The sequence below is a fragment of the Oryza glaberrima genome, chromosome 12 (genome assembly GCF_000147395.1).
Source record: "Oryza glaberrima chromosome 12, OglaRS2, whole genome shotgun sequence".
NCBI lineage: Eukaryota > Viridiplantae > Streptophyta > Magnoliopsida > Poales > Poaceae > Oryza > Oryza glaberrima.
This window is the reverse complement of record NC_068337.1, coordinates 22,020,795-22,164,671: the sequence shown is the minus strand read 5'-3', so window position 1 is coordinate 22,164,671 and position 143,877 is coordinate 22,020,795. Positions and strand designations below refer to the sequence as shown.

Here is a 143,877-nt window from a genome sequence, read left to right as displayed (position 1 = left end):
CTTTTCTAGATGATAATGGAAAATTCCATAAGTAAATCGTCTTTGAATACTGTATGATTCAACTTGTTTTTTTTTTGATTTTCAGTATCTGTTTAGATGTGACAACTTACACTAGGATTTTGATTTTCAGGCTAAACTTTTTTTTCTTAAGGACTTTTGACATTAATTATTCCATCTGAAATTCATGGGTTCAAGTTCAATGTACTAACTTGGAAGATCTAAGATAGTGTTCCAAACGATGTAGGTTATTAGCTTATGATCAATTAAGTACTGGAGTAACTACTATAAACTTTAAATATATTTACTTGAAAAATGCATGAAAGAATCGAGAGGCAGTCCGACGGTCCGACCCTAGGATCACCTTGCAAAACCCTTCGTCCCTTTCTAGCTTCTTGTGCTTACAGGAAGGAAGCGAAGAAGGTATCAGGAGAAGATTAGGAGAAATGAGATAATTAAATTTAAGAATCCTCCTGATCTGATTTTACGTGATGGTCTTTTAACGTGTTCTAGTTTTGAGTACGGCTTTCCAATTTTTTTTTTCCCAAAAACGTAACATCGAATCTTTGGACATATACATGGAACATTAAACATAGATAAAAGGAAAAACTAATTGCACAGTTTACATGAAAATCGTGAGACGAATCTTTTGAGTCTAATTAATCCATGATTAGCCATAAGAGCTACAGTAACCCACATGTACTAATGATAGATTAATTAGGCTTAATAAATTCGTATCGTGGTTTCTAAGTGAGTTATGAAATTAGTTTTTTCATTCGTGTCCAAAATCCCCTTCCGGTATCTGGTCAAACATCCAATGTGACACCCAAAAATTTTCTTTTCGCGAGCTAAACAGGGCCTACGTTGCAATATCAACTATGGCTGTGTTTAGTTGTTTAGGTGTAAAAATTTTTTGCGTATACGGACACACATTTGAAGTATTAAACGTAGTCTAATAACAAAACAAATTACAGATTTCGCCTATAAACTGTGAGACGAATCTATTAACCTAATTAATCCGTCATTAGCAAATGTTTACTGTAGCACCACATTGTTAAATCATGGCGTAATTAGGCTCAAAAGATTCATCTTGCAATTTACATGAAAACTGTGCAATCGTTTTTTTTCCGTCCACATTTAATGCTCCATGTATGTGTCTAAACATTTGATGTGACGGATTTGTTGAAAGTTTGAAGGGAACTAAACACAGCCTTAGGCCCTGTTTAGTTTCCAAAAACATCACATCGAATATTTGAACGTATACATAGAGTATTAAATATAGATAAATTAAAAAAATAATTGTACACTTAGGAGGGAAATCGCGAGACGAATCTTTTGAGCCTAATTAGTTCATGATTAGCCATAAGTGCTATAGTAACCCACATTTGCTAATGACAGATTAATTAGGCTCAAAAGATTCGTCTTGCGATTTCCAGACGAGTTATAAAATTAGTTTTTTCATTCGTGTCCGAAAAACTATTCTGATATCCAGTCAAACGTTTGATGTGACACCCAAATAATTTCTTTTTACGAACTAAACAGGCCATTACAATTGAATTTCACATTTTGTTAGCCTACCGGCCTATAGATGAGTGCTCCCTCCCTCTGGCCTATAAATAAGGAGATGTAACCCCTCTTAAAACAAAGAATCTAGACTCACAGGAGAGTCATATCCTTTTCCCTTCTAGGTTGAGTTTTTTTGGATAGAAGAAAGTTATAATTAATATATGATCGTTTGTCTTATTTAAAATTATTTTATAATTAATATTTTTATTACTATTAAATGATCAAATATAATTAGTCGTTATATGTGTTATTAATTTTTTAAAATAATTTTTATATAAGATGAACGGTTAAACATTGGATTCTTTAGTTAGGGAAAAGAGAAGGGTCTCTTTTTGCTCAGCAAAGTGATGATGAGCTGATGCCAACTGACCTCTGAGTAGTAGACGCGTGGGTGTTGTACTAGCTGTAGGCTATAGCTACTACTACTAGCCCCGTGGGAGTAGGAGTAGGAATAGGAGTAGCAACAGTAAATACTCGCACCAGTCACTTTTTCATCTCGCTTTTACTGTTGCATCACTTTCACTACATCCTGACCCTTTTGCAACATAGTACCCCTGATTGGGATTTTCACCTTTTTCATCCTTTTAGAAAACTTATTATACAAATAGACCCTTAAAAAACTTAAGGCCCCTTTAATTTGGAGAAAAAACATAGGAATTTTGAAAATTTTCAATCCTATAGAAAAATTCCTATAAGTGCATTTGAATCAAAAGATTGAATTTTATCCGATTCTTTGAAACTCCTATTGTATGGACAATTCTACGGAGAGTTTGGAGAAAACTTAGCAAGAGTTCAAAGCTCTTAGAAATTTTCCTTTGAGTATATCTCTCTATTTTGTTTCATATTTTTTCCTACTGTTCAATCAAACAGTCATTTCTATGTTTTTCATGTGTTTTACAATTCTCTATTTTACACTTCAATTCCTATTAGAATCTTGTGTTTTTTCTATTCCTTTGTTTTTTCATTCCCGCGATTCAAATGGGCCCTTATTCTAATAATGGATCCTTTTCGTGGGGCCAATGTTATTGGCGCCGTGGTTCAACATGATATCGTCAATAACGTTAGCGTCATCCCCTTCGCCTATCGTGGAAGACAAGTAACTAATGTGAAGAGGGACTATTTATAGAATAACTTTAGTCACTAATGCAAAAACTAACGGCGTGTTTAGTTCGTGAAAAGAAAATTTTTTTGTGTCACATCGGACATTTGACCAGATGTCGGAAGAGGTTTTCGGGCACGATTGAAAAAACTAATTTCATAACTCGCCTGGAAACCGCGAGATGAATTTATTAAGACTAATTAATCTGTCATTAGTACATGTGGTTACTGTAGCACTTATGGCTAATCATGGACTAATTAGGCTCAAAAGATTCGTCTCTCGATTTCCTTGCAAACTGTGTAATTATTTTTTATTTATATTTAATGCTCCATGCATGTATCCAAAGATTCGATGTGACGTTTTTGGGCAAAAATTTTTTGAACTAGACAAGACCTAAGTCATGTTAGACCACATCGTCAATAACCTTAGTGAAGCGAAAAAGATAACACTCCTAAAATAAGTTTTTTAGGGTCTATTTATAGAATAATATTTTTCAAAAGGATCCAACTGTGAAAAAATCCAGCTACTCCTGCAGCTGCAGTGCAGAACCAATGAATGGGAGTTGGGAGAGGGTCACAGGGGGGAGGCAGGCGCTCACATACATAAAGATGAGTAGAATCCTTTTGAAAACCTCAGCTTCTTTCTCCTCGCTGTGGCTCACGGAGCAGCGGAGGTCCGGAGCAAGCGAGGCTCGTACTGGTAGGAGTAATCTACCATAATGTCTTCTAGTCTAGTAGTAGTTCTACTTAACTACACACATATCACTCTCTGATCACAATATAATGTGTTGATCCACACGCACCGATCGACACAAACTGATCTAATACTAGTATAGTGTTTTTGTTTGTTGTTTTGTTCAGAGACCAACAACACAAGTTGTCGATCGTCGCCAGGAGCAAGCAGGCGGTGGATCGAGAGAGGCAGGCAGGCAGCAGCAGCGAATCGGATCGGAGAGGACGTTCGATCGCCATGGCAGCACACACAGTGAGTTTGCATACATAGGATGTATAGTGTTGTAGTATTTCTTAGCTAGCTAACTCCAGATGTGATGTTGGATTTCTCTCTCCATCGGAAACTCACTTGCTAGCTAGAGTAGCATTTTAATTGTTTTCTCTGTGTTTCCTATGTGTGATGCAATACTATTCATTCATTCATTCGTTCATGCTCTCTAGTACGAAATCATACAGTATGTATGTATGTATGATCGATCTTGGGCTTTTCTTTCTTTCGTTCGTTCTTTCTTTCTGTGACTGGGTTTTGTGATTTTCATTTCATTATTACTAGCAAGTAGAGAGTCGTGCATTCGCACCACTATATTCTCTCACATGTTAAATGTCAAGTTCTTAATGAACAAAGTTTATAGGAAGTGCAGTTACAGTTTTTTTCTGTAATAAACAATATTTTCGTGAAAAAATAATTAACATGCCTAGCGTGTAAATTTATCGTAAATATTTATATTAGCATATGTTCTCAACTCTATATATATTATTAGCATGTATTATATTTTAATTATTAATTAGTCCAAGTAATTTTTAACATTTATTTTAAAGCTTTAATTTCTGAACATTTGAAGAACCTTGTTCTGTACCGTTGAAACCACGCTTCAAAAAGCATTAGTTTCTTTTAATATTTTTTTCGAGCTTAACTCTAGATTTTGTTTATGTATTCCCTTTTCTAATCGGAGGTACACATCGTGTTTTTATTACTCCATGTTTTCTTCCGATCCTTCCATTGGAAGTGTCATGAATCTTCTCCTGCCCTCTACATTTCTAACTGTCCTTTCCAAATCCATTTAGAGTGATTTTAGTTTTCCTTTCATCACAGATTATTTTCCAGCACTTTCTTTTTACAACCATTACCAACATAGATATATTATCATAAATTATTTTTGTTTTCTTAGTTCATTTTTCTATGGTTTACCAGTATTAGCTCAAACGATTAATAATATATCCTGATTAGTGGGTTTATTTTGCAATATACACTTGTTAACTTTGAGGAAAAAAAAGTTATGGATATTTCTATAAAATAGATAGTTTCATGTATGAGTAATAGAATAGATAGTTCCACATGTGAGTAACATAATAGTAGAAACCATATGTCCTAAAATAACTATATCTTAGAATGTCGATTTCTATTCGTCATTTTGCATTAAAATTGCACGGAAAAAACTTTGGACTACCTTTTTAATTTATGCAAATATTCCCAACGATCCTAGCACTTTTCTGTAACTAATCATTTCTATAAATCTAGTTTTCCTGTTTATCGTTTTCATTTAGTTATATGTATTGCTTACTTTTTTTTATTATACACATATAGTACTGTATTTATCCAAAAAAGAATCAGTGATTGTAATGTAATCCTTGCTACGATTTGTTTTTGCATTTAAACATATGATATTATCATCATGATGTTACTTTGTTCGATTTTCATCTAACATTTAGCCGATTCTTTTCATTATGAAAGGTTCAAACTCATATTTTTTTTCCATCTTCTCTATCTTGCCTTTTTAATTACTTCATTTTCTTTCTTTTTCTATATTAAAATGCATGACAAATTCTCTTTGGAAGTCTCTAGAATCTAGCTATAATGTTTAAAGTTTGGAAGCCTATGGAATATAGATAGAATGTTTAAAGCTTGTTTTTCTTGGAATTTTTTTTATCATATGTTCTCCTAATTTATCTTAAATTTTAGCCATGCCAAGTGGCCCAATCACTTGCATCTTCCATGCCAGCTTTAGAAGGATAGACGTGGCTCAATTGAAAAGCGAATAAACATTCTACGTTCATTATATATATATGTATATACATATATGTATGTATACATATGTATGTATATGTATACATATATATGTATACATATATATATATATATATATATATATATATATATATAGATATGTACGATATATATATATATCTATATATATATATATATATATATATATATATATATAGATATATATATATATATCTATATATATATATATATATAATATATATATATATAGATATATATATATATATATGGATATACTATACTACAGATGGGGTGCGTTGTATTACAACACAACCCACCCCACCCCACCCCTCACGCCCGCCCCCCCTCCCACCCCCACCCCAACCCTGTCGCACCCACCCACCTACCTGTCCCCCACAATTGGAGTAATTGTTTTACTGCTCGAACAAACGACCGTATGTATGTGAATCATATGTGATAGTAATACGGTTACTAAAGAAAAACACGTATTAGATATGTTGGTCCAAGACCCATCCAACAGAAACGAACCACCACCCATTCAGTTTTCCCCATTTTTCGGATCTGGAGAGAGGTGATGGGCTGATGGCTGCGGTGCTCAGGGGAGCAGTTGATTGGCCACGATGGCGGCTTGGTGAAGCCGCTCAGCGACGGCAGCAACGGCAGCCCTGGCTAGGAGCGGCGGCGGCCCTGGCTAGAAACGTCAAGGCGGTGGCCCTGGTTCGAAGGAGCAGCTTAGCTGCGGAGGCGGCCGCCAACTTCGTGGCTCGAGCTGGAGGCAAGGTTCCGCGCAATTTGATTCGATTCGATTTGATTTTCTTTTGTGTGTGTTCATTGATGGTAACAACGACGGTAGCATTTTCTTGCAGCGGCGTCGATGGAAGCCAGCTCCACGATGATGGGTGACCGCTGTTCTCCGCCCACGGTCTCCACCGGGATCCCTTCAGACGCCACCACCCTCCCCGCCAACCCTTGCCGACCTACTCCACCCAAGCCACCGTGACGCCGCTCCACCGGCTTCACTGGCGTTCAGCTCTCCACCGCCGACCCCGTCACTCTGCGACCCCCTCGCCATCTTCGACACGGTGGCCGCCTCCCGCTCCTTAGGATCCCCGAGTCACCACCGCCCTTGATGTCCGCCTTGGCCATGGACCATTGAGGAGGACTGAATTCTGCATTGGTCATTTGTCTTTGTTTTAATCTTTCACATGCTCGTTGTTTTTCAGGGATGAATACAGTGGATCATTGTGGTAGGCCTGCTCCTAGACTGTTGTCTTCATGATGCATTCAACACCTCGTTCCTTGCTCCGATCTTAATTTTAACTTTAGTACTAAATTCGTCTATGCAACGTTCAGGAAATTGGAACAAGACCAGGTGAGCTTCTGTGTACCATTATGAGATTGAGGCCCTAATGATTGCGAGTGGTGGTGGCCATATACAATTTCTTTTTTGGATTGCTACTTATAGTCCTGCGGCCTGGATGTTGTTTTTGCGATGCATTAATCACCTAATTTTCATACTCATATGAATTTTTATGTGGCCAGACATGAATTTGTGTGTGCAGTATTGTTAGAAATCTGCTCACATCTGAATTTTCATTTGTTCAGTTATAAGGAGTTGGCGCCCTTGCTGTAGAACAACACCTGCAACATGCACATACTCTGTTGTTTCTCCGCATCGGCTGTTTTTGCCAATGAGGCGGGGATGGCAACCTCCACATCTGCCGCTGCCTGACTACCTAACTACTATATCTGCATGTTTTTTTTGGAATACTTAGATAATTAACTAGTGAATGCTCTGAATTTTACTTGATGCGAGAACTTGCGTTGGAGGCATAGCTTGATGGCACTGCGGTTCACAATGCTCTGCTTTAAATGTTCATGTTCTGAACTTTTTGGGTTGAGCAGATTAGTTAGAGTGGATTGCTCCAAATAGGTTAGCTGAATTTTGTTCTACTGCAGGAATGCTCTGAAAAAATTTTGTAGACTTGATATTTGGATTAAACCCGTTATTTTCAAGTTTGTATATTTCTATGCCTCATTGATATGCTTAAATATGACACCCCTCACTTATAACTGTTGGCTAACAATAGGCATAATAAAGTGAGGTTCTTATGAAGCATTTTATTTCTTCTTTAGATAATTGTATCTCACTTAGAGTCATTTATGAGTGTAAATCACTTAGATGATTTAATCTTTTTTTGCAAATATCCAGGTGGCCATGGGATGCCTCCCTAGATGATGGGCGTGGGTGCTGGATATCTGTTGATGGGGAGGCCTAGAGAATCTGCAGCACTTTATCAGCTTGATTCGATATGTGGCGCCGGAGTCGTCCTACTCGCGGGATTCGGGCAAGGGTCGACCCACATCGTTAGGCCTGATCTACATTGTTGGTGTTGTTGTAATCTTTTATTTGTTTTTGTGTATTCTACCAATATATCGCATTGTGTATGTTGATTAGATAGTTGTTGTAATACTAAATCTTGTTCAAACATTTCTCGGATGTTCATACATCTTTTACTCAAGCAGTCTGGGACTAAGAGCAATCAATTTACTCATTTACTCAAGGAAGGTGGGTCAAGAAAAACATAAAATAATTTATTTACTAAGATAAGACTAGGGTAATTTTTGTTGCTAAATCAAAAGTTTATACTTCTAACTTGAGAATAATTTCTTTACTGATAGAAGGTTGGAGCAATCAAACCTTAAGTAACTATGTTACTAATTAAAGTTTACTGGTAGTTTTATCTTTCAGTAAAACAATTACTAAAAAGTCAAACTTTATGGTACAATAAAACCGCAAGTAACTTTGTTACTAATTGAATATACAGATAATGATAGTAACTGAGTTACTCAATCACTCCTATCATTTCTCCACGTGGTGTTCCTGCGACCCAGAGTGGTTTTGTGTGGGGGCTTTTACATGAATATTAAATTGTTAACTTATCATTAATAACGGTAAGGAACTCTTCGTAAAATTGTTACTCACAAGCATACCGGAATGGTTACCACACAAGCACTTAAGTAAATAAATTACTAAGATGACTACCATTCAGTAAATAACATACTAATATTTTTACCTGTCAAAAAAAAGGTGCGGTATGGATTCATCATCCAATTTTCATGAATAATAAATATGTTACTGATAGTGTATTGTACTACTGATAAGGCCTTAGTAATCATTTTACTATACATGATTTTGAAAAGGTGCGGGTGAAGAGTGTTCAGGGGGATTGGGGTGTGGGGTGGGGCGCCTGGGGGTGGGTGGGGGGGGGTGCATACTGTGAGGAGAGTGTTTTAGTTATAGCGCACCCCATACGTGGTTTAGCGCATCCCTATATATATATATATATATGTATATGTATATATATGATGATGATGATGATGATTATTATTATTATTATTGTTTACACATTTTTACAGGATCCTCACTTTAAAACAATACCTGGTTGCTGCACGGGCATCTTTTATGCAAGTGGTTGCTCTTCCTGATAAGCAGCATTCTCTTGAGATGATCACTGTGGGGTGCCTCTTCCTTTCAACATGGACCCGTTGTTTCACGGACGCATTCTCAAGGGGCATGAGCTGGAAGGGAGATTTCACGCTGGATGATTTCAAGATCGTGGATGGCCACGTTCGGAGGATCAAGAAGCCCAAGCGGTCTTGCTGCAGGGAGGAGATGCAGGACGATGTGAGCAAGTTTGTGGAAGAGATAGAGCGTATCTTCAGAAACGATGACAGTCGACTCATCTCAAAGCACCCACCCTACTTCAGAGACTTCATCTATCGTCCCAGGAACATGGAAATCATCTCTGATGTCCTATCGCCTCGGCATAAGCTACTCATCGAGTCACACATGTGCTTTATGACTTCTAGTTCCAGGGTATCATTCATAATTAAACTCTACTGCAAGTACGAAGGTGCCAATGAATCTGATGAACCCAAGTGGGCGACTGCAATACAAGATGCTCGTAGTTCAAGTGAATGGCGCTCAACCGTGTCTCGAGTGATCATCTTTAAGGACCTTATTGCTAGAGCTGACAAAGCTGAATCACCATATGGATCGACAAGGTTTGAGGCCTTCAGGCTTGTTAGAAATGCAGCCATGCATGCTGCAGAATATCGATTCGATGTAAGTACTGGTTATATATATTACTGTGCAATTGATCGATTAGTGTTTTTATTATTATTCTCTTGCTAACTTTCTGGTTAATTTGCTGTGCATGATACAATTAAACAGAGTACAGTACTCCCTCCAGTTCCTAATTTGTTGATGTTTTAGACAGGATTACACATACCAATGAGTGATTAATTAGTGTGCCTACTTCTTGTTTTACCCCTAATAAATACGGTTTTGAGGCATACCAAATTATAACCTGCTCTTGGTTTGAGTGGCCATCTCATGCAAAAGTAAAGCTACCAGTCTTGAGTTCGATTCTTGGTGGCCACATTTTTTTGCATGGCACTGTGGACGCATGACTGTTGGCATGCATGCACTTTTTTCAGGCGTTCACGCGTGCAGTCGCCGGGAAAGATTTTTCACTCGCGTGCTGCTAACAAAACTTTTGCCAGGTGCGTTTGCCACCAATAACTCAAATTTTGGCGCTGGTTTGCAACGGAATCCCCTTTGCCATCTCCATCTATTTATGCTGTGCAATACTAGCTAGTTTGACGCTCCAACTCCCTACATACTCCATCTGTTTAACATGAACTTAAACATAGAGCCATGACCTGCTCCATGGCGAAAATGGCGAAAGTAGTACAAGAAGGCGAGTAGAAGGCAAAGAGCCAACAAGCAGGCGTGGAAGAAGGAAATTACTCAGCGCGTGGGAGAGCAATGGTTGAACAGGAAACGAGAAGGCAAAGCATGCATGACGTTGGAAATAATGGGAGTAGTAATGGCCGGCTGCATGCATGCATGGGCAAGCAGGTCCAAGATGCACCAAAAAAGCTAAAACATCAAGAAATATCACGCAATGCTTCAAACTAATTTCAAACTGGAGGGAGTAGTAGTTAAGATTTCTTTCTTTGTTTGACGTTGTTTGTTTGCTTCTCTTTTTTTTTCTTTTCTTGCAGGGTAGAAGGAATGCAATAGTTGAGAGGTTTCCAAATGATAGTGGAATTGAACTTATGATACCTTGTCACTTCGAAGAATTTATTCCCCACATTGTTGCAAACATAATCAAGGAGGGAGTTGACATCACTCAGGAGTATGATATAATTAATAAACTTAGTAGTAGAAATAGTATTTTTAGTCAATCTTATATATTCAAGTCCTGACATAGTGACATGTCATAACTTGTAGCTTGTCGGCTTTTGCTGTGTGCACTGGTTGCCCCACATGTGCGTTACTTGCTCAAGAACAATCATAGGGTACGTATCATCTACGAGTATTACTACGTACTGCATTTTTCATCATATATTTGTGTTTTTAGTGGATTCAGCAAATATTTGTTGAATAACTACATGTGTGCCCATGATTAACATCAGATATTTATAATGTTCCAAAATAGTTATTTTTAGATAATCATTTTTTGGCAATGTTTACTGAATGGATGCATGACACTCTGTTTTGTTCAACAACCCATGCATAAACACTATTTAGGGAGTTTTACCTTTTCATTCAACGACCCATGCATGACACTCTGTTTCGTTCTCCCTGTCTTTTAATTTCATCTATGCATCAGTGTCCACAAGCTATTAGTACTATGTGTTGAAGATATTATACTTGCCGTCTGCATTTATATTCTTAACTGGAGTAGTACTTATAAAACAGCTAGCCCTGCACGCACATATGTATACGTACTGAGGCAAATATCTCTGCCTTCTATCAAATTGCACTAAAACATAGTAGTATAAGCAAACTGACTGGTCTAGCTTAGCTTCTTGCTCCCTAAATTAAACATATAAGCGGTCGGTCGATCTGATTTAATTTCTGTCGAGGAGATGTACGTGAAATCAATGTATGATTAATATTTGTGATGAATAATTGGCTGTGCAAATGATTTTATCAATGAATTGGTTTGAAAAGATGTGTGGATGTTGGTGTGAGTGCGTGTGACTAATGTGAGTCAGATTGTGATACTTGTGCCTAGAAACGGTTGTTTTATCTTATTATGTGCAGGTGACTTGAGGTCAGCCTTGGTCAATGTTGAGGACCGGGACTATGCTCAGGGAGGAGCAGAGGTTTAGTGCGGTCGGGATACCATGTGAGAAGGTGACTAGAGTCTGAATTCTTGGAGAACAACTTTGGTCGACGGTGGGGATCGGGACTAAACTCAGGGAGGAGTTGAGGTCCAGACGGTCAAGGATACCGGGTGATGAAGTTGGATACGAGATGGCATACGGTGGATGGACATCGTGTGGGAGAGATCTTCGCAACGGGCTTCACGAGGTGTGTGTGCAAACGTCGGTGTTCGCGAAGGAATTGAAGAAGAGTATATGGTGCTATAGTACGGGCGGTACTGTAGCATGCATGTGTGTGTGCGTTCTGTGCAAACAGGTAGCAATGCAGCGGCTCGGTTGGATACAGACCGTGTCGGCCTGGAGGGCAAGGTAGAGAGGCCGAGTTGGTGTCGTCCCGTGCGATGGAGACCGAGACCGAGCCGGTACAGGAGATGCGTGCGGCTGTAGTTTGAGAGAATTACAATTTGATAAATTATAATTTGGTTTGGTAATTGAGGATAGAGTCCTAGTGTGACTAGGAGTTGTTCTCTTACTTTGAGTAGGAGGTTTTCGGTATAAATAGAGAGAGAGGTAGCCTCCCGGTATCGCTTTTTTATCGCTTTGAGAGCAATTGAGTTGATAGTTTAGTTAGGCTTTCGAGTTTAGTCGAGATTTTTGTAAGGAGTGCTGTTGTTGCACTTTGTAAACACAGAGAGAAGCAATAAAGTTGTCATCTACTTTGAGCGTTTTTCGATTTGTGTTTCTTCGGGTTCAGGCGGCAGCAAGGTGGTTCAACCGGTGGCGTGTGAGCAATCCGACTGGCGGCGATAGGACTACGTCGAGATTTCCATCGATTTGAGGGTAACTTTTATTTTCGCTAAAAGTTTTTGGGTTTTTGGTTTTCCCTACCATTCACTCCCCTGGCAGGCTTGGTTGCTTGTGTTCGATCCTACAATGTATATATGCCTCCTAGTATATACTTCCTTCGTCCCATAATATAAGGGACAGTGGGTGATGTAAGTGTGTATGCTGGGATTAATGGTATAGGAACTTGTAATTAGACTGGAAACATTTTTTTTCCTTGAACGGTCACTGGGAACATGTTTGGAGTGGCTATCTTTCTTCTCGTTTGCCTGCATGCTCCTTGGTTAATGCGATGATAATGGAGATCACCCTTGGCTAGCTATAACTTCACTTGGAGTTCTTTTAATTTAGGAGATGCAGGCCCAATGGGATCATACAAGCGAAGCAATTAGCAATGTAGTATAGATCATCTTTACAATTAATTAATAATACAAGATCGGGAGCGTAGCGTATAGATCAACATGAATATAAGTAAACATTTTTTTTTACTTAGTCGACAATAATTCTATATCCTAATATCCGCGTCTTTTTTTAATTCCATATCCTAGTCACTAGCTAGATTTTAGATAATATTATTCAATAATATTCAATAAAATATTATCCTAGCTAGATAATATTATTCAATAAATTAATTGGCATGGTATGAAAAAGAAATGTTTGTACTGTTCTTTTGATGAACTCGTTCTGATGCTTGTACAGATATATCCTTTTCGAATGTCCAATTGCATGCTCGATCGATGCCATATATGGAGTACCAATTAATGTGCCATTCTAGGACTTACAGTATTTTTTTTCTTGCATATGCATGCATGCATTTGCCTGTGTCTTCAAGTTTTATATCTGTGTGCTATTGAACTTTTGGACAGGGCGATTGTTTCTTATCTGCAGTAAAGAATCTCGACAACCGGCCGCTACGACTCTGCATAAGAAGCAAGAACCTAATTCCTCCCCGTGCTTATGTTACTCAATTATCGCGCGATTATTGTGCTATTAATTTGTATTGCCTAAGTACCCTTAAAGCTCGTGCTACTCTGTTCCGCAATTGGTTTTATCGACTTGCTAAGCTTAGTTTGCTACTTATCTAATTTGAACCATGATTATGTGTTGGATGTAAGACTATTATTTTCCGTATTTCCTAAATGAAAAAAAAAATGGAGTAGTGTGTCTTCCCTGTTCCGCAAAAATCATGGCAGAGCAATATTATACTTTTTGGTCTAACTAGCATATTGCCTATGCATTGCAACGGGTAAAAATGACAATGGCAATTTTAATTGTAGATGTTAAATCCAGTCCCATGTATGATTACATCGAAGATATTATTACCAATTTAAAATAAAATTACGTTGTATAGATTACTAAGTTTGCAATAATAAAAAGGTTATCGAAATCTCTATTGCCATACGATTTTGTGACTTTATGATTCTATGACTACAAGAGACATACAGATGCCGAGATGTGTGCCAAAAAACATAATAGAGCAAAAACCATATAATTCCTAAAATATATAAAATGGTAACACATGCAAGTTAATAAATCGTTGGCCAATTAATTAAGAATGTCGAAAGCATTGTAAACTCTACAGTGCATATACTCTGTAATTCTGTAGCTGTAGCTACATACTCTAGCACAGTATAGCAATCCTGCCAAGTCGATTCTGACTTTTGTAAGCTTTGGTGCACCTTTGTGTATCCTGATGCCGGATGAAGCATGCATGCAATGAAGCAAAGAAAAGAGCAGCATAACCATGTAGTAGTATGATCTATCATGGCGGATGAACGTCCAAACCAACTCCTCCTCTCTGCGTCAGATCATCAGACAGCAGTGTCCATTGCATAATCATCCTTAATTTTTATAATAGGTAACTAGCAAAATGCATGTAATTACAACGGGTGAGAGTAAACTTTTCTTGTTGTTGTTCATGTTCTAGGATGACACACGGAAAAAGAAAAAACGAATAACTTTTGTGGGGTATTTTAAATTAAGAAAATATGCATGATATGTAGTGGTGCTACTTTTTGCAATGGAGTTTAAAGCATTGATTAGCAGTGTAGGATCGAATCACAACAACTAAGCCAACCAGAGGGGGGGTGAATGGTTGGTATACCAAAAAACCAAAACTTTTAGCGGAGATAAAAGTTACCGTCAAATTCGACGGATCGCGGTCTGATAGAAGATGTTGCGCCGGTCCGACCGCCTGATGAACGTCGGTCTGACCGATGTAGATTGATCGGTCGAACCGCCGAGATCACCTGCCGCTCCCTGTAGCCGTCGCCGGTCTGACCGCCGGTGTGTAGCCGGTTAGACCGCCGAAACCCGATGAAACACAAATCGAAGAACTCTTAAAGTGGATGACGACTTTATTGATTCTCTCTGTGTTTACAAAGTGCACCAACAGAACTCCTTACAAAAATTTCGACTAAACTCGAAACCCTAACTCAACTATCAACTCAATTGTTCTCAAAAGCGATACCGAGAAGCCTCACGCTCCCTCTCTATTTATACCCAAGGTAGGCAGCCTAAAGCCACGAACCAAACTCATACTAGAAGTCCTAATCACCCTAGGAAACCCTCTAATATAAGAAACAAACTTTACATAACCAATCATACCAAATTTGGACTCCTTCCAAATTTGACTCCGTATCTCATACGAACACAATACCTCCATCGTATGCCATATGGAATCTTTACCAACCACGTGCATTGAACTCTAGCCTTAGTATCCCGCATGATCTCTTACCACCACGGACGTCGTCTTATCCCCAAGCCGACTCCCGGTCTATCACCGCAAATACTCTCCCGACATCTCGAGTCACCTACACATAGAACAAACAAAGAAACCATATTCCGAGACCAAACTATCCTCAACTTGACTCATTAGTAGCAAACAACAGTATTACATACGCATAGTATCTATCTAGAAGTCATAACAATGAAACAATCACGGATATCCAAATAAACAACCCGAAACCGAAACCGACACAGAGTCGGCCGGTCAGACCGTGGGCTGGCCGGTCTGACCGCTCAATCACCGCCGGTCTGACCGGCATACACAGCCCGGTCTGACTGGACCCAAATCTAGCAGTATCCTGTAGATCACATGTGAAATCCAATTGTCTCCAAAACCACTTCACAAATAAATTCCAAATATCAAAACCAATAATCTCTAATGCCAATTATTCATCACATAATAATAATCAAAAACACCTTTGATTTTACAAGCAAAAGAACCTTGAGCTTGGAAACCCCAATGTTCAAAAGCTTCGTCCTTTGAGTAGCATGCTAGATTGTTACCCATGTATAATATGTATAATATATAATATGTATATAGATCCTAGAACCAAAACATTCTCTCGACATATATGTATGCTAGCTGGGTGCCTGTGCGTTGCAACAGGAACAATATAACTTTTTAAAGAAATTTTGCAATTGACAAACACTTAAATTCTACAATTTGACAATTTGCCCCTAGTTGCACAGGTCTCCGGCAGGCATACAATTTCAAGGCGATAAGTATACATGTTGTAAATTAAAATTAAAATTCCTAGGTGTAAGAAAATTATCACCCTTTTGTATCTTGAGATTTATTCACATGCAAGGCACCAGAGTTCAATAAGCCATGAAGATGCTTCTCTCTTATTTTAGAAGTTGTTTCTAACCTGGCTATTAAGTTCACTTTGTCACTATGCTCCTAAAATGATCAGTCCTGAAACTATTGTTTACACTTCAGCAATGCTTATAGATGTAGTTGATTACAACTTTACTTTTAGTCCACAAAATTTGGCATCCATGAAAATCTGCTCTCTAATTGAGCTACTATATTAATTGATCATTTGCAGTTGGGGATATAAACTTTTGCAAAGTTAATTAATTACCCAGAATCTGTGGGGACTTAACACATAAAGTTAACCTTCGGTCATCATTGTACAAGAGACAAGACAGAGTGCATGCATTTTAAAACTCACACAGCTCATGTAAATATGTATATGCAAAGTGACAGTAGTGAAAAGTACATATATGAAATTTTAGAGTTGCCTCCCAAAGCTTTGTACTCGAGTTATAACAATTAGTTTGGCGGAAAGCAAATATTGAATATCATTTCGATTTTTCAGCGGCTACTAATTCTCAAGTTACAGACCTACGCTTATGGCTACTGTTACAGGCCTATTCAAAAATAGCATGACAACAAAGAGAATTGGGTTTTTGACATATATTTTTTTTTCATAAATAGGCTTATCCAGTTCTTTACAACCTAATGGTTCCAAATTGCAGTCCACAATCTGAATCTATTGTAACTTTCTCATTTACAGAGCCATTGTCATATTGGCTTGCAACAAATTGGATTTCCTCATTTACAGAGCATACAGAATTGATTACCAACAGAAATTCAACACTCATAAGCTGAATTTTTTTTTAAAAAAAAACAGCTACATCAGACTGACAGATCAATGCATCAAATAGAGCCATTCAAAACTCAACAAGCACATTGAAAATGAACTTGTCATGTATATCTATAGTCATAAGCTACTCTAAGTCATTAAAAAGCAGCCTAAGTATCAGTCTACAGAACAATGCAATTTATTTTTGTGTTTTTCCTAACGGATGTCCGCCCATCACTAATTTCTCCATGAACCTTTTACTTGACATTGCATTCCAGCCTATCTTTTCCAATTCTGAAAGACAAGATCACAAAACACAGAACGAGGAATGTGATTAATTTACCTAGAGAGGCAGGCTAAGTTAGTAATTGTAATTCGAGTCACCTATTCATCTCAAATTTCATGCACTTTCACATCTATTACCTGGCAACTTGACAGTCCTTCCAAGAGAGATGCTTGCAGCCTGCAATCTATAATAAGCATCAGAAAATGGGATTGCAATTTCCATCCATCTTTGATCAGCATATAACTTTGTGACGAATTGTATTGCCTCTGATTTCTGAAGCGTGCAACATCATCTAGTTGGATGACCGTGCGCGCTGCAACGAGTTTTAAATACATAATAATATAACATGGAAGAAAACACAATAAAATTGTTGAATAGTCCCACATTGGTTGTGAAAGAGCAAAGGACCTAAGATATAAGTGGGGGAGCCCCTCACCTCAATGGCTAGGTTTTGAGGTGGGAAAGGCCCTTTACGATCCTACAATTGGTATCAGAGCTTGGCTAGGTTAACATCTCTGGTCCGATGGAGACACAGTATGTGAAGGCCTGATGGACCGTGGGTGCCTGCGGGGCCCGTATACCTGATGGACCGTGGGTGCCTGCGGGGCCCGTATACCTGATGGACCGTGGGCCTGTTCTGTGGGGTCTATACACGGTGAAGGGGCAGTGAAGGGCTGAGGGACACCAATGTGTGAAGGGGGAGATTGTTGAAGGGGCGGTGAAGGGCTGAGGGACACCAATGTGTGAAGGGGGAGATTATTGAATAGTCCCACATTGGTAGTGGAAGGGCAAATGACCTAAGATATAAGTGGGGGAGACCCTCATCTCAATGGCTAGGTTTTGGGGTACGAAAGGCCCTTTACGATCCTAAAAAATATGCATTGTTGTGCTGTTAATCTATCTCTGAATACAACAATAGTTACTCCGATGAACACCAAATGATGTCAATCAACTATATATGGGGCCTATACACGGTGAAGGGGCAGTGAAGGGCTGAGGGACACCAATGTGTGAAGGGGGAGATTGTTGAAGGGGCGGTGAAAGGCTGAGGGACACCAATGTATGAAGGGGGAGATTATTGAATAGTCCCACATTGGTTGTGGAAGGGCAAATGACCTAAGATATAAGTGGGGGAGACCCTCATCTCAATAGCTAGGTTTTGGGGTACGAAAGGCCCTTTACGATCCTAAAAAATATGCATTGTTGTGCTGTTAATCTATCTCTGAATACAACAATAGTTACTCTGATGAACACCAAATGATGTCAATCAACTATATCACTATGAATTGGACAATCTAAACTGCAAAGCAAACCATAACAATGGATTAAAGACTAATAATAGGCTCCTTTTAGGGAGCGAATTATAGAAATCTTACAATTAGAAAATAATCATGGATTAAAGACTAATAATAGGCTCCTTTTTAAGACTAATAATAGGCTCCTTTTGGGGAGCGAATTATAGAAATCTTACAATTAGAAAATAATCATGGATTAAAGACTAATAGTAGGCTCTTTTGGAGAGCGAATTATAGAAATCTTACAATTAGAAAATAATCAGATTGTATGGAAAACACAAAAATCATTCATAGATATCTACACCTAAGATACAGCCAAACAAGCAATCACATTTTTTCACCAAACATAATCTTCGGAGCAGTCTTGTCATTGTACACTCTTGCCAGACAACCAATATGTGCAAATCGATGCCCCTTAGACGGCCATATATGCATAGCATAATCAATTGTTACGACAGGCTAAACTTGTGCAGCTGCGCCATCACTTCCTCTCACCTTGTCAAGTTGCCGGAGTCGGCGTTCGCTGACAACAGCAGCATGTATAACTTCATCAACGAGTCATCCTCTGCTGCTTCCGTTCCTAGAATGGAACGCTTCGAATGCTGCTCTTGCATCTGAAAGCAGCAGCAAATTCAGCTTTTAATTTCATTCAGTGGCTCTTGTTGAAATGATGAACACAAAATTGGCAAATTACAGCAAACTTGCAAAAAAACTAATAAGATTTCAGTCAAGTTGTTGAACACAAGATCGTAGCCATTTTTCTGAAGTATGTGAAGGGCTATTCACATGAACAAAATAAGCCTTATCCCCCCCACCCCCCCAAAGCTTTCAATTCCCACACACCCCCTGAAGCATTCCGGGAGAGTGCAGAGCTATGCTATACTAAAATCAAGGAAAAATCTCAGTACTGTTGACCATAGGCACATGATGAGAAAATCTAGAGTAAATTATATCTGTTTTTTTCAGGGAAGCTTACAGCTTCCATGCTCAAGAATATTACTGCACAAAAATTGGAGGAAAAGATAGCCAAAAGATATGCACGGTTGATGATGTTTGCAAGCCAATATTTATCATGAATATCACTGACACTGGTAAAAATATAGAACTCCAGCCATTTGAAAATATATGCAGTTACTTTGTTCCCTATTTTTAATGTAAGCACTCCTGTGCCAAAAGAAAAGGTTGCAAGTTGTAATCAAAATAGTAAAACTGGTGATCAGATAAAACTTTACAAATCACCACCAAAAGATTTGAATCTATTTCAGTAACACTACATATGTAGCAATGGTAGCTGAATCAAGTGATGTCTGAGCTGCTGTGCACCTTTTGGTGCTCTCTAGTGTGACTGTGAGGACATGTTTAGAGCTATATTTTTTTTCAAAGGAAAACTATTCAGATAATCAAGATGGATATTTTTATGTCCAAGGTGCTCTCTAGTATGATTGGTGCTCTCTGGGCCAACACAGATTTGCACATCGCCTACATTTGCAACTCGAGGAATATTAAGTCTATGAAGTATTACTGAGCATATGGGCCTTAAAAACTTAAAAGATGATCTCCACCATATAATCAGTCTATACTTGGATTCCTTGTCCTCCAATTCTAGGTAACTATTCCTTGAATCTTCAATCAGAGCTAGCATGTATAAAGGACCAGAATAAATCTGATGCTATCCACTTCACCTTTATTATAGTCAGAACTCACAACTAATTATCATTCAGCCCCTACTTTTGTTTTTAGTAGTATATAAACTATTCAAGCATACACTTCACTGATTAGAACTCAAAACAAATTAATCTGTCATGCTATATTAACAATTTGGTCTATTGTGGGAAAAAAGTATGACCCAGGAATTGCTAATGTTGCACATCTCTATGTTTAGCAAAAAGTAAACATAACCATTGCACTCATCGATGGACATCCTAACCATTCTCTGTTTCTCCCACTGAAACAGACAGCCTTTATACTGGCATATACCTTTTTTCATCAATCTTGTGCTTGTTCTGGTCAACCTTCAGAATTGGATTGATGAAGCTTGTCGCAGTGAGCTCTCTTGTAGGCATCACCAGTGCAGCTACCTCCTGTTTCAGCTGTCCAAGCAGAACAAGTGGTCATCCATGAATGATCAAATCACAACATTTCGAAAGTAATAATTTATTATCAGAATTAATTAGTGATGTGATATTGAGGTTCAAGTTATCATCCACCAGCCAGCGAAGTGGCGAACCTATTTGTCTAGCTCTTCAACGTACACCTACATTGCACGTTTTTCTCAACACACCTCCCACAGGGATATATAATCACTTTCAAAATTTATCTAAATTATGCATAGGTAGAAACTAACAACTGTATTAGTGAGAAATAAATTGTCTAACGCAAAAAAAAAAATCCAAATATTGACCCACAAAAGCCAATGGAGCTAAAATTATTCCTATCTCAACCAATACAAATTCCACAAAAATGATACCAGCATAAATCTTGAATTATCACTTGAATCATTTGTCTTGCTTGATATATATGTTTGATGGACCTGTCGTCTGTGCCAAAAGAATTAGGTCGTTAAGAATAGTACTTTCATGTCTTCTAAAAACTTGTAAGAATCTAACAACCTTGTACTACCTAATAACTTCAGGTTTCATCAGCATTCCCTCTCCTCCAACAGACACATAGCACTTAAGGTTGCCGTAGAAATGAGATTCCATCATATACCTCTAGAGGAGTCACACTCATGGAGCAATGTATTTTCCCTTGCAAGAATTGCAATCACTCACCTTCTGACCTTCAGACAGCATCGTCACTCACCTTCAGATAGCATCATCAGTTCATCACTCACCTTCTGACCTTCCTATGGCATCATAACACTGGATGTAAGAGGCATATACCAACGAAAACAGGGGAGCAGGAAAGATGTAACATAAGACAATGCATTGAAGATCTCATTTACACTTCCACGTAATTTCTGATATCTTGAATTTGTGAAAATGGCGCGTAATTCAAAGATATAAATTAACACTCAATTGATGCAGTGAAATTGCTAATATAGTAGTAATGGTCATCCAATCTGAGTTATTAGGTTGTTAGAGCTAATATAGTAGTAATGGTCATCCAATCTGAGTTATTAGGTTGTTAGAGACTATTTAAGCCTAATCTGATAATCTCTAAGTCACTCAACTAACAGGGAAACCAACTAAAATGCTGAGAATAGTGTAATAAACCTGGAAAGGAGAGTTGGATCTGGTACTATCTTTGCTTTTGCTCCCATTCCATTATAATCAATCTGAGATTTGCATTTCTCTTGCCCCAAAAATTATTAGTCTATTGTACGCTGAGATTACCTGCTCCACATCCCTGATAGCTCTGCTCTATTCTGCCATCAACACTGCCCACCCCCTTCTGCCGTGATAGCTGTGCCCTTGGGCTTGCCATGGTTTCGCGTTGGCATCCTTACATCCCTTGGGCTTGCCATGGTCTCTTAGCATCCTTGCAATCACAGTTATATCTATCACTTCAGCTGAAAACAAATATCACACCGCGCAATTAGTATACGGTATAATCAAGCACACATGTATGCATTATCCAGTGCTTATCATTTTTCTTTTCTTTGTCTAACAGAAGGAGGAAAAAACTTTTGCCTAAGAGAACCATCTTCAGTTAAAATTTAAGAAACACATAAGTATAGTTTAGGGAAAAAGGTCCAAATAGTTATGTCAAACATAATATCTGAATACCACTTTTTCAGCTCAAAATGGAATGAAAATATAATCCAATGTAAGAATATCAAAATGCATGTGTTAGAAAATACAAATTAAACCAAATATTTGCAGGTAGGCAGTAAAATATCTGTAGTACATATTTACTTACTTCAATTAAAAATCACAGTAAAAAATGGATATTAAATGACATAATTTTAGTAGCATCCAGTGAGCAGATGTTGTCACGGAGCACATCCCATAGGTTTTTCCTATTGGGTAGACAAAGTGAAAAGAAATTGAGGACAATCCCGGGAGATTTACAATATTAGTAGTGCAAAACATTGTCACATATCGACAAGAGTACTAAAGCAATCAAACAACCATTTTATCTAATGAATGTTGCAATTAGGCTCACCATGACCCTCTCAATCAGTCAATCTTATCAATGCAGTAATCATCGCTCTGCTCCTTGCATGGTGGGCACGGCCTTAGGAAGCACAACAGGGAAGATCTCCTAGCAGCCATGGTTAGCGGGGAAAAAATCATAAGTATACATATTGTTAATGGTATTGAAGGCAGAAGGCTGGTATGAAGCACGAACATATAGATGTACAACTGGGTGATTATGGAATAGGGTTATATATGCAACCTGTGCATCTAACATTTATGTACAACTGGATGATTAAGGAATAGGGTTTTGGCAGTAATACAACTGGATGATTAAGTATAGTCCCACTTATTCCATTGAAGGCATATTCTTCCAATCAATTTAGGTAGTATAAAGTGTAACGCCTCATGATTAGTAAAGAATTCAGTCATGACAAAACTATAGTAATAAGCAGAAGCTTTGATTATATTGATGAATAAGCAGAACTAAACAGATAGAGAAATAAACCCTGCAACTATAGGCACTAGAAGAAATTTATAGACATCACACGGTTATGCATCTTCAGAGAGCACCCAGGCTGAATATGGCATCCTCCCTCTTATCCTGACTCAAAGTATTTGCAGACACATTAGTGAAAAATAATTAATAAAATGTGAACAAAATTTCATCAAACACTATTAGGCAAAATGAAATCATTATATCAACAATCCTTAAACCACACACCAAAATACTTCCTCTCCGTTGGTGGCGGTGTGAGCAGACCCCAGCTATCCTTCCTCTCCGTCGCGGCGCGAGCAGGGAGGCAGAGCGGCTCTGGCGGGAGGCGAGCAGCTCCGGCGGGAAGCGGCATGCATGCAGGAGGATCGCTTTTTGCGGCAGCGCAGTGGATGAGTGGATGACGGGGGAGCGACGACGGCGTGGTGGGGAAGGCGAGGACGGCGGAGGGGCGGCACGATGTGCGGACTTGCCAAGGAAAAGGGGCAACGGTTCTTTTTTTACGCCAAGGGAAGGATCGCGCGTGGGCGTGGAAGGATCACAAGATGAATCTCATCCATTGATTGTTGCGGATCTAATGGCCAGAAATAATAGTTGTAAAATCACGACCCCCATTACGATCGTTTTTATTTAATTATATTATATTATAGTAGGACGTGACTATATATATAGCTACTAATGGTAACTGGTTTGTCTAAACCACCTACCACTCTATCTATGAGAGACTCTATCTACCTATAGTTTAAATAAAATTTTCTCTTAAACTACTCATCCGATCTACGATCCGATTACACCATCGTGTTAAAATTAAATCTTTATAACAGGATCTCACATGATTATATTTTGATGAAAAATAATAAATTATTTTTATAATATATCTAAATTACTTTTAGATTTCACTAAATTACTTCTTAGACATATAAAAATAAATTCAATAAAGCCTAAAAGTAATTTAGATATATTATAGAAGTAACTTATAACGAAAAAAAAGTAACTTTAATGCATGCCTTTTTTCATTGATCCAAAAGTTACTTCTAATTAACATTGAAGATTTATAGAGAGTTACTTCCGAACCATGCAAAAGTTACTTCCAATTAAAATTGAAGTTACTTTTAAAAATTGTTAAACTTAAGTGTGTTGATCTGTCCTGATTAAATTTAATTTCTAGATAAAGTCATATTTTTATCCCTACAACGAATTTACTTCTAATGTTGTGACAAAGTTACTTCAGTTTTGTTTAAAGATACTTTTATAATATATGTAAATTACTTTTAGACTTTATTGAATTTACTTTTATATATCTAAGAAGTAATTTAGTCAAATTTAAAAGTAACTTATATATATGATAAAAGTAACTTACGTATATAATAAAAGTAATTTGCAAATATAAATATTTTTCATCGTAATATAATCATGTAAGATATTGTTGTAAAGATTTAATTGTAACGAATACAATGGTGTAATCGGATTGTAGATTGGATAAGTAATTTGAGAGAACTTTATAAGAAGGAAGAAAAAGACATGCATATCTAAGAGGAAAAAAAGCATGCACGTGTAGTAGTACTTATTCTCACAACCGGTTGGTCGCTAGGTTTATTGTTGGTCGCTAGTTTACACTAAACTAAGAGGCTTCTCGGTTTAGATTTTGCCATTACAATAGTAGTATAGTATAAGTAGAGAGTAGAGAATATCCTGTGTGTTGGAAACAGATTTATGTATGTATATGCTGGGCCGCAAATGTGCCATGTATGACGGATAACGACCTGACCAAACTTTTCTTTTCAATACTCCCTTCGTTTCATATTATAAGTCGTTTCACTTTTTTTCTTAATCAAAATTCTTTAGATTTGACTAAGTTTAAAAAAAGTAGTATCTACAATACAAAATTAGTTTTATTAAATTTAATATTAAATATAATTTGATAATATGTTTGTTTTGTATTGAAAATGTTAATATATTTTTTTATAAAGTTGGCCAAACTTAAAAAGGTTTGAAGTTAGAAAAAAAAAAGCAAACGACTTACGTAGTATAAAACAGAAGAAGTATATAATAAGACTTATATAGTATAAAACAGACCCGGTGTGAACCGGCTGCGGTTTTCGAGCAAAGCTAGTTGGGCCACTTGATAGCATCTTTCTTATGAGCCCAACTTTATTTTTATGGGAGAAAAAATGGTGCAGGGGTGGGATTCGACCCCAGGTTGCTAAGATAGATGCAAATCTTGCCAACCACTAAGCTAAGTTATACCTAGCCGCTGTGACTGGAAGACAACACAAAATATAGGGAATAAACCGCGGTTCATCCAGTGACCCCACTGTTGGACCGATAGACCGGTGAAGCCAGCACTCCACCAGGGCAACCCGGCTTTTTCTACTATGACTGGGATACGGTGGAATAGCTCCACACTCCGTTCTTGAGCCAGCCTAGTTCGTTTCTAGATGTTTTTTTTTTCTATCTCGGCATTTTTTTTTACTGGTGTAGGCTTTCTAGATGAACCTGCAAGCTGCAAATCTCTTTTTGCTGGACAACTAAAATTCTGTTGCAATATTCACGGCTGTCAGGCGATCATATGCATTAAAAGTCATCAATCGGCAGATGCACAACCTGTCACCTTCCCGTTGGAAGAAAATAGTTACACATAAGGACTTGGTCATATCAATTACTCCTATATCTCATTTGACTGATTTCTATAAATTAATTAAAATGTCTTCGTTTCCTTTGCCGAGTTTGCTGGATTTGTTTGAGTCGATCAATCTGCTCATTTGGATTTTGATATTTCGTGGCCATCATCTGTACATTTTTTTTCTTCGATGGGGAGAAATATATGATTCCAGGTTCTATTTGTCAGTTTAAATATAAAATGATTTTGCATAAAAGATGACAGCACAAAGAGTTTTAAGAACAACAAACGAAGAAAAAGACTAGGCTTCCAATCTTCTTGTAAGGTTCCAGCCATACACGGAGAACAACTCCAACACACGCTTCTCCAGCAGTTTGCTGCTCTTAACTATTTCTTCATCGCCTCCCTTAAGAAGCAAAGATCAAGTCATTGCCCAATGCGTTCCTATGAAAATGACCTGCAAGAAAGATGTAGGATTGGAGCAATTAAAGACCATATCATTCCTATATAACCAAATTGCCCAAAGAAATGCAGCTATGCCCACAAACAATATTCTCTTGAGCCTGGTTCAACACAATTCAGCCAATTCCCAAACATTTGAGACATGCTGCACAGTTGCCTAATCTCAAATGTAAAAAGGAGCGCACTCCAAATATACCTAGCCATTGAGCAATCAAACAAAAGGTGTTATATTGTTACCTTTGAGTTAAAAAACAACTTAGACTACCCTTCCACCTTCTCTTTGCTAGATTATCCTTAGTGAGAATTACCCCTTCCTTGAGGTACCACAAGAAAATTTTGATTTTAAGTGGAATCTTGAGCTTCCAAATGAAATTCTTCTTAGGAACCACCCCTTCATACATGAGCAACTTGTACTAGATTTTACTGTGGAAAGGCCATCTTTATTGTTTTTCCAAAAGAAGCGATCTTTCTAATCTGTCAAAACAATATTAACAACCTTCGACACTAGCTTAATACCTTCGACACTAGCTCATACCAGGCTTCAAGTTTCTTCCCAGTATTGATCTTCTGAAAGACACATTTAACAGGATTCCACTCATTACCTTGGCCACTACCTCATTTTTATTTCTAACTAGATTGTAAAGGTTAGGATACTTCTTCTCAAAGGATTATTTAAGGATGTCCGCACTATTTAAGGAATAAGGATGCACATTATGGATTTGCTCCAACGGTGCCATTGACATGTGGACAAGCATACTAAATATGGGGAATGTAGTTGACAATGTAGGCATTAGAATAGCTTTAAAATGAAAAAAAAAACCTCTTAGATAATCCCTCCAATCCACCCTTCAGCATGAAGAAATTAAACAATCTTCAATCCAGCAAGCATCTTGCTCAAGTGAGCCTTCGTTTCTCTCTTTTGAGATTCCACCCCTTGTTTCGCTTTCTGCTTGAGTTTGTTTTGTACAAAACTGCATAAAAAGAAGCAAAGTCAGAGGGGGTATACAACCAACTCCCAGGTACAGGAAAAGAAGGAAACAAAGACAACTTATTCGATTCAGCCTTGGATCCATTCAGTTGCGTTGCCCTCTCTTGATTTTCCTTCTGCGTCATTTCTGTGTTGCAGACTGCACCGGAATATTAAAAAGAAGCTAAGTCACATGCAATGCAATCTCACTCCAAGCCAGATGTTTGATGAAAACAAAACAACGAACACACAGAAAATAGGGAAACCCTGTATTTTATTAATCACAATTCATTAACATGAATGTTTACAAATACATAAGGGCTCCCGCAGGAGTTCGCCTTTTGCCTTCGCGAGGAATACTTAATGGAAAGGTATGCTGACTAGAGATTGCGTGTAGTCCGCTGATTCCCGGCGCCTAGCAATGAGGCGGCCGGTTAATTACATCCACAGGAAAGAGCTTATGGAACACCTCCGATTAAGCTGCGCTTGTGATCGTCGTCTTCAAAATTGATTGCTCGCCGAAGGTTGAAGTTGGTGCAGAGATTTAATGATAACTGTGATATAGGTGGCTTTGTTTCGCCGAAACCTGGTCACAATATATTATCACCATGTCCATACATGAGTCAGGTATCATAACAAAGGGGATGACTTTTGCCTCGTCGGTGCCCAGTCATATATGCCAGCTTTTATTAGATGTGGATATATCGTTACTTTTGCCTCGTCGGAACCTAGTAAGATGTATCCGTTCCTATCTGTTTGGACATGTTAATAATATCGTGACACCGGCCTCGTAAATACTCGGCCATAATTTTTAACTTCCAAAGATCACGAATAGCTCCCATGTGTGTGCATGGTATCAAAATATATTTTGTAAAACATCGGTTAGATTGTCCAATCACCAATGAAAGTTGGACATATCTAGCACCGTTGTTATCGGTATCATAGTAACAAATAGATGATCCAATCTCCAATGAGGGCCGGACATCTAGTTTTGAGCATGGAAAATATATCAAATAGTGTTCGGATAATCCGATCGCCAATGAGGACCGAACCAGCCTGATGCCATCGATTGTATAAATGGAGTTTGATGATAACCGTGCTTCGGCTCTCATTGATCTGGCTTTAATCATCAAGATCAAGATAGATTAAAAACACGCAGATCTTCCGATCGCCAATAAGGACCGAACATCTATTGTGTTTAATCTAGAAAATTAATATTTATTCAATGTGCTTACCATCCAGCATATCCTGAATGGCGGCATGTTGTCGATAAATGACTCGACTTGATAAAGGACACCGGCTGCGGTGTTTAATTCTCTCCGCAGCGGCGCCGGTTTGCTATCACCGGCCGGCTTCAATCTCCTCTCCTGATTTTCCTAATCTACTGAGAAGAATGGGATGAATGAAAATGGGCAGATGGGTGTCTCCTGTGGCGTCCTCGGCGTCCCCCGCTCTAGATTGGTTCGGCTTCTTATATAGGCAGCGGTGACGGAAACGGCCTCCGAATTTTGAGCGCCCCGTGCTAATCTTCGTGATAAGCCGACGCAGAGACGAGCCAATCCGTCGACGTGTACTGCAGTCTGGAGATAATTATGTGATCAATACTGGGAAGAAACTTGAAGCCTGGTATGAGCTAGTGTCGAAGGTATTAAGCTAGTGTCGAAGGTTGTTAATATTGTTTTGACAGTGGGCCCCATATGTTTAATCGCCACAGCCAATGACCATGCATGCTCACGTAGTAACGATAGCACTTGCTTATTTCTTTTGTTTTAATAGTTCCAATCTTTTGAATCGTATATCGGATTTAAAATCCATTTGAACCATCACTTTCTATTCAAATTATACAACAAAACGAGTCCAATATCGAATATATTCGGACACCGTGATATTTAAAATTCATCAAACAAATGCCCCCCACCGAGTGTAGTTTGTACGCGAAGCAGGACAGACTTCACTCGGTGAAATACTCAGTAGTATATTGTTACAAAGGATTAATCCATCTCCGTGTGGTACATGGCTTGATTCACAAGCTGGCTGCCAATCGGCAAATGACGTGCATGATCTGATATATATTGAAGCCGAGTTCATGTATCATACGGGCTCATGGCCGTATGTCCTATATATATAAATAAAGTCTGTACAGCCTCTTAATCGAGTAATTAAAACAGAGCTCATGTTAGATCGTTAAAATCTTCGATCAGAGCTACTGCAAATTAACGGAGATCGACTGGGGGAAGCAGTCGATCGAATTTCTTTGCTACTGTTCAAGACAAGAAAATGCAGAAGGCTAGTGATCGTGCCGATCATACCAGCGTGTGCAACCCCACTTATACTTGGCAGGAGATCCCAGATGACCCAACATTGCCTGGCCATGATAGTGATGAAGGTATCAAGGAAACTTCCCAGCAAGAGAGGGGCCTTGGCATGCAAAAATCTCACGGCGAAAAGATCATAATAAGAAAAAGGGACAGAAGTTAGGTTCTGAATCGTTAAACTCTTCCGTGAATTGATCCATCTTATATGTGCCTCTTTTTTTTTAAAAGGGGAACCCCTATGTTGAGGCGCCCTCAATCTACACATTATACAGTGGACTAGCCAAGAAGATATTGGCGAGATGTTTCTTTGGTGTGATGACTTCAAATTTTTCTATCACATTGACCAGCAAAATATCTCACCCGAAGATGTAATGGCAATCGGGACAGCGAAGAAGTGGATGTGTTTGTCTAAAGTAGCCTCTTGTTTGAACATCAAACAGGGCCACCGACTTATTTTTTCATGTGGATCATCACAGCTTCCTCACAAGGAAACATAACATATCTATCATACCGCAACATATGTTGATTTTTCCGGCGGAGGATCAAACACGCCGTGTGATATTATCTGCACCATGCCCCCAACTCAACCTACTAGTAAGCTTCTTGATGACGACCAGATGGAGTTTCTTGACAAGGCAGTGGGCCCCGAAGCCACTAGTAAGCATTGTAATGGGGATAATTCTGTCATGCGGGCAGGAGAAACCACTCTGCAAGGTACAACTGGTTTCTTTCATTTTATACTTCTCTGTCCACTCAGTTTTCCTTTTTTTTTATGTAATCAATTTCACACACTACCCTTCTTCTCATGTGCTCCAGCTAGGATTCAACCATTGTTCAGTGAATCCAAGAAGTTGTCTATCAATGTTGAGCATATAATCGCCCAAGTTTCACAAGCGGTGAACATGAACTGTGGCGCAGAGGAAAACTCCCTGCTCAAAGAATTTGATGGGAACAACCTCGTGACCCTGCCAAAACTTTCAGATGTTGTTTCAGCCCGTGGTCTTAAACATGTCTGGTATGAGATCAAAGCGTTTCAAGAATTACTCAAGCAACGCCCGGTACAGAGAGATATTATACTTAAAGAGATAAGCATCAACCTGGATCTGTGGAGTAACTTCTTCTCGAAGCCACCTCCTGAAATAATTAGGCTAATGGAAGGGTTACGCGTGCTTTAAGGGAGCGCTATCGGAGGAAGCGCCACTGCCAACTACTAATCTTGTTCTCGCACAACAGGACCAGATTAACCAACACGTCGATCTGCTCCGCGCTGCTCAAGACAAGGTGGAATCATCGTGCGTCGCTTTGGAGGCACTGACGAGTCAATATAATGTAGATCAAGCAGTAGAGGAGGGCAACAAGGGAGAGTGCTCACGACAAGCACGGAAAATTAGAGCAGAGAGCAGTGTTGCAAGTAAGACTTCAACAAGTGGAAGATGCCCACTCTAGTGCACAACACCGACAAGATGTTGTAACAGAGAACTTGAACTCCCATCTCGAGCGACATCGTCAAGCTAAAGGTCGAAAATTTGAGATTGCGGCGCACTTAAAGCAGGTGAGCGTGCACCAAAAGTCTCTCCAAGATATTATAGACTTTACTAAGCCAGACGAGTTTGATCTATCTCAATATAGATATGTCTACAATTTATTTGATTTTTTTATGGGCTGCTCATTAGATGAGTAGATGCTAGTTTCAAAATCTTGTTTCAGGCTTGAAATAGCTCTTCAGATATTTTATTTGTTTCCAATATAGCGGAGTGAACTCCTTTATTGTTTTTTTTATATATTTTGATTTGCACCAGAAAAGCAGAGTGAACTCCTTCAAATTTAATAGTAGCGTTGCATTGTTACCAACAATATTTGTGCACTGGCTTCTTCCTTTTTTCTTTATGTATATACATTTCCTCACATAAAGGATGCTCACATTCAATTTTTTTTAGTGGCTTTACTACTGTAGCAGTAACAGTAACGCCACTAATTCTTCACGATTCTGGCTTAGCCATGGATTTTAATTTTTCTTTTGGCTTTTAAAAGACCAGCCTCCCCGCTTTAGAAATTATAGCGAAATCCATGCAACAGTGTAAATGTCGATAAATATACCATAGCGAAGATTCATGCTATGACATAAAATTCCCTGTGGCGAAGGATCATGTCACGACGTGAGAACAAAATTTTTTTTATGAAAGCGTAGCGAAAAATTCGTGCCACACAACGATGATTATATGGCGAAGTAATCATGCCACCTTATTAATTCTATTGCGACCAAAACAAATCGGTGCCAACCAATAGAAAATTAATCAAGCTGGACGCGACCGTTAAAATGCCATCTTATTAATAAGATCACTGTAGGAAATTCGTTACAGTGCAAAATTATTGGGATTAATCGTCGTCCGAAAATCTTGGACACGGGTGTAACCCAATTAAATAATAAATTCACTGTAGAAAGCACATTGCAGTGTACAATTTATAGCATTAATTGTCGTCCGAAAATCATGGACATTGGCATGATCCAACCATATATTAAGTAATCATATCACTATAATAAGAACACCACATTAAACTTAGTAGGAATAATTCCCGTCCGAAAATCATAGACGTCATCATCCTCTCTTTTTTTTGCCACGTGTCATAAAGGCCTTCTTCACACACATCTTGTAAATTCAGGCTTCAAATATCATTAGCATATGAGATAGTAGAGTTTATGTGCGAAGCAACATGGACTCGACTTGGCAAAACAATCAAACTGAGTCGACCCATTTCTAAATCAATTTGGTGTCGCCCTCTCTGTTTTTTTTCTTAAACACGGTCATCACTTAGAAACTATGGATAATTTATCGCTATGATAGCAAAGCTGTCCATTTTAATTTGTTTGTGACTCAATCTGAAGATTAGTATTTTGAGTACAGACCAAGGTTTAATATCTGCGTTCAAAGCACCAGACCCTAACAAGGATAGGGCAGCAAAACTTATTTGTCACTGTAGCAAGATTTGTGCTACAGTCTCCATCTCGAGTAGGTACAGCATAAACACATGCACCATATACAGGAATGGCATCGAAGAAAGAAACTATAGCGAGAATCCATACCACAGTGTAAAATACTGTCATAAAATTTATATGGTAGCGAAAATCATGCCACAATGTAAAACTATAGGCCATAAGTAAAGAAATGTAGCGAAAATTCATGCTATGGTTATGATGATTGTATTAGCACATATATATAGGATGTGGCGAAATAATCGTGCCATCCTATTATTTTGCTCCATAGCAACCAAAACTGTTTGGTGCGGAAAAAAACATTAGTCAAGTTTGACGTGACCAATTAACATGATTTATTGACTCTATTGTGACCACTTTATAACTGCGGTGACAACCAATAGAGGAGCCAGTAGTGAAGAGATGCTTCTCCTCACAACATGTAGAATTTTATTAATTCTACTACGACTGTTTCACTAGTAAGAAGCCAGCCAGTCGAGCTCAATGATTGGAGGGTGTAGAATTGCCCCCATGGTATTGAGATATAGCGCAAGATCATACCACACCTCAATATAAGTTTATCAACTCTATTGCGATTGTTTTACTGTCACGATGCCCGCCAATGAAGTTAAAGGGTTTCACAGCTCCATGCATGCCGCACTGGTGCACTTCACTGCTCCCGTTGTAGCGAAAAAAATCATACCGCACCTCAAAAGAATTTGATCAACTCTACTGCGATCGTTTTCAATGTAACGATGCCAGCCAGTGGAGTCAAAAATTGACAACTTCATGCTATACACGCTGGTGCACGTCAATTCCCCATCTAATAATTGAGATTTGTCCGAATAATCATGGACTTAAATAAAAACTGGTTTGATCCAATATCATGATTAGAGCAGGTTATTGTCAAAAATGTCATGAAAATGTAGAGATTCAACCATATTACACGGCTGACTCGCTCAGGAAATACATTTTACCCAAGTAGTTGAACAATGCCAATTATGAGAGTAATGTTTATGTGGCAGAATAAGAGATTGTAATGATCTGGAAGGAGATCCAAGGAGAAACAGATCTCTCTTTTTTATTACCTTCTTTAAATCAACGCAATAGTCGATGGTGGTACTACTAGAGACGGTATTCCCTAGTACAAGTGTTCGCCACCATGATTTTCACTTGCGATTCAGCTTACTCGTGAGTTTTGTGTAAGGGCATCACACTTCGTCAGGATCTCTGATGGGCCGAAGAACTCTCTCCAAGCCTCCCTTCAGTTATGTGCCTCATGTCTTCCACCTTTGTCCCAGTAGGGGTATAGGATATGGCTAATCATTGAGATGGTTTATGGGTGATAGGCTTTGGAAATTGTGCCATTACTTTTGCTGAGGATGGGAAGTGACTACATTCCGCCTTCAGATCAGGGAAGAGTGACCCATTGATTCAAGAGCCTTCCTTGATTTTTTTTCTCTTCTTCTCTTTCTTCCAGATTGTTTTTTTTTTGCACACATATTTTGATCATACATTTCATCGGCTTGATCACTCTCCCCCTTTAGAACTTGGAAAGTAGTCACCACACCTTTAGTGTAAACTAAGAATTCCTCACTGGCATTTAGTATTTTCTTCTTTTTTTTATTTGCCCTTGTTAATACTTCATGGGGTGGCATGTGGCTCCACACTAGAAGTTGACTTTTGTCAGAATAGGTAGTCCTTTCAAGCTCTTTTTCCTATAGTTTTCCCCAGAAGCTTGCCCCCTTAACCTGGGCAAAAGCGAAAGACATGATAAAAACCCACCACATCAGGGTTTAACTTGGATCAAGATTCAACTGCCCTCTTCATCCATTGTTGGTGTGAGCCAAGTGCTAAGTGTTGAGTTCGCTTCATCGCGAGATCAATCAGTTGGAGCATAGTCTGTACTAGGTACACATCCACTAGTGACAACCCACCAAAGGTAATGCTTCCTTCTTATTTGGACTCTATGATCCATGAAGGAGATTGTTTTTAGAGAGGAATGTACTCTTTAAAGATAACAGGGGAGATGTTTGCACATACATATTAAAATAACATTTTTCATTTATTCCAATGAGGAATCTCATGGTGAGATTTCAACTCCAATATGTGTTTGAATTGGCATTGTTCTACTCTTGGTAATCGACTAGGATTCCATTGAAAGAGAGGGAGAGAACAGAAAGGGAAGGTAGCCAACATAATTAGGCTAACCATAGTATTTAAATGGCTAAATCTTTGATAGATAAGCGTTGGGCATGATACTTGGTAGTACCACACATAGTTCGGTTAACACCATGCATGGTGGTAAGGTATTGAAAGATAGAGGAGGGAAAAAATATCGTTTATTTGATATTGGATCAAGACAATGTTACTCCCAGTGTTGACTACCTTGGCCATGTGGGACACTCGCTGCAAACGTGTGAAAGCGAGAGTAGAACTACATCAAGTAGAATAACTCGTCATTGGAGAATATAATATTTTGAAGATATTTTAGTCACCCTCATAACATTTTATCACCAATGTCATATGAGGAGACATAGTGGAAGCAATGCACATCTAATTTACTGCCCCAGCCATTTTGCATAGCACTCTAACTTAGAGCTGTTGATCGGTGTTCCTGCATAGTCCGTGATAAGTGATCTATTCAACTCAAGCTCAGCAATGGCAGAGATGTTGTGTAGGAAATTATGCATCTGGATTTGCAGAGTGGTGCTTCAAGGGATCGAATTTGTTGCACAATAAATTTTGGAACAAATCTCTGCAGATTTAAAACACACGTCGACATTGTGTTTGCCGCTGTCGAGCTCAAGTTGTCAATTGGCATTGTTTTGTAGGCTCACTGAAGGCAATCGAGCCTATGGAATCAGCTTCGGAATTTATCATTGAGGGGTCAAAAAATTGCCCCCTGCGCTTGCTTGTGGTGGAACACTTGATTTATTTTGGTGACTATCATCATGTTGGATAGTTAATTGAGTCTTATTGCTTAGATTAGCAAGCTCTCATCTTGGTTTGAGAAATTTTGACGCATTAGCCCAAAGGATTACACATGAGAAACAAGACCCCTGCTGTCTCATGGAGTATGATTAACAATAATAGAGGTAGTCGCAACCTCTATATGTATATTTCTATAGGACATCAGGGCTGTCCAAGAAAATATTATTAGAGCGAACCGGTATTAAATGTTGATATGCCCCTGGCATTCGACGGCCTCTGGATTTGTCACCTCAACTTGAGGTTTGACAGCGTTGAAGATAATCGTTTGACGAAACAGCATGTTGTTCAGCAAACTAGGAGAACATATAAATAAACAAAGATCATATAAATAAACAAAGATCTGAAGTGTTTGTTCCCTCACTAGGGTGACCGGTGCTGAATTTAAAATGTTTTTTTATTGCATAGTCACATTTGGAAACTTTCTATGTAACTGGCATGTGCAGCTCACATTTTTTTAGGCCAATGTTCAAGCATCAGGAGAGATGACCCGAACCGTATGATAAATAAACAAGAGATATAACGAATATCTCTCTTAAAAGTAATGAGAATCATGTGAAAAGAACTCACACGCATAGTAGTCCTTTGATTAATATTTTGTTATCTGAGAAGAGTTTTTGCAGCCTCGACTATTTTCAATCAGATTTCTTCTTCAAAGGCATGCAAGCAGCGCATGAGCGACACTGCCTGGCTTGCTCAATTGCAAGGCTTAGCTTTGTATTTGATGTTAACTCATGAATGAGTCTGGAATTACTCCGTTGATATCTTAGTTAGCCAGTCTCACCGCAGAACATAGCCGGTAGAGGAGAAAAGTGTAGGGATACTCATGAATGGTACAATGAGTACCAAGTAGATTTGGATCAGTAGATCGACACATCACTTGAAACAGGTTGCATTGCTTCATTACATAACTTACTGAAGCCAAGTCGAATAACCTTGCATATATTTAATTTGATGCCACAGATAAAAAAAAATCTTTTGAATGTTTAATTTGAGAAAGAGAGGAATAGGATGTGCTTGACTGCATAGGATATATATGCAGCAGCCACATATAAAAATTAATAGAAAAGCAATGCTTACAAAAGCATCGTTCCCATATATGCATACTGCACGGCAGGCTTTTGTGAGCCTCTTGTTATTTTTAAAGAAATTAATTAATTTTTTTATAGATCACTGGATTATTTTTGTTTTTACAGGAAATAGATCGATACCTCCTGAAAACTGCCGCATATAGACGTTCCCAATAATTTGTTTTGAGAACAGCCTGAATTAATGTCTGTGAGGTGACTTTCTCTCTCAAGCAAGTGCGACAGCAAAGCAGTGCACAGTTACTATACTTTTTATAGAAAATGTCATTCAATAAACTGAATTGGAAATACTTGAACAACAGCCATATAAGTGCATATATCTTGCACTTTTCAAACTTTTTTTTTTAACCAGCGACATTTGTCAGTAGCCAGTTTCAAAAGTATATATATTAGTATATGAGAGCTAACTCTTCTTGATGCAGAGAATTACGGATCAGCAGGAAAGGGAAGACGGCAGCAATGCCCGGCGTGGAGCAGTCAAATAAATAAAAACTAGGAGGATGCAATTGCCCCCGGTATTTCAGTATTTGGAAATGTGTATATGGATGTTTGATCCTTGGGTGCTGCGTAGCATAGATGAGAGAAGAGCATTAGGAGACAACACATTGGCAGCCATGATCATGCCATGCTGGGATGTGCTAGGTGCATTCCTCCCTCGATTAATTAATGTCTCAGAACCAAGCCGAATGGCTCTGATGGACTGCAGTGCGCATGCATCTGAGTTGAGCCCAACAATTCACTAACAGTCTTTGTGCATTTGAACGGCAGAAGGAGGAAGTAATATAAGCACGGCTGCACATCAAGCACATGCTGCAGTGCTTATTACGGAGTAAAAATTAACAGAGAACCATGCATACAAATGCATCGGTTTTATCGCATATTGCATGGTAGGCTCTATGATCATGGCCATCTTCCATCGTTAATTAGGTGTCCGGAAATTAATATTATTACTGCCAGCCGCCAGCGTGTTAATTGCACAAACTACATGGTGCCTGCGCGCAAGCACAACGAGCCCACATATGTGTATATATATTGAACCGGCCATCCATACATTGATGCCATTTCATGATTTTAATGAGCACCATCCAATTAGTGAGCAAATTTGAATAATTTAACGACGACCATCGTAGCGTAGCAGAGATGGGAGGAGAATCAGGTCCCGCTGGGCGTGCCATTTTGTTTGATAAAAACAAAATAACGAACACACAGAAAATAGGGAAACCCTATATTTTATTAATCACGATTCATTAACATGAATGTTTACAAATACATCAGGGCTCCCACAGGAGTTCGCCTTTTGCCTTCGCGAGGAATACTTAATGGAAAGGTATGCTGACTAGAGATTGCGTGTAGTCCGCTGATTCCCGGCGCCTAGCAATGAGGCGGCCGGTTAATTACATCCATAGGAAAGAGCCTATGGAACACCTCCGATTAAGCTGCGCTTGTGATCGTCGTCTTCAAAATTGATTGCTCGCCGAAGGTTAAAGTTGGTGCAGAGATTTAATGATAACTGTGATATAGGTGGCTTTGTTTCGCCGAAACCTGGTCACAATATATTATCACCATGTCCATACATGAGTCAGGTATCATAACAAAGGGGATGACTTTTGCCTCGTCGGTGCCCAGTCATATATACCAGCCTTTATTAGATGTGGATATATCGTTACTTTTGTCTCGTCGGAACCTAGTAACGTGTATCCGTTCCTATATGTTTGGACATGTTAATAATATCGTGACTCCGGCCTCGTAAATGCTCGGCCATAATTTTTATCTTCCAAAGATCATGAATAGCTCCCATGCGTGTGCATGGTAGCAAAATATATTTTATAAAACACCTCTTAGATTGTTCAATCACCAATGAAAGTTGGACATATCTAGCGCCGTTGTTATCGGTATCATAGTAACAAATAGATGATCCAATCTCCAATAAGGGTCGGACATCTAATTTTGAGCATAGAAAATATCAAATAGTATTCGGATAATCCGATCGCCAATGAGGACCGAACCAGCCTTATACCATTGATTGTATAAATGGAGTTTGATGATAAACGTGTTTCGGCTCTCGTTGATCTGGCTTTAATCATCAAGATCAAGATAGATTAAGAACACGTAGATGTTCGGATCGCCAATAAGGACCGAACATCTATTGTGTTTAATCTAGAAAATTAATATTTATTCAATGTGCTCACCATCCAGCGCAAATATCTTGAATGGCGGCATGTTGTCGATAAATGACTCGACTTGACGAAGGACGCCGGCTGCGGTGTTTAATTTTCTCCGTAGCGGCAGCGGCACCGGTTTGCTATCACCGGGCTACTTCAATCTCCTCTCCTGATTTTTCTAATCTACTAAGAAGAATGGGATGAATAAAAATGGGTAGATGGGTGTCTCCTATGGCGTCCTCGGCGTCCCCCGCTCTAGATGGGTTCTGCTCCTTATATAGGCAGCGGCGACGGAAACAGCCTCCGAATTTCCAGCGCCCCGTGCTAATCCTCGTGATAAACCGATGCAGGGACGAGCCAATCCGTCGCCGTGTACTGGAGATAATTATGTGATTAACATGCCTAATGACGGTGGGCCCATGTGTTTAATCGCCTGTCAATTTCCAAATTGGAGATAATGATCCTCACGTAGCAAAGCAAGTAACGATAGCACTTGCTTATTTCTTTTCTTTTAGTAGCTCCAATCTTTTGAATCGTACATCGGATTTAAAATCCATTTGAACCATTACTTTCTATTCGAATTATACATCAAAACGAGTCCAATATCGAATATATTCGGACACCGTGATATTTAAAATTTCTGGGCCCATATGTCATATAGACACGTCTCGTATATATTTAATAAAATTGGGTGGCAGATAATATTTTCGTACAAAATTAAATGCCAATAATTTATTATATCTTATATGAATTTTTTTTTTTTTTGCAAAAAAACTCATCAAACAAATGCCCCCCACCGAGTATAGTCTGTACGCGAAGTAGGACAGGCTAATACTCGGTGAACAAATCATCTATTCAGATAAACCTCTCCATAAACGATTAATTTTGCTGGTAACTATCACCAGTATATCTCCAACAAGTCCGAGACGTATCAAAACTGATTAGTAATTAATCCGGCATGGACTCCATATCGCGGGGCATATATATTCTCAGCAGCCACGCCTGCCTAGGGTTTCGAATTTGTCGTCCTTCTATTCTGAAGTAATTTTCTCTAATCTTTGTTCGTCTCACTAGTCGGGACAAACGAACCGATCTACGTGATAAAGACCAGGTTTGCTCTACTTGACTATTTCTTGCTTTACATATCTTGCTAATACCTTGAAACCCTCACGATCAGGCATGTACTTTTCAATAATCTTGTCAGCTATTTTTGCCCCCCACTTTTGATAGTACTTTAAGATGGGGAGAGAGAGCAAAGAAAACGTTCAAATCCGTTTCAGGGCGAGCGAGCCAAAAAGAAACAAATCACCGGAGATCAACACGATCGTGATCCTGAATTGATTAATACGGAGGAGCAATGCGCCCCTACTGATCACCAGCGAAACTCCATGGAATCTGGCAGTTCAGAAGGTTCTCGTGACATGCGCACAGCATACCTTAAAACAACTGCTCACAATGTATGATCAACCTTGAACCACTTTATTGTTTTAAAACATAAGCGTGACCATACTACTTGCTTGATGAGCTTCCTGAACTTCCTTTATTATTTCTCTTTTATTCTTACAGAAAATGCCAATCTCAATGTACATATTATTTAGCGGGTATGAAAGAGAAACACCGCCGCAAGAAGAAAACGGAGAAGCGTTATTGTGGCGAGAGGATTTTGATTTTTTTAAGGATGCAGAGCCAACCGGTAATTTACCCGAGGATGCACAATCAACCAACAATGGTGAAGCAAAGAAAACAGATGATTTCATGAAGCAGAGTGGATGTCGCTCACGCAGAGTCGTGACTGGGCAGCATTCCGTGTCCCGACACCATTTCAAAAATTACTTGCCAATTGCAAGGATGTCCTTGTAGGTCATCAAGATCAACCAGGGACACAGCCAAGAGGGAGGCCTAGCAGCATGTGTCTCTTGAAGCCGGTTTTATTTAATGACTCCAGGACTTTTGATGTGCCACGTCGTACTGCTACATTGGCACAACAGTTCATTACCTCAAGAACCAAGCGATGGTTGGAAGATCAGCCAATGCAGTTAAGGCTAGAAATTTCTCCCAATGACAAGCTAATGCTATGGGCTCGTATGCTAATGGTGAATCCGTACGACCGTACATATCTCAAGAAGGCCGGCGTACTCCGAGATATAATGGCGTCTATTTACAAATGCAAGATAGATCCTTCATTAGTGGCCGCCTTTTTAACTTATTGGAATGTGGATGGACACACTTTAGTCACCAGCCAGGAAGAGATGGGTTATCCTCTCCATACAATGTACGATGCCATGGGCATACCAATTTCAGTGCGCCTTTATGAAGAATTTATCCCTTTACCATCCACAGTTCGTGGGCATGTGCAGACTCTGCACAATATATATGTTGAGGAGTGTCCCCTACAACTGAATGAGGATCCTGGAATAGTAACCATCGCGACATGGGTCAATCACTTCTTCGGCGACCACCCTGTGCCTTTTCAGTCATTTTTACCCGATGGTTTTGCTGATCCAAAAGAACCTTTATATGAGGGCCCAAATTTTCGTGTTGAGATTCGGAATGGCCGACCCACTGGTATCATGTGCGGTCTCGAAATGACTTACGTACACACCTACCCATTGGTGGTGTACCGGGCAGCTTTTATCGCCGCATGGTTATGCACATATTGCGTTCCAGTGGAGGAAGGCAACTTTATTCGCCCCGAGGTTTTTACTATGGCAGTGGAAATCGCTCAAGGCAGCCGCCGGGCCATTGGTGTTACAAGCATGGTATTTTTATATCTTGCCCTGGACAATGTCTACCACCAAGTAGCTGCACGTCAGGCTTCTGCGAGTGATTGTTTTTCATTTGTGCCAGGCCATTTTATTATGGGCTGGTTTGCATCTTTTTGGAGAGGGGTTCCTACGTCGGCAACTTTGTCTTGCCCGGTGATGAACCCGCCCTTTATTATAGACTTCAGAGACTATGAGTCTATGGATATTAAGAGTGCACATAGCTTATTTTGGGATTTTAATGATGCTGGAACGACTTTACGTTCACTGGACTTCTTGGGACGGTCCAGCATCCGTTTTCCCACATCTGACCAGGAGGTCGAGTTATTTGATGACCGTTCTCCCAAGGCACACAGGGCAATTTCCATGGCAGCCGTGGATTTCTTGGTCAGCTGCACTGTTGGCGGCGTCACCTATAGGAGAGGAGAAGTTTTTGACAATTTGGTTTACTGTCCTCATCGATTCGCTCGCATGTTCAACTATGACCAGCATGTCCCCAATTTCCTTATGATCACCATTAACAGGACACGTAGCCTTGATTTTCCAAGTTACCTGAATGGCAATTCTAGGGACGAATAGTTGCAACTTTTGCAACGGCGCCACCTAGCTTTTCATAGGCTGAGGGGTCACTCAATATTTATTCAACCTTTCGCCCGGGACACCATATGTTCACTTGATTACATCAACTGGTGCTCTCAAGCTTTCAATTTTCTAAAGCATCCGAGCCTATTCTGTTCACGGTCAAAACACTCCACCAAAGCTGCATCTACGAAAAATGCATCCATGGCAGAAACATCAGGCATGCAGTTTACCAAAATCTTTTTAAAGAAAAATATATACTCTGTTATCAATCTGAATGGTCATTGGTTACTGTTTCCTCTGATTTATTTTCGTCCCCCTTCTTTTTTTTTAGGAGGTTCAGGAGGTAGGGTGGGCACACCTAAGCAAAGAACAGCCAAGTCTGTCTCGATCTCTCCTGAGCACCAGGAGGAGAGCGCTCAAACCGAGATCAAGACAACGTCGCCATTACCTGCCTCGAGTGCGAACCCTACAGAGATTGTGAGGGTAGGACCCGACCGGTCTGGAAAAGACATCGAGAAAATCAGAACATGCATTGCCAACCCAGACAATGTCACAACTCATGTGTCTGCCAAACCTCACAACAGGAGTTATTAGTGTTACCTCCTCGAAATGAGACTGTACTCAACTCGTCAGCCATGACGCATATCGACCCCTATAGTGAAGGGTTGGCTATTCCACATGATGATATAGGCACTCTGCCCACAGATCTTCTTACAGGCGATTTTTCTGATCTAGCCACTCTTTTGGATGGAGGGGCAAACCTTGAAACCAGTCTCTGTTTAGATTCGCCCATTTTTCCGGGTGCTACTCAGAAGGACAATGTTAATTCGCATCTCCCAGAGGACGACGAGACGCGTACCGAGGCTTGTGCTGATACAGTAAAAGGGGGCACCTCTCATCATGGTATAACTCATTTATTTTATTTTATAGACATTTCTGTTTGTTCCTTTTTTTTATATAAATAATCAATTTCATGCACTCCCTTTCTTCTTATGTGTTTCAGCTTCACTGACTGGAGTTGAAGAGTTGTCCAATGAATCCAAGAAGTTATCTATGGATGTTGAGCAAATCGTCGCACAAATTCCAAAGGCACCGAACGTAGACCCTGGTGCAGGGGAAAACTCCCAGTTCAAGGAATTTCATGGGAACAACTCGGTGACCCTGCCGAAACTTTCAGATGATGTTTCAGCTCGTGGTCTTAAACATGTCTGGTCTGAGATCAAAGCGTTTCAAGAATTACTCAAACAACGCCCGATACAGAAGGATATTATGCTTAAAGAGATAAGCATCAATCTGGATTTGTGGAGTAACTTCTTCTCAAAACCACCTCCTGAAATAATTAGGCTAATGGAAGGGTTACGTGTGCTAAAGGGAGCGCTATCAGAGGAAGCGCCACTACCAACCACTAAGATTGACCATCATATTGATATGCTCCGCACTGCTCAAGACAAGGTGGAGTCATCATGCGTCGCTTTGGCAGCACTAACGAGTCAATATAACGTAGAACGGGCTGTAGAAGAAGGCAATAAGAGGGAGTGCTCTCGACAAGCTCAGAAAATAAAAGCAGAGATAGCAATGTTGCAAGCAAAACTTCAACAGGTGGAAGATGATTATTCCCATGCTCAATGCCACCAAGATGTTGTAATAGAGAACTTATACTCCCATCTTGAGCGACATCGACAAGCTAAGGATCGAGGATCTGAGATTGCGGCACAGTTAGGGGAGGCGAGCGTACACCAAAAGTCTCTCCAAAATATTGTAGACTTTACTAAGCCAGACGAGTTTGGTCTGTCCCAATATGTCTACAATATATTTGATTTTTTCATAGGCTGCTCATTAGATGAGTAGATGCTAGTTTCAAAATCTTGTTTTAGGCAATAGCTCTTCAGATATTTTATCTGTTTCCGATATAACAGAGTGAACTCCTTTATTGTTATTATATACTTTGATTTGCACCAGAACAATGGAGTGAACTCCTTCAAATTTAATAGGAGCGTTGCATTGTTACCAACCGTCTTTGTGCACTGGCTTCTTCCTTTTTTTTTCTTTATATATATACATTTCCTCACATAAAAGATGCTCACGTTCAGATTTTTTAGTGGCTTTACTACTGTAGCAGTAACAGTAACGCCACTAATTCTTCACGATTCTGGTTCAGCCATAGATTTTTTTTATTCAATTTTTTTACTGGCTTTTAAAAGACCAGCCTCCCCGCTATAGAAATTATAGCGAAATTCATGCAACAATGCAAATGTCGATAAATATACCATAGTGAAGATTCATGCTATGACATAAAATTCCTTGTGGCGAAGAATCATGCCGCGGCGTGAGAACAAAAAAAAAATTTTTTTAAGGAAGAAAACGTAGTGAAAAATTCGTGCCACACACTGATGATTATATGGCGAAGTAATCATGCCATCTTATAAAATTCTATTGCGACCAAAATAAATCGGTGCCAACCAATAAAAAATTAATCAAGCTAGACGCGACGGTTAAAATGGTTACGGTACTAGGCATCTAAACTCGAAGGGTTTCACAGTCCTGCATTGACCGCACTGGCATGCTTTACTGCTCCCAAATATTGACTGACCATCATCCGAAAATCATAGATGCTGGTTCAGTGCAACTGTACGTAATTGACTGGGCCACTGTGAGAACGCGTCCCAGTATAAACTTGATAGGATTAATTGCCGTCCGAAAATCATAGACGTTGGCATAATCCAATTGTTCATGAAATAATAAGATCACTGTAGAAAATTCGTTACAGTGCAGAATTGTTGGAATTAATCGTCGTCCGAAAATCTTGGACACGGGTGTAACCCAATTAAATAATAAAATCACTGTAGAAAGCACATTACACTGTACAACTTCTAATATTAATTGTCGTCCGAAAATCATGGACATTGGTATGATCCAACCATATATTAAGTAATCATATCACTGTAATAAGAACACCACAGTAAACTTAGTAGGAATAATTCCCGTCCGGAAATCATAGACGTTGTCATCCTTCTTTTCTTTTGCCACGTGTTTTTTTGCCACGCGTCATAAAGGCCTTCTTCACACACATCTTGTAAATTCAGGCTTCAAATATTATTAGCATATGAGACGGATGCCCCCCGCCGAGTAGAGTTCATGTGCAAAGCAACAGGGACTCGACTCGAGGAAACAATAAATGAGTTGTCTTGTTTCCAAGGAGGAGAGAGAAAAAAATATATGGGATTTTTTTTTGTGTGTTGGCTTTTCTCCCGGTCGCCAAGCTATGAGGTAACGAATGGCAAACTGCTGGAGGATGTAATATGTCCTCAATTTCTGAATAATGACAGGATCTCGCTTAATGCTTCAACTCCCTCGTGTAACTTGTGATAATAAGCTCACGTTTCATCAGGATCTCTTGAAAACAAAGGGGTCTTTTCTGAGTTTTCATTCAATTATGTGCCCCATATTTTTTACCTTTATCCCAGGAAGGAGGATAGGATAAGGCTATATTTCAAAGGTGGTTTGGGTCAATAGGCTATGAAATTGCCATTACTTTTGCTGAGGGTGGGAGATGACTACTTTCCGCTTTCAGATTGAAGAAGAGCAACCAACCCGGCTACAGGCTGCTGCCAAGACATTGCCATACTTTCGCTCATTTTCTTGACGATGTCGCTCGAGATGGGAGTTCAAGTTCTCTGTTACAACATCTTGTCGGTGTTGTGCACTGGAGTGGGCATCTTCCACTTGTTGAAGTCTTGCTTGCAACACTGCTATCTCTGCTCTAATTTTCCGTGCTTGTCATGAGCACTCTCTCTTGTTGCCCTCCTCTACTGCTTGCTCTACATTATATTGACTCATCAGTGCCTCCAAAGCGACGCACGATGATTCCACCTTGTCTTGAGCAGCGCGGAGCAGATCGACGTGTTGGTTAATCTGGTCCTGTTGTGCGAGAACAAGATTAGTAGTTGGCAGTGGCGCTTCCTCCGATAGCGCTCCCTTAAAGCACGCGTAACCCTTCCATTAGCCTAATTATTTCAGGAGGTGGCTTCGAGAAGAAGTTACTCCACAGATCCAGGTTGATGCTTATCTCTTTAAGTATAATATCTCTCTGTACCGGGCGTTGCTTGAGTAATTCTTGAAACGCTTTGATCTCATACCAGACATGTTTAAGACCACGGGCTGAAACAACATCTGAAAGTTTTGGCAGGGTCACGAGGTTGTTCCCATCAAATTCTTTGAGCAGGGAGTTTTCCTCTGCGCCACAGTTCATGTTCACCGCTTGTGAAACTTGGGCGATTATATGCTCAACATTGATAGACAACTTCTTGGATTCACTGAACAATTGTTGAATCCTAGCTGGAGCACATGAGAAGAAGGGTAGTGTGTGAAATTGATTACATAAAAAAAAAGGAAAACTGAGTGGACAGAGAAGTATAAAATGAAAGAAACCAGTTGTACCTTGCAGAGTGGTTTCTCCTGCCCGCATGACAGAATTATCCCCATTACAATGCTTACTAGTGGCTTCGGGGCCCACTGCCTTGTCAAGAAACTCCATCTGGTCGTCATCAAGAAGCTTACTAGTAGGTTGAGTTGGGGGCATGGTGCAGATAATATCACACGGCGTGTTTGATCCTCCGCCGGAAAAATCAACATATGTTGCGGTATGATAGATATGTTATGTTTCCTTGTGAGGAAGCTGTGATGATCCACATGAAAAAATAAGTCGGTGGCCCTGTTTGATGTTCAAACAAGAGGCTACTTTAGACAAACACATCCACTTCTTCGCTGTCCCGATTGCCATTACATCTTCGGGTGAGATATTTTGCTGGTCAATGTGATAGAAAAATTTGAAGTCATCACACCAAAGAAACATCTCGCCAATATCTTCTTGGCTAGTCCACTGTATAATGTGTAGATTGAGGGCGCCTCAACATAGGGGTTCCCCTTTTAAAAAAAAAGAGGCACATATAAGATGGATCAATTCACGGAAGAGTTTAACGATTCAGAACCTAACTTCTGTCCCTTTTTCTTATTATGATCTTTTCGCCGTGAGATTTTTGCATGCCAAGGCCCCTCTCTTGCTGGGAAGTTTCCTTGATACCTTCATCACTATCATGGCCAGGCAATGTTGGGTCATCTGGGATCTCCTGCCAAGTATAAGTGGGGTTGCACACGCTGGTATGATCGGCACGATCACTAGCCTTCTGCATTTTCTTGTCTTGAACAGTAGCAAAGAAATTCGATCGACTGCTTCCCCCAGTCGATCTCCGTTAATTTGCAGTAGCTCTGATCGAAGATTTTAACGATCTAACATGAGCTCTGTTTTAATTACTCGATTAAGAGGCTGTACAGACTTTATTTATATATATAGGACATACGGCCATGAGCCCGTATGATACATGAACTCGGCTTCAATATATATCAGATCATGCACGTCATTTGCCGATTGGCAGCCAGCTTGTGAATCAAGCCATGTACCACACGGAGATGGATTAATCCTTTGTAACAATATACTACTGAGTATTTCACCGAGTGAAGTCTGTCCTGCTTCGCGTACAAACTACACTCGGTGGGGGGCATTTGTTTGATGAATTTTAAATATCACGGTGTCCGAATATATTCGATATTGGACTCGTTTTGTTGTATAATTTGAATAGAAAGTGATGGTTCAAATGGATTTTAAATCCGATATACGATTCAAAAGATTGGAACTATTAAAACAAAAGAAATAAGTAAGTGCTATCGTTACTATGTGAGCATGCATGGTCATTTGCTGTGGCGATTAAACATATGGGGCCCACTGTTATTAGACGTGTTAATCACATAATTATCTCTAGACTGCAGTACACGTCGACGGCTTTGTTTCGCCGAAACCTGGTCATAATATATTATCACCATGTCCATACATGAGTAAAAGGGGGCAAAAGTCAACCCCTTTGTTATGATACCTGACTCACCATCCGTCGACGTGTACTGCAGTCTGAAGATAATTATGTGATTAACATGTCTAATGACAATGGGCCCCATATGTTTAATCGCCACAGCCAATGACCATGCATGCTCACGTAGTAACGATAGCACTTGCTTATTTCTTTTTTTTAATAGTTCCAATCTTTTGAATCGTATATCGGATTTAAAATCCATTTGAACCATCACTTTCTATTCAAATTATACAACAAAACGAGTCCAATATCGAATATATTCGGACACCGTGATATTTAAAATTTCTGGACCCACATGTCATATAGTCACGTCTCGTATATATTCAGTAAAATTATGCTACAAAAAATATTCTCATATAAAATTAAATGCCCAATAATTTATTATTTCTTCTATGAATTTTTAGCACAAAAATTCATCAAACACCAGATGAAAAGAACCAAATGCTGATAACTTGTTCAATTGTGCTTACCTGGAATCTCTTGCATTACATTCACTTGTTTCTTTTGCATTACGCTCTCTTGCTTTGCCTTCTGCATCATTTGACTCCGTAGCCGACTACACCAAAATAAATGGTAAAGCAGCAAAAACACAAGATGATTAATGCAACTAGCTCCAGATTGTGATAAAAGAAGCATATGTACATAAGACACACTAGTCAAATAAAGTGTGAACTTGTTCAGTTGGCTGTCTTAATGCCCAGTATTAAATTTTGCTTTTCAGCAGACCAAACGGTCATCAGACTGAGCTGTAGTTTTTGACACTGCAATCATCATTTTCTTTTATATCAAGCTGTGATGTTTATAATTGGTAATTGGTACCAAGACTAACTTAGGACCAAATTTATTAAGGTCATGTGCTGGCAAATCAGTACAACGTTCACGAAATGACAAGCTCTACTAGTTGAACTGCACAGAAAATAGAGAATGTAATGCAATTTACTGAAGAGGCAATGACAACGTATTATAGAAGAGTACAAAAGGATAACACCAAGTTAGTTACTGCTTGAATCATCGTTAACAGGAAAATAGCATGGCGTTCAGACAAATATGTTCATGTCTCGACACAGCAAAGCAATCGTCGAAGTACTATTAGTTAGTCATTTAGCTCATAAAGATATGCTATGTTTCAATACAGCCAATTTGCTAGCCATTTAACCAACGTGTTCCCTTCATGTTGGAAAACAAACACAAAGTAGCCAGTGCTAACCTAAAGAATATAACCAAACAGAAGGGACACATATCGAACCTTTGGATGGGATTCTTTCTCAGATACGAGGTGAAGTGGCTGGGGAAGAAGTATTCGCCGTGAAAGACTCTCTTATAGGCCTTGCAACGGGAGGGTCCTTGTACCTCTTGCACTTTCTTTATTTCATCATCTTCTTCTTCTTCTTCCACCTGGATGTAGAGGGTGGGCAGTGACCGCAGCACCTTATTTGTCATGTCCAACTCAACGATCCAAAACAGGAACTCATCATCGATCTTTTCCATGAGCAGGAAGGAAACGACACCTGGATCAACCAAGCTCAGGTGAGAAAAAGTCGGCACAGCACGCGGAAGAGCACAGGTGTGGCCTACGGAATTAGCACAAAGATCCCAGAACTCGGCGGCTTCCATTGTAAAATCCAGTTCCCAGGTCTTTTGGTCGATGCTGACCAGAGTCCATGCCGTGATGGTGAAAGCAGGAGGGTATACATCCTTGTCTGCGGTGGCGGCAATGGTGACGCAGACCAGCTTGATGAAGAAGCCACTGTCACTACTACCTCTAACACAAACACAGCGAACTGGGTCGGCGCAGTAGGACTGGCTGAACAAGCGGGTGCTGCCATCTCTCACCGGTTTGGGGAGCGGGATGAAGCTGAATTGATGTGGCTCGTCCCCAGGGTTGAGGACGTCGATGAGCAGGATGCCGTGGTAGTAGTCGACCCAGCACAGGAAGCGGTCGTGGAGGGGGAGCACGGCGTCGGTCCTCCACTCGCCGAGGTTGAGGCCGAGCTTGCTCATGGCGCGACGGACACGCAGGGGAGTGATGCTCCACTCCTCCGCTTCCCCTGATTGCACAACACAGAGCTCCACCTCCTTGCTCCCACTGGATGTGAGGTGCGCCACAGTGAAGAGCGACCGGCCGTCCTCGCCGTCGCCGTCGCGGCACAGGAGGCCGACGTCTCGGCTGCACATGTAGCGCTGCCGCTGCTGGTGGTACGGCTGGTACAACTCGTCCTCCTCCGGGTCGGTGAAGCCGCCGACGAAGCAAGGCGGCAGCCGCGTGAGCAACGGCTGCGAGGAGGGGGAGGCGGAGTAGATGAAGTAGTCGAGGGGGTAGTGCCCATCGACGTTGAACCCGGGTTCCTCGAAGGGGACGGCGGCGACGAAGAGGATGCAGCCGCGGTGGGCGGCGATGACGTCGGGGTAGCGGACCTCGGGGAGGTCGGCCGGCCACTGGGGAGGGCAGTGGAGGTAGAGGCGGGAGACGGCGGGCGGGTCGGCGACGCGGAGGGAGGCGCGGACGGGGAAGCCGGTGCAGGTCCGGCCGACCTTGGACGCCGTGATGTCCTCCTCCTCGTACTTGTGCCTCCTCCGCCAGCTGCAGCGGACGTACGGGTCGAGGACAATCCAGTCCGCCGCCCCCGCCGGCTCCGGCGATCCCCGGCCTTCTTCCATGTCGCCGCGCCACAGTTCGGTGTTCGGTTCGGATCGGATCTAGCTAGGGTTTTACCTCCCACTCCCAGATGTCTCGCCGCCGGCTGGAGTGGGATTGGAACAAGGGAAAGGGGAACTGAATGGGGATATTTCCTCGGGAACGGGAAGGAACGAAACGGATCCCCTCCTGACTTTGGGGGGTGGAAAGTTACGGTGTCGCTGCACTTGGTTTCATCCCTGCCGACCAGTTCATCCAACGGCACACATCCATCTTCCCTCCTGCATACCCTATTCATATTGGGCTACCCAGTTCGGCCTGCAACTGTGGCCATCGGCTTGCCCATTAGGCCACATTGACTTTGTTGCCTTCTACCACATGCGCGAATGCAGATTTTCTTTATTTTTAATTTTATATTTATTAAAATATTTTTAAAAATAATTTTCTATTCGAAAAATTTATATAGAACTAGTAGCCCATCGCCCCGACGATTTTATCGACGTGGCAAACGACCATTAGTCCTCGCCTAACGGCCGGCCACCGAGAGCACCGAAAATTTGCAGGCGGTCCCATTGCCACCCTCCCAGTGGGTGGTTTTTGGCTCTAGGTGCCCGCCTATAAAAGGGCTAGGAGGGCGGCTTGGAGTCAGCAAACCGGCAGGGCTTCGCCGCTTCCCTTTTGCTCTCTCTCGCCCTTCCCTCCTTTTGAATTTTGAGTGAATATAATGTAAAATCGGAGAGGTACAAGGGGTTTTATACCCTGAGGGCATAAAATCACCCTCCCAGAGAGCGGCAAGGGGGCCACCTACAAGTGCCATGCCGTCCTCGCCACCCTTTTGCAGGCGATCTCCCGCACAGAAAAAAAACCCTCTGGAATGGGACAAGAGTTCCACCTACAAAAATGCTGGGCCGAGCACCCGCACAGTAAAAAATCGTATAATCGACCGCGTTGAATAATTCAAAATAAAACAAGTTTCAAGTAACATCATTCATGCACTGTAAATCGACAACTGAGTTTTGGACAACACTATAAGGCAAATGGCTATTGTGACTAAAACAAGGATAATTAACTACCACTTTTACAAGTGGTGATAAAGAATTTGTCACTGGACCCGTATGTCATAGACATATGAGGACCCACATGTTATAGACAGTGTCAGATTATGGATACCACATACCTAATAGTAGTTGACTAAATCTCGGCAGGACCCACCACATACCATGTCCTGTACGGAAACAACCTGCGGATATAGGAGGAGTTCCGGGTAAGGAAAGACAATTAGAGTTCTACATGGAAATGACAAGGACAACTCGGATTGTATCCATATTGGTTTCCCTAGTTCTACTTGGATAAGGGGACACTTATAGGTATAAATACAAGGACCCCTAGGAGGAGAGGAGACACAACCACCTCAATCAACACCCACTATAGAAGACAAGAACAATAGATCAAGACACAAGATCAACATACAAGCCAACATACGCCAAGACAAGACGCCGGATATTGACTTCAGGGATAAGCACGGCTAGTCTCCTACCTGGCGCGCCACTGTCGACGTTTGATGTCGCGATTCTCCCACACCGCAATCTCCATTGGTGTTTGAGAGATGATTATACTCACTCGCTGGTTCTCGAACCAGTACGTAGCAATCTCCCACACCGCAAGCTTTCATGGGTGTTCGAGAGATGATTCTACTCGCTCGCTGGTTCTCGAACCAGTACGTAGCAATCTCTCGCACCGCAACTTCCATCGGTGTTTTGTTTTATAAGAGAGGAGAGGTGGCTACATGGCCCTATATGTTTTGTTTTATTTTTTTTCCTGATGAGGATACCACGTTAGCGAAACCAACCATCGATCCATACTCATAAGACTTAGTTTAACATAATTTTATAAGTTGTAGGGTCATACTTTCTCCATCCCAAATTATAGGATACCTCTTCTTAAAAAGTTAAACTCGATAACTTTAACTAATAATCATACTAACCATATCTTCCAAGCACTAACCATATCTTGCAGTAAATGACGAATAGGGGATGCATCGGTTCGTGCTCCTCCATGTATAGTCGCTTCCCAAGTTCCCAACCTCCTCCTCAGTCCTCACGTTCACATCTCCCAAGAACGATACGCGTGGGACCCACCATCCCCACGCCCAAATTCATCACCCAAGCCGACTGACAGCGAGGCCCCACACCTCCAACCCCACCATCCGACCCCACATGTCAGCCACATAACCCAAACCACCCCTCGTACGCAAAGAAAATAATCTCCGCCGCGGCAGCGCGCTGTCCCCTCTGCCTCTGACACGCGCAGCGCCAATAACGAGACAAACCCGAGGAGGAGGAAAAGATTCGCTGGCCCCACCTGGCAGGTGACACAGCCGAGGAGAAGGAGGGGGAGGAAGGTTGGCCCCCACCTGGCAGTGATTCATCAGGGGCCACGTGGCGTGCGGGATTTCAAACCTGGTGGTGGTTTTTGTCCATGGGGTCAGCCATGATCGCTGCGGCCTGAGCTAGCCCGAAACGGCAAAAGACCAAAGCTGCAAAACTTTTTCCCTCTCGCTCGGTCTCTCCTCCTCTCTCGAGGAGAGTGCAGCGGCAGGAGTGGGGGTAGTCGCAGCAGCAGATCAGACACACGAACACAGAGAGAGCAGACAACGAGTACTTCGCTTTGGTTTGATTTGTCTCCTTCTTCCCGTGGTGTGTTGGTGGAGGACGAGAGGAGGAGCATTTGAGATTGGAGAGGGGGAGGGGGAGGAGGAGGAGGTTGGTGCAGTACTGCTGGGTGCGGTTCGGGGGAGAAGCGCGGATGTGAGAGGTGAGGCGCGCAGCGTCCAGCGATCGAGGAGATCGTTTTGATGTTGATTCGGTTTGGGGGGTTTTGGTTGCCTTGTTTCTCAGATTCGTGTGTTTTGGTTGGGTTTCTCGTTTTTTCGAGGATTTTCGCCGGGATCCGTGTGGTTTTGGGCCCCCTCTTTTTGCGCGTTTCGTTTCCTCGAAGCTCTCGTCGCGAGCATGGCGTACGTCGCCTCTGTTGCTCGCCGAAGCGACGAGAGGGGGAGGAAATGGTGCTCTGTTTCCGGTGGTTTCGTCGTGAGATGTTGGGGTTTGACAAGCGCCGGGTTCTCGCTGGCTTCCATTTGCCTGGAGTTCTCGTGGATTAAATATGCCGTTATGTATATTGCGATGATGCGGTTTTTTTTCGCTTGTGCTTTTTGCGTTTTGTGTGGGTTTGGGAAAATTTGTAACTACCTTGCGGTGCTTTCATTTGATTTCTGGATTTTGGATTGATTTGCCTCATTTGACAAGGATTTTTGAGGATTTTAATCATTCCCCGTGCAAAGTAGGGGAATGCTTGATTATTTTCTTTTCCTTTTTCAGAATCTCCGTTCGGATTTGTCCGATGCAAGTCATCCATGCGTACTGCTAATATGCGTCGTATAGTGTCTCGGCGCTTCTGGATTGACCAGTTCTAGGGTTTTAGGTTCTGTTCGTTGATGGCTTCATGCCTTATTTTCCTGTTTTATTGGTGGAGATTTGGGCTTTTCGATGATTTACGTTCGTGTGTATTCCACCTATTTGTGGTGCCACGATTCGACCAATTTCAGCCGCCGTGCGAAATTTTCCTTGTCGTGCCTGCTTAAAAGCAGAGGCGACTGATGGATTCGTGGAATTCCATTTTTGTGAATCTGTCTGCAGTTTCAGTCCCATCTCCTGGTTCTTCCGCTTGCTGCTTTTGTTTGAAAATGTTTAGCGTACAGTGCGGCGATGGCTCGAGTTTCGTGGGTTTCTTTCTGTACAGAGATGATATTTTGTTTCTTGATTTCGTTTATGTGAGGCTATGGGTTTTCGGTTGATGTAAACTTGAGCGAAATTTATTTATGTGTTCGTTGTGTTCATCTGTGTTTCAAGTGTTTGTGGTTTGATTTTGGCAGGACGCGAGTGAAGAGACGACCGGGAGCATGGATCGCGCCAAGGCAGCAGCGCGCGAGGACAAGGCGGCGGCGGCGGGGAAGGAGACCGCCGTGTCCCGCGCCGTCGCGTTGGACGACACCGCGCTGCTGCTCGCGGCGGTGGGAAGCTTCAGGAAGGAGGGCTCCGACGCGTCGCGGATGCTGGACCAGGAGATGTCCACGAGGCTGCTCCACCTCGCCTGCAAGCACGACGCCGTGCAGTGCGCCAGGCTCCTCCTCGAGGGCGGTCACGGTATCACCGCGTCACCCGTGGACGCCAGGGACCAGCTCACGCGGACGCCGCTCCAGGTGGCCGCCGAGGCGCACTCGGCCAGGTGCATCGAGCTGCTGCTCTCCAAGAACGCGCGCACCGACCTCAAGCTGGTCGATGGCCGGCCTCTTCTCGCGCTCGAGATCGCTCTCTTGAGCAGAAGGTATGCACGCTAGCTAGTGTCGTCCATTGCTTGTGATGGTGATCACTGAGCTCACTTCTCAAATTCTCTCCCTGCAATGGCTGTTTCCCTGTACTGACTGATGTTCTTATCCAGAGCTCAAGTTAAATGGTCACTGGACAACTCCATTGAGGATCTTCTGTCTTCTCTGCAGGAAAAGGTCTGTATGGTTACTACCAATGTTCATTCGCTGTCTCATCATAGCTCGTCCATACATCTTCTCACACAGAAATGCCACCTTGTTCCATGTGTAGGATCTGAATGTAGTGAGGCTCCTGGCAGAGAAAACCATGGAGGGTCGTGTTACTGTGTTGGCAATGCTGCTTCTGGTGGCTGAAGAGAAGATATCGGCACCAGTCAGTGTAGTAATAGAGGGCGTCAGGACAAAGAAATCAATCTACTACTCTATTGTGGATGAGGCTCTGTCCATTGGGGATGCTCCAGCCCGGGACAGCAATGAGAGGAGAAAGGCCCTGCTCAGTGAGATTCAGCTACTTAACCAATTTGGGGCAGCGTTATGGAGAGATCGCAACATTGACAAGAGAAGCCTGCCCCCTCTGCTTAAAGCTGCCAAGGTACCTCTGTTCATACTGCTGTTCTTGTTGACAGTTCACAGAGCTATTTCAGAATTTCCTTGCTTGACACTTTATATGGTATGCATACTGATGAGTTACAACTAATACCATGTAAGCTGAGCTTTTGAGTCATTTTCATGCCCTGCCCAATTTCAAAACTAATTTTTCTCCAATTATGGTCCATGCAAGATGCTTAAAATGTGCAATGCATAACAAGGTGAAGTTTTTAGTGTTACAACTGTATACACCATAAGACTTTCTTCTGACTGACCTCTCCTGTAGGTTGGAGATGTAATTACCTGACAATTCAGGGGGCCGAACCTATATAAAATACCGGCTTCGGCCAACAGGATGTAGGGTTATTACCTGACAATTCAGGGGCCCAAACCTGTATAAAATACCGCTTTCTGTGAGGAAACCAACGAAAACCGAGCTACAACCCCTTTTCGATCGCATGTCCAAGAAGGTGGCCGGTTGGAAACCGAAGTTTCTCTCTCCGGATGGTCGTCTTTGTTTGATCAAATCAGTTTTGATGGCCATTCCTGTCCATCTTCTTCGGTCATGCAGCTCCCAAAGTGGGCCATTAAAGATATTGAACGCCGCTGCAGGGGTTTTCTATGGAAAGGGCAAGAAGAAGTTAGTGGGGGTCACTGCCTCGTTGCTTGGCGAGTGGTCTGCAGGCCGGTTGAGTGTGGCGGCCTGGGCATCAGGGACATCGATCGCTTCGGAAAGGCTTTAAGGTTGAAATGGGAATTCAACAGACTAGAGCAAGAAGACAGACCTTGGACAATGGTGCGGTGGAAATCTGATAAGGATGTTCGCGACATCTTCAATTCAGTGGCACAGCACATTGTTGGAGATGGCAATCGCACTGATTTTTGGAGAGGTAATTGGCTGCCCCGTGGAGGAAGCATTGCAAACAACTGGCCTATTCTTTTCTCCTTTGTGGGTCGCACGAAGATCACCGTTGCACAAGGCCTGCTAAACAACAGATGGGTGAGGGATTTGCAGGGGTCTCTCTCTAATAGAGCTCTTGTCGATTACCTGGCGCTTTGGGACGAGCTGCAGCTCGTCTCGCTTCAGAGTGGTGAGGCAGATTCGGTTTTATGGCGGTTCTCAGCTAACGGGGTCTTTTCGGCTTCTTCGGCTTATGAGTTTCTCTTCTCCACCTCAATCAAATGCCCCCACGGGGAGCTGATTTGGAAGACCAAAGCGCCGGCAAGAGTGAGGTTCTTCCTCTGGTTGGCGGTGAAGGGGCGTTGCCTCACGGCCGACAACCTCAGCAAAAGAGGTTGGCCACATGATCCCACTTGTCTGCTATGTCAATCGGCGCCGGAGGACTGCAATCACTTGCTCGTCAAATGCCCTTTCACTAACAGAGTGTGGCAGAAATTGAAGGCTTGGGTGAATGTCACTTTTCCTCTCCCTGCTCAGCTTGGCATGGAACTGGCAGATTGGTGGCATTGTGCCCGCCGCTGTTTTCAGATGAGGTTCAGGACTGCTTTTGATTCACTTTTCATGCTGGTTTGCTGGAGAGTTTGGAAAGAAAGGAATGCCAGGGTTTTTGAGAATAAATCGGTTGTGGCTGATCGCTTAGTTGCAGACATTAAGGAGGAAGTCCTGATCTGGAGAGCAGCCGGCCTTTTCTCTTGCGAGGAGTAGCCTTAAGCTCTTTGGTGCTTGTAAATAGTCTTTCTCAGTTTTCTTAATTTTTCTTCTTTTATTCGGGGTTCTTCCCCGGCTCGACAGTCTAATGTCGTGTAATACTGGTAACTCTTCTTTCATCTTAATGAAATTTGGTCGGCGTCCTTCCGCCGACCCGGCAAAAAGGTTGGAGATGTAAATGTCACAAAGATGCTCCTGATGGGGGATGTTGATGTCAATGAAGCCGATCCTGAAGGAAACACAGCACTTCACTGGTGCCTTAGTGGTAGCTCAAGCACACAGGAGCCAAGGTATGCTATCAGAATTTTGTTCTATCAACTGTTAAAAACTTAAAATACAACATACTAGTTCTTACTGCTCTTTGCATTCTCTTTACTTAGTTGTCTTATGTATTTGTGCAGGATTGTGTGGCTCCTGCTGAAGAATGGTGCCAGAGTTTTCCAGGGGAACAAACTTGGTCTTACACCAGTACACAGTGCTGCAGCTAAGGGAAATTATAAAGCTCTTCAGGTAGCCTTTTGTTGCTTCTACTCACACGATGGCATTTTTTGAGCTTATAACTAATTGATAGTATGTTTGTTTGCTCTGTAAGTCACTTCTGCTTCACGCTCAAGATTGCGTTGATACACCTTCCAAGACCAAAGAAACCCCATTGTTCTTAGCAGTGAAGAATGGTTATTTGGACTGTGTAAAGCTTCTCCTGCGTTCTGGGGCTAGCACCAAAGTACAGAACCTAAGGTGGGTAATATTTGGATTTAAGAAGAATATTGCTTCTGTTTGATGGCTTGATGCACTTACCATCCTGTGATCCTTTGACATTGAACAGAAAGCAAAGACCAATAGATGTGGCAACGTCCCAAGATTTGCGTTTCATTCTTACCTCTGCAAATGTGGCTCCATGTAAGATATTTTCTGACATTTAAAGATATTTATCAACTGAAATCACAAAAATGTTTGTAGTAGTGCATACAATTAGCAGTGTTCGATTCAATGAAAAAGATTTGAAGATTGGTTTCCTGTTGGTTTTACTGCATAATGATCAATACGCAGCAAATACCTTTTCAACGGAAATATATTCTGTTTGTAGGGAACCGTAGCTCACATCCGGAAAAAAGTGTGATGAGCAAGGAATTTCTAGATGACAATTTTGTTGATTATGACAGCAATGATTTAAATGAAAGGTTTGTCTGGTGAATGGTGCATGATTAATATCAGATCTTCCATTCTTTTGAATACTAGAAGCATTGCTTCTCACCCTATGTTTCAAACTAATAATATATTTATTTTGATAATGTGGCAGCTTAACTGGGCTTAAAACATCAGCAAGCCATCGGGATTTCCGGTCTAGTAATGGTTCTGCCCAGGGGGGCAAGAGTAAGAGCCATTGCGCTCCCAAGCAAGGTTCCAAGTTTGTGCCTCGGGTAAACAAACATGCTCTGCCTATATTAACCAATTCCCTTTTTCTTCACATGGTCTGCCTCTTATAAGATTTTCTTTTAGCCTAATCATTGGCTGAAGCACGACTACACTCGGAAAATTTTTGTTGGGGGCCTCCCACCTTCTGTGGGCGCTGGTAAACTTCAGAATCCTGAACTACTTGTACTTAATAAAGTTAGAACTAATGTGTTTCGAAGTTTTAACACTTGCCTTGTTTTGTTCTTCCTGGCAGAGTACCTCACTGAGTTCTTCACTGCTGAATTTGGACCTGTGGAGGAAGCAGTAGTCATTGGGATAAGGATGGGTGATCGGGTGCAATCCAGAGGATTCGGTTTTGTAAAGTTCAAAAGAGAAGAGGATGTGATAAGTGCAAAGGAAACTCATCATGTGTACATGCTTGGGAAGAGAGTGGAGGTAAAGGATGCTGTTGCTAGAGGATCCTTGCCTGCAGAAATCCAGAAAACTTCTTCATTCAGGCACCACAACCAGGAGGTTCCAAAGGTAACTCATCATCTGTTGGGTGGTGAGCTAAAGGAGGAACATTACATTAGGAAGCGGAGGCCCTTGCCAGAGAAGTGTCTTCCATCTTGGTTCTTTATATTCAGGAAGTGGCTGCCAGGATTTCTTGCAGATGCTACTGAACGACTTGGAGATAGGTACCCATTGAGCTCCCTGAAGGGTGATTTCAGAGCAATTTGCAGAATGGAGCTTGATCATAGCACACTTGGTTATCCTAAGCTCAGTGATTTCATGCGCTTCCTTCCTGGTATCTGCAGAATGTGTGTAGTCCCTGTAGGAAGCAGTCCTGCAACACACAAGGTCCTCCTTCCACCGGTCTTGCGACCGAAGTATGTACCCTTGCTAGTACCATTCTCCTTTGATCATGATGAGCTCCCAGAATCAGTGTCAGATCATCAGTTCCCGATGTCTCCACTTACCACTAATATCACCGAGGACTCCCCTCGTAACACAGACAGTCAGCACGGTCATACTTGCAGCGAGAGCAATGCAGAGAGCCAGCAGGATAGTGCTTCCACTGACAATGGTAGCCAATTGTACACTTCAATTGAGCCTGTATCTACAAGAAAGCTTGATGTAGTTGAGCCTCTACCTGCAAGAACACCTGATCGAGTTGAACCTCAGAAGATTGGTTCTGATCCTGCGAGAAAGACTATTTCCCTTGAATCTGGACTTGGTGTGCAGATTTTCATAGGCAATGGTAGTGCAAATTTGTCACTACAGGTTGACGTCAAGAAAGACGTTGAATACATGCTGATGTTATATCAAAAGAGAACTGGAATCAGCAGTAGAAATATCTATTTTGTATACAGAGGGAAGAGGCTCAGGTTAAACCGCAGCTTACTATCATATGGTGTACAAAAAGTACTGTGAATGTTCGCAGTAGAATTCTGGGGGGTGCTGATACATCACTGGAGGAATATTTACACAAGCACAAGAATAGTCTTGTGAAAAAAACCGCCTTGTATGATGGAAGATTCTTCCCAGAGTTGACACCTAGAAGCAGTATTCTTTTGAGAACATGGGTCTTATGTTTTACAAAGGCATTCAAGGAGCGACATTGCTGGGAGCCCAAATGTGAACTCTCTCATTTCAAGGTTATCAATGGTCATGTCAAGGTTAGCACACCAGCAAAAGGGAACCTCACAACGCATTTTCTGCAAGAAAATTTATCTTTTCTGGCAAAGACATTAAAGGATTTCTTCAGAACAATTGGAACAAATCTTGTCTCAGAATACCCACCGTACTTTGAATATTTTATGAAGTTTATATCGAAAATAGATCTACCATGCGTACCACATTTGCAGAAAGTTATAATTGAATTGAACCTATGCTTTATGGATTCATACATGAGAGGGGTGCTGATAGTGAGATTGAAGCAAAAATTTGATAGCCTACCTCCAAAACAAAGAGCCACTTTGATAGATAAGATCAATCATATCACATGGGATACATCTCGAATGCCAAATCTTTCTACAATTCCTGTCTTTGATAAAATCATCAAAAAAGCAAAGGATGATGGAGAGCCTTACTTCATTGAGAATTCAGTGAACTTCGAGTTTAAGGCGTTCAATGGATTTAGGTTGAGCCGTGATGCTCCTATACATGCTCCTCAACACAGATTTGTAAGTATCTAACTTGCTTCAGTTTTATTTAATTGTGAATTGTTTTTATTATGCTTAATATAATCATATCCTTGTCTTATTGCTTTTGTTTGCTTATCCACTAAGTATCAGTAGTAGTTTAGTTGCTCTTTTCTTGTTAGTTTACTATAAATATATGCCATATGCTTCGAATAAAAGATATAGCTTCAAAAAAAAATCAATCCTCTGTTCTGCTTGCTCTCTCACCCTCTACTCACCTCCTTCAGTTCATTCTCAACATTTTATAGGTATCACAGTGCTATTTGTACTTTTCAGGACAAAACATCGGTACCTTGGAAGGAAAATTTTCCAGATAATACAATAGAATTGATGACACCTGCTTATCTGGGTGATTTGCTTCCCGAAATTATCTGGTGCTTTATTCTAAATAAGGTGGACATCACAGAGGAGTAAGGGTGAGTTTGAGGAGAAGGAGATTGAGAAGATTGGGAAGATACGTAAAACGAGGTGAGCCATTAGCACATGATTAATTGAGTATTAACTATTTTAAATTTAAAAATAGATTAATATGATTTTTTAAAGCAACTTTCCTATAGAAAATTTTTACAAAAAATGCACCGTTTAGTAGTTTGGGAAGCGTGCGCGCGGAATACGATGGGCTTTCTCACCCAATCCCCAGGAACGAACGCACCCTAAGTATACTGAACTTTTTGTGAGCTTCTTTTACATAATACTTTAATTCTAATCCTTATTTGTTGCTACTAATAGATTATCACAAAGTCAGACTCCATGCTGTACTATGTGCCATCCTATAAAAACAGGTAATATTTACATCTTGTCTCATTTATCTTGATGTTGCAGTCTTTGTAACTGTGTAATAGTTTTTGTGTTAGATGTGGGTGAATATCCCACGACACAGCAAACTACCTGTGCAGGATAAACAGCCTACAATGGAAGATGTTGGATCCTCCTCATCAATGCAGCAAAATGTATGGAAGAAAAGCTGGTAAGGCGAATGAGCTGAAGCTTCACAACAACCACCACCGATCGAGCAGGAGCCGGATGAAGGGTGGAAAACAGTAGGGAGGAATGGAAAAAGTACATGTTAGCTGCCTCTTCCAGCTGATGAAAAACAAGAAAAGCTTACAATGATCGTCCATATGATTTGAAAAAGGGGACTGCAGCTGATCATTGTGTGCTCTTTGTGCGGGAGTTTTGTAATAGTAGTGCTTTTGTATTAGAAACACCATGCTTGCAAATAGCTTAACCATCCAAACTCATCAGAGGGTACTAAATGTTCTCTCTCTTTCCAATCGCCTACAACAGACTATTAATGTGATGAACCTTCAAGTTAAGAACCGATATTAACTAGATATGATGTTGCTTCCTGGCCAGTTTGGGTGTGAATTATATTTGCTTTAGTTTGTTCTGAATTCTGACTATTTCAAGAAAGGCAAAAAGAAGAGGATATTTTGGTATTACTTTTGGAGTTCATAATCACCTATTATTTATTACTCTTAGGTTATTTACCTGACCAATTCGCTATGCAGCTGAGGTTCCTGGACTCAAATAGTGGTAATTGTGCAATTTAATCTGGCACTTTACTCTAATCAGTTCAACATGTTTATGTCTTTTAGAAGTAGAATGGCCAGTTGGATTTGAATTTTTTTTCTTTCAATTATCATTTGTTTTTTTCTTTTGTGTAAACACAATGCTGTATAGTCTCAGTGTGAGTAATATTGTCACCTGAAAAATGAAATTTTTGTGCCTTCAAAAACTTTCATCTGAAGAAGCATTATCACATTGTTTCTCCTGCTCTGGACATCTTTATTTCTCTTTTTTTGATGTATTCCTTGAAATCTTTACCTGTTCTACCTTTTTTCAAGATAATGTTCATGTCCTAGCATTGGTCCATAACACACTTTGTGGTGGTCTTTTCTGGATTGGAGGTTTTAATTTTTAACATGGATGTCCTGTTTAATTATTAGTGCTCCTTTGTGCCACCAAATCACAATTAGGAATCTAGCAAGAGGGGTGAAAACCGTACGGAAACGGACAAAAACCACCTTTATCGTTTTCGTTTTCATACATTTTTCAGAATCGGAAACCCCGGATACGAAAACGGAATTGAATATTATCGAAACCGAAAATGAAGCGAAAACGAACCGTTGCGAATACGGTAATAAAAATTTATCGGAATACAAAAACCCCTCAAATTGATAAATCCAATTTTCAAGTCTCAACGGTCAACAATTTATCATAAAACATAATTGTACAAGTCCAATTGTTAAGTCTCAACAGTACATCACAAAGCACAATCTATGGAATAAATTATCTATGTTTAAGAGAGAAATGCCGTTGATAAATCCCAATGTAGGAAAAAAATATTCTTATGTAACATCAGATTTGCATAACAAATATTTTTTAAAAAAATAACAGCCAAACACCATGGTATTCACTGTTCAGTGCTTAAAAAAAGAATCCAGGGTATTTCAATCACAAAATTTCTGGAAAGTTTTCGGCCGATTCTGAGTTCAGACGAGAACTGCCCTTATCATTTTCGATTCCGTTTTCGAGAAAATATTTCCGAATTCGTTTCCGTTTCCAAAAAATTCCGACCGACAAATTCTGTTTTCGAAAATAGGTCGGGAATCTGGAAAGTTTTCGTACCATTTTCACTCCCTACCTAGCAATGATTTATTTGGTGCATGCCTTTTAGAGCCCACATATCCTAATTTACTGTGTGTATAGGGTTAATTTGATCTATGCTATTGCAAATATGTCTATTCAAATAAATGACATTATAATTCGTTTATTTATAGCTGTGCCACTCAAACATTAACCAACTGGGTCTTACATCCTTCATACTTCATTCATGAAATCCAACGGATGAAAATCATCTAATCTAACGCCTCAGATCGTCCTACATACCCCCTTCAACCTCCGCACGTATTCCCTCGCCGAAAATCATGCCGCTCACATCGCTCCTCCTCCCCCACGCGCTCCGCAACCTGCGCCATCACCTCCCATGCCACCACTAGCGCCGCCCCACTCCCCGGGGGGCAAACCTAATCGCCGCTGCCACCTACTCCTCTCTCCCCTGCCGTCTCAAGCTCCACCCCCTTGCTCCTCTTGCGCCACCACTGGATCACTCTCCACCCCGGAGGCACCGCGGGTGATGGCGACGCGGCGGCGGTGCCAGACCGCCGTGGCTCCTCTCTGCTCTGCCCCTTCCTTGTGCCTCACCACCTTGCTGTTGAAAGGAAGAAGGAAGTTGCAACCACTGGTGTCAGCGACGTCGACTAAACCCTAGAACCAAGCTCCAGAATCGATCTCCTTTTGCTTACCGGTAATGGGTGAGCCAATTCCGAGCCTACAGGTACGGACTACTCCCTCCCTCTCTCCCCGACAATCACGACATCGATTGATTTATCCCATTGCTCCTGTGAACTTGGTGCATTGTTTGATTCCCAATTTCAGAATGGCGTGTGAAATTGCAAGTACAGAGCTAGCCCAGTCAGTCATCTCCTCACCAGCACGGCGGTACGAGAAGTTTGGGCACAACAAGCAAGCAGGAGGCTAGCAAAGGTTTGTCAGCTCTAATCCAAAAAACAACACCTTATTGCACATATGCTCCATGTATGTGAAAGACCATATCTACTGTGCAGACAACATGTGTTATTATCCTATCGTTTATATGCAAATCTGATATACAAACTATATTGATATTTCGAGTGACTGAATAATCATATTATCGGTATAGGTTAGTTCATTTACTCTTCTTCCCTGGTCATATTATCGGTAGGATGAGGGTATATTGGTTGGAGTTGCTGGCATTTTCAATGGCTTAAAAAGTGATGTTCAGGGTTTTTTTTTCCTTGGCAGAAGAATTTGCTAAGAGGCTTTGATGAGGTGAGCTATCCACTATAAAAATAATTTTGTTTCTTTTTTGTACTGAAAGTGCCTCATTCCTTGTGTTTTCTCATTTCCTGTGGATCTGCAGGTCAGGGATTTTGTTGCAGATCAGATGTCTTTGAGGGTATCACATTTCATGCTGACCGACTGCATGAGCAGTACATCAATTTTCAGCTACAGTGCCACTCTACATATATACTCCCTCCGTCCCTAAATATAAGGGATTTTAATTGGATGTGACACATCCTATTACAACAAATCTGGACAAGCTTCCATCCAGATTCGTTGTACTAGAATGTGTCATATCCAACCAAAATCCGTTATATTTAGGGACGGAAGGAGTATTCTTTACTATTGGTTATGACACTCGTAGGCTTTTATTTCTATAGAAGTTGATGAGTGTGAAATTCTTCTGATATGGCAGGAAAAACTGCAATTTGTTGGCCATGTAGTTCTTGCTTAAGTACTTACTAAACAACTTCTGCAAAGACATCTTTTTTTTTATGGCAGACTAGGAGACTTGTCTATTCTCAATCAATTATATAGGTTCACATACACCTGTACTCAAATTCGTGGCATTCCAAGGTTAAAGGTGCTGATTAGTGGTTGTATCATGAGGTCGAGAAACATGTAGTTATTGCGATGTATAGATACATCATAAATCTGAGTAAATCGTTAAGCAATATACATTCTCCATTATTTAATTATTGCAATTGTTAATTATGCTTAAAAACATAATGTTAATCATGCTCAACCGTAATGTTGGCAACTAAAAATAATACCTAGATTGACAGTAGTACAGTTGAACACTTGAACACTTGAACAATACCTAGACTGACAGTAGTACAGTTTGGGTGGCGAAGGTCTCATTGCTCACTGATGGCTTTCTAAATCCCCTATGCCGCCGTAAGCCTGATTATCGTAGTATATTATTTCTTTGAGGTGTTATAGGTGATATGAATGGAAGGGCATGTACACTGTTATGGCCGGAATAAAACCTAGGTTTAATGCCCATTTACATATGAAGAACACACGAATTAATTTGATCAGTTATTATGCTTTATTCTGCTTGTTTCTATGCACTACAATGCCAATTTGAGTGCCTATCTTGTCATGCTATTCAGTGTAATGTCTTGGCAGGCTATGAATCTGTTCATGCGTCTATATGCAGCCTTCATATAAGTAAGGATTAACCAGATTACTTGCTTTGTCTAATGCATTCTCACCATTTCATTTGTGGTGAGCACCTTAATTCCATCTTGACATTGTCGAGGGAGTATATCATCTACATCTAATTCTGTATATTGAGTATATATTGACTAGGATCTTGGAATTTTTATATTAAGTTCCTTAGTTTGATGATTTGATTAGTTTTTCAACTAATCACCATTGATCACAAGTAAACACCACTAATAGAAGTTTAATGGCTATTTATCTAAAAAGGAAAAAACTAAGTTTAATGATTGAAACTGCAGTGGTACTATGATCTATAAACAAATAAATCTGCTGAGTTTCCTAGCAGCTGCTGGGTGCACTTTCCTCTTGTTGTGTCTTCCATTAAATTTCAAAACTGCAAATTCTTTGTATAGGTATTACGGGGACTCAAATGTACACCTTTCAGTTCACACTCAATTCTGTATAACAGTAAAAGCGTGAAAATATAGGAAAGATAATTGATTTGTTCAGAAAATTATTCAAATGCTAACACACTGCCTAGGTAATCACTTTCTCAACATATGTATATGTACAACAATGCATACCGTTTCTACTTTTCACAGTTGGAACCTGAAATATCAAGATTCTAAAACTAATGTGTGTCTGCTGCACAGTTCTTAAAACAATGCTATGGAGTATTCTATGACTAATATGTGTGTACTGTACAGTTCTGAAGATTGTTCAAAGTGTGGGGAACTTCCGAGGGAAAGTTCGTCAAAAAACTGCAGGTTACCAGTGTTTTGGTGGACATTCACATATTTATGCAATTTGATATGCTAAATGAATTTACTAATACATTACATCAATCTTCTGGCTGTAACTGGTTCAGTGGACCATTAGAGCTTTCTGTTGACAAATTAAATGAGCTTTGTTCATTTATCCAACAACTTGTTTTCTTTTTCTGAATCTTGCTCCAAATTTTGTGTCATATTATTGACTATTATTTTTTAAAACCATACAAATAATTTGGTAGATTTTTTCCCTTTTCGCTGGACAACCAGAACTGCATTCAATTGTATGATTTGTATCTTAGTCCTTTGCAGGTAAGGTATTGAGAAAATATCATAATGGAAACAGAGGAAGTGATGTAATTCTGGACCTTAATTGTGAACCTTAATATATACATAACTAGTTGATTCCCCGCGCGTTGCTGCGGAAATTGGTTGGAGGCAACAAAATACAAAGGTTATATTTGAAAAGAAAATAAAAGAGGCTTGTACAAAGATTATCAAACTTTTAGAGTGGACCAATAGGCCAATATTTTGTTTACATGACATTGTTTCTTTACATAGGGCAATATTTGGAGTACCAGTGATGAGAAAATACGAATTAATTAAATCAAGAAAATTATGGTGATCTGTAAAGATAGTCCCAAAAACTTTGTATGAAGGAAAAAACAATTTCATTTTTATAAAAAAGGAAACATAGATTATAATGCACCCGATACAGAAAGTCTACTCCAATATTAATGTAAGTAAGACAAACAAAGTTGTGCATGTACGCACATCTTTATTGAATGAATGTCGGTCAGCAAAAAAAGTGAATTTTATTTCTCAAGATGATAATTTCTTTGTAAGCCTAATACTTTAGTGCATTATATCTGTGTAATTATGCTACATCCCTAAATTCTGCATACCAACCTTGATTGCATATATCTTGAATTGACAACAGAATTGTTTGCATACCTGTGTACATGTCAAGTCTTGGCATCTCAGTGAGCAGTGCTTGAAAATAAATTATGACTAACAGCAAAACACTACTTGATTAGGTTCCAAAGTAAACCAAATCATCGGTACATATGTAGAATGCAAGTAAAGCATACCTGGGAGTCAAATCTGGTATGCCTTGAAATAGGCAAATAGCACAAAATTCCTGGGTATCAAATCCTGCTTGAAGTTCGTTTACAGATAAATATGGCAAATTGTAAGTAAAAGAATATTTTTATCTCGTTCTTGGAATTATTGTCAGGCCTTTGGATTTCTGATATAAGTATAAAAATTTTCAATACAGAATGCCTTACTGGAGTAGCAGGTCAGGACTAACTTTGAACCCATCATGATTCATGATTCATGAACTGAATGATGGATTTATACATCACTCAATAGTTTGCAATATTGAACACACACCTGTGTACATTTGTATCAGGTAAATATGAAATAGAAGTGAATATCCACTTACAGAAGAGAGATTAGAAGTATGTATTAGCGGCAGTTTGCTCTAAAAGGTTATAAAAACAAATGGGGACATTGGAATAGGAATAGTCATATACTTGTATTCCTGTACACGGCTATACGATGAATCACTGAATATAATCGATAGCCACTAAAACAATTGCACACCAGACCATTTGAGCAAGGCCATTCAAATTCCATACCATCAGCAGCAAAACTATAGCGTAGAAAGTCTCACATAAAAGATCTTGTCCAACATTTCATTCAACAACATAAGTACCTATAACTTGGCAGAGATAGTTATATCCTGTTAAAGAAGCAGAGAATTGCTCCTAGGAAAAGAAGCAGGAGAAGAGAATAATCAGGAAACAGGAAAACATCAAAATTAACAGAAGTGCATTACCTAATGTATTGCTGCCGGTTAGAAGGATTGGATAACAAAGGAAAAATGAATCCGCAGAAAAAATAAATTGGGATTAGGCTGACATAAAAACGAAATAGGTGCCGCAAAAAGGTATGCAAAATAGCAATAGGCAGATGAGCTGATTGCCTGAATCAAATAGAGAAAAAAAAAAGAAAGAGTAAATCAGCAAGTGCTCCTTGCGTGCTATAGGGCCATGGATGCTGAAGCTTGGTTCTGGCTATGGATGTTGAATAGTGGTTCGTAGGCAACTGGCGATTTGGATCTTATAGATGGGAAGAGAGACGGCAATGTGCAGTAAAGATGAGAAGCGAGAAGGATGATACCAAAGGACGTAAGAAGGGAATATGAGGCATCACGGGAGAGACGGGACGGTGCAGTGACAGGGAAGGCGATGCGGCCAGGGGCCAGTGCTGGAAGGGGGAAGGCGAAGCGTGAAGCGGAGGCCACGCGGCGTGGCTGGTGCGTGGGGGATGGGGGAGGCAGTGCGATGCGGGGAGGGGAAGCGACCGCATCTGTGGCCGGCACACGGGGGTGGAGAAGCGAGCGCGGAGGTTGTTGTCGGCGTCCGTCACCCTGTGCACCACCTTGTGCGTCGGCTTGCCGTGCTCGTCCACGCCATTCTCTGCAAAGATTTCACGTTTCTCACTGTCAATTTGACAAATGAACTCATCCAATCTAGGGACAACTTCTGTTTGGATTTAACAAGAATGGACCAACCAAGATCGAAGCAGTCGGCGGCTCGGCGCCGCTGGGGAGGGCCTCACGGCCGAGGCAATGCGGAGGCCGTCGCGCCACATGTCGGGGTCCCCGACCGCCGACACGTTGCCGCCGCCATTCGTCTTGAGTCTCTTGACGAACTGCGCCACCGAGTAGCACGAGATGGCGAGGACTTGACAGACTGCACCACCGAGTAGCAGGAGGCCGAGGAGAGAAGTGGCGTCCGCCACAGGCCCACGTGCACGGGAGGAGGCCAAGAAGTGGTGGAGAGAGATGAAAAAAAAAGAGAAAAGGGAAAGGATGAAGGATGATGATGAATATGACGGGTAGGCTCCATGTGTAGATGAGGAAGAAGATGAAAAACGTGACGGTGATGGTATGGTTTCAATTTTATAAAATTTGAGTGACATAACTAAAAATAGACGAATTGTAATGGCATTTATTTGAATAGACATATTTGCAATGATATAGATCAAATTAACCCTATTTTTTTATGTTACCCAATCACTAATAGTGTAAATCTAGGAAATCCGTGGTAGCGTGAAATACTTCATCCGATTTTTAATATATGCTGTTAATATATGAAAACGTTGACTTTTACACATATATTTAACCATTTGTCTTATTTAATTTTTTCATACAAAATATAGGTCATGCTTAAATTTTTTAATGATAAATAAGTCAAAAGAAAATAAATTATATTTATATTTTTTCAATATTATGACGAAATATCTTAAGAAGTCAATAACGTCATATATTAAAAAGCCAAGGGATTACCATTTTTGGTCCAGGACAACACAGTGCCATGGCATCTTCCTATCTGTGCTGGTAAACTAAAATTACGAACTCAATTAGAAATCACAATCCTATCTGTGGAATGTGCTGTCACTGTTCAATTAGCAAAAGTTTCCTTGGTGATTCTTCAGTAATGATGTAGGGTATCAATGATACAGAACAGAAGGCATATAAAGTCATGCACTTATGTAACTTGATGAATGATCTGAAGATAATTGACTAGAGATTGAGCTGAATGAAGCAAACTTTTGGTTACACAATGTCAGGCTCCGTGATGTTCTAAATATCTGAAGAACGCAGCTGTGAATGAAAAGAGATGTGAATAGAGGAAGTGGCGGAAATGGACGGCTCAGATGCGTGACATGCGTAGGTACCGGTTCACTTTGTGAAGATCGGACGATGCAAGAGGTTTAGAGTAATCACTATTTGTGTAATGAATTGTCGCTTAACTCTGAACTTAAATGTAATCGCTGTGAGCTGTCGCTGGTCCCAGGGTCTTATAAGCCAACCCGATCCAAACTCAAAGGCATCGAGAAGAAATACAAAAACCCTAGTTCGTCATTTGATTTTGTCTTGTGGCGACCTTAAATTTCTGTTTTTCCTTTACAATTCCGGTAGGATTCCTATTAGTTAGATTCTCAGCCCAAAACTCTGAATATTTTTTAGGAGTCTGGGTGAATTTGGCCCCCGGATCCTGACAAAAGGTATCAGAGCTACTCGGTTCTTGGCCAGATCCATCGAATTTGGAGGTCCTTGGTTGGTGAGGGTTTGAGGACGAATTCCTCTGTATAATTCCATAGCCAGATCCTTGAGTCCGATTCGGGGATCAACTACTTTAAGTGGTAGCAGGGAGGGTTGGAAGAAGCCTTAGGTAGTTTTCTTCTGTAAAATCTCTGTACCTGTTGTTGCTGCTCATGGCGAGGGGTGGCCGTCAGATGGAAATCGCGGTAGAGGAATTGAGAGTGAATTTTGAGGAGTTTCAGAAGAAGGTTGGGGAAGAGAATAAGATGCTGCAAGAGCAGATTCAGAATCAGGCAGTGCAGGCTAAGAATCACAAGGACGAAGTGATGCAAAATCTGGAGGTGATACAAGATATTTTGGGATCTATCATCAGTTGTCAAGGGCAAGATGGTCGAGGTAACACTCTGTCGCCCGGGAAATGCTCAGTCGGTGGCCCCTGCAAGAAGAGCAAAATGTAAAGCTATGACTCCCCCAAATTCTTCAGCTTTTGATTTCATAGGAGTTCCCTGCCCGATGCCTAATTTTGAAATGGGAGAAACATATGCCATACACGCTCACAAAACCATTCCAACTCAATCACCACCACCCCCCACAATTCATGTATGTACTCAGAATACCTACCCAAATCTGGAGTGGAACACTTCAGTTTACTTTGGAACACCACCTATACCTCCACCTCCACCTCCACAGTATAGAACTGGCCAATTGATGACCAATGGACAAAACCCTACCTTACCACCATATTTCTACCCTCCCTATCAATCTCCTTGGGGTTATCAACCAAGTCCACCACCTCCACCCCCACCCTCCTTTGATTTCCACCGACCTCTTGATCGTGGACCACCATTCTGGCACAGACAGGAGGAGACTCGTTATGATTCTGTTGATCACAATTACAGAAAAAGACCTCAATATGGTGACCCTTTTAATCGTAATCATAAGCATGTGGATTTTCCGGTGTTTGATGGGGATCACCCTGAGTCTTGGATCTGAAAGGCCAACAAATACTTTTCTCTGGCCCGTACCCCTGAAGAAGATGAAGTGCCTTTGGCTAAAGTGTACGTCATTGGCAAAGCAGATCAGTGGATCTCAAGTTATGATATTCCTACCGATACTCTTTCTTGGCCTGAATTTTGCACCATGTTGTGCCAGCGGTTTGCAGTTAAGTCAGTATGGCTCAGTAGACAATTACATTGACAAGTTTGAAGAAATTATGCCTCTTGTCAAACACAATAAACCCCATCTCAATGAAGAATACTTCTTGGAATACTTCATCTTAGGACTGAAGGATCATATCAAAAGACCTCTCAAGTCTTTGAAGATGCAAGCTTATGAACATGCTCACAATTATGACAGCCCCACCTTCTCTTCTATACAGCCAGCTGGCACTGCTCATTCTTACCCTAAAGTGGCTCTTAAGGATTCCCCTATGCAACCTGTCAAGAAGGAACCAATGCAAACAGACGCAAATCTCTTCCTGTTGTCCAAACCAGAGGAGGGGGCAAATGCTTCAAATGCCAGGAGCCGTGGGTCCCTGGTCATGGAAGAGTGTGTAAAGTAAACTAACAACTTTACTTGGTTACCATGGAGGAGGATGACCTACCAGTTGAATATTCAGGTGATGTTATTTACACTACTCCTGACAGTCCTACTGAACCTCAACCTTCTCCTGAAGTGTCGCTGCATGCTTTGAATGGTCTAAATGCTGGTATCACTACCTTCACCTTGCAAGTTAAAATTGGCTCTCTCCTTGCTACTGCACTGGTTGATAGTGGCAGTACTACGATATTCATGTCTCCCAAAGTGAAGGTAAGAGTTGCTTGTGTAAAAGCAATTTCTTCTATTTGACTTATCTAGCCGTGTCTTGTCTTGCACATACTCGGCTCAGTGAATGGTTCATCGGTGCACAAGGCAAATTTGGAAATCTCCAACCATCCTCCAATTTCAGTAACAATGGCTAATGGAGGCACATTGTCCACTGGAGTCTGTAGCTCAGTGTGTCCTTCAACCATATGAAATTCAAGGAACTGTTTCTGTCACATCTTTTCGCATTTTGGATATCAAGGGTTATGACATTATTTTTTGTTGTGATTGGATTTATCAAGGGTTAATTGGATCCATGCCATTACATATTTACCAATTTTGAAAAATACCATTACTATTTATCTATTTGAAGCCATGCCATTGTAATTCAATAGTTATTTGATAATATATGCCACTACTTACCCCTTCAATACATTTTCTGTTTTTTCTTGACCAAATTACCCCTATCTTCTTCATTCATCCCCTTCCCACTCTCTCATGTCATCCTCTTCACCATTGGGGGGAATTTAACTATTTGCCACTTTTAGGTTTGGCACTTATCCAAATGCCCCTTTTAGTTTCGCGCTTAATAATTTACCACCGGAGAGAGGTGATTTCTTAACTATTTGCCATTTTTACCAACGTGGCATGCCATCTTGGCGTTCCCGCGTGGAAAACAACGTGGACTCCACCCGCCAGCCCCTTTCCTCTCCTTCTTATCCACCTCCGGCCCGAGCAGGTGCCGCGCCAACGCGCCGTGGTGAGGAATCCAATGACGATGGGCGGGAGCGGCGCAACGAGGCTGCTGCACGCGAGGACGTGGGTGAGCACGACCGCCGAGAGGCCATTCCGACGGAGGCCGTCGAAGGCGAGGCCGCGGCGGCGAGGTAGGACAATGAGCACTGTGGCCGTCGGTGGCGAGGCCGAAGTTGCACATGCTGAGCTCCCATGTGACGCAGTGGACCCGGGCGTTGTCGACGGCGAGCCCGACCTGGAGCGGCTTGAGCTCATCGAGACGTCGACGGGGCATACCTCGACACTGTTGATGACTGGAGCCGGTAGCATCATGGGCATGCCGCCGTAGAAATACACATGTCCTCGCGCTCACCCACGTCCTCGCGTGCAGCGGCCTCGTCGCACCGCTCCCGCCCATCATCGTTGTATTCCTCGCCATGGCGCGTCGGCGCGGCACCTGCTCGGGCCGGAGGTAGAGAAGAAGAGAGGAAAGGGGCTGACGGGTGGGGTCCATATTGTTTTCCACGCGTGCACACCACGATGGCATGCCACGTAGGCAAAAGTGGCAAATAGTTAAGAAATCACCTCTCTCCAGTGGCAAATTATTAAGTGCAAACCTAAGAGGGGCATTTGGATAAGTGCCTAACCTAAAAGTGGCAAATAGTTAAATTTCCCCACCAGTGGAGCTAGATCTGAGTATGTGGTGGCAGTGGAAGAGGCAACAGGAACCGGGATGGGGGTGAAGAGCAACACGTCGAGCAATCTGTGGGATGGCGCACAGAGATGCAGATGGGGTGATGTTCTCCCAGCGGGAGGAGGTGATGCAGTGCAGGTGCAGCAACTAGTCATGAGGTTTCTACGGTTTTTTTAGATTGGTCACCGGGGGGGGAGAGCTTCCCCACCTGAATTTTCATTTAAAGGAAGATCGAATACATAAAGTCATGATACATTTGAACGGAGAGGAGAAGAGAGAATTTGTTTCCAGGACTCCACTACTATCCTGTCGGTACAATTCAGTCTTTCAGCCCAGAGAGTGGCATCCTCTATGCACTTAGAAGCTAAACGATTAAGTGAAGGGGATTCCCCTCTGAAAACAACATCATGGCGATGATTCCATAGTCCCCATAGGCAGAGCAGGAAGAAGGTGCTGAAGTGTTTATCTGGCAGACTACCGCTTGGTTGTAGAGAGTGAAGTTCCCTGGTATCACTGATGTTTGGGACAATTCCAATCTTCAGCCAGAAATCAACAGCGAAGGGGCAAAGGAAGCATAGGTGCGCTGCCGTTTCTTCAGTCAAGTGACAGAGATCACAAGATGCCGATTGCACAATACTCCCTCAATATTTTAATGTATGACGCCGTTGACTTTTTAATCAACGTTTGACCATTCGTCTTATTCAAAAAATTTATGTAATTATCATTTATTTTATTGTGGCTTGATTTATTATCAAATATTCTTTTAAGTATAACATAAATATTTTTATATTTGAACAAAAAATTTGAATAAGACGAATGGTCAAACGTTGTTCGAAGAGTCAACGGTGTCATACATTAAAATACGGAGGGAGTATCTTTTTGAGAAGATTACCTTTCGTTGGGAGTCTTTCCTTTGACAGAAGCCAAGCAAAGAACTGCACCTTTGGCGGGGCCCGGATCTTCCGCACAAAAGTCCAATTAGGGCTTGATAAATGTCTTTTGTGCGCAAGATCCCCCTTGAACTCGTGGGGTTTCTACGGTTGATCGATATTGGAGCTTGAGAGGATGATAGGATAGACAGAGACGACGGATCAGCAATCAAAAGGATCTGGAGGGCAACTTTCTGGCTAGCTAGCTAGTGGCACCAGCCATGGATATCATTTCAGGATTTGGGCGGTTGCATTGCACAAGACGAGATGGTTTGTCGCATCCTTTCTGCTGCACCCCACCCCTGGTCTGTTCCTGCTTCATCCTCCCACTGCCACCACCGGCGCCACCTGCTTCGAGCTTTAGCTTTATGGCACCGACCATTAGATCCAGCTTCGGTGGAGAAGATGAACAGTAGAAAGATGGAAATTGAAAGGACCTTAATGTCGCCTAGAGGGGGGGTGAATAGGCGTTCCTAAAAATTATCACAACTTCATAGTATATTAGAATGATGAGAACTTTCGGTTCAAATAGTAACTTCCGATATGAGATTGGAAGTTCCGGTCTCAACCGAAAAGTTCGGCGGATAATGAAACAAAACACTAGCTATGAACTTGTAGCTCAAATAAAGAAAATGTATATGAATCAAAAGGTGACAAATAAGGTATCTAAACAAGATATAAGGTCATCAACTAAATCAATTAAGCATGCAAGTAGATCGGGTAAAAACAAGCTCAAGCACAATATGAGAGAATGCACAAATGGGCAAACCAAGAGAGGAGACGCGTGATTTGTTTCCCGAAGTTCGGTTCCACGGATCCTACGTCTCCATTGAGGAGCCACAAGGGCCGGGCCTATTTCAACCCTTTCCTCACGAGGTTGCACAAATGCACTCCTCGGTTTCACTCTTGATTTCTTTCTGTGCGGAGGCGAAATCGAAGCCTTCACAAACTTTCCGTGGCACACCACAACCTTGAGTGCTCACCGGCGACGCCTAGCCGTCTAGGAGACCTTAGTCCCCAAGAGTAACAAACACAATCGAAGATTTGCTTGCTATGAACTCGAGTACTCAAAGTATGGAGTGAAACTCACTAGCTCTGAACTTCTCAATCACTCAATCCAACTCTTTCCCCTTCTCAAATCCCTCTCACAAAGAGTCACCACAAAGGATGGAGTGAAGCTCACTAGCTCTCAACTCCTCACTCTCTCAATCAAACTCTCTTCCCTTCTCAAATCCTCCTCACAAAGAGGCACCACAGGTAGGGAAATGGGGATGGCTATTTGGCTTTGGATGTGTCTAATACTCCCCAAGAGCAGCAGCCCCTCAAAGGAGGGGTGGAGGAGTTTATATACCCGAGCTCCTCAAAAACTAGCCGTTGGAGGCCAAGACTGTAATTTTCGGAGTTTCTAAAAAGCATTTTCGGACAAGTTCGAAAACTTACTGAAGCAAATCTCAGATTCACAGCCATTTTCGGAATGTCCAAAAATTTTCGGAGTTTCCGGTAATTTTTCGGACTTTCCGAAAAGCACAGAGTAAAACGACTATAACTTTTCGCTCGGGAGTCCGTTTTTTATGAACTTGGACTCTATGGAAAGCTCACTCAGAGGACTACCCAACTCAACCAAAAACAAGGTCTAAAACCACTCAAAGGATAGGTTAAAGCTTGGGTTTCTCTCAAGGTAGCACTATGATAGGTCACTTTGAGCACCGAGACATACACAAACATCTCGACGTTGCATCCCTCTTAATAGTAAGGCATTCCTAAACTCAAATGTAAATAAGAAGATAATTATACCATTAGGAATGCCTTTTTTTTCATCTTTCTTTCATTGTCTTGAGGGACGCCAATGCCGATACCGTTTCACCATATATTCTTCAAATGATTGATGCGGTTACTTGTAGCTTCAAATGGTCTCTCACGGTCCATCATGACAAAGCCGTCACTCGCCCTTCACCACCGGATTTGGTTCTTCAGCGCCAAGCCCCCTTGCTTGCCCTTCACCGCCGCATGGTCCATCGCAACCGAGCATCGCTTGCCCTTCACCATCTTGCCATAATAGCCACTTCGTATCACACATCTTCAATATCTTCACTTTGTCATTCTTGGTATTATTAGGTGTAATGATATCACTTGAGCATCAACACCTTTGTAATCCTTGGGACCTATTTCTTTCATTCAACTCAATAAAATTATTAGTCCCAATGATCCGGTTGTCAACCTCCACATGTTGACCAACCGATCGCATGTATAAAAGGATATGAATAAATGATGAGTATTAATCAACACCACAAGTGTCATATACTCAAATATATGTTCAAATGTAAAGATCCCAATTAAATGAAGGTGAATAACTTGGATCGATTACATGCATAACTAAAGTATAGGATTTGCTCCCCCTAAATGTATGCATACAAAATATTTGTGTGAAGCAAGAGTATGCATAACAAGATATTAAACATTGAGAGCTTATCCTATACAAGAATAGAAGGCATTTCTCAAATATAGATATTAAAATAAAAACATACCTTCATCATCTCCACGTTCTCAATGTAAATAGACTAAATAAGAGATAATACTCAAACAAAACATTAGTCACACATGCATATGCTAATCACGTGGAAATATTATATACGAACATATCAATATGTACATGAAGAGAAAGAGTGATACATATAGCTTGATCTCCATGCATTTCATCCTTGTGATTTAGGTCCACCAACACTCCACTTTCATATCCACATGAGACTAGGCAAAGAAATGCTTATAAAAACATTAGTCTCACATAATTGGATTTGTTATTAATCATCAAACCAAATCAATAGCACTTGAACTTTCAGAAATGAAGGATGAAAAAGGGTAATTTGGTCCAAAAAATTTACAATATGTTTTGAAGGGGTAAGTAGTGGCATATACTGACTAACTATATAATTACAATGGCACGATTCCAAATAGATGAATAGTAATGGTATTTTTCAAAAAATGATAAAATTATAATGACATGGATCCAATGACTTAAATTTGAAAATATACTGTTCATATTTTTTTTCTCATAAATAGTCTTGATATAAACTTCTTGGCACAAATATACCACCGGTATCGCTAAACCATTGCGTGAAACTGACGTGGGCTGACGACACGGGCGGTCTCGCATGGTGAGTGTGCGAGAGCGTTTTGAAAATTGAATGATTAACGATTAATTAATAATAATTAGTGATCAATTAATAATTGATTAATTGCTAATTAAGATAATTAATCACTAATTAATCAGCGATTAGCGGCAAGGATCGGTATCGCTACTTGAGTCTATGAGACCGCTCGCTCTCGCTGGTTGAGCCTGCAAGACCGCTCACTCTCGCGAACTTGCCGCGTGACACCGAGCGATCTCGCGTTTTCATTGTGCGTGATCGTAATATCAACGGTATATTTGTGCAAATTAAATTACAACCCGAATATTTCTAAGAGAAAAAAAAATAAATGGTATATTTTCAAATTTTTTCTGGATCCAATTAACCCATTTATGAACATAGCCCAATTACATTGGGGCTGTGTTTAGTTCACACCAAAATTGGAAATTTGATTGAAATTGGAATGATGTGACGAAAAAGTTGAAAGCTTGTGTGTGTAGGAAAGTTTTTATGTGATGAAAAAGTTGGAAGTTTGAAGAAAAATTTTGTAACTAAACACGGCCTGGATCTTCATACCATAACATTGACTCTGTCCCTCAATGGTTCTATACCACTTACACTATCATTTAAAGCCATAGTACCTAAAGGCAATTTTATGGTCCAAGCTCATCAACTGGACAAACTGTTGTCTCAGGGGGCAGCAGGAGCTATTCTGATTGTTCAGCAGTTGCAGTGTTCTGCTTACAAGCTACTCCTACCCCACCAAGTCTCTTGCCAATTGTTGATAATTACCATGATGTTTTTGCTTAACCACTACACTTGCCTCCTAGCAGGGATTGTGATCATCCTATACCACTAGTTCCCAATGCAAAGCCAGTAAATGTGAGGCCCTATCGACTGCCCCATCATAAAAAGAATGCCCTGGAGGATCTAATAAAACAGTTGCTGGATTCTCAAACTATATGACCCAGTGTCAGTCTTTTCTCTTCCCCAGTCATCCTTGCCAAGAAAAAGGATGGGTCTTGGCGCCTTTGCATCGATTACAGACAACTGAATTCTCAGACTATTAAAAACAAATATCCTATCCCTGCCATTGAGGATCTCTTAGATGAATTGCATGGTGATAAATATTTTTCTAAGATTGATATCAGGTCAGGGTACCACCAGATTCGCATGCACCCAGATGATATTTAGAAGACAGCTTTTAGCACTCACATGGGTCATTTTGAGTATATAGTCATGCCCTTTGGATTGACTAACGCCATGCCACATTTCAAGCTCTTATGAACAAGTTGTTAGCTCCCTTTTTGAGAAAGTTTGTTCTGGTGTTTTCTTTTTTTTTTTTGGATGATATTCGCATGCCCCCGGATCCTGACACACAAGGGGTTTGTACTGATCTAAAATTCCAAACGTATTTGTTATTCAAATATTCCAATCTAGACTAGGATTGCTTACTTCTGTTGAACCCAGACTATCAGTGACAAGCGGCATGGTCATGATCATATACTTTATGATGCCTATGGTCCCTGGCTGATTCTCTTCTGACTAGGACAGGGTGGTTCTGACCTAATTTGACAGCCAGAGATAAATCAAAAGTCTTGCCAAGGATGCCAAAGCAGTGCAGCATCAGTACTTGGTTACTGGAGTACCTACCAACTGTAATAAACTGTTATATTGGAAACATAGCTCTTTTTGCCTGTGTGAGCAGCAAGTGCATATAGTTCTCTTTTAAACTAGGGGATTCCCCGCGCTTTGCTGCGTGAATTACTAAGTAATTTTCAATATTATTTTTCGTTACAATTCAGCTAGGAGTAAAAAGAAAAAAAAATCAAATCTTAGGGCTTATCAATATTTATCATGAAACAAATGAAATTCGCACTTTAATGTAGAACATGTTGATAAGTATATATTAAATATTATAAAAAATGATAGAGAGATTGTAAAACTATTGTGGAAATGATGTGAGAGGTGGTGATTGAATATGCTTGCATGATAATTTGTAGAATTAAATAGATTGTAGATGCTCTTGCATGCTTGCATGATATTGTTAGTGGGTGATGATGTGGTATGGTTGCATGTTAAGCTTTAGAGTTAGTGGGTTATAACTTTATAGAAAGTATAGATTAGTGGGATGAAATTATGTTGGATGATAATTTAACATGTTTGTATTTGAAAAGCTCTTAGATTATAAAAACTATAAAGATATAGCATGTTTGCATGATGTTTAGATGTGATGATTGTTAGTGGATGATGATGTGGCATCTTGTTAATTAGTGAATGATGATGCGGCATCTTTGCATGTTAAGTTTAAGGAGTTAGTGGGGGATAACTTTATAGTAAGATATGATAAGTTCATCTCAATTTTCCCCAACCTTTGACAAGCCTAGGAAGCTAGGTGTTTCTGCTGATCTGGCCTGGAATGCCCACTTATATTTCGTCGCAGCCTCATAATTTGGACACCGGAGTCGCTCAATGGTCGCCGTGGAAAGATCGAGCTCTGTTCCGACCTGATCGGCCGCCGCCATTGTTGCTGCTCCCACCCCGCACGTCCTCCGAGACGGCGTTCAGGTCGTCGTCAACCTGTTCTTCCTCCTCTCCTCGAGCATGAGCACGAAGGCGGCGGCTGCTCTCTGATGAACCCCCTGTTTGAACCTTTTTTTTTTGGTTTTGGTTTAAAGATCAATCTTCTTGGTGCAATGACTTGACGGCTTTGAATTGATAAACCCAATTGGCTCACTTTTTTTCTGGTTCACCTAATGATATTGGGTGGAATTATTATATATTAGTACATCTCAAAGATAGAGTAGAAACTCAAGTGAATAGGTTAATTGGGAGGTAGGGCTTATGGAGACATTGTTCTAGCATCTTATTTCTAAATTTGCCAAACAGATCACACCATAGTTGCCTCATTCAGATCTCATACTACAAGACCACATAAATTTAGGCAGTACATATCAAACAGAATCATTATCTAAAAAAAACATATCAAACAAAATGGAAACACACTTGCCAGATTTGAGCAAATTATTATTCACCAACTACTGACATGAAGACATCATATTTTGCATAGCTTACAAAACAATGTTCAGGATTCCAAATTTTTAGCTGGCTTGGTTGAACTGACCGTTTCAGCAGAACAGCACCAATAATAAGGTAAACGCATACCGAACATACTGATGTTCCAACTTTTCTAGCTTAATCCAGTGACTTGCCTGGCTGTAAATGTAATGGGCTACTAAGGCTTATGGAGACATTGTTTTAACATCTGCATCTTCTCCAAGACATGAGCAAAATTTGACAAACAGATTACACCATAGTTATCTCATTCAGATTTTAGAACAAACTACGTAAATTTAGCCTGTACATATCAAATTCACAGTATGTTTGGATGGGCCTGAATCCACGGTCTACTTGCGGGAATAAGTTCACCCGAGGTCCCTCAACTTAATAGCGAGATTTTTTGAGGTCTCTTAATCACAAAACCAGAAATTTCCACCCCTAAACTATACAAAACTGTTCTCAAGGTCCCTAGGCAGTATATATGGGTGATTTCGCTGATGTGGAATCCTAGTCAACAAAAAAATATATATATACGTGAGGCCCATATGTCAGCTGCACATTCCTTCCCTTCCCTTTTCTTCTCCTTCTCCTCTTTTCTTTCTTCTCCTCTTCTTCTTCAATGAGGGATCAAGGCCGGCGGCCGGTGGGCGGAGCAGCGGCGGGCGAGCACGCCGGGGTGGCGAGGAGAACGACGGAGAAGGCGAGTGAGGCGGGCGGCGACCTTGCTCCCGTTCGCGTGCGTGGAGTACCTCCGACCTTGCTCCCGTCCGGCGGTGCGTCCAGGGCGCGCCCGGCGCTGTGGAGGAACGCTGTGGAGTTCCTCCTGTCCATCCACTGGTGGAGAAAGGGTTTGTAGTCCCGGTTGGTAACCCTCTGTAGTCCCGGTTTTTCAATCAGGACTACAAATCCGGGACTAAATATGTCCATCTTTAGTCCCGGTTCGTAACACCAACCGGGACTAAAGTTTTTTTTTCTTTTTTTTCTTTTCTCATGTTCAATCTCTCCAAATCATTATAAAAATAACAAATAACAAATCACACCACAAATCACAAATAACATATAGCACGAATCACAGATACACGAATCATAGATAGTTCACATATCACATATCTCCTAATATCATTCACAAATCACATTCACAAATCACAGATCGCATCACAAATCACAGATCGAACAAATCACACAGGTCGCACAAATCACAGTTATCCACATCACATTAAGAAGGAAAAAAGAAAAAAAAAAGCAAAAAATTCCATGCCGGGCGGCCCGAGGCGCTGCCTGCCGCCGCCGGGGCGGTCCTCCGCAACTGCCGCGGGGTGGCCCTCCACGACTCCGCTGCCAGCCGCCGCGGGGCGGCCCTCCGCGCCTCCGCCGCCTGCCCTCCGCGCGGGGCAGCCGCCGCCGCCGGGCCCTCCGCGCGGGGCAGCCGCCGCCGCCGGCCGCCAACCGCCAGCGCCTCCACCACCTGCCTCCGCGCCGGCCGGCGCTTGCCGCCGCCAGCCCTCCGCGCCGGCCGCCGCCCGCTGCCGCCAGGAAGACAGGGGAGAGAGGAAGGGGAGGAGGAGAAGGAGTGGAGGGGAAGAAAAGCTAAGGATAAGACTGAGGAGGAGGGTCAGACAATGGACACGCGAAGAGATAAACATCGCGCGCGGCTTGGGGTGATTTTTAGTCCCGGTTGTTTAGAACAATCGGGACTAAAGATGGATCTTTAGGCCCGGTTGTTTATACCAACCGGGACTAAAAATAATTGGTGCCTGATACGACCTGACAACCCTCTTCAACCAGGAGTAAAAATGATCTTTAGTCCCGGAGATAAAAAAATACCCCTCAGCTTTTAAACCGGGACTAAAAATGATTTTTAGTCCTGATTTTTATTGGAACCGGGACTATTGTGGAATTGGGCCGACCGACCAAAGATGGTTTCTTCACCAGTGATCGTCAAGGAGCAGCACGCCACCACCGTCGACAAGACGACGTCCACACCGCTGGTTCGTTCTTTCCAGGAAAAGATGACGTGCGGCGTGCAGGATTCGGCGAAGGTGAGCTCGCCGGAGGAGGCGGCTCTGAGCATCCTGCATTCGCTTAAGCTCTTCGAGGAGAGCTTCAATAGGGTCTTAGAGGGCAGCGGCGGTGAAGATTTCTTGGAAACCTTGGCGTGCGTGCTGCGGCGGCCGAGCTACCTCTCGCGGCCAGCGACCGAGCGACGCCTCTTTCTTCGCCTGCTTCCGCCGCCGACGACCTCATCACGCCATTCCCATCCGCCGCCCTCGTCTCCTCCGCCATTGCCGCCGCTGGAGCTTGAGCTGGTCGTAGTAGAGCGCGCTCAGCGCCTCAGCACCGCCTAACCAGTACAGAACTGTTAGTGGTGTGCATGCAATGCATAGCTTAGTTAGCTGATTAGTTAGAGCTAGTCAATACATGCATGTGTCGCATGGCAGTTACTAGCTTCGTGCATGCGGCTAGCTAGTGGCTGCGTGCGCGTACGATGTGGCCAAAGTTTGTTTGCTTAGCTATAGAAGTCATGTAGTCTCGGCTTCCGGCTTCCGGCTCCGGCCGTTCACGCCGCCCGGAGATGATGCGGCGCACGTTGTCGACGTTCTGGACGCGCTCACCGGCGCCGTCGAGCGCGATGGTCAGCAGGTCACCCGCGGTGGCCTGCTCGAGCACCGCCGCCACTCGCGCGGGGCTCCAGGTCGCGGCACATCTTGGGAGCCAGCAAGAGATGGCGCCGGCGAAACCACCCGCCGCTCCACCCGCCACCCACCGACCGCTGCCGCTCTATGCTCGCCGCCGGCCTCCCTCACTGAAGAAGAGAAGAGAGAAAAGAGAAGAGAAGAGGAAGAACAGAGAAGAAAAAAAAAGTACGGCTGACATGTGGGCCCCACGTAATTTTTTTAATTGTTTTTGCTGACTAGGATGCCGCGTCAGCGAAACCACCCATATATACTGCCTAGGGACCTTGAGTGAACGGTTTTGTATAGTTTAGGGGTGGTGATTTCTGGTTTTGTGGTTAACGGATCTCAAAAAATCTCGCTGTTAAGTTGAGGGACCTCCAGTGAACTTATTCCTCTACTTGCGTAATTCAATGAGCCGGGGTAGGGAAAATACACCACTCGTCTTATTCAAATTTTTTTTACAAATATAAAAAACGAAAAGTTGTGCTTAAAGTACTGTAGATAATAAAGTAAGTCACAAATAAAATAAATAATAATTTCAAAATTTTTTGAATAAGACAAGTGGTCAAACGTTGCAAGAAAAACTCAAAATCTCTTATATTATGGGAAAACTCAAAATCTCTTATATTATGGGACGGAGGGAGTAGCTTGTTAATTAGGTTCCATGTGTATATTCTTTTCCCAGCTTATAATAAGTGGTAAAAAAATAAACGGGTCAAACCGATCAGAATAAGAGTAAATTGTTTATAATATAAAGACTTATTTTCTTTTAGTGTTTTTTTAGTAAAGACTTATTGTTCTTAGTAAGATGTACCATGGTGTTTTTTTAATAGATAAACCAAGACATTTTTTTCTCAAAAACGTACAAGAATTGTGTTTCATTTCATCAATAAAAAAATTCTTAAAATCTTAAATGGCTGGAGAAAGAGTATCCTATTGGAATTCAGGATATAGTAATTTCATAGGTGAAAAAAAAAAAGAGGAAAAATGGACGCTATAGCAAAGTGCAATGCGGTGTATCACTAACCACTACTCAATGAACATAACAAAATCAAGTGCAAGGGGAAAGGGGATAAAAGGAGATATTTTTATGCTTCTGTTCATTAATCCACATAATTTTCTCGTCACCGAATTCCAATACAAACACCAACCTTGAAATCCTGCTACACAACTGAACCAGCAAAAGTGCCAAAACAAAATGCTTCTTACAATATGATGCGAAATATGACACATTCATATTCTACAAAAAAACTTGTCAAAGTGCAGCTATTGCCTATTCCCACTGCTTGCCCCACATGCATTTCCAAAAGACTGCATGGAGAGTTCAGCTCCTCCAAACAATATGGAATTTGGTCAGTATGGATACTGTCACTGCAGATATCATCTCATCTTCATCACGACGAGCCGACGGGAAGAAACTTGATAATGGCAGAGATGGGCATCCCAATGAGGCCAAGGAGAACACTGGCAATCCACTGCAGCCTGGTGAGTGGTATCGTGTTCGCAAACTCGCCGAGGAATTGCACCATGATGAACTGGAAGACTACCGTGCTGGTGAGAACACCCAAGAAGACGTAGTTCTTCAGTATGCCCCTCAGCACGTTGATCTTCTCCATCTCCCTGGAGCTTATCTCATTGAACACCTGAAATAGCATATACCAGGTTAGTTTTTCAGGTTGGCAGTGAAACAATTATCATCTTCTGTTGGACTACCCTCCTTATTTCAACAAATTATGACAGATGTATTGCAAGAGAAATGGATCTTGAACTGCTAGTACAGAGAAGAGAGGGTTGATGTTATTCTGGGACTAGGGGTGTTTGGTTCACTACCTCACTTTGCCAAACTTTGTCACACTTTATGAGCCTATTGTTTATTTTGTTTGCCACACTTATGGTCCCACATGTCATGACTCGGTTTTTTTGCCATACCCTGCCTAAGGTGTGGCCATCAATTTGTTAGCCACACATCTGGCTAGACATCCGTTAATCTACTGACTGAATTCCGTCATAGACGAATTGCCCTTTTTATAAGCATTGGCCCTAACATATCGGCATCTAAAACAATGTGGATGCTAACTGGAGAAAAGCAGGACACTTCTTTTAAAAAAATGTTGATTAATTAAGTGTGCAGGTGATGGACTATGAACTAATTGAATTAGTGATGAGGCCTCTGCATGCATAGGGCAACTTTGACAACACCCGTACTCCTAGCCGAAGAAAAAAAGAAACATATTTGGTATGGTACACATACCTGGCAGAAGACAAACGAGTTGAAAATAATTGTATTTAGCACAACTTCAGCATCAGGGCCATCAAGGCCAAACATGCTTTTCCCTTGCGTCTGGAGATACCACATAACAATGAATTGGTAGAAAGACTGCCCCAGAATGTTCCTCCACATAACATTTGTGATAAATTTCCCTGTTCTGCCCACTGGCTCTCTCTTCATTAAGTCATCGTTAGGTGGCTCGGTAGCTAATGCAAGGGCGCCAAGGGTGTCCATGATCATGTTCACCCAAAGAAGTTGAACAGCTGTCAGAGGTGCATTTCCTGCGATTGCATAATATAAAAGGTCAGGAGAGGATATCCAAATTCTGGAGTTAACAGAATCATCAATGATATGAAGTATACCTGTAAAGCAAGCTGAAGAGAAGTTGACAAGTAAAGCCACAACGTTAACAGTCAGCTGAAACTGCACAAACTTTTGAATGTTGACGTAAACAGAGCGTCCCCATTTGGCAACAGTAACAATTGTGGAGAAGTTGTCGTCCAGAATTATGACATCGGCACTCTCTTTCGCCACCTGAATAAGCAAGCATTAGTTACTGGATGACATAAATAAGGATATTTCAGATTACCAATATTTAGGTTTTGTATGGGTGTATGGTGCTGGATAAATTGACTAAATGCATGACTTGCATAAAAAATTATAAATCATGAAATATCTGCTAGTTGATTAATACCATTTAGTCCATCCAGTCAAAAACAAATGATGTTTTCTAACCATATGTTTCTAACATCTCCGAATGTTTATATTGGATTTACAAAAAAAATATGAATAAAAAAATGCTTACATAATATTAATTCTACTGAGTTTTATCATTATCGCAATGGAAATTAGTGGTCAAAGTTGCATTTGCTACGCCATGTCAACATCCAAAAATGACACAGTTGTGACCAGAGAGAATAGAACTCGAAGTTTTCATCTCTTCAAATGGTTAAATAATCTAACCTCAGTCCCAGCAATGCCCATTGCAAGTCCAATATCTGCTTCATGAAGCGCAGGCGCATCATTTGTGCCATCACCAGTTACAGCAACAACTTCATTGAATGTTGTGCGCAAATGCTTTACAAGTGTATGCTTGTCAAGTGGTGATGATCGGGCCATTACCTTCAATACACAGAATCACCAAGAATTATGTTTGTATATAGATGGTAAAAACTTAAGTCAATAAGGTAATATATGCATAGCAAACCTGAATTTTCGGAATCAACTTGAGGAGTTCATCAAGACTTTTCTCTCTGAACTCCGGTCCCTCAATAGCCAGGCCATCTTCAGTAAGTATGCCACATTCACGAGCGATCGCTTTTGCTGTATTTATGTTGTCACCAGTGACCATTCTCACCATAATTCCAGCAGATCGGCAGGTTGCAACAGACTCCCTCACGCCTGGGCGAACAGGATCTTTAATACCTACAATCCCAATGCATGTATACCCTTGCAGTGGTATTTGTTCTTCAACAGAAAAGCCTTCTTCCATTTCCCGATAACCAAGGCACAATGTCCTAAGAGCTTCATTAGCAAAGCTTTCAATAATCCCATTAAGCTTGTCAGCAGTTGTTTTATCAAGGGGGACAACAGCACCTGTCTCGTCCATAAACTTATCGCAGGCAGCCAACACTATTTCTGAAGCACCTTTACAATGTGCACGGCATCCTCCTCCAGGAAGCTCAAGAACAACACTCATCCTCTTTTTTGTTGAATTAAAGGGTTCCATTTTCACAATCTTAGTTTCATCACGCTTTGCCTTAAAATTTCCACCAAGTGACAATGCAAATTCCAACAAAGCTGTCTCTGTTGGGGTACCTAGAATCTGATATTTCCCATCTTGGTCAATCACAACCTCACCACCAGTATTGTTAAAAATAGACTCCAGAAGGGTTTTGACAACAGTTTCTGGAAGCTCAGAACACAAATCAGATGCATTCTTAGGATTGTTAACTTCCTTTATGTTTCCACAAATGCAGGCCTTGACAACAGTCATATGATTGGTCGTCAGTGTTCCTGTCTTGTCACTGCAGATGGTCGTAGCTGAGCCCATTGTTTCACATGCGGCTAAGTGACGAACCAATGCCTTGTCATTCATCATTTTCTTCATTGCGAATGCCAGACTCAAAGTAACTGCTAAGGGTAACCCCTCAGGAACAGCAACAACAACAATGGTAACTGCAATAGCAAAATGCTCTAACATTTCCAGTGCATCGTCTCCTGACCAGCTTAAAAGCAGCCCCTCATGGTACTTCTTGCTGATTAACCCTTGAGAAAGGACAATGAAAGTTATGACTGCGAAAAATAGACCAATCTTGCCTATAATAGTTGCAACACCATTAAGCTTGACCTGTAGTGGGGTTTCATCATCGCCACCTTCACTGAGAGTAGCCATTAGTTTTCCCCATTGGGTTCGCATGCCAACTGTTGTAATCAGCATCTTGCAGGAACCATCTTGAACTTTGGTCCCCGACAAAAGAAAAGGATTATCTTCATTTACAACAACAGGTTCACTCTCGCCAGTGAGACTGGACTCATTAATCAGTAGAGAAAACCCAGAAATGAATAGCCCATCAGCAGGAACCTGATCACCAATTGCTAAATGGACAACATCTCCAGGAAGAAGATCATATATTGATAGCCTTTGTCTAAAACCATTCCTTGTGACTTGCACTTGTATTTTCTTTTTCTCCTTGTCCAAGTCCTTGAACTGTAAGGATTGCCGATAGTCACTTGTTGCGGTAACAAACACGACCAAGAGGATACTTGCAACAATTCCCAGACCATCATGAGCACCTTTTGGCCATCCTTCCATGGCAATGCCAACAACCAACGATACAAAGGCACAGACAGCAAGAATTATAAGAGTTGTATCTTGAAGTGCTTCCCATACAAACACCCAAAAACTCCGGACCTCGCTTTCTGTGAATTTGTTTAGTCCATATACATCTTGCCTGCGCTTAATGCTTTCCTCAGCTGTACTTAACCCATCCGCTGGTGATGTCGCAAGCTTGTCTGCTATTCCAGTAACTCCACCGTGGGTGATCAACTTTTTACTATCATGACCCTCAACAATAGAGCCCAGTTCATCAGCGCAAATCTGAAACCCTGCAGCCTTGACTTCTTCAGGAACAACATACTCACTTCGAAGTGAAAGACCTGAGTATTTGTATTTTTGATGGCATGTTTATTAGGTACTAAAAATGGTCAGAAATATAAGAAAATACCAAAACAAGGCACTTTCTACATTATGAAACAGCATCCAATCATTACATGATTACCCTGTATAAACTGTAGTGCAGCTTTCGATACCAGCACCGCAACCCGCAGTTTCTCCTGTTAAAACCATCCACAGTACGAAATTCAGTAACCTCTTAGAATTAAGTGCGAAAAATAAGCTTAGCACGCTCTAGGAATGCAGCAGCGTGAGCACCGAAAACCTTCCAACTATAACTTCTCGAAAATCCATTCGTGAGTGCGAAGCTACTACATAGCTGCACTCTGGAGTCAATTAAGGAAAGGATAGTAGGCTCTGATCGACGGGCTTGCTACACAATGTTCACAAGAAAAGCGCCTACATGCGGATGCTCCGATCTTGCGAACCGGGTTTCCTAATTCCCAAACCATAGCGAGTATACTAAAATCAACACCACCGCAATACATGTCGAAAGCGATGAAGCAACAAGGATCCCCTCCTATAGCTCAGCAACAGCCATCACTATCAGACTCCGCAATTTCTCGCTGCAACCGCCGCATCCATATCCACAAAATTGCTACTAATTTGCTACTACTTGCTAAGCTCAAGATCCTCCTCCTACGCACACAGTGTGCAGCTACAAACACTAGTAGTTGGTGGAGATGAGATCACATCACACACACACACACACACCAACTGCCCCCAACTCCAGATCGCTCTGCAGGATGGATAAGATAAACCCTAGCAACCTCGGCGGCGAGGTCCCAGATCCCAGAGCGAGCGAGCGAGCGGGAGTGGAGGAGGAGGAGGAGGAGGAGGAGGAGGAGGGAGTACGTGGTTGGCGTGCTTGATGGCCTGGGCCTCGCCGCGCTTGTCGAGGTTGGCGGTGAAGCGGAAGCGGCGCTTGGGGTTCTTGACGACGCCGCAGAGCTTGCGCCACCGCCGGAGCGCCTCCTCCGACGAGTTCTTCGCCTTCACCCCGCCGAAATTCTCCTCCAGGTAGCTCTCCATCCTCCTCCTCCCACCTCCACTTCAGATCAAATCCACAAGAAAAAAAAAAGAAAAAAGAAAATCCCAGGTTGCAGCACGCAGTAGCTGGCTGGTTGCGGCTGCGGCTGCGGCGAGCTCCCTCCCTCCCGGCGGCGTGGCCGCTCCGGCGAGGGGATGAGGAGGAGGAGGAGGAGGTGAGGTGGAGGTGGAGGTGGAGGTGAGCAATGGCGGGGTCGTTGGGTCAAAGAGACGACAAGAGGCTTTTCCTCCTCTCTACTGACCACACTATTCTCTTCTCTCTACTGCACCAGTCCTTGAGACCACTTGTGTTATTATGAAAAATACTATTCTCTCCTCCATCCATGATATCGTTAAATTTTCACGTAACGTTTGATTATTTTATTTTAATTAAAACTTAGTGTATATATATATAAAAATATATGATGCATATCCTTTACAATACTACTGATGCAGTAGCAGAGGCTGACACGTGGGTCCAGACCCACGTGTGGACCCACGTGTCAGCCTCTGCTACTGCACCTGCAGTACTACAGATAATCCCCGCTAAAAAATATAAGTTAGTTTCTTTATTAATAGGATAATTTATAATAAAAAAATTATATGTTCTTTTAGTAGAATGTTATGTGAAAAGTCAACGACGTCGTTAAGGACGAAACTCGAGATTTTAGTTTCTTCATTGATAAGTACTGCCTGGACATTTTCCTCACAAACTCGAGATTTTTCTTTCTTTCCTCCTTCTGTGGATTCAACTATTCATAGTCATCTTTAAGCGGAGGATGTACATAATTTTCGATTTTTTAACATTCAACGTTTGTGAAAAATATTACGGCTCTTTAGAATATCGTAATACACCAACGGGCAGCGGCTGGTTGAGTAAAAATGGAAGCGATCAACAGACATATTTGGATTTCCGAGACCGGTCTAGATTAAGCTAAGACAGGTTATCAGATTTGCACCAAAAAAAAGAGTTAGCGGTCAAGTGGTCCTGGACTCCTGGTCATGAATTTTATAGTTAAGAGGGCTAAAGTTTAAGAAAAATCTTGGTGTTGTGTGTCTAATTTTCATCGGTCAACACAAAGTCGCTTTCAAAAATAAAACCTGTTAGAACAGGCACATAAAAAAAAAGGTTACTTTTTCCCTTGATACCATCCACCAGTTATGAAAAAGGCAAAAAGAACCTAGAGATTCTATTCCTTTTCCTTTTGGAAAAAAAAACACATAACTTTTTTCACAAAGGAAAAGGATAGGAAACTTCATCGCAAAAAAGAAAATGCATACATCCAAAAAAACACGCCGAAAAATCAAACTTTTGGAATTATTTTTATTATCTTTTTTAAAAAAAATATGGGAGCATGAACACGCATGGAACGACAATTAAGAAAGAGCGCATCACCTCAAGATCCGGATCGCTTTGCACTAAAAAAAAATCAATCAATCCATGTCTTTGGTCGTGTGTGTGTCAGTCAGTCTCTCCTCTTTTTTTTTTTACTAATAATTATAAAAAATCATCGTGTCTTTGTTTTTGCGATTACAATTTACAAATACACTTTTAAATTATAAACATGTTCACGCGTTTTCGGGCACATGACCGGTCGGGCCGGGCATGTGATGCTCGCCACCAATCATTGATGCGAAAAATGCCAAACTTTCGTTGATTGACAGCTCTGAATTATTTATTAACCGTATTGTATACTTGAATGACAGTTTAATTTTAGTGTTGTTCTTGGTGACCGTGCTAATGGACTTGGTTAGTCAACAAGATTTGTACAGATGCTTGATGGAGAGGCATGAAAGGTATTGGGTTAAGAGATGAAAGAAATGTTTCGGTCCAGGAAAATGATAGGAAGCCTTTTTGTCACTGTTTAGAAAATGGCAGAAATTTTAAGACACTGATACTCAAATCTTATGGATAGAAAAACATGTAAAAACTACAGAAATGATTGTTTGAATGGAGCAAGAAAAATACATGAATAAGAAAAGATAGGTAGACGTCAATCAATTTTTCCAAAAGATTCGATATCATGTTGAAAATCTTCCCGAAATCATCTTTGTTTTTTAAAGGATTTTCCTTAGGAGTACAATCGATCAAAAGTCCTATAAAATTCTTTTGTTCCAAAAACCCTCCGTAGGATTTTTACAGGAAACAACTCAATTTATGCGAAATTCCTCAAAAATCCAACATTCCAAAAGAGGCTGAAATTTATAGAATAACTCCATAGGAATGGCGAAAATTTTCCATGTTCCTAATGTGGCTAAAACCCGATATATACAGCCTATCGGCTTTTATATTTGAAATGCGGGAATTTTAGTTATTTTTAACAGAAATTGAGTACTCCAGTTTCTGAGTGAAACTGTCACAGACCGACGGAGTGTGACCTCACATCACAACGAAAATGGAACTGCTTGACTTGACAGAAGCCAGGGCCCTGTTGATCTGTACATGGCCTGAAACACCGCAGAATGTCACGGCAGCAGCATGTAGCATACACAGCCTACACCCGTGCTCAAATGCACATGAGTAGAACACAAAAAAGGTCTACCATGCCATACGCCTTGTTTAGAACCTCTGGGCTATTAAATAGCCCTTCAGAATCTTGCTATTTAAGATTATTAAACGTAGATTATCGACAAAACCGATTCCATAACCCCTAGGCTATTTTACGAGACGAATCTAATGATGTATATTAATCTATAATTAGCGGCTGATTACTGTAGCATCACTGTAGCAAATCATGGATTAATATACCTCGTTAGATTCGTCTCGCAAAATAGCCTAGGGGTTATGGAATGGGTTTTGTCAGTAATCTACGTTTAATACTCTTAAATAGTAAGATTCCAGAGGGCTATTTAATAGCCCTCCGGATCTAAACAGGGCCATAGATTCAGATCTCTCATTCTTGATCTCACAACAGCCAGCCACATGAGCATGAATTTTCAGTATTTGAAAACCCTCTGAAAAAAAAAAAATTTAGTATTACTACAATCCACATACATTGCAACAGATGGATCATGCTTGATTCTCGAAGTAAGATTTTTCGAAGATGGTCTAGTCGGAATCCGAAGTAAGATCCATTTCAGGGTGAAACGGGCGGAGCAACTTCGCTAGGTGCTCCCCCATGTCCTCCACCTCCTCCCTCCCGAAGCCCCAGTCGTGGAGGACCAGAGACCCGATGGCGCCTCTCGCGACACCGTGCTTCTGGAGGCTCCCCGATCGCCTCTCTATGAAAGGCAGGACGGCGCTGCTTGATCGTAACCGTGCCGCCATTGGTATCGATTCGATGTCGAGTGAGCCCTTTGGCTGGGATTCTTCTGCATGGTCACTAAGGATCTCCCCGTGCCGGCCAATGTTGCCTCTGAAGATTGACGGGAACGGAAGGGGGACAGGGAGGGGGCAAAGAGATGCTGAGAGATGGGAAAATTTTGGCTTTGTCTCTCTGGCTTCGAAGACTGAACATACCGAGTCCTTCACTTGTGATATGGAAGTCCTTTGCCCGCCTGTGCAAACAAATTTCAATTGTTAATTCTTTGTACTTCTACATGTATAACCAAAATTTAGCCACCATGCCTATAATGTTGTTAAATGTTCAATATTGTAAGTATTAACAACAATAGAAAAATAAGTTCTGTTGGCATGACAAATAATAGGAGTTAATCAGATCCTAAGGCAAAAGATAAGATGTGCAGACCTCTATCAAGAGCTCCATGAACCACTAGCGATTCAACTGAATAAGGATCTTCGTCCTCATCGCTGATTTCAGGGGTCAAAGAGTGCAGCTTCATCTTTATGTTCCCCATAGCATCTCTATCTGCAAATTAAAGTGTGCAATTAGCAAGCAAGATTAAATTTCCATCCAATGTTGGTATAACAGTAGGGCATATGTTATGTTGTATACCTGTCAAAGAAGGGGCAGGCATCGCTACATCCAGAGCAGTAACCATGTTCTGCCGACCTTGATCAGATAAAATGTGCACAAGTTCGCTAATGTCAAGATTACCAGATGAATGTGCTAAGTCTGAACTCGGTCCCGTTCGTTGCAATCTAAATGGAACAGTGATTGAATGTATTGCTGCAGCACAAACAGCACTAGCATGGAATGGTTTCTCATCTTGTATATAAAGGTACGGTGACATGCAACCTGATGAAACAGAGTGAAAGGAAATTTGTGAGAAAATCTCATTCAGAATAAGCTTTCTGTATATTCATGAAAGTATTTTTTTAAGGGAATTCATGAAAGTAATATTGTATGGAAATCAAATGTGAATATACAGCTTGAACAAAAGGAGTTGATATTTAATAGAAACGCAATCAAGTGCAGTATCTTAAGGCACAATATCAGTATACTTGAAGCAATCAAAGGCAAAACTAGGCAACCAGAAAGAAGTCCTATAAAATCACAGAATAACAATAACAAAAGATAAACTAAAAATGTGGAGTTCAGGCAAAGGATAGTATACTTCTACTTAATGAAGGCGGTCCTATGGGTACCATCAGGTTGCAAAAGGACGAAAGTTTTGAAAATGAAACAGCATCATGAAGAGCTCTCATAATGGACTCCCTTTGATTCCTCCTGGATGGTCCAAGGGTCATTGGATCCCTCACACAGTAAAGCAATACAAGTGTATTTGTGTAATCATCAGCAATGTTCTCCAAAAACTGTGCAGCTACACTGGAAAAACCTCCTGAATCATCCACAATAAACTGGATGCCCTGTGGTAAATTATGAATCAATTAAGCTTAAAATAATGGTCTAAATAATATGCATGATGGCAAAAATGATTGCATAAGTGAACGTTAGCTTGTTGCAAAACTGTAAGTAGAGTTTGCTGATAATTTACTGGGGAAAAAAGGGTAGGACCTGAATATGGTCACATTCTTCAACAAAGAACCTTAGCCTCTCATTCATTTCCTCTATTTGCGACCAGTCTGAAACAACCTCTTGTGCGCTGCCATAGTTATCGAACTTGTCAAAGTCTGTCCATGATCCATATAACTCATACAAACTCTGAGGATGATAGTGAACTTTTGAATAATCTGTCCAAAAGTTGACGCCATTCTCTAGGCATTCAATCAGGTCCTTATCTTCAACACTTTTCTGGGAGTTGCTGCCACCATTGCTAGTGCTTGGATTCTGCCCTTCTTCAACTAAGCTTTGCAGAAACAAGTTCCGCCCATGAGGTTTTGAGACTGATCTTGTTACATTTCCAGACCTACATAAACAAGGAAAATTCATCATGGTAACCTATGAGCCCGACACATTATTCAACATATATATATATAGTTACTAATACATTGAATGATTTGCACATAGCAGTGCAAAACAAGCAACAGTAGGCAAAAGATGAATGCAACTCTACGAGAATAATAGGCAGATGCAATGCATCACTTCCACAGCAGCTGGATGAGCATATGAATCATTATTACCAGTTTATTACTCTCTTATTATCAGCCTAAGAACAGCTCATTGTTTGCTCAGGCTGCAGAAATTTCCTAGAACTGTATCAATATAACAGTGCTATAGTAAAGCTGCTGTATTTGCTATCTGCTTGCTTTAACGATGCAGACATGATTTCACCATTTGTCAGAATTAACCCCAGTTATAGATATGCAAGCTTATTTAAACGATCCTAGCACATCTGTAACCCATTCGCACAAGCAATCCAAAACTAAACTGAAACAACAGCCTTCTGCGCAGGTCGTACATGCCAAATCACAGTGGTCAATTATTCATGGTGGGCACAATAAGCAAAACCAAACATGAAAACATATTCTAAAGAAGTTAGAGCGCCACTTGCCATGTAGCAACATTGAGTTGATCTGCAGCAGTACTAGACTGACCGAGATTACCGGATGAACTCAAAGAGCCAAGAGACCCTGCAAATGATACCACCGTGAACATGCAGTATATACACTACCAATAACAAAATAACAGTTCTTAGTTCTTATTTCCTCATCGTTTCACTTATATACTTATTATAAGTGAAATGGACTGGTAGCGATTAGAAAATCATTTATGGGTAAAAAAATTTAAATACGTGTTCTTACTGATTTAAAACAAAATGCTGGAAAATAAACCATGATGAAAAAAGAAACCTCATAATCAACCCTGAAATTAAGTTCTAAGATTCAAAATTTTCGTTTATGCTTATAAGTTGAATGCTAAACATGGGGTTTTACGCACTACAATAATATTCGGACCAAATTCAGCATCAAATTACCTCGAGAACCAACAGACACCAGACGAGGGCAGTAGGTAGCAACACCCTAGTGAAATCAAGCAGTGTATACTAGTAGTCAGTAAAAGATGAACAACAACGCCAAAAAAAAAAGAGAAACAAATACAGAAAGAAAAGAAACGACGCATTTTGTCATGCCAGCGATGAGCGGCGGCTTTACCTGGTGCGTCTCGCCGGAGCGGTAGAGGACGTCCATGTCCAGCGCGGCGTTCTTGAAGACCGGATCGGCGTCGGGGTCGTCGGCGAGCCCGAGCAACTCATCCTGGAGAAGAAGAAGAAGAAGAAGAAGAAGAAGAAGAAGACCCCAAGAAGCGTCAGGTTCTTGCACCAGGTGGAGCAACAAGCTGGGGGTCTTGCCGGAGACGAGAGAGAGAGAGAGAGAGAGAGAGAGGGCGACTCACCTGGAAGTTCCAGAAGTGGGAGCCGACGTAGTTGGCGAAGCCGCCGACCTGCACCGTCACCGCCTCCCTCATCGCCGCCGCCGCCGCTCGGCGAGCTCCTGAACCGCAACCGCACCGGCGGAGTCGACGAAGAAGCTTCCCTCGCAGCAGAAATCTCCACAGACACGCCGGCGAGGTTTCCCCGGTGGGGAATAGCGCCGGCGGCGAGGTGCTCAGCCAAACGGCGGCGGCGGCGGCGGCGCGAGAAATCGTGGAGGTTTTCCCCCTCACTACCACTGTGGATTGGGCTGGATTTTTTAGCCCAATTTATTCGGCTCAATCAGAAAAGGATGGCCCATTTCGGCCCAGGAAATAAATGGACCTGCATTTTTTTCAGCCCAATTCAATTCAAACCCAATAAACCGGACACAAATTTATAAACTGTTCCTGATTCAACTCGTACAATTTTTATTTTTTTAAAGAAAAAAACTAGTAAATTCGTACAGTGAAGAGATGAACAATGAACCCTACAGGTAGCTTCCTCTACCGATTCCCGCCAAAGGATGAAACCAGTACGAAATGCACGGCAAAAGTCAAGATCCGAAGTTCATAATTATACCATCTTGCACGCAGTACCAACCACTTGATTGATTAAGCATTAATATGAGTAGGTTAGAGTGAACCACTCTCTTGATGCTCACCAATGCACTTACCAAAAAAAGGGTTAAATGATCCTGATCCTGATCCAGATTCATTGGCACAAGAGAACATCTCCAATCAAGATCCACTGCAAGATGCAAGCAACTAATCGAATGATCTCACTTTCATTTTTTTACCTCAGTTGTTAATTTTTCAGTTACATTTTTTTTATTATCACAGCCAGTAGTGTGCCTGATGAAATTTTACAAACAAATCAACATGCCTTTCACTTATAACTTGTAGTCAAATTTGAATTTTAAAACTCAATTTTGGAATCATTTTACAGTTTTTAGCGTGTTTTCCCATAATTTGTTCACATATATAAAAGTTTTCTTCGTAAAATACTTTTTATTTTTGATAAGCCATTATGGCTTATAATGTATAAAATTATCGTTGTAAATAAACTTTATTCCCCTTAATAAAAAGATGTGTTCCTTGCATATTCAAAAAAATAAATAAATTTGCACAACAGGAGGCATCAAAGGTGGACAATAATCTAGCAATATTCTCCTCACATAAGAATAATTAATCTCGACATCACAATTTAGCCCAAAGATTATACAATGTGATGTAATTAACACCTCTCATATTCTCAAACCCTCTACAACAACAACTCAAATTACTCACATGGGTAACTCCAGTACTTAATCTCATCCTCCAAAAAACAGCCCCAAAAAAGCTCTCAACCACTGTACAGAAATAGGCCTAAGTTCTTCGGTCATTGCTGCTGTGCAGCACCTGGAGACAATTAATTAATGGTGCTCAAGATGATGATGATGCCCTTGCCCCATTCTGCATCTCCCAGCTATAGCTCCCCGACTTCCCGTCCTCCTCTTCCTCCTCCTCACCGCCGTCGCAGCTATCGCCGGCGGTCACTGACACGGCGTGGCTCGACGACACGGTGAGCTGGAGGGGGCCCTGCGGCGAGCCAGACTGCGATGTGCTGTGCTGCGAGGTGGTGTATTGCTCCGGTGGCGGCGGCCATAGACCGCCGCCAACCGTCTGATGGTCACCGCCACCACCACCGCCGTCGGATGCCCGTCGCGTGTGCAGCCGGTACTTCTGCACGATTTGCTTTGAGATCCGTGAACTTTTTCTAAAAGAGGCGTACCGAATTGTTGCCACCGACATATGGCAATATTTTTTAGGTTGTAAAAGTAAGGAGTTGAGACTGAACAAACCTGCAGGTGGCTTTTGACTTCATCATTAGTGAGGCCATCAACCTTCATCAGCTCCCTAATCTGCTTGGGAGTTGCAGCTGCATCAACAATAAAAAAACATTAAGCAAGTTTCAGCGCACCAATCAAAAAATTAATCAAACAATTTTACTAGGAGCAATCAACAATGTGACCACAAATTATCACTCAATCATCTAAACAGTTCAGAAAGAAAATACAATCATCTAAAATTATCATTGGAAAAAAAATCGAATCTAAAATAAAATGTGGCAATTTGCACAATTTAGGTTGATGAGAATGAGATGATCCTCACCTTGTGGGCCACCGAGGCGCTGGAGCGCGGCGACGAACCGGCGGTGGAGCTCCGGAGACCAGCACCGTCTGGCCTTCCGTTGCACCGCCTGCTGCCGCTGCGCTCCGGCGACGTCCGTGACGGCGCTGCTGGTGGCGCTCGGCGCCGCCGGAAATGCCGGGGCGTCGGCCATCGCCACCCGGGAGGAGAGGGACAGGTCTGGCACGGCCGCTGGCAATGGCGTGGCGGCGTCGGCTTTCTCCAGTGATTTTGCAAACGCCGGCGAGGTGGCCAGTGGCATGAACGCATTGGACACCTGATCATGATTTGAAATTGACAGAACTAGTTAGGAAAAAATATACTCTTTTGAGAAAAAAGTTAGCGAAAATACAGACAAATATGCATGAGATTGACAACAAAGCTATGCATGCTCAACATGTGTTAATATTTTCTTGGTGGAATAACATAGAAAAAATTGACAAATTACAAGAAATCGAACAAAATGAATCTTTGTTTTTTTTGTTTTATTCTGTATTTTTCCATTTCTATTCTACATGGTGATATGGGGAAAAAGGTTTTCCTCTTTCTAGTAGAAACCAAAAAAGGAGAGAGCATTTTTCATTGAACACCTGAATTGTAAAGATTCCCATTTTTTTAGTAGCACTAGACTAGTAGTAGTAGTATCGCATAAATTTGCAAATTAAGTTTCTTCAAAAAAAATCTAGTAGGAGTAGCATTACTACTTCTCTTCCCTTCCAAAACAATCTCCCTTCAAACTAGTACAAACTTGACAAAACTTAACCAAAACAAAATATTCATGTTTTTCCCATATCTTCCCTTCAAACTAGTATAAACTTGATTTGTTTTATAAAAAAAAAACTACAAAACTTAACCAAACAAAAATACCTTGTGCTGCTGCTTCTTGACGCTGCCGCCATTGCTGGTGCTGGTGCTTGTGTGGCTCCCGCAGCTCCACAGCTGCGCCGAGCTCATCCAGCTCCGCTTGTCGTTCGCGTCCGCCTCCGCCTTCACCCCCTCCGCCGCCGCCGACGCCGCCGACTTCCTCTTCGCCGTCGCCGGCGGCGCGAACATCTCCGGTGGCGGCGCCGCCGCCGGAGCCTCCACCTGCCGCCGCCGTAGCAGCCGCTGCTTCTCCACCTCGTCCTTGAGCCACTCGATCACTGGACGCCCAAGAAGATCTCAGCGAATAATCATCCATGAAATCTAGAGGCAGATCGAGTGATCGAGCAGGTAGAGGGTGGAGGTAGAGCTCACCGTCGGCGATGAGGTGGACGCTGATGGGGAGCTCGCGGCGGAACACCTCCATCTTGGCCTTCTCGGCCTCGAGGCTCCGGATGCAATCCTCGAACCTCGCCGCCGCCGCCGCCGCCGCCGCCTCGCCGCCGCCCGCCCTCGCCAGCGCGCCCGTCGCCGTCCTCGCCGCCAGCATCCGCATGTCGACGCCGCCGAGGACGAAGGCCGCCGCAGCCGCCGCCTCCTCGCGCTGCGCCGCCGACGCCGACGACGACCCCATCGTCCACAACACCTCGCCGGAATTCGGGAGGAGACGGTGGCGGTGGAAATGGTTTGCGGCGTCGCGCTCTCGCCGCGTTTATACCGGAGGAAGGTTGGGGGTTCCGGTTCAGGCAGAATGGAGGGTAGAATGGTAATTTGACGTGGAACAGTATAGAATCGGCCGTGGAAGATACCACTAGCTTCTGCTATTATCATTATCTGTACAACCACTGGTTCCTTCTGATCTGTGCATGTAGGTAGTAGTTTTTTTTCTGCTTTATTTTGCATAAACCTTTTGCAACTAAAATGCTCTGAGTTGGGAAAAAAAATACTTTCCTGCCTAAATTTATGTGTAATGACGGTTTCTAAACGTAAAAATCTCCAAGTTTTTTACTGCCGCCATCCTTTAATATTTGATGTTGGTTGGTTCAAAATTAAAATATCAAAAAAGACGGATGGAATATTTTGATAACGAGGCATCTTTAGCTCCGGAAATTCATGAGTTGTAGGTGATGGTTGATTAATTTCAATAATACGAAATATTTAGTTCATATTTAAAATTAAAATAAGAGGATTAATGCATGTTAATTTAATGTATAAGTTCCTTTTTTTCGAGATTCCAAGAGTTGATCCAGACGTGGAGCCATGCCAAACAAGAATTTTGCTAGAACTTCACAAGAAAATTCAGTTTAGATTGGAACAATGAAAAATCCTACGAAGTAGTAGTATTAGGGTTGTTCGATACTCTGTCGTTGCAGCGATCTAGACTATGCTACACAACCCTAGCCATTCAACTGCAAGTTTGAACACACGCTACTGCTGTAATTGGTTACTACAACCGGTATAGTTGTATTAGGCTGGCTACCACAGCACTATAGCTAGCTCAACCGAACAACCCCATTATAGCATGAATAGCCTGTTTTTTAAAAAAATATAGCTTGTTTAGAAAAAAAATAGTAGTACATAGCATGAATAGTAGTAATATTTTACTAGTGATGAAATGAAGGGGAGAGGGGAGAGGGGTAGGATGGTAAATTGAGAGGGGAGGGGAGGTGAGAGTCGGAGAAAAGATGCCGCCCGTGGAATATGGATGGGGGATCAGAGGCGTTTCGTCGCGTAACACCCAACCATCACCAAACACAGTCAGGATACCGCCTCCCCACGAATCTTTCTTCCTCCACACCACCCTCTCTTTTACACACCACCCCCTCACATTTCCCCTCAATTTCATATGGGTCCTTTTCAGGTTTTTCATTCAGGTCCCTGCACTTGCACTTGCTGGTGGAGCACCAATATTCTACAGCTCTTGCTATCTCTTTTTCTTTTCATTCCTTTTTCTGTCTCAGCATCTGTTGTGTTCCAACTAGAACCAAACCTAATTTCATTGGGTTTTTTATAAGTAGAGAAATTGTCCTCGCACGTCCATGCGTACCCTGCAGAATCTATTGTAAATGGCACTTCCTCTTTTCTTTTTATGCCTTATCGCGACGGCGTCTGTTGTTGTGTTCCAACTGAAACCGAACCGAGTTTCTTTAATTTGCTTTTCGAATAAGAATAATTGTCCTTGCAAAGAAAAAAAAAGAAAAGATGGAGAATCCGTGTGTGTTTGGATGCGATGTGAATTAGTAAGAAACCAAGGGAGGGGGACAGCAAGACAAGGGGATCCATTGCTGGAAAGTTGATTCTTCCTCCTTTCCTATGTTGTCGTTAGCAATGAGGTTTTGTGCTATTCTCTTCTTGTTGATGCTAGATGCTTGAGTTCAGGGGGAAGAGTTGGTGAGGGGTAGGTTTCATCAAGGGATACACACGGATATATTCGTGTGTTCTTTATTACTCTTTTCTCGTCCTTCTTCTTCCTTTTTTTAAAGAAGAATGGATGTTATTGTTCTTTTTCTTTCTTTCCGCTAAAAACGGTCAATGTGTTTAGATCCCGCAATACATTCCTTTCCACAAAAGTTCTAAACTTAATTAATTATTTTACTTCTTCATGTTTTCTAGCTGGTTTGATGCGGCACCAACAAGCTTGAAACACACATGCTTGACGATTCGTCGATGTCATCTCGAAGCTAGAGCTACTTATCATCACTTTCTTTGAAAGATTTCCCTCATTAAATAGAAGTTTAGTTTTATGGAAATTCTGTCTTTAGCTAATGGTCAAACCTGGTTTTCTCTAACAAAGAAATTGATATGTTGCTTTGTGGTTTTCTGGCAATAAATTTGTTGCTGTTACCATCACTTGCCAACCGATAGATGCTAAAATACAAGGAATAACATTCTCTAACCTTTCTATCCCGCATTATATTAATGAGCTAGCCAACACATCTCCTTACTCAAATTATGTCTCCGTTTTACTTATTTTTTTATGAGACTTACTATTCTGTCAAAAAAAATCCTAGCTACGAACCCGGACACACAGTTTGTCTTTTTTTTTTTTTTTTGAGGAGGGGTAGGTCTATTGAGAATCACATTATTATTACCATTCATAAATAGCATCCTTAGTCAAAGTACCAATCTACCAACTATAAAATTAATGTGACCTAGGAGATAGATTTCATGAGGTTTCCATGACACTCATGACCAAAAAAGTGTGTTGGACTTTTGTTTCTACCTCATGCAGCACGCCTTCGGTGCTTATCGGTAGGAAGAGCATGTCAACGACATCATATAAATGCAAATTGACATCAAATAAATGTGAAAACAAAAGACATCCTAATTCAGATCGAGTTCTTCTATATGTTAGTAATAGCTATCAGTCTATATATCACTATTTCATTTTTTTTCACTCTTTCATGCATCTTGAAAGTCATTTTAGTACTAAATTTTTTTAGGGAGGTTGGGGGACCAGAGAATTGCCATGGTACTGTTTTCTCTCTCTATCTGCAACTGGTAAATGTTAGATTAGTACTTCCTCTATTTTACAATGTAAGACTTTTTAGCATTGCTCGTATTCATATAGATGCTAATGAATATAGATTCATTAACATCTATATAAATATAGGAAATGCTAGAAAGTCTTACATGTGAAACGGAGGGAGTACAATAGATTAATTAGGGATATCTATCTCGATGGCATTGATCCCGTGAAAGTGAGAGGTTCACTTTTCTATTTTTTCCAACAAGTATTGTAGCTAATGCAATAATTCAAGCATCTGACCCTTGTCAAATCTGAAAAGGATTTGTGCCTTGACACAGAAGTTACACATAGTATAGTACACAAAGCCCATATATAAGAGTAATTAGTTAGTTACTCGCTCAGTGCGAAAATATAGCTAGTTCTATTGTTGAGATTTTATCTATTTCTTTACCTATTCCTTCATCTCAACCAATCACAGCAATCTTTCATGCATATAACTTCACATATTTTCTCATCTCTTACTATCACAACTATCCTTTATCTTAGTAAAAAGTGTTTATATTTTAGGACAATGGATAGCTTTGTACTCCACTTATCCCTAACCACTATAACAATCTGAATCGGATGCAACATATTCTAGTACTATGAATCTGAAAAGGGGATCTGTCTAAAGTCATAGCACTAAGATAAGTTACATCTGATTATAAATTATTATATTATGAGACGGAGGGAGTACTAGGTATTACGAAATTAATTTCTGGTACCTTTTTCACCATGGAAAAAGACATGTGTTTTTTTTTTACTTTCACCAAATTAAAGTTAGGATCATTTTCATCATCACAGCCATGATGCAAGTCTGTGTGCAGTAGAACCACTACTCCAAAGATTGTTCATCCTCCCAGCCAATGGCTGTCCTCCACGTGGCAGGTGGTTTGGGCATAGTGACAATTGAGATTCCCTCATTTGGGAGAGAGGTTTGGAATTTATTATTGGCAACAGCAATTGGGCAAGGGGATAAGGATTCCATGTATGAGTGGGCCATGAGAGAGAGAAAGACAGAGGTGAGATGAGATCTCCATGGGATTTTGCTGCCGCCATTGCTGAGATGACACGCCAAAGTAGAGAGAGAAAGAGAGAGAGAGAGAGATTCTCATCAAGGAGACAAAGGCAACGTCACCGTTCCCAAGCTGCAAAGATTCTTTTGGTTAGGGGTGAAGTGAACCGCCTCAAAGATTCTATAGGCTGTGTTCTTCTTCTTCCCCTTTTTTCCCAACTTATCTTGCTTGTTTTTTTTAAAAAAATAATTTTCAATAAAAAATGTTTTTTAAAAAATTATATTAATCTATTTTTTAAAAAATTAGCTAATACTTAATTAATCATATGTTAATATGTCGCTACGTTTTGTGTGCACAAAAGATTAACTCCAAACACCATCTAACCAACCTAAATATTTTCTACTCACTTAGTTTAAAAAAGAATCTATGTTTAGATTGTAATCAGAAGTTAGTTTCTTTAAATAGAGGATGTACATATTTCTGAAATCGGAATATGTCTAGTAAAAAGCGAAGGGAGTATACTGATTGTATTAAAGATATATTTTTTTCTTTCTTGAAGTAAGAAGTTCTTCATTCATGGAAATATAATCTAAAGTTGAATTCGTAAAAGTTAGAATTGCGCAATAGTTTTTACTTTCAATACCAAAACATTAAGGCTTCGTTTGCTAACTACTCAAATTTTCATTTGAATACTACAGGGAAAAGCAATTTTTTAATCTCACTAGAAGATGGGATGAGATGATTTAAAATTAATTAAGAGCACATACTTAAGCTCCAGTTTGTTGAAGCTTCAATTAACCGCATTTATTGACAGATCAGAATGAGAACATCTGATCATGCAATTAGTCTGAAATAAGCTATTCTTTTTGACCTCCCCCTTTTGTACCAAGGAGGTGCCTTCCAGATGTTGAAAGTTGAAACACCACAAGCATATATAAAGCTGGGATTCCATGATTTGGCATCCTCCCATTTGTGCACCATTTTGTCAGAAGCACTCGCTGTCAATGAAAAGAGGGATAGAACATTGAACAGTACCCACCACTAGTTCCTAACCACTATATCCAAATTCAGAGCCAAAATGAATTTCCCCCAAAAAAATTCATCTCACCTTTTTTTTTCATAAATCAAACACATATGCATTTTTTTCCTTTCTTATATATCTTTGTGATACAACCACCAACTACCAATACACTTGATTGCCTTTGATTCCACGGGATGGCTGCGCACAAAATGAGAAGAGCCATTAGCACATAATTAAGTGAGTATTAATTACTTGTTACAAACTAAAAAATAAATTTATTTGATTTTTAAAAGAACTTTTTTTATAAAAAGTTTTGACAGAAAATGTATCGTTTACTAGTTCAGAAAACGTACTTATAAAAGAAAATGAGATTTGGAGGGAGAGACATCCATCCAAAAAAAATTTAAGAAAAAAATCATGAGTATGTTAGAGATTGAACACAGGAACACGAAGTTAAAACCATACATCTCTTACCATTGCACTATCAAATATAACTCAAAAAACATATACATGAAAAATGAGCAAGTAGCCAAATTGAGAAGCTGTTTCAAACTCAGCCTTAACAATCATCACATTCCATGACTTGCATGCGCTTCCATGTGTTTGGTGGGAAGGTCATCTATACTATTACTTTTGACATAAAATTTCTTCGTATTCCGATTGAATTTGACCAAGATTTTGAAAAAGATCTCTCTCTCTCTCTCTCTCTCTCTCTCTCTTCTTTGTAGGACTTTTGGTCTCACGAGAGGCCGGGCAGACCAAATTCAAAGGTCACCTATAGGAAAAAAAAAGCAAAGTGATTTTTGTTATAAAAAAACTCATAAGCGTTTTTCACACGGCATGATTGGGTGTGTGGATCTGTGGAGATTCTGGCTGGGAGCTAGGGGGCCTACATGTGCCTTTGGACGCAAGGATGGGATCGACACCGTGAATAATTGCCATCGCATGCAATGCAAGTCGTACGAATATTTGGATCGATTGATCGATGGGATTCTCTCTTCTCGATCTCTTCTCCATTGGATTCTTTGCTGCCCCTGTACTAAACTCTCCCCATCTCTCTCTTTTTCGTACCATATGATATCGATCACCGCATGCATCTGGAGGAAAGCAGCATCCAGCTTTGATCCAAGCATATATGCATCCCCCCTTGGCATGAATGAGACCACTGTAGAGAATCCATATCCTAATTAATGTAATTATGGGGGTTGCAATGGATTCCAAACAATATAATTATATACATTTCTGAACTTGGAATGGAAGTTAATTAATTTTGTAGATAATTTTGGAATGGAAGTTCCTATGGAAATTGTAGATAATTTGTAATAAAATATTGATTTGCAAATAATAATGTTGGAAGTCATATACTTCCCCATGCACAAATATAAACATTTTTAGCGTTTAAAATTTATCTGCAAATATAGGCATTTTTGGAGTGGTACTTTTCCAATCGAACCATGCACTACTATCATGATTCCCTACATTTATGTTATATTGTTGCATTTTTGGGTGCGATCTTTTTCGAACTAGTAATGAACTTATATATAGGAGCATCAGAGTAATTTTACCTCAACCTTAACAAAAGTTGCTACATGCATCTAAATGAACCATGAAAAGGTGGAAATTGAAATTTGTTGTTTACCTTCAAATTAAGGTTAGGTGCTATACCTTTGGTTTGGCAAGGGTGGACGGTTTGGATCATGAATTCTTCCACTTCGGAATTCATGGGTTACATCGCAACTTTTATGTGGTATAAAAGCCGTGAGAAATAACCACTGATGCAACAAGGTTAAAATCTTGGGGGTCTAAATGTCTTGTATGCATATTTTAGCTTATAAGCCTATTTTGAATGAAGGAAAACTTTCTAGTATATACTTACTAGACTTAGAACTATTTTATGTGAAATTCCAAATGTACAAGGTGATAGAGAGGTGTAAATTAAAACATGAACATCCAATTGAATTGAAAATCGAACCGTGCATATACGAACATAAACAAAAAATAATAATTTTCACACTATTGTGTTACACAGTCGAAATTACGTTGATACCCTAGTTTGACAAAAGAAGAGAAGGCCCCCAAGCAATTTTCCATCAACGCCGAAATTATACTTGTTGATTTCCAACCACATACGATCAACTTATATTGAACGACAGACGATACGAGTCTCCTCATCCCCTTCTCGTTCCATCTCCATATATGGTGACATGGTCCCTCTTGATGAATTGAGTGGATAAGTGGTAATGGTGGTGGTGGAGGCTATTGTTGATGCATGGGCCATCACCAACACTGCACGCTGCCACCTTTTACATGAGCCATGCCTTTACATAGAAAGGGAGCTAGCTCTAGTAGATAGCGTGGATTGCGCACTTGCATAGTGAAAACATCACTTGCTGCCTCCTCCTCCTCATTCTGCCTGAATTGATGCTGTTTGTTGGTGATGGTGTAGCTAGCTAGCTAGTACTGGTGATAAGGAGATAAAATTGCATGAGAGAGATTCCTCCATTCACTTGGGGACCAAAGCACCCATTCTATAAGGATGTTGTATATATCGTGGAGAGATAGATGACGATGACGACAACAACGATGATGGCCACTACTTATAATCCTCTAGAAGTTTAGGGCTCCTTAAGAACGAAGGAAATTAATTATATATTCTCAATTTTTCAGCGATATATATATACACACACTGGAGGAAAGGGAGAATGAATGATCAATTGTACTAGGTTATCACCACAGGACGATGCCCTGCGCCTATCGAGATCCTTATCGTATCTTCGGGTCAATTGTGGGTTTCATACACATGCCACTACCAATCTAGATGGCTTCAACTTTTAGTTTGTGCTGCTGTTTTTTGGTGTGCTGATCTGGTAAGTTCCAAGTGCGCCTCAAACCGGATGTGATGACTTTGGCTGTCCCCCTAAAGCCTGCCCATCTTACTGGTAGTCATAAGGTTGAGTAGGTAAAAAAAAAATCATCCAAAAGGATCTTGTGCACTTGCATTTGTAAAGAGAATTTCCCTTGTACTAGTGACTTTTTACAGTCCTTGGTGATAAGACCGTTATTATAAGTTAGATGTGTTCTGTAATGGTTCTTAACGGTAGTGGAATTAACATAGACCGCTCATATTTTCCAAGCTAATGGATCATATATCGGTAGTAGAATATTTTTTCTATTGGTAGTAGAACTTGTAAATCAACCGTGAAGATCACTTTTACTAATGATAAAATTAGTAGTAGAATAGTACTAAGTAGAGATCACCGTAAAGGTACTCCATATATAAATTAACACGCAAACACTTAACTATTGTTATTTTGTGGGCCATAAAAATGCTTCTGCCTGCACTAATAATATTAGCAATGTTAGTACAATGGTAGCTCTGAAATATAAACTTACAGCATCAACAAATTGACAGCTTTATTAGATCTAATTAAGTAGGAGTACAAGCACTATTCAATTAATGACAATGACTAGGGTCCAAAGTGAAGCATTCAAAGTCCAAGTAGCAATTGTAAGTAAGCTGGTATGAAAAATATGGACCAGGATTGGTTGGCCAGTTGCCCCTGCCAGGGTTCCAAGAGCCACACTTTGACTTGGCTGCAAACCTTCACATGAAAAACATCAACATAAAGAGAGAAGAGTAGTAGAAAAATAACCAATGAAGACCAACATAATTTCAAGGGCAGAAGAATCTCTGTGAGATCCCCCAGAGATTACTCCAAAGACTTGCACAACTTGTCTTCTTTCTCCTCTAGCTTTCTCTCTGTGTGTGTGTGTGTGTGTTTACATTGCATTATGCAACATATTAGTATCTTATGTTATCATGTCTTAACCCTTGATGAATTATTAATTAAGGGTGATGTGAGATCAAATCCTAATCCCTTCCTTTTGGTTGGGCTATAAGAGCATGGAGATGCCAACCATATTCATCAGATATTCTCCTTTTTGTGTGAAGGTGTGTTGCCATGGGCAGGCAGGCAAGGCACCTTCTTCTCAAGATTCTCACAAGATTGTGACAGGGCACCAGCTGACTCATCAGTCATTACTAATCAAGTGTGGGATGCTTAAGTCCATAGCTTATCTCCTTTTTCTTAATTGGCATGAAGAGTCTTAAAGAAAAGGTACCAAACAAACGCCAAACTAACCACAAAGTTGTAGCAGTTGCACTTGTCCCCTGACCGAATTTTCCCTCTCAAAATTTTAATCCGAGACTTTGGATTACGAATTCTACATGCCATATATATACACAGGTACGCAAAACTCATGCCGATCTTAAAAAAAAGTTCAATACTCACCGGTGACCCACACCCCCTAGTCGCACCGAGCAAACCCACTGCTTTCGCACAATTTTTCATATGAATTTGGTGAAATTCACTGGTCATGCATGTAGCAATGATGTTCTAAAAAGGGAAAAAAAATCAAGATGCAGGTGAGACTGCACTAACCAAAATTGTACATAAAGCAAAGTATAAGCAAACAGTAGTAGCATCATATTGGTACAGTAGCTAAGAAGATTCTCTAGCACTAAAAAATGATTAATAAATTAATAATGCAGTGTGCAATTTTGCAATTTCCCCCCTGGGAAAAAATTAGAGGAGGAAGAGAAGAGATTCCTCTTGAATGTGTGTGTGGAAAAGAAAAGAGGGAAGGGAATCTCGCACCGCACGCTGCGTTTGTCGGTCTCTCCCTGGCACCGGGTGCTGACGTGGCAGGCTGTCAGTGGCACAGGTTGGCATCGAATCGCCGCGTAGTGGGGCCCACCACTCTGGCACACAGAGAGAGAGAGAGAGAGTGGAATGTGTACACGTCAGCATCTGGGAAAATTGCACTGAAATTTCCTGAAAGGTGAATGGTGAGGTTGTCTGGTTCTCTGACTCTGATGCTGTATGCAGTGACCTTTACAAACTGGATGAATGAATTTTTTTAAACTGAAATTCGAGTGAAAAATTGTTAGGAATTCCTCCATGTTTGATTCCCAGCCGGTGCTCTGTTTCAAAAACCTACTGTATTCAATTCTGTGGACTGATAAAAGGAGAGAAATTCATTCTGATCTTGGTGCTATCTGAAGCCTAGACATTGAATATTTTTTAACTGAAACTTGACTGAAATCCTAGCATCAGCCTATGAACTCTTCCCTGTGTTTCTGCCACTAACATGGACAGACTTATTATGAACAGAAAATTTTCATCCGATCTTCTAGACTAACCTAAAAAGTTATTATCACATAAAATCAACCGTGACGACGAGGACATAAGAGAAAAGAAAAAAAAAAGAGGAGGAGAAATTCTTTTCTTTTCTGATATGGTGACTTTATTTGCAATCTTGTTCGTGTGGTTGCAGAGAATATTCTGCTGATGGTGGCGCACACAGTTCAGCAATGGAAATGGACCATATATGTACACACACACACACATGACTTTATTCGTCTTCTTTTTTATCATCGTTCGTAGTATGAGTATATTTCTTTCCTCCTTTCCATGGATCTCGACTTTATGTGCACTGTTTTCTCTTGTATGCTATCTGCTGGCTTTTTCAGGATCAGAGAATTCAGAATGCCCCTCTCCTCAAGTTCTCTCCTGGTGGACAGGCTGACTTTGCAGTTGGACCACAGATAAGTTGGTTCTTTGCAGTTGTTGTACCTGAATTATGGAGAAGAATCTCTTGCCTTACCTAACAACATAAACACATTCTGGATTGTGTTTGAATCCTCTCTTCTTCGTTGAACGACTACATCGTTTTTCGTAAGCACGCTTTCCAAACCACCGGAGTAAATGTTATGTTTCATTGAAAAATTTGTTATATAGAAATTTATTCTGAAAATAATATAAATCTATATTTAGAGTTTATCATAATTAATAGTCCTACTCAATTAATCACGAGCTAATGGTTCTTCTCGTTTTGCTCCCACATTACTCGTTTTGCTCAGGAGTAAATAAGAAGTTGTATTCCACATATAGACCCCTTAGTAGAATAATAAATCCCTCCAAATATCATAAGAATTTCATGTATTAGCCCACATAAATCCATTATGGATAAAAAGAAATTAATAGTTTAATTTTTTTTCATGAATTGAGTAAAACCAAAAGAGTCAAAGAAAGAAAAATGTTTTGCGTGCCATGGAAAAGATCGGCTGTTCTGTCCAAATGAACACAAGAGTACTAATACAGAAGCCCTTTTTCTGAAGAATATGATACGCTTAGCTCGCTGAAAAACTCTGCTCACAAATGAAATGAACTATCGATTCTCTCAATCTCTCTGTGGAGCAAAAGATTAATTAGCTGTTTGTTGCGAACTGCAATTTGTGTCTCGTGGAAGGAAGAATCTCTGCAAGTTTTCTCGTTCTGCTGATCTGCTTTGAGAGGAAAATGACAGGAGCAGGAGGATGCATCGATCAGCAAAAATATGGATGGAGATGATATCCGATCTGGGTGAGAATGAGATACTGAGATCTCCATTGGATAGCACTAAGTGCTGCACCACCCATCCTTAGACCCGAATTCAAATTCGGTTTACCAATATTCATGATATAAAATCACCCCTTATTTTGTTCACTAGAAAGAAAACTAGTCAAATTTATAATCTTTCAATTTAAGCATAGTCGAGCAGGTAATCACCCGCTATGAATAACGACGAATCAATGAATTTTGTATAACCTATAGCTATATGTACTAGTATTATGAAATTGAGAAATTAAAAAAACACAGCACAACCGTAGACGTTTATAATATGCACACTCATACCTATAAACACACACGCGCACACACATGTCACCTACCATGAAAATAATTTTAGAGCAGAACCTTTTATATTTTTGCTTTGAATGGTCTAAAAGACCATGATGAAAAAAGAAAATTGACAGAATATCTCAATAAGTTTTAAAATTTAAAATTTATCTATGACTTATAAGCGAACAATCAAACGAGGGTGAGAGAACAAAGGGTTTGTTCACTTCTTTACCATTATCAATCATTCCAAAATTTAGTAATACCAAAATAGCCTTATCAATATTTGATAATTAACTTTCTATTCAAAAAACTATTCTCAGTATTTGGTAATGCATCAAACTAAACACTACTCACCTCAATTTTACCCTACCGAAACTTGATAATGCCAAAATCGAGTATTACTAAGTGTTTTTTTTTCACAAAATGAACAAGCCCAAAATTCCAAGTGGTACGGGGCCATCACTGGTCCATTGTTCAACTACATGAGCCCGAAAGAAAGGGGCTCAAAAGCACACTGATCCAGTACAAATGATGGGCTTTTGGCCCATTAGTACAAAACCTGTTAAAATATCTGGGCTTCTCAAATAGGCCCATAATATGCTCATCCCAAATTGGGCTTAAAATCTACAGTCACCAGCCCAATTAAAGAGCAGCGGCAGACGATGATGATATGACTGAAATACCCTCACCGTCCTTGTGGCCGCGTAGCCGCCAATCCGATCGCAGCCGTCCAAGGAAATATCAACAACCCTATAAAAAAAGTCAACCCATGTCCACCGTCCGATCTCCATCCGACTGCTCCAGACGCGCGAGGGCACGATGGTAATTAACCACCCCTGGCGCTTTTCGGCCCCACCGCGAGATATTTCCGGCCGCGTTTTCCCCGCCTCCCTTCGTCATCCCCACCCGCCACCGACCTGTGGGTCCCACCATCAGTCGGGCCCACCTGTCAGCCACCCACCCGAGGATGCGGGTAGAATAAGCATCCGTCCCAGCATCCCGGGATGTTTTTTCTCACCTGAACGTCGACGAGCAATCACAATGACATGTGGGCCCGGTGTCATGCGGGACCCACGTGTAAGTGATAGAGTGGGTAGGTAGTTGGGTGGGTTTAGGATTCGTATGTGGATAACGTCCTTTGCTTCGTCTTCCCCCACTTTCCCGCGGCAATAAGAAAAAGCGCGGGAGCAAAAGGAGAAAAAAAAACAACAGCGAGAAAAAAAAAATCAAGAACACGAGCAAGCGAGAGAGAGAGAGAGAGAGAGAGATCACGAGATCGGAGGAGGAGGAGGAGGAAGAAGAGGGGAGGAGGTGGCGTGTTGAGTCGGATCGAGGTTTGCGTTTGTGTTCGTTTGGTCGCCGGCGGCGGCGATGGAGAGGGCGGCGGCGGGGCCGCTGGGGATGGAGATGCCGATAATGCACGACGGTGACAGGTACGAGCTGGTGAAGGAGATCGGGTCGGGGAACTTCGGCGTCGCCCGCCTCATGCGCAACCGCGCCTCCGGCGACCTCGTCGCCGTCAAGTACATCGACCGCGGCGAGAAGGTTCTCTTTCCTTCCTCTCTTTTCTTTGCTGCGAGCTTAGCTTAGCAAAATTGAGAAGAAAAAAAAAAGGGTAAAATCAAAGCTGGTTTGATCGACCGTGGAATTCGACTGCAGATTGACGAGAACGTGCAGAGGGAGATCATCAACCACAGGTCGCTGCGCCACCCCAACATCATCCGATTCAAGGAGGTGACCATGACACGATTCTCCTCTTCCTCCTCTCTTCTTTGGAGATCATGCTGATTGCTGATGCTGAATGATGTAAAAGGACACCTTTGTTTGTTCCTTCTTGTTTCGTTTGCAATTCCGACTCTGACGAATCTTTTCAGGTTATTCTGACGCCGACGCATCTCGCGATCGTCATGGAGTACGCCTCCGGCGGCGAGCTCTTCGAGCGCATCTGCAGCGCCGGCCGCTTCAGCGAGGACGAGGTCGATATCACTGTCCTGATACACTATGATCATGTCTATTTCTTTCACCAATAATTGTGTAGTATCTGTATTGTACTGTTGTATTGGCTAACTCTGAACTTTTGGTGTACTTTCAGGCTCGTTTCTTCTTCCAGCAGCTGATATCTGGAGTTAGCTACTGCCATTCCATGGTACAGTATCATTTTGATTTCAAAGTTACCGTGTGATTTTCGCTTGTCTATAAATATAAGCGGTTTGCTGCATTGAGCTGAAGCGATTTTGTTAATGTGATTTTGCATTGTTCAGCAAGTATGCCATCGTGACTTAAAGCTGGAGAACACTCTGCTAGATGGAAGTACTGCTCCTCGCTTGAAGATATGTGACTTTGGTTACTCGAAGGTACTAATGTTTTTCTATTTATTTTTGCTATGCTTTTAGTTGGGATTACTTTGATCATTTGGCAATACTATGTGATACTGATTTGATGATCTGAAGGTCGATAGTATCCACAAGACATTTAGGGTGCACAATGTGGCTTAAATTACTTTCTGTAGTAGTGAAAAGAAGAGAGAACTTTCGCTAGATTTTTCTCGATGTGATTGCTGCCTGGATAATATTGTACTGTTGCTTTCTGATTTTGCAGTCATCGGTTCTTCATTCACAACCAAAATCAACAGTTGGAACTCCAGCTTATATTGCTCCAGAAGTTTTGCTCAAGAAAGAATACGATGGAAAGGTATTATCTATCCCCTTTGTGCTTTAAAAGTTGCCATCCTGCATGCAAAGATACACTGATACCAGCAGCTGCCCAACTTCTATGCCTTTTGCTCGACAATAGAAGCTGCCATTGTGTTGTAAAGGTGTTGATCCATGTTTCAATGGCATGGGTAGTGTATGGTCTTGTGAAGTAACCCTTTTAATGCATTAGTTAGCTCAATCCCTAATAATTTGTCTTTGGATGGAGATTGCCGATGTTTGGTCATGCGGTGTGACGCTCTACGTGATGTTGGTTGGCGCATACCCTTTCGAGGATCCTGAAGATCCCAAGAACTTCAGAAAGACAATTCAGGTATCCTTGCCAACCATTCAGCTTTGCAGCACCACAATTTACAGTTATAATCAGCCAGCTAAATAGTAATGCCTAAATACTTTTTTTAGATAAATAATGTCTAAATACTGATCTCAATTTGCAGAAAATATTGGGTGTTCAGTACTCAATTCCAGACTATGTCCACATATCTCCGGAGTGCCGCGATCTCATTACGAGGATTTTTGTTGGCAACCCAGCTAGTGTGAGTACCAATTCTATTCCTGCCACACAATCTTCAATTATTCAGCTCTGATGTGAGACAACATATGCAATCATTTGCTCTTGCAGAGGATCACCATGCCTGAGATAAAGAACCACCCATGGTTCATGAAGAACATCCCGGCTGACCTCATGGATGATGGCATGGTGAGCAATCAGTACGAGGAGCCTGACCAGCCGATGCAGCATATGAACGAGATCATGCAGATACTGGCAGAAGCAACAATTCCAGCAGCAGGCACCCGTGGAATCAACCAGTTCTTGACTGACAGCCTTGACCTCGACGACGACATGGAGGATATGGACTCGGACCTTGACCTTGATATTGAGAGCAGCGGAGAGATCGTATATGCCATGTAATCATCTCAACATTTGCAATGAAACTGCACTGAAAATCAGCTTGTTTCAGAGCAGGTAGAGCTCCAGAAGAGATCTGTGTTCAGGCTACTAGGAAGCAGGCTCTGCTGCCTATTAGTTCTTGAGTCTGAATTTCTGATGAACCATACTGCAGCTGAGTTGCAGCAGATTGTGTAGTATGTAATTATGTATGTTGTGCCAAAAATTTAGCACCGGATGATATCATGCAAGACTGTTTCTTGGGAACACTGAGAAATGAGAAGCATTGTATGGAACCTAGTTCTGTATTGTATTAAACAGAGAGACAGAAGAGATGTATTGGTTAATGTATTTGCTATGTGTATGTAAATATGCTTTGTGCCAAGAAGAAAAAATCTCTATTAATTCTATGGTTCTATTTTCTCAGCAAGCTTTGGCTGCTGCTGGAGAGTCAGTTGCATGAACACTGAACATGTCAAAATTGCAGAGTGGATTGTTCCTCCATCCTGTATTAGACAGGGAAAAATATACACATCATCTGTACAAAGGTGAGCTTGGAGCCAAAAGCATCCAGGAACATCAGTCTACAAGCCAGTCCAGGTTATAACACTCTTCTGCTACCTGAACCCGGAGGTCTGGGATGACCTGCTCAGCTTCCCTCCACAGCAACGCCGTCTCCTCGTCGCACACGACGTGCCCGAGGGACTTGAGCGATGAGGACGACCTCGGGAGGCTCCTCAGTCGCGAGCATTCTCGCATGTCGATCTTCTCCAGGCTTGTCAGGTGACCGAGCTCCTCAGGGAGGTCCGTCAGGTTGACACACTGCGAAATGTCGAGGTATTTCAGCCTCTTCAGGCTGCATACCGAAGGCGGGAGCCGCCACAGAGCCGGGCAGGCGTATACCCTTAGGATGCTCAGGCAATGCAGCTTGCCCAGCTCATATGGAAGCTCTGTGAGGTCATGGCAGTTTGAGATGGAGATGCTCTCCAGGGAACTGATTTCACATATGCTAGATGGTAGCTCCTTCAGGTCTATGCAGTGGTCAATGGTGAGGTTGGATAGGCGCGGGAATGTCATCGAGAGATCCACCTTTGATCCTCTCAGACTGTTGGTCAGCTCACAGAGGACAAGGGATATCTTGCACAGGTTCTTCAGTGGGATTGTGGTTTTTGGTAGCGGTGGAAGTGTGATCTTCTCAAGCCAAAGGCTCCTCAGGTCACTGAGCGTGGTGAAGGCGGATAGGTTATCAAGGGTTGCACTGATGGTGCCATAGTTGATCAGCACCAGGGCTTTCAAGTTCTGCATGGTTGCAATGAATGGTGGGAGATAGTATACACTTGACGCGAAGTTGAGGATAAGCACTTCGGCCTTGGGGAAGCTCATCTGGAACCAGTCAGATTCTTTCATCTCACCTGAAGATTGAAACCAATTGGTCAGATTATTTTGTCCAAAGGGGAAACACAAATAATTGCAAGTAACACTACCATAGAACTTTAAATAAGGGAAATATTTCACAAGATCAGGTAATACTAATAACAAGTGGAACTTTATGTATTACCTTGAAGGATTAAGCATCAGTTAAACAAATTAGATGGTATTTTTTTTTTCTCATAGCAAGAAAAAAAAAGATGAAAGTGTAGTTAATAGCCAATGAATCACCTGTATGAATGGAAACTATCTGAGCTTCGAACGGAGTGTCCTTATTCCTCTGCCAATCCTTCGGTAGTGATTCTTCTCTTCTTGGCATCACCAGCCGTCTCCGGTTGTTCAGAGCATCATGACCACTCATGTGAAGCGCTAGATCCCTCAATACATCATGTTGTGTAACCGAGAAGTCATGGTAGCTGCTGTACAAATCGCCGGCTTTGTTCCTGCATAGAGTAACCAAATGTCAAATCCGTCCTTTTGTCGCATCCAAATTATTAAAGGCTTTGAAAGGAAATACAGGGCAAGCTGTACATACTGTGCATCATTAACTAGGGTGAGAAGATTCTTGTTTGATAGCTCAACCAAGATGGCGAAGGCATCCGGCTCATCAAGATCATGAATCTCCATCCATATATTGATCAACACATCCAGTGGGATCTTCTTATCCTCCGGAAAGCAACCCAGATCAAGGAAACATTCTCTAACCTTCCCTGACAAGCACTCGATGCTTGCGGCCATCCTCTCCAGGAGTTTGGTCTCATGAGAGTCAGATATAGTCTCTCCTCGCGACAACCGGTTCTTCGCACTCAACCATATCTTAGGAGGCTGATCCCGCAACGACGCACCGATAACCTTCAGTGCTAGAGGAAGTCCTCTGCACTCTGCAGCAACCTGCCAAACCAGTTTCTTGTCAGCAGTCCGAGGAACGGACTCCTGATCAAAGGCAGCATGACAGAAGACAGAAAGAGCCGCCTCCTCATTGAGCAACTCCATTTCGTAAGTCCGGGTGACCAACGAGGGGAACTTGAACCTTGATACTACAAGTGTCTTGCACCCAGGGAACTTGAAGATGAGCTCCTCTAGCTGTGAGAGAGACCAGACATCATCAAGGATAACAAGAACAGGTCCTTTGTCCCTTGGCCCCAACTTGAGTTGCCATTCTGGGATCTGGTTGTACGCACCGAGCACAAGGTTTCCACTGATCTGCTCCCATAGCTTCATCTTGATAGTGTCCAGATTTGCGGACTGCGAGATCGTCTCAAAGAAGACTCTATCGCTGAAGTAGCCTACAGAAACAAGAACGAAATATGTTAGCACCATGAAAAACAATAAAGCATGCAAACCTTTCCAGAGAAACCAGCAAAGGATCAAATACAACTGTCTTTTGTGAACAGATCTTGATGGCAAACAATTAACGCAAAATCCAAGGGGTTGCTCAGATCAATTAGGAAAAAGGCGAATAAATTCGAAGAAAGTTCTAATGTTATGTTGATTAAAATTGGCACCATGAACACAAGTTGCTACGTTGAGCCGAATGAGTTCACCAACATACTAATTATAACTCCCTTTGCACTTACAGATGATCATACCGGGGTTTGTATTAAACCATGCCAATGAACACTAGGCAAATCTCATAATTTCAATCTGAATCTAAGCAAGAACATACCATGCCATGATTTCAAGGCAAAAGGCCATGAACAGAAAACGAGTTACTACTCAATTTGGACCAAAAATAATTTTTCACAGCATCTCCAAAAAAGTTAGGCCGTGTGGCGTAATTGTGTGCTCCACCAGCAATCTAATCCCATTAGGATCGTACACATCACACTTAAGCTTGGTCAAAGCGCCAATTTTGACCAAGCAGGTAGCAGTAGTGAAGAACAAGACGGAAGCATCAACCTCAACTTTACCTAATTGCGCACAAAAAGCACACAATAATTTTGCAGGTTTTACACCCTAAGCCGCCACAATAATTGAAGGAAAAAGATGTGAAACCCTTCTCTTTTCCTTTTTTTCACACGAGGAATCGAATCGAATCGAATAATTTTTGCAAAAAACACGCAAAATTTGATGATGATTTGTTGGTTACCTCGGATTTTGTGATCCTTGAAGATTTCCATGGCGAGCGTGGTCTTGCCGCTGCCGCCCATGCCGCAGATTCCGACGGCCTCCCACCCGCCGCCGCCGCCGCTCATCACCATCTCCTTCACCTTCTCTTTGCCCACCCTCACGCCGCCGCCGACCATGCTCTCGTCCTCCTCGTCGTCCGGGAACGGGAGCTCCACCTCCATCCCCACCGCCATGCCCTTGGTCGGTGGCGTATCCATGGCCATCATCGCCATGGCCTTGGGCGGCGGAGGTGGTGGGGGGAGAGCGAAGGGGAGGGAGATGGCGGGGGGTGGAAGGGCGGTGGCCGCGGCCTGCTGCTGCTGCTGCGCGGCGGCGACCTCCTCGACGCGGCGCTCGAGGCGGCCGATGCGGGCGTCGGCCTCGTCGCGGAGGCGGCGGACGCCGTCGAGCACGTGGGCGGGGGCGTGGCGGGAGAGCCAGCGCGCGATGGCGGTGTCGGCGGCCTCCATCCGGCGGGCCAGCTGGGCGGTGCGGTACACGTTCCACCGCGGCGCCGACGCGGCGCGCCGCGCCAGCTCCAGCGCCTCCCTCAGCTGCGCCGCCAGCTCCGCCAGCTCGCCGGCGCTCCGCCCGTGCCCCCACCCTCCTCCCCCCTGCGCCGCCTGCGGCTGCACCAGCGGCAGCAGCGGCTCCACGTTCCGGCGCAGCCGCTCCGCCGTCGACCTGCAGAAGAACGTCCCCCTCACCGCCCGCAGCAGCTCCTTCACCGCCTCCCCCGCCAGCTCCTCGAACAGCCTCTCCATGCCTCCACTTCTTCAAAATCAATCCAACACAATTCTTTCCCTGCCTCTTCTTCTTCTTGGATCTTGGGATGATGAAATCAATTGCAATCGAACAGAATTCTTTCTATTCTCTGCCTCGTCTTCTTGGATCTTGGATGATGAAATCAATTGCAATTGAACAGAATTCTTCCTCTTCTTTGCCTGTCTCGTCTTCTTGAATCTTGGATGATGAGATCAACTGAATCTCTTTGAAATTGTTTGTATCCCTCTCCCTCGTGTTCTTGGGGGTGGCTTGGCTCAGCCGGGTAAGTGGTGGGTGGTGGCCATCGCCATGGAATTGAGGAGGAGGAGTTGGAGAAGAGTGGAAAAGAAGAATAAATATAGGAGGAGATGAGAGAGGGTTGGAGGGGTCAACCGCCGCGGCTACGGGTCACTGACACTGCCAGTTACCGTGTGGGGCCCATTGCTCAGTCAGTCTACCACTAGTATTAGTACACTGCACATTGAATTACTACTACTGTATTAGTGGGACAAACACTGTTCAAGGTTTAAGTAGAGGAGCTGATAGCTGACCTAAAGACTATGATCTGAGAGCATCTTTGATCTTGGCTTTGAGTCAAGGAGCAAAGCAATGGGTGTTAGGGGTATTAGCAGTATGCATTAGAATGGTTCAACATGTAACTTATGGGCATGGTGATGATGATTTTGATAGATTATGGATATAGAGAAAAAAAATATCAGTTCATAACGATGAACTAAATATTATAAAAAGCGAACAAATAACTTTTAAAAAACATATTTTAGAAGTGCGGCCCAAATAATCCATACCAACTCTATTAATCGCTTAGAACACGCCATTACAGTTTAATAGCTCCACCAAACGACATATTTGCAAATGAAAAATAATTCGTGAATAAAACTTTTACATACGTATTCTTAACAATCTAAAAGTAAAGGCTGAAAATAAACTACAATGAAAAAAAAACCTCAAAATCAACTCTAAATTTAAGGTTGAAAATTCAAATTTTGGCTAATAAATATAAGCATAAGCGAAAAGATGAAGCCCTAAATCTATTTATGCATAACGTATAACAGGGCATCTGTATCTACTCGTTAGCGATTAGCGAAGTCATTTATTCACCATTGGCATGTGAGGTTTCGCTCAGGGTGATGCTAGGAGGATAACCGGAAGAGTATCTTGCACCCAACAATTGAAGGTGGACAAATGGTATTCTTTTTTCTGAGGGAACAGGAATAGAGCTCTTGCAATGCACTATAAAATAAGAGAATTGATTCAGTTTGTAAAAGAAACCGACTCAAAAACCTTACAACGGCACGATTAATTCTAGATAGGAGTTGGATTTCTTCTAGAGAATTTGTAGTAGGTCAGATGAATGCAGACTTATAGGTTAGCACGGGTGCAGTGGTGGAAGTAGTACGTGAGTACTAGATATATATGCTTAGGGTGAAGGAGGAGATGTGTCAAAGGCACCACAATAGTGGAGAAAAAATGGATTCCCAATAACAATACAAGGAACCTAGCTAGGCAATGAGGACGTCGCCTTCGATGGCATTCCACCACAAATCGCTTGCAGAATTTCACGTACGAGCATGTTAACATAACTAAGTGTTGAATTGGTGGTGCCGTTACGGTGACTTTGTCTATGGTGGTATTTTATGTGTGTGTGGTTGGGTGGGGTAATGATGATCATGATTGGCACTATAGTCTACTCCCTTCATCTTAAAATAAACCAATCTCGTACGTGATGTAACACATTCTAGTATGATGAATCCGGATATCTTTGTGTTGTATCCAGATTCATCGTACTAGTATGTGTCACATCCCGTATGAGGTTGGTTTATTTTGGGACGGAGAAAGTACATACTAGAGGGGGAGCCGAAACCACATCCGTTGAGTTGAAATTAAGATGCATGTTACTGAAGATAGTTTGTCATGCACCTTGCTTGGAAGATGATGTGCATCCTCGTCCGTATGATCCGAATGCAAAAAATTGTATCTATATATGCATGCACATGTACGTCTGTATGTGCGCAATATACATTACCTTACAAACAAAAAGAAGAGGAAAAACAAGATGATCCCTAGCCCATATGGCTATCCATCAAGCCATATTGTTGAAGAAAGTCATTGCCTACGCCTCCTTGCCTTTGATTTTCTTTTTCCCTGCGTCCACCTCTGTTGACTCTGTTTGCTATACTGCTAGAAAGAAGAGAAGATCAGGATATCTATACATCATACATAGCAGGGCATGACAATAGCATCATGGGGACTTTCATGAGCAGTACTTGAGCAATTAAATGAGCATCAACAAACTTCTCTATGGGCTATGACCAAGCAATCCAATCCACCAAAGGACACTGCCCTCTTGTATTATTGTTTTGTGACATGCCCAAAGGAGGAGTCCATGTCCTTTTGTTTCCCAATCTAATCATAATCTCTCTGTTCTTGGTCTAGATCAATGGTGGTACGAAGGAATTAAAAGGTTGTTGAATTTGCGAGAGATTATCGCAACATTTTTGAGATCTCCCGATTCTTGTTACTTGTTTTTAAAAAATGGATTAAAAAATCTATGCTCTACATCCAACTGGATGTATACAGGCTTGTCCTTGGTAGTTGTTATTAATTAGAACTTTTGAGGTTAAACGTCTCCTTTGGTAACACCAATTTATGATGAACAATAACCATTGAAATTAAAAGACAACATATATGTAGATCGAATGGAGGGATCTTGAAAGAAAGAGAAATTCAAGGGCCCTCTCGGATTCATCATGTACTGTTGCAAACGACAACAACCAGATCCAAAACCAGCCCTGATATGGCCATTACGAACCGACACCGGTCACTCCTATACATGGGTGGATCTCAAAAGAAAGGAACGCGGTCTGAGGACCTTCCAGGATTCATCATATACCATTCCAAATTCGGTATAGCCTTGATCATCAGTCATCACAGTAGGTCAGCATGGCTGCTCTGCCTGAAGCCGAACATGCCAATGAAGCCGAACATGACAAGTGATGATGGTGACGAAACTGAGAAGAAGTCGGCTAAATGGCCTGATATCCGGCCATAACTGTAGCATAACCTACAAAGCATTTACAAGCCTTCAATATGGGTGTGTTTAGTTCACGCTAAAATTGGAAGTTTGGTTGAAATTGGAACGATGTGATGAAAAAGTTGAAAGTTTGTGTGTGGGAAAGTTTTAATGTGATGGAAAAGTTGGACTAAACTCGGCCACATTGTCTGAACTCTTCTCACTCTGCAAGCACGTGTGATGTTCCACCAGCCAGTATATATTTTAAAAGTGAACATTATTATAGTGTTTTATATTTTATCCTCCAAGGTGTGAATTGAACAAGCTTTAATTTTATATGATGAAAGAGTGTCTAAGAATATGGACTTTGCTGAAGTACTTTTTTTTTAATTCACGAAACCCACAATTTTCCTCAAAGTGGTTATATAATATATGATGTGACATAATATAATATATAGCAAGTGAAAGTCTTTTCTGAATTGATTCTGGCCATAAAATTTCGACCATCGCCTATGAAAAATTTATAATATTTGTGTTTCATCGTGGCATACAGTAACAAATTTACACTCCAATCACTATTATGTTAGGAACAACTAAATTAGAATTCATCCAACGTATTGCAAATAGATGTAGCCATCCAGTATCTTCAGGACAATCACAACAGTGTTTTTTACTACGAAAAAAACTGACCAATGCCATGGAGATGCCAAAGCACTGAAAGCAGTAGAATTATTGGATAGATATATAGATGCTAATGAGCACATGCTAAATATGTGAGTTGTCACCTTGCAATTAGAATATGCCATCCAGCTGCAACATCCAATCCAACCGTCCCTTTCTCCCAAATGGTTTTTTCCCATTAAAATTATCAGCTTAATTATAATTCCTTAAGTTTTGATTCCCTCCAATGAACCTGGTCAAAGTTTTGGACCATGGACCAGCAGGCCATGGACCTTGACTATAAACTCCATCTACTACCACACAAGAATAAATTGAAGAAGGGACACATTTTTTTTTGATTGCTGAAAATTGTGGCCATTTCACATACATCCGAGCTAGATGTGAATTTATTTGTAAAACCACATGTGTGACAGATGAATACATGAATCTAATTTCAGACCTTTCATCATTTTCTTTTCAGCTTATCAATCGCAACAAAAATTTAAATTTTAAAACTTAATTTTAGAGTTAATTTTTATGTTTTTTTATCATACTTTAATTTTCAACATTAGCTTTTAAGTCACTAAGAACACATATGTAAAAGTTTTATCCATAAATTATTTGTAAGTCACTAGTAATCTTTACGGCTTATAATCAACTACAGGTGAAACCATATGACTTGCCACAAGGCGTATCACCATACTTTCGAGACTTAATTTGTGGTATAGTACCAAACTTTCCACCTAGTGTTATTTTGTTAGATCATTTTTGGTTTTTCATCTACATGGTAGCTTGTTTTCGACTGAAGTCTGAAATAAGGCGAATCATGATCGCAATCGAAGCGGAAATCGAATTCAAAAGAGGGGGGGAGGTCAAAAAGGAGGAATTGTTGCTTTGCAGCAATCAAAACCATTACAAGATGGATGGATGTGATCACAGTTTGCTGCCTTTTGTCGTGTGTGTATGCAGATGTGGCTTTACAGTGCCAATTTGTGTCCTGGCACGAGGCAGCAGAGACTACACGGCAGTGAACAAAAAAACGATTCCTTCTGCTGCATTTACCAGGGAATATGACGCAGCAGCAGCTGCAGATGGCAATTGCAATTCTGATTCTCTATCTTAAGTGAACCCATCGCTTTTCTTAGCCGAATGATTGTCTTTTTAATTAATAAGGCCTCGTGTGACACAGGAGATAAAAAGAGCTCTTCAGGTCGTGTTCATAGTACCCATCGTCTTCGTCGTCGGTTAGGGCCTATTTGGTTGCATGCATGATCTTAATACGAAGGACGAGTGTTTGAAATTTCTAAAATCTTGGACTCCTCCGGCACGCAACTAATTCGTCTGAAATTATGTTTTTTTGAATTTAGTCAAAGTTTGTTTAAAGTTACTAAAAAGTTTTTTGAAATTTCCGAGATCTCGTAAATATGTAAAACGAAATTGCAAACCCTCGACGGTGGAATATTTTCTGATGCAAGATGACAGGAAAAGTGTGCCACAATTGTTGGCTCCATTTGTCAAGCGACATCGAAATCACAGTACCATCAATAGATTTATTGGGAGAAATTACCTTACTTGAAAGTTACAGCTTTATATAAGGTGGAGTATAGTGGGGAATATTGCAGGGTTGAATGTAATTGGTGAGGTGATGAATATCAAAAATGGAGGATGAATGGCTTTGTGTGAGGGGCAACTTTGTGTGGTGGTTGCAGCAAGAGGGTGTCACCTTCAGGATCCATGTCAATTTCCCCTAACTTGAAGGTTATTTTGTCTTTTAAGTCAATCACTTGATGCTTCACTCTAACCACTGACATCGTCCTCAACATTTCAACTGATTTTAGAGGACATATATAAGTTATCCTCATGTCCAATTCAGGGTGATTAAATCAAGCTAATCAGTCACTAGGAGCTTAGTACTGAAACAGTCTTCATACTTTGAAAGATCAAGGAACCCTTTTGCCCTTTTTTTTTATTAATTTAGAGGTGGTGTCTCTTTGTGTTCTTTAGCTCAAAATGCAGAAAGTTAAAATGTCATATATGTTACCACTCTAGTCGAGGGAGCTATTAGAAGTTGCAGCTTCTCATAGAATTTTCATCTCTCCTAAACAGCCTAGATTCTAACCTGCATTATGAGAATCTATAGTTGTAAAATCTAGAAAATAAACTAGAAGTTACTATGAGAAGTAGAAGCTGAAATAAATTGTTCACCAGTAAAATCTATAGTAGTAGAAGCTGAAAATTTGTTCACCAGTTGAGAAACTCAACCTTTTCAGGTTTTCATGGCTTAAATATGTTCTTCAAAGTCCAAACAAGTTTGTGAATGGACAATTTTCTGTGCAGTGTGCCAACCATTGTTGGTTATGATGCAGTAGCCTGAAGGCTATGACCAGAATGGTCTTTCTGACGTCACAAGTGAACTGTGTTGAAACCGGAGTGACAAGCACATGCTTTTGCATTACCATGAGCAAGAATTTCAAAGATAACTGAAAATGTGCCCTCCACTAAGTGTGTTCTTCAGAGTCCTCTCCTTCCTGCAAGTCTGAACCTTGAAAGATGATAAGCTTTGACCCCTAAATAAAAGATAGAAAAAAACTCGTGCTGGATCTAGTTGCAGTTGAACCGTACATGCTCATTACTCACATGCATGATGCATCTCCAGCAATCTCTCTGACAGCTGTTGTCTATAGTACTAAAAAAACCCAAACATAGGGACAATTATGGTTCATTGTATCTGATTCTGATCTCACTTCTGCTGAAGACACACATATTTTAGTATATCTCTCTCTTTATTTTTGCATGGTAAGAAGCGATATATCCTACTCTCTCTAGTTTTTAATATATGACATTATTAACTCTTACCATAAATTTATGACCATTTATCTTATTAAAAATTATGTAATTAACATTTATTTTGTTGTGATCTGTTTTGATACTTTAAGAAAGATTTATATTGTTGCATATTTGTATAACTTTTTACCTGATATTTATATAATCTTTTAACAGGACAAATGTTTAAAAGTTAATAATGTTATGTATATATTAAGAAACGGAGGGAATAGCACTCAAGATTACTACTATGAAAGGGGAAAAAAAAACGGTGAGGATGTCATGCAGCCAATCAGATAAGAAGCTCCTGCAATCATGTGGTCTTGAGAAGAGGCCTAATCTGTGAAGCAACATCTAGAAGCTCACGTGGTGAATTTATATACTATTCTTTGAATGAGTGAAAAAGAAGAGGAGGCTCATCACCAAAAGGGTGGCCACTAGCAACCAATAGTTTCTTGGCAGCGACATCAAACCACAACAACTTTCGCTAGCTTTTAGGTCAGCAATTGCGGTTGGCATCCAGCGAAAATATCCGGATGCAATTCAGGGCTATCTTGCTAGCATATGTACCACTGTTTTGTGTGCACAAGCTAGTTTGCAAGAGAAGCCTTCCTTTCAGACACCTCTTTAATTACAGGCAGTCCAATATGCTAGTCACAAAGGAGTAAGAATGAATTTTCGTGATGGTCACTGATAAGTGGGTCCGTGAACGAATTCGATGTTTTGCTTGGTCCACTTATCTCAAGATAGTGAGTATGGAAAAATCGATGTTACTGTTGCGCTTAAGATAGCGAGTATACATGGAATTTTTTGCGAAGAAGATAATTGGAATACTTCAAACCTCCGGGAATTTGCCCCCTCCAGAGAATTTCACGCTGGCGTGGCCACCGGCGCGTGCCGACGCGTCAGCGAGGCGCTGGATGGCGGGTGGTTTTCGCGAGTTCTCGTGCGTCCGCGTCGTTGCTGGCGATTTTGCAAAAACGCCATTCATTTACCTAATAATTTGTAATAGGTCTCTGGGTCTTAGTTTTAACGTTGTGCTTTCTTACTTAGAGGACCTCTGAAGAAAACAATATTCTATAGGAAGAAGCGAAAAATCGGACTGCGCTCTGAAAACTAGAAGGTTAGGGGTGTTTTTGCAAAACAAAAACAACCCTAACCCCCTTCCCCAAACCCTAGTACTCTTCAAAAGGAATGAACTTTTGGTGTCCAATTTACAATGGTTAATTATGTTGCTGTCTCTCCTCACCAAAAAAAAAAATTATGTTGCTGTCATGCTCATTTGGGCAAATCAGGAAGACCAGTAAATTGTTTCTTGCACTCATGATGCTGATGGCCATGCACATATGGCACTCTCTTGATCTCCAATAATGGCTGAAGATGTGAGAAAGGTCGCCGTTTGCATGATATTCTATATTAATCTCAAATGCGATAGATCATCATGATCAGGAATATATTCAGATAATATACAAAATTAGGCAGCAGAATTGTCATCATATCTCTCTTAATCAAGTGACACCTTATCAGATCTAGGACCTAATTAGGGCTCTGAACCTCTGAAAATTGCAGAAATCTCTGGATCAAAACCTGTCGAAATTAACAAGGATGTACCACATGCACATGAAATGTGCATGTGTGCAAACAGTCGCATGTACAGTGTTCCGTTTTCCTTGGTCAATTTTTGTACACCAAACTTTCAAGTTAGTAGTTGAAAAACTTATGGTGCTTTAGAAAATAAGGGAAATAAGGTTCTATACATATATACTTGGAGAAGAGAATTAGTATCGAGTTAACATGACAAACTTATAATTACACAATTTCAAAGTGCAGCCCTGAATGATTTGAGAGAAATCTGAATGAAGATAACCATAGATGACTTAGCTTCTGATTGACTATCCGAGGGACAGTATTTGAACTACATGGCTAGGACGAGGAGTCGGACTCCAACTCGAGCAATCGCGCCTGAAAGCTTGGGCAACGACAAACCTTTAAACATGAGAATTCCTGATGCTTCACAAACCTACAATTGCAAATTAAGACATTAGATCGATCGGACACCATGATCGGTTCATTTCACTAGCTTAGCTTGATCAGCTTGCATATCTCTATTCCTCAATCTTCACTTGCTCTTTTTATGAGACAAACTACCGCAGGGGATCACGATTTTGCGTAAGATGTACTGTTTTTTTTATAAAAATAATAAAAATGATTTCCATCTTTGGTCTCTGCCAATAGGTATACAACTATAAATAAGATGTACTCCTTTGGTTTCGTGGAATTATTCAGCACCTAATATTTGAAGCTCGGTTGTGAGACTACCATTGCTTGGATGTGCGTACATGTCAGCATTCAATCTTAGCCCGTAAATGTTTAGTCAGCTACTTAGTTCAAGTTAAAGTTAATGGATTTCTTTTACTTTACTCCAAGATTAATTGGATCATCCATTTTATGTAGATCCAATGGTTGATATTCTTATTGGTGTTAAAGTAATCGTACATCTTGGGAAGTAATTTTGAGTACCTATTGTTTAAAAAAAATGCTAGGACAAGAGAATTTGTACTCCATCCGTCCCAAAATAAGTGCAGTTTTGCACTATTCATGTCCAGCATTTGACCGTTCGGCTTATTTGAAATTTTTTTATGATTAATATTATTGTTGTTATTAGATGATAAAACATGAATAGTAATTTATGTGTGACTAATTTTTTAAATTTTTCAAATAAGACGGACAGACGTTTAAACGTTGGATGCGGATATCCACGACTGTACTTATTTTGGGACGGAGGTAATATTGAGTTAACATAACATACTTATTACACAGTTTCAGAGTACATGACTGAATGATTGGAGATAAAATCAAATATGTGAACTTCCAATAATTAACCCTACTTGTATAAATCAGCCGTTGTACAGAACTTTTACTAGGAAGTTTTTTTTTCTTCCAATTTACCGAATAGATACTTCTCTCAGGAGTGTAGGATAAACACTTGTATTTCTTTCTTAACTGTAAGTTGCTGCGTAATGAAACGAAAAGCTCAGTTACCTCTACTCTCCCTGCTCTGCTTGTACCAGAAATGAGTTCTGATTGACCATCCGAGGGACAGTAACTGAGCCACATAAGAGTCAGACTCAAATGAGGGGTTTGCTCCTAAAACATTGGGTAATTACGTACCAATGTTTTTTAAGCATGAAATTTCCTGATGCCTCCTGAACATATACCATTCTTGCAGAGACGCTAAGCTAGATCAATCGGGCACCATGAACGGTTCATTGCAGTAGCTGCAGTTTGCATCTCTATTTCTGAATCTTCACCTGCTCTTTTTATGGGCCAAATTAACTGCCTGCCATAGGAGATCACGATATTGCGTAAGATATACTAATTTGGTAATTTCGTGCAATTATTCAGCACCTGCAGATATTTGAAGACCATAGTTCGTAAATGTTTAGTCATCTGCTCACTTCAGTTAAAAGTTATACTAGTAAACAGTGGGCAGGTCTGGATCGTTGGATGGTGATCCAACAGTCTAAAATCCAATTCATTTTATTCTTAACAAAACAGTTACATTGCTCCACAGACAGACCTACTCAAATTTACCATTCCACTTTGAACCAGGGATTGAAATTTCGCCCCCCACCGGTAAGCACATATCTCACATGCATATAACATTATCATTCTAAAAAACTAAGACGAATTGCAACCAATTAATACCGCAATGTTTCTATCTATTATAGTGTATGCTAGGTTCACAGTAACCCAACAACTCCAGATGCCTCCTAGGCCTATCCTAGCCAACAAGTAACTCTCGTTCCATGAAATCCACGTGAATTTGAACAACCATTTTAAATGAGTCCTTTTTCCCCTTCTCAGCACTCCTAACTCAAAGATATTGCATGACTAGTTTAGCGATTTTCTTATAGATGATGCAAGAGTGTTTCCTCGTTTTTTTTTTTTCTAAAACTCCAACAAAATACAAATGTTTCCTCGTTTTCCGTTAACACACTTTTCAAACTGCTAAACAATGTGTTTTTAGTATGAAAACTTTCTACATAGAAGTTGCTAAAAAATAGAATAAATCTCTTTTTCAAGTTTTTAATAATTAAAATTCGATTAATTATGTGGTAATGACTTATCTCTTTTGCGTGCGCACTTAATCTTCATCCTTATTGGAGAATCGAACGAGACCTGTGTGATACCTTTGGTCTCTGCATCAAGGATGCATAGAACAGTCTGTTCACACAAGGAAGTGGACAGAGTGCCCACAAGATATACCCCTCCATATAAAGAATCCATTAGGCAATTTGGTGACAATTAATACTGCACTTCCTCTCTATAGCTAGTAGTTGTAGTTGTTGACTTTATTTGCAGTCTTGCTTAAAGTAATTGTTCATCTCTGCAAGTAATTAATTTCGGGTAATAACAACTTTTGTATATGATGTCTACACTAGTATGTTCCTTGCTTGCACTCATGGTCTTGATGACTTCATGCACCCTCCATTTGTGAAACGAATGGAACATTGCCATCAACTAGCTTGTGTACAAAAGTCAGGTCAAGAACTCACTCATCTCAGGGCTCTAAGATGTTGGAAAAATATCAGGATATGAATACACACATTATTAGTGTTGAACTTTATTATTCTTTGGTATTTTCATTTGTGCCAATTTTATCCACAAGTATAACTAAATGGCATGCCTATCCCAAGTTCCAAAACCTACACATTCAAGAAGTCGTCACAACGATTAGAGAAGAAATAAATGTCGTATATTTTAAGATTGCCTGAATGAAGCTAGCATATTTGTGTTGCCTCTCTCCAAGTTTTGCACAAAGGTAGATATATCATTAGGGGTATAACAAATGGGTATGCTATCCGAGTCAATCCGAAGTACATAACTAGAAAGAAAGACAAAGATAGGAACTTGCATATGATGGCATCTACCATGGGGCATCTCTCTTTCCAAATTCCTAAGGGCATCACCAATGTATATTTACCAACTACGCTCTCTATTCCAAATTGATCTACATATATTTTTTTTGAGGTTATTCCTAAATGATCTATATATTTGTATTCATTTATTAAGTCTATTCGTTATTTGTGCATTGGAGTAAATGGATATTGATTCATGCATCCATGCACACAAGTATTTATAACACACATGCAATATCTTGATTTGCTATTGGCTAGGAAGTAGTGGGGATGATGCATGAATTGAGTTTGTTGCTAGAGTAAATATAGTATGAGAGAGTTATTAGCTTTTCTTGGTCTTGTTGTACCTATGAAATATGTAGATCAATTTGGAATGGAGGGAGTATGTCGGAGATATGGGCCCGGGGGTATGCGAAGTGAGGGGAATCTACCTTCCCATCCTGCCACGTATCCCTACAGCCTGGTCCTGTCCCCGCATTCCGCGAACCGCAGGAGCGGCCGGGGGGTCGGGGCCTCGGGGTGCCACGTCATGCCCCTCGGGCCCTTGCACTTCTTCGCCCCGAGGCCCTCGCCCAGCCGCCGTTTGGCGGGGGGAGCAAGCGAGGAGGGGGCCCAGGCTGAACTTCCTTTAATGCGCGGCTCATACCTCCCGCCGAGGCTTCAAGGCCATGAGGCGAGAGCTTCTGCCCGCCGTCCCAACCCACGAAGCGGCTCGGAAAGCGCGCTGGTCGGAGGTAAAGCTCACCTTTGACCAAGAGCGACCATCCGACAGTGCTCGCTCGAGGTGGAAAGTTGGCCCTCGTGGTCTCCCTGACCATTCACAACGTCAGGATGAAGCGCATCCTGGTTGACGGGCGGGGGGGGGGGGGGGGGGGGGGGGCAGCCTGAGCATCATCTCCCCAGCCGCCTTCGACGCGCTCAAGGCCATGGGGATGAAGCTCCAGCCGCGCTGCCGATCATCGGCGTGACTCCGGGACACACGTGGCCCCTCGGCCACGTCGAGCTCCCGGTAACCTTCGGCGACTCCACCAACTTCCGTACCGAGCGGATCAACTTCGATGTGGCGGACCTCAATCTGCCCTACAACGCGGTCCTGGACAGACCTACGTTGGTGAAGTTCATGGCCGCCACCCACTACGCCTACCTCCAGATAAAGATGCCGGGCCCTAGTGGTCCCATCACCGTCTTTGGCAATGTCAAAGTCGCCCTCGCCTGCGCGGAGCAGCGCGCCGACAACCTGGCAGTGGCCACGGAGCCACAGGCCCCAGAGGCCTCCGCATCCCGCGCCTCCAAGAAGCGCCTCACCTCGGCTGACGAGGTGCCCGTCAAGGAGATCCCCCTTGGCGATGATCCATCCAAGACCGCCAAAATTAGTGGGACCCTGGACGCCAAATAGGAAAGCGCGCTCGTCTCCTTCCTGCGGGCAAACTCCGACGTCTTTGCATGGAAGCCGTCGGACATGCCCGGGGTCCCTAGGGAGGTGATCGAGCACTGCCTCACCGTGCGGCCGGATGCGTGACCCGTCCGGCAAAAAGTGCGGCGTCAAGCCCCGGAGCGGCAGGCCTTCATCCGAGAGGAAGTGGCGCGGCTCCTGGAGACTGACTTCATACGCGAGGTTATCCATCCAGAGTGGTTGGCGAACCCGGTGGTCGTCCTGAAGGCCAACGGCAAGCTCCGGTCACGGGCGCAATCTGGGCGAACCGTCACCAGTACCGCCGCATGCGTGGCAGGCGAGGGAGTCGAGGTGTGGTCCAACCAACCCCCTGATTTTCGCGCCTTAGGCATCCTCATCATCAGCGCGGTCTGTGGCAGTCAAACCGCTGTTGTTGTTGATACGCCAACCTGGCCATTCGGCGGCATCCGCTTAGATTCCCTGCCGGGCCCACAACCCCATCTTGGGAAGTCATGAGGCACCACGTCAGACCGACCTCAGGAGGCCAATGTCCGATGTGGTGCCGAGGGCTACTGTCGGAGATATGGGCCTGGGGGTATGCGAAGTGAGGGGAATCTACCTTCCCATCCTGCCACGTGTCCCTACAGCCTGGTCCTGTCCCCGCATTCCGCGAACCGCAGGAATGGCTGGGGGGTCGGGGCCTCGGGGTGCCACGTCATGCCCCTCGGGCCCTTGCACTGCTTCGCCCCGAGGCCCTCGCCCAGCCGCCGTTTGGTGGGGGGAGCAAGCGAGGAGGGGGCCCAGGCTGAACTTCCTTTAATGCGCGCAGCGCCCCAACTGCCCCCTGTCGCATTTAATGCAGTGGGGCAGACATGCGGCGTGCTAAACTGACGCGCGATGGTCAAGAATGACCGGTCTGTGACCGGCCTGACACCAGTCACGTCTGACTGGATGGACAACCATGCTCCCACGTCGCATCTGCTTCCGGCGGAGTGGAGGTAGGTATGACCCGTCCCATCGGGGGGTCATTCGGACGGCGGCCACCACAAGTCTTCACCTATTAATGAGGGAATGACAGGGCTGTCCCCCGTGTCAGGCGAGGGACGGCGCTGGGCCCCGCTCAAGGACAAGCTGTGGTTTAGCTTCCAGGCGAAGGCACGGGTCGAGTTCCAGTCAAGATAGGGTGGGTCTCCACCCGAAAGAAGAGTAGGTAGAGGTGGTGCATGTGGTATCCCCTTTTGAGGTATAAAAGGAGGACCTTGCCCACCGAGAAAGTGGACGACTCTCAGAAAACCTGAGCTTGTGGAGGAGGGAAGTAAGAATGTTCTCCCGAGTTTAGGAACCCTTGTAACTCTCAGTCTAAATCCCACACACAGGAGTAGGGTATTATGCTTCATAGCGGCCCGAACCTGTATAATTTGGTTATGTGCGAGCTAGCTAGGAGCCTTGGGGATGGATACGCGATTTCTAGAGGCGAGTTTCTTCCCCCGGCCGAACTCACGAAAGGGGGGTCTCACGATCTCCCGCTAGAGAGGATCACTCCTCGACAGAGTAGTAAATAAGGTGGGACCTAGTAAAAGTAGGTATTTGTTGTTAAAAGTTCCACAATGTATAACTAGTAATAAGGTGGGCCCAAGCCAATAGCATGAAGGGAGAGTGATGAGGATCAATACATGTCAAAAGAATCAATGTTTTTTTACTCCTTACTATTAGGTTGTAGTGCTCTTGCTTGGTAGTAGCTATTTACTGGTTCCACAATGCTTACTACCTAGTATGAAGATTAAAATATTGCCTATTACCTGGTTTGGGAGCACATTGTGGATGCCTTAAGAGATGACATATTCCTATGAGAGCTCCAGATTCCTCCCAAGCCTACCATATACAACAGTCGCAGAAGCATCTCCATGATCTAACTGTTCGTCTATTACATATTACTTTCTAGTACTAGCTATCAGCTATGTACTAGTATATATATAGACCAAGAGAGTAAGAGAGATCGACAATAGGATTGGGCCATAGAAAGCTGGGATCAAATCTAGCAGCAATACTGAGCATCCCTTCAAGAAGGTGTTTACATGAAAATATGGCACCTCGTTGGGCCAATGCCAAAGCTCTAATTTTGCCCAAAGACCAATGACTTGACAAACTTACTAGGAACATGCAGAAAACTGATTGTGCATCAGAGTTATCAGGCATGAGGTCGTTTCTTTAATTCCTTGGAATGATCAAGCAAAATTCGTTGTCCTGTTTTCTGTTCATGAAGTGTACTTGAGTAAGTGAAACAAAATCGGTTGTTGTTTTATAAACTTTGGCTTTCAGGAACGTAATACATAAATATATGTTGTCTATGCAGTTAAGAAAATCCGGAAATTCAGGATGATGATGCATTAATCCATTGAGAAAATTCTTAGCAGTTACTTGATACTACCTCCGTTCCAGTATATAAGTAATTTTTGAGTTGGACACGGTTATTAAGAAAGTAGGTAAAATTAAATAGGGAGAGATTGTAATTGGTTGAGAAGTAAATGTATGTGGGAAAAATGAATGATGGAGGGTTGTGATTGGGTTGGGAATGGAATGTTGGTAGAAAAGTTGTTGTATTTTGAGATAAACTCTGAGTGCTAAAAGTTATTATATTTTAGGACGGAGGGAGTACAAGTTAAACACTGCAATTCTTTAAATATAATCTCTCTGTATTACACATCAAGCTCATGTATTTTCAGTTCATGACATTATTATGGGCATTGGGCTTAGAGACCGAGGCCCACGAGCAGCCCAGCTCAAGGCGGGTCTGCAGCACTCGCCTCAAACTAGGATTAATAGTAGGAAAAAGTCCACTTTGACTCCCTTAATTGTTCACCGAATCTAATTCGTGACCCTTAACTAGAAATCTAGGTAGGACGACTCCCCCAATTACTAAAACCGGTACAAATCGACTCCTCCAGCGGTTTTGGAGGGCGGTTTTGCTGACGTGGCGCTTACGTGGCGGCGCGGACCTGGTCTTCGTCCCATGTGGCGCTTATGTGGCATTAGAATTAAAAAAAATCTATGGGACCCATTTGTCATTCACACATAAAATATATTGTGGGACCCACTGACATGTGGGGCCCACATGTCATCTTTCTCCTTCCCTTCTTCCTCCTCCATCCCTCTCCCTTCTTCCTTTTTTCTCTCCCCCTTCGACGCACCCCGGGAGCGGGAGCCGAATCAGCGGCGACGGCAGGCGGGGGCCGGAGTGGCGATGGCGGCGACACAGATGCAGATCGGCCTCTCCGCCAACCGGCACCGCCGCGGCTGCTCATCTTCGTGTAGGGGAGAGGGGAGAAGAGGCGGCAGAGGACATGGTGACGGGAAAGAGGATACCGTCAGCGGCGGTAACATGAGAGCGGCTGGTGAAGTGGAGAGGTAGCGGGGCGGGGCGAGGAAGCTGCGGCGGCGAGGAAGGCACAAGGGAGCGGCTGGGGGAGGTGGCGGCGGCCGGTGCGGGCGGGGAGAGAGAGAGGGGGTGGATGGGGCTGAGGTCGCCGGGAGAGGCGGCGCGGACATCCTGAAGTGGAGAGGCTGGGTCCTTCCTCTCGAGCGACGGTGGAGAGAGAGAGGGGGCCGCCGCCGTCGTCGCTACCACCACCATTGCCGTTGCCACTAATCCGCCTAGCCTTCGCGCTGGCCTTCTCCACCGTCATCGCCATCACCGGATCGTGACGGCGGTGCCGTGCCCCTCCGCCACCGTTCCGGCCCCTCACACCACCACCTCTGCTCCAGCGCGCACACCCCCGCCCGTCGCCGCCGTCGCCACGCCCGACCCCTCTCTTCCTCTCGCATGCAACGCCGGCCCCCAGGAGGGAGAGGGAGAGGGGGCCGCCACTGTCGCCACCACCACTCCGCCCGGCCTTCGCGCCAGTCTTCTCCACCGCCGCCGCCATCACTGGATCTGGACGAGAAGGGGAGGAGGGATGGCCGCAGTCCACTGCTACCGACGTACACGCGCCCCCTAGCGCCGCCCAAGCCGTCGCCCCATCGGTCAATGAAAAAAAGAGCCCACATGCCGGTCCTGATCTGACTCAGCTCACGATGGCCCACTGTCAGCTATCTATTTCTCACCATCCTCAGTTGAGTCAGCAGTGTTGACCACGGTCAAGGTGCAACGTCATCGGATACCGCCCACAATACTGCCTTAGGAGTCGATTTGTACCGGTTTTACTAATTGGGGGAGTCGTCTTACCCGGTTTTCTAGTTAAGGGTCACGAATTAGATTCGGTGAACAATTAAGGGAGTCTAAGTGGACTTTTTCCTTAATAGTACCCAATCCGGTACTGTAGCACCTGCCTCGAACTAGGGTGTTTGTGGGCCTCGGTCTCTAGGCCCAATGCCCATAACAGACACAAAGTACATCCTTGCAGTATTATTGTCACCAAGAAGGCCATTGCTATATATATTCTAGTGATATTTTGCTAGGATGTACATCCTCTGTTTCACAATGTAAGTCTTTCTAGCATTTTCCACATTCATATTGATGGTAATGAATCTAGATGGATATATATGTCTAGATCCATTAACATCAACATGAATTTAGAAAGTGCTAAAATGATTTACATTGTGAAACGGAGGGAGTAGTAATTGATTCCTCCTAATTATTTAGCATCTATGATTCAATTTATTGAGCAATTGGCATTGCATAGAGTTTTATGCAAGTCTCCGTTCGATCAAAGCTATGACTGAATAATTGCTGATCAACAGTTCAGTTTATGATTGAAACCGGGAAAGTAGGACATAGACATGTCCAAGCCTTTGGGTACCATCAGAGCCAGAGATCAAAATGTGGCAGCAATTGCTGAAGCCAACCGAAGAGGCATGAGGCCAGTGGGTTGCTATGGTAGGCTTAGGAGGAATCAAGAGTTGTTCTGTTACACAAGGACGGTTCTATGGTGGCAAGTGCTGCAGTAGGTTGCAATGGCAGTGTTGACATGGCTGTTGAGTGGTAAAGAGTTGTTACAGTCGGTAGGAGTAGTGGTGTTTGCTGAGGCTCATGCTTCATCCTGTTCTCACACATGCTACTCCGAAATCGGGAATGGCATCATGATGTCAGCTTTGAAGGGTTTTTACCAGCATAGTGGTTTCTGAATTCAAGGATTTCGGCTAAGAGAGACAGTATTGTTGTGTTGAGCTCAATGATGTTTTTTTGCCAGTCCGTTCAAAATTTTGGTTTCATGATCATGGTTTCTCGATGTAATTTGAAAATAGTATGACTCACTTTTAATTGAACAATACTGCAAGAAGTAGCTGGACAAGTGGTACAGATCAATTGCAGATATGCTGGATAAACATTTACATGTATTTCCTGATTAATTGTAAATTGCTACGTAATGAAATGAGAGAAGAATACCTATTAGCACCCCAGGTTGTCAGCAATCAGTTCAGATGATTAGATCATAGTCACAAAGTTATCGGGTCGAGGAATGTGACTCGCTACTTACGAGACGTTGTTATAAGGTGGGGACGAAGATGCCCCCGTATTCCCGGTTTGAGGAATACTGCCACCGATCCTGTTTCCTGTGACTATGGTTCTGATTGACCAACCGAGGAACAGTAACTTAGCCACATAGGAGTCAGACTAAAAAACGTAGGCTCCTTTCAACTAGCTAGGCCGATAGCTAGCTAGCTAGCGTTTCAATATGAGAGTTCATGATGCTTCCCAATCCTAACGATTGCGAAGGCACTAGCTAATCTGCACCATAAGGTCCATCGATCCAACTTGATCAGCTTGCATCTCTTTGTCTGATTCTTCGCCTGCTCTTTTATGGGCCAATTTGCCGTAGGAGATTGCAATATCGCATAAGATGTACTGCTTGGTTGGTTTCAAGCAATTATTCAGAACCCAATTGAAGTAAGCCCGGTTTGCTACGAACCTACCATGCATTGCTTGGATTTGTACATATATCTACTTTCACTTCTACCCTAGCTAGAAATGTTTCTAGTCAGCTGATCAGTTCAGTTTAGAGTTGAAGCAAATAGATGGGCAGATCTGGATCATCGGATGGAGACCCAATATTCTACAATTACTCTCATTTTCTTAACATGACTCATAGACAACTCTAGTCAAATTTATTATAAGGATATAACTGCATGTGATTCATAATAACTTCCAATCTTGGTTATTCTCCATAGACATAGTAGGAATTGATTTTTTTTCTTAGAGAGGGATGAAAACAGGGAATTCTACCAGATGCGGCTCTTCTGTCAGCTACAAGTAGCTAGCTTTATCATTTGGTCATATGGAAACTAAGATGAACTCCAACCAGGTAAAACAAGATTTCCATATCCATGAAAGTACCAATGACGATGATAACTCTGTCTGTCCGTACCGTACATATTTCTACTTGTTTCAAAGGAACCCAACAACTCCAGATGCCTCCAAGGCCTACCATAGCCAATGAGTCACTCTAGTTCTTCCTCAAATCCACCTGAATTATGAACAACCATTCAAAATGACAAAGGAAGGGACTTGCACATGATGATATCTGGTTGAGGCCTGTCCTTCTGCCTGGAGTGATGCTCCAGTGCTTTGAACCGTTTGCTATTAAGGGTAAATTAATAATTTACTAATTCAGCGATTAGGAGTAATTTTATCATTTACCTTTTTTTTCGTCTAGATCGATCGGGTCATCCATTCCACTAGCATCGCTCATATTCCATCAGAACAAGAAAACAGAGAAAAAAAAGGTTTAATCACTGCTAAATGATGATTATACCCCTCGACACATCTTTGGACAATAATGCCCGTACATGTTTCTACTACCATCAACTGGGGTAATAGTATAAATAGATATAGACCATTCAATCAAATGAGATCAACCGTTCAGATTGTTTTCTATTACTAGTTGAGATCATCGCGGTGGGGCTCTTCTGAGTGATATGTTCCTAAGGCGAGAGCTCCCAATGCCTCCTAGGCCTACGATAGCAGGGTCACAGAATTGGTCTCCTTATCTAACTGTTCGTTTGTTACTGCATGCTAGCTATCAGCTTACATGTATACATATAGACCAAAAGAGAGCCCGAGAGACCTTGCTATTATATAAAGGATGTATAGCAATTTTACGGTTCTTAAGTAGGTACCAAATTTTACACTAATTTTTTGGTACCTTATGGTACGTCATAGTACCTAGGTACCAAGAGGTACCAAATTTACAATAAAAAAAGTGGTACCTTCTCAAGGACCATAAAATTGCTCAAGGATGTATCATTTGATTCTGTAATTATATATTGAGCGTCTATAGTCCAGTAGCAAAGTAAATTCATTGGGCAACTACCTTGAACATGTATGTATGCAAAGGATATATATATATCTCCATTCAGTCGATGCTATGAATGGTTGATTAATCATCTGAAGCTCAGTTCAGTGTAGAAGTTGAGACAGGGAGTAGGAGGTAGCTGGATATGGCCATGACTTTGGGTAGCCGTAGGATCGAGCCATGGAAAGCTGGGATTATATCTAATCTGTTAGAAATGCTGATCATACCAAATGATCAAGGTATTTACCTGCAAATTGTCTGTCATTGTTTGGAATGGTCAAGCATAATTCACCGGTCTGTTCTCTGTTTTTGAAGTGTAGTTGAGTAAGTGCAAGAAAATGAGTTATTTTTCTTTGGATGCAAGGCGCTATAAACTTTGGCTTTCAGGAACAGAGTTCAGAGTGCTATATGGGCAGTTAAGCAACTGCCACTGCATAGAGTTGAGAGTAGGTCTCCATAGTCCATTCGATCAAAGCTTATGACCGAATAATCAGTTGATGAACTCAGTTCAGTTTATGGTTGAGACAGGGAAAGTAGGGCGTCGATGCTCATGCCTTTAATTCTTTAAATTTGGATACCATTAGATCAAGAGATCAAACTGGCAACAATTGCTGAACATATCTCCAAGCTAGATTAGCCAATCAAATGGAGTTGTCACCACACCTAGCTCACTAGGCCAACTAAGGACATACGAACAAGAGCATATGGGTTTCTATGGTATGCTTAGGAGGCATCAGGAGTTCTTCTGTTACAGTTGTACAGTTCTTCAGTGCCAAGTGCTGAACTGACCTCCAATGGCAGTGCTGACATGGCTGAAGAACTGTTATTACAGTTGGCAGGACTACTTGTCTTTGTGGAGGCTCACGCTTCATCTCGTTCTCGCACATGCTACACCATCTAGGAAATGGCATCCTGGTATCAACTTCCAACATAGTGGTTTCAGAACTTATCTTGGGGAAAAAGAAAAAGATTTTAGTTGAGAGAGCTCGGTATTGTTGCGTTGAGCTAAATGATGTTTTGCCAATCCGTTCACAATCTTTGTTTGATGGTCATGGTTTCTCGATGTAATTTGACGATAATATGACTCGCTTTGAATTGAACAATACTGCTTGGAGTTGCAGATATGCATTCTCTTTTGGTCCTTAATTAGCCTTCCTGCTGGACAGATTACCGAATAGGGTGCTTCCAGCTGAAACAATATACTTCAAAAGAAACACCGGGGAAGACAAAGTATATGGACACAACTAGCTATGATTTGATCATGTTTTTCATGGTTGTACTACTGATTACATGAAGGAAAAAGAGCCATAACCCATTTTTATTCCAAAGCAAAAGGAGAAGCAAGGTTTAGGCAATGACAAATACATGTACAGAAACTGATCATCCTTTCAGGACGTTCAAAACATCAACACTTCAGCAGGATGTTCAATGCATTTTCATTCAGACTAAGACATACTTAAACTTGCATCATGGTCATCATGAGCAATCTATTTACTTCGTTCACTTGCATCATGGGTGTTTAACTGAAGAGTTGGGTATGGTTGATCGAGCAAATGCACTTGTACATGCACATTAAATTCGATCAGCTGCAAGCCTGAATAACTACATCCATAGAAACAATTTGTGCATTCATATACGATACACTTCTCCCCTCTCTGCTCCATATAAGAATAGACAACTGAACTCAGATGCTAGAAACTGTGAGAGAGAGAGAGAGAGAGAGAGAGAGAGAGAGAGAGAGAGAGAGATGTAAGGGTGATGAGAGCTGGCCTAGGAGATTGCTATGGTGAGCTTAGGAGGCATCAGGAGTTCTTCTGTTACTTCAACAGAACATCGCTGTGGCAGGCCCTGGATTGAACGGCAATGGCAGTGTTGACATGCCAGCTGAATGGCAAAGAATTGTCTGTGAGATGTAATCTTCCATACATGGATGCTGAAGCCATTCCAGCCATGCAGTGTGTTGCTACAGAGTAGCCAGGAGTTTCCATGTCACCCACTCGGCATTGCCCCTATCCTTCTGCAGAGACCACAAGCATGCCGAGGAGCGGTTGCAACTAGTGGGACTGCCCTAGGACATGGGACAATAGTCTTCACCGATAATAATGCTTCGATAGTAGGAGTACTACCCTTTACCCGCTAGATATATCTCTGTTGTTGGCATGTCACGAGGCCCTTCGACCGGACCTGCTGAAACCACCGAATCCACTAGGCGTCGACTGAGTCCAAAGGAGTGCGCTCGGGGCGAAGCAATAGGGTGAAGCGCTTGGGCGAAGCCAAGCGACGAAGACCGATGGGTTCGCCCCCAAGCTCGCCATTCGACCAAGTCACCACTAAGGGCGAAGGCCATAAGGCAAAGTGAGAGGTCCTCGCCCGGGTTGGAGGTGCCTTCGACTATGGGCTTGGGAGGCCCTATGGCCCATTGGGGCCTTTCGCCATTAGTGGGCCGGCCCAAGAAGATCGCCTGGTGGCCCATAAATACAAAAGACACTGTGTACCCACACTAATGTCCCTTTCATAAGGGTTTCCCTGTAAATTCTCCTATACTAACTAAACTCTAGAGGGCATGAGCATGTACTAAGACTATAAATAGCCTCCTAGGGCCATGTAATGGGGGATCCCAAAAAAAATTACCAATTAATATATTGCTTTTTCTATTCTATCAATTCACTGAGTGAACCACATCTTTCGACGTGATGCAGTTGTCTTTCGATAACAATTTCATTTTGGAAAAAAAATTAAAAGAATTTTGGTTAGGAAGCTCAATATTGTTGTATATGGCCTAAATGATGTTTGCAATTTTTTTTGGGTTTGACGATCATGGTTTTCGATGTAATTTGACAACACTATGATTCAGTTTCTTTTCTAGCCCAGTAGGTGCCCAATTGAACAATACTGCATGCATTTGATGGAGTAGTAATGTCATGGAATCATCAGCAGTTGCAGATATGCTTTCATCCTGCAGTTCTGGACAGTTCACTGCATGCGGAGCTTCCAGATGAACATCAGTACTGGCACACAACTGTATGATCTGATCATGTTTTTGTTGGCTATACTGATTACAACAAAAAGAAGAAAGAACCATATCCCTGTTTTATTGCATAGCAAAAGGAGAAGCAAGATTTAGGAAATGTAAAACACAGGTGGTATAGAGACAGATCCTTTCAGGGCTGTTAAGCTGTCCAAAATACATCAGTATTTCAGCAGGATGTTCACTGCATTTACCTTCAGACTAAATGCATGCCATAATAAAACAAAAGTAAAGCACACTTGTCAGATACTAGCCATTTCTTCCGGACCAATTATTGACCTAACCACCTGAAGTATAGATGGCCAAATGGGCCGCCTAGCCCAGGCACGACTAGGCACAGGCCCGATATCAATCGGGCCAGCATGGCCCGACCTACACACTGGGTTAGGCCATGCCCGCCAACGTGCTGCACCAATAGCTCAGGCATGGCCCAATAAGACTCCGGCCGTATCGGCCCGGCCTGAAGGCATGAAAGTTCACTGTGCTCCTCCTTAGAAAAAGTCTATTTTGTGTCCCTATGCATCCCTCGTGTCTTTGGTTGTGCCTTATATGGCTGGAGTAAGTCTATTTTGGCTCCCTTATCTATTTGCCTCCACCGTGCCGAGCTAGAGGCCCAGGCACGGCCCAAAGGTCGGGCCGGACTAGTACAGACCTGACACTAATCGGGCCAGGCTGTGCTTGGGCCGGGCCAAAACCTCGTGCCATGGGCCGAGTCATTGAGCCCCAGGCCTTTTGGCCAACTATAACCTG

At 41.8% G+C, this 143,877-nt stretch overlaps 8 protein-coding genes and 2 long non-coding RNA genes across 16 annotated transcripts; 5 read left to right on the top strand and 5 right to left on the bottom strand.

The window, feature by feature from the left end:
- The first annotated feature begins 3,279 nt into the window (after positions 1–3,279).
- On the top strand, positions 3,280–7,973 carry LOC127756937 (uncharacterized). Its single transcript, XR_008013335.1, has 3 exons — positions 3,280–3,361; positions 3,523–3,646; positions 7,632–7,973. It is a non-coding gene; the product is annotated as an uncharacterized LOC127756937 (long non-coding RNA).
- Positions 7,974–44,225: 36,252 nt separating this feature from the next.
- Positions 44,226–50,631, bottom strand: LOC127757290 (uncharacterized). Of its 6 annotated transcripts, none has more exons than XR_008013410.1 (4): positions 49,065–50,630; positions 48,289–48,374; positions 46,335–46,820; positions 44,226–46,232 (listed from the first exon to the last, which is right to left on the bottom strand). XR_008013410.1 is itself a non-coding variant. In XM_052282787.1 (3 exons), the coding sequence occupies exons 1-3, from the start codon at positions 50,474–50,476 to the stop codon at positions 46,909–46,911; spliced, it is 1,752 nt and encodes a 583-aa protein (XP_052138747.1). In that variant the 5' UTR covers positions 50,477–50,631; the 3' UTR covers positions 46,827–46,908. The 6 variants fall into 6 exon arrangements, 4 of the variants coding, with proteins under 4 accessions (XP_052138747.1, XP_052138748.1, XP_052138749.1 ...); XR_008013409.1 differs by having other exon boundaries at positions 44,290–46,232; positions 46,335–46,701; XM_052282787.1 differs by lacking the exons at positions 44,226–46,232; positions 46,335–46,820 and adding an exon at positions 46,827–47,162 and having other exon boundaries at positions 49,065–50,631.
- A 3,757-nt stretch (positions 50,632–54,388) lies between these two features.
- On the top strand, positions 54,389–59,939 carry LOC127756775 (uncharacterized). The gene is made up of 11 exons (XM_052282147.1): positions 54,389–54,836; positions 54,951–55,014; positions 55,109–55,429; positions 57,260–57,384; positions 57,496–57,604; positions 57,687–57,832; positions 57,921–57,994; positions 58,182–58,275; positions 58,395–58,515; positions 58,595–58,667; positions 58,764–59,939. The coding sequence occupies exons 1-11, from the start codon at positions 54,412–54,414 to the stop codon at positions 59,921–59,923; spliced, it is 2,712 nt and encodes a 903-aa protein (XP_052138107.1). The 5' UTR covers positions 54,389–54,411; the 3' UTR covers positions 59,924–59,939.
- On the top strand, positions 59,926–60,687 carry LOC127756400 (uncharacterized; the record flags this gene model as incomplete). Its single annotated transcript, XM_052281740.1, has 1 exon — positions 59,926–60,687. A coding segment is annotated over one exon (762 nt), but the record flags the coding sequence as incomplete, so codon positions are not given.
- A 2,944-nt stretch (positions 60,688–63,631) lies between these two features.
- Positions 63,632–66,878, top strand: LOC127756768 (uncharacterized). Of its 2 annotated transcripts, none has more exons than XR_008013303.1 (4): positions 63,632–64,033; positions 64,135–64,242; positions 64,460–64,566; positions 64,658–66,878. It is a non-coding gene; the product is annotated as an uncharacterized LOC127756768 (long non-coding RNA). The 2 variants fall into 2 exon arrangements; XR_008013302.1 differs by having other exon boundaries at positions 64,418–64,566.
- A 17,831-nt stretch (positions 66,879–84,709) lies between these two features.
- Positions 84,710–90,396, bottom strand: LOC127757127 (calcium-transporting ATPase 10, plasma membrane-type). The gene is made up of 7 exons (XM_052282563.1): positions 89,953–90,396; positions 89,204–89,258; positions 87,130–89,081; positions 86,886–87,044; positions 86,285–86,456; positions 85,905–86,203; positions 84,710–85,296 (listed from the first exon to the last, which is right to left on the bottom strand). Exons 1-7 carry the CDS (start codon positions 90,127–90,129, stop codon positions 85,048–85,050), a joined length of 3,063 nt encoding a protein of 1,020 aa, XP_052138523.1. The 5' UTR covers positions 90,130–90,396; the 3' UTR covers positions 84,710–85,047.
- A 2,044-nt stretch (positions 90,397–92,440) lies between these two features.
- LOC127756241 (uncharacterized) lies at positions 92,441–97,023 on the bottom strand. Its single transcript, XM_052281634.1, has 9 exons — positions 96,765–97,023; positions 96,524–96,625; positions 96,346–96,391; positions 95,923–96,001; positions 94,986–95,337; positions 94,585–94,837; positions 94,023–94,265; positions 93,816–93,935; positions 92,441–93,624 (listed from the first exon to the last, which is right to left on the bottom strand). The coding sequence occupies exons 1-9, from the start codon at positions 96,834–96,836 to the stop codon at positions 93,176–93,178; spliced, it is 1,716 nt and encodes a 571-aa protein (XP_052137594.1). The 5' UTR covers positions 96,837–97,023; the 3' UTR covers positions 92,441–93,175.
- A 906-nt stretch (positions 97,024–97,929) lies between these two features.
- Positions 97,930–100,500, bottom strand: LOC127756529 (transcription factor NIGTH1-like). The gene is made up of 5 exons (XM_052281873.1): positions 100,188–100,500; positions 99,819–100,093; positions 98,934–99,228; positions 98,624–98,700; positions 97,930–98,504 (listed from the first exon to the last, which is right to left on the bottom strand). Exons 1-5 carry the CDS (start codon positions 100,444–100,446, stop codon positions 98,205–98,207), a joined length of 1,206 nt encoding a protein of 401 aa, XP_052137833.1. The 5' UTR covers positions 100,447–100,500; the 3' UTR covers positions 97,930–98,204.
- Positions 100,501–113,262: 12,762 nt separating this feature from the next.
- Positions 113,263–115,975, top strand: LOC127756225 (serine/threonine-protein kinase SAPK9). Its single transcript, XM_052281623.1, has 9 exons — positions 113,263–113,624; positions 113,739–113,813; positions 113,954–114,055; positions 114,172–114,225; positions 114,341–114,433; positions 114,678–114,770; positions 114,999–115,103; positions 115,228–115,326; positions 115,413–115,975. The coding sequence occupies exons 1-9, from the start codon at positions 113,451–113,453 to the stop codon at positions 115,701–115,703; spliced, it is 1,086 nt and encodes a 361-aa protein (XP_052137583.1). The 5' UTR covers positions 113,263–113,450; the 3' UTR covers positions 115,704–115,975.
- Positions 115,976–116,139: 164 nt separating this feature from the next.
- LOC127756224 (putative disease resistance protein At5g47280) lies at positions 116,140–120,310 on the bottom strand. The gene is made up of 4 exons (XM_052281622.1): positions 119,197–120,310; positions 117,643–118,393; positions 117,339–117,550; positions 116,140–117,091 (listed from the first exon to the last, which is right to left on the bottom strand). The coding sequence occupies exons 1-4, from the start codon at positions 119,978–119,980 to the stop codon at positions 116,259–116,261; spliced, it is 2,580 nt and encodes an 859-aa protein (XP_052137582.1). The 5' UTR covers positions 119,981–120,310; the 3' UTR covers positions 116,140–116,258.
- Between the last annotated feature and the right edge of the window lie 23,567 nt (positions 120,311–143,877).

What these genes read in the sequence shown, in the direction of transcription:
- LOC127757290 (XM_052282787.1), bottom strand. Translation starts at nt 50,476, where the DNA reads ATGGAAGAAGGCCGGGGATCGCCGGAGCCGGCGGGGGCGGCGGACTGG. An exon ending in AGAAAGAATCCCATCCAAAG is followed by an intron (nt 48,375 to 49,064) that starts GTTCGATATGTG and finishes ATTTTGGTGTAG; the next exon opens with TCGGCTACGGAGTCAAATGA. An exon ending in TGTAATGCAAGAGATTCCAG is followed by an intron (nt 47,163 to 48,288) that starts GTAAGCACAATT and finishes ATCTTCGATCAG; the next exon opens with AGCTACTGCAAATTAACGGA.
- LOC127756224 (XM_052281622.1), bottom strand. Translation starts at nt 119,980, where the DNA reads ATGGAGAGGCTGTTCGAGGAGCTGGCGGGGGAGGCGGTGAAGGAGCTG. An exon ending in ACCCTAGTTAATGATGCACA is followed by an intron (nt 117,551 to 117,642) that starts GTATGTACAGCT and finishes TACTCTATGCAG; the next exon opens with GAACAAAGCCGGCGATTTGT. An exon ending in GATAGTTTCCATTCATACAG is followed by an intron (nt 117,092 to 117,338) that starts GTGATTCATTGG and finishes TTCAATCTTCAG; the next exon opens with GTGAGATGAAAGAATCTGAC.
- LOC127756225 (XM_052281623.1), top strand. Translation starts at nt 113,451, where the DNA reads ATGGAGAGGGCGGCGGCGGGGCCGCTGGGGATGGAGATGCCGATAATG. An exon ending in ACATCGACCGCGGCGAGAAG is followed by an intron (nt 113,625 to 113,738) that starts GTTCTCTTTCCT and finishes ATTCGACTGCAG; the next exon opens with ATTGACGAGAACGTGCAGAG. An exon ending in GCCGCTTCAGCGAGGACGAG is followed by an intron (nt 114,056 to 114,171) that starts GTCGATATCACT and finishes GTGTACTTTCAG; the next exon opens with GCTCGTTTCTTCTTCCAGCA.
- LOC127756775 (XM_052282147.1), top strand. Translation starts at nt 54,412, where the DNA reads ATGGATCGCGCCAAGGCAGCAGCGCGCGAGGACAAGGCGGCGGCGGCG. An exon ending in TGTCTTCTCTGCAGGAAAAG is followed by an intron (nt 55,015 to 55,108) that starts GTCTGTATGGTT and finishes TTCCATGTGTAG; the next exon opens with GATCTGAATGTAGTGAGGCT. An exon ending in AGCAATGATTTAAATGAAAG is followed by an intron (nt 58,276 to 58,394) that starts GTTTGTCTGGTG and finishes ATAATGTGGCAG; the next exon opens with CTTAACTGGGCTTAAAACAT.
- LOC127757127 (XM_052282563.1), bottom strand. Translation starts at nt 90,129, where the DNA reads ATGGAGAGCTACCTGGAGGAGAATTTCGGCGGGGTGAAGGCGAAGAAC. An exon ending in TGCACTACAGTTTATACAGG is followed by an intron (nt 89,082 to 89,203) that starts GTAATCATGTAA and finishes ACAAATACTCAG; the next exon opens with GTCTTTCACTTCGAAGTGAG. An exon ending in ACTCGTTTGTCTTCTGCCAG is followed by an intron (nt 85,297 to 85,904) that starts GTATGTGTACCA and finishes ATGCTATTTCAG; the next exon opens with GTGTTCAATGAGATAAGCTC.
- LOC127756529 (XM_052281873.1), bottom strand. Translation starts at nt 100,446, where the DNA reads ATGGGGTCGTCGTCGGCGTCGGCGGCGCAGCGCGAGGAGGCGGCGGCT. An exon ending in CGTCCACCTCATCGCCGACG is followed by an intron (nt 100,094 to 100,187) that starts GTGAGCTCTACC and finishes TTGGGCGTCCAG; the next exon opens with TGATCGAGTGGCTCAAGGAC. An exon ending in AAGTCAAAAGCCACCTGCAG is followed by an intron (nt 98,505 to 98,623) that starts GTTTGTTCAGTC and finishes CAAATCGTGCAG; the next exon opens with AAGTACCGGCTGCACACGCG.
- LOC127756241 (XM_052281634.1), bottom strand. Translation starts at nt 96,836, where the DNA reads ATGAGGGAGGCGGTGACGGTGCAGGTCGGCGGCTTCGCCAACTACGTC. An exon ending in GCTCCGGCGAGACGCACCAG is followed by an intron (nt 96,392 to 96,523) that starts GTAAAGCCGCCG and finishes TGATTTCACTAG; the next exon opens with GGTGTTGCTACCTACTGCCC. An exon ending in ACCGCCTTCATTAAGTAGAA is followed by an intron (nt 94,266 to 94,584) that starts GTATACTATCCT and finishes CTGTTTCATCAG; the next exon opens with GTTGCATGTCACCGTACCTT.